General features: G+C 37.4%; 2 protein-coding genes and 2 pseudogenes across 5 annotated transcripts; 3 read left to right on the top strand and 1 right to left on the bottom strand.

Annotated features, from left to right (window-relative positions):
* The first annotated feature begins 24,627 nt into the window (after window positions 1–24,627).
* On the top strand, window positions 24,628–25,036 carry LOC128581925 (40S ribosomal protein S27-like; annotated as a pseudogene). Its single transcript, XR_008378946.1, has one exon. The product of XR_008378946.1 is annotated as a 40S ribosomal protein S27-like (transcript).
* A 12,295-nt stretch (window positions 25,037–37,331) lies between these two features.
* Window positions 37,332–38,119, top strand: LOC128581988 (sialomucin core protein 24-like; annotated as a pseudogene).
* Window positions 38,120–59,514: 21,395 nt separating this feature from the next.
* IPMK (inositol polyphosphate multikinase) lies at window positions 59,515–115,024 on the bottom strand. Of its 2 annotated transcripts, none has more exons than XM_053585720.1 (6): window positions 114,522–115,024; window positions 93,212–93,306; window positions 88,978–89,074; window positions 78,551–78,723; window positions 69,154–69,235; window positions 59,515–64,634 (listed from the first exon to the last, which is right to left on the bottom strand). In XM_053585720.1, the coding sequence occupies exons 1-6, from the start codon at window positions 114,709–114,711 to the stop codon at window positions 64,015–64,017; spliced, it is 1,257 nt and encodes a 418-aa protein (XP_053441695.1). In that variant the 5' UTR covers window positions 114,712–115,024; the 3' UTR covers window positions 59,515–64,014. The 2 variants fall into 2 exon arrangements, with proteins under 2 accessions (XP_053441695.1, XP_053441696.1); XM_053585721.1 differs by having other exon boundaries at window positions 93,221–93,306.
* A 1,080-nt stretch (window positions 115,025–116,104) lies between these two features.
* On the top strand, window positions 116,105–133,575 carry CISD1 (CDGSH iron sulfur domain 1). Of its 2 annotated transcripts, XM_053584514.1 has the most exons (4): window positions 116,159–116,344; window positions 123,073–123,230; window positions 124,048–124,253; window positions 133,151–133,575. In XM_053584514.1, exons 2-4 carry the CDS (start codon window positions 123,224–123,226, stop codon window positions 133,238–133,240), a joined length of 303 nt encoding a protein of 100 aa, XP_053440489.1. In that variant the 5' UTR covers window positions 116,159–116,344; window positions 123,073–123,223; the 3' UTR covers window positions 133,241–133,575. The 2 variants fall into 2 exon arrangements, with proteins under 2 accessions (XP_053440488.1, XP_053440489.1); XM_053584513.1 differs by lacking the exon at window positions 123,073–123,230 and having other exon boundaries at window positions 116,105–116,344.
* Window positions 133,576–144,179: the final 10,604 nt, after the last annotated feature.

The raw sequence follows: 144,179 nt of genomic DNA, 5'->3' as shown, positions 1-144,179 counted from the left end.
GTATACGCCAATAACAGTCAAGATGAGAAGCTAATTAAGGACACAACTCCCTTCACCATAGTTTCAAAGAAAGTGAAGTACCTAGGAATATACCTAACAAAGGAGGTAAAGGACCTCTATAAAGAAAATTATGAAATCCTCAGAAAGAAAATAGCAGAGGATATTAACAAATGGAAGAACAGCCCATGCTCATGGATGGGAAGAGTCAACATTGTTAAAATGTCTATACTTCCCAAAGCAATCTGCCTATTCAATGCCATTCCTATTAAAATACCAACATTCTACTTTTAAGATTTGGAAAAAATGATTCTGTATTTTGTATGGAACCAGAAAAAAACAAATATAGCTAAGGCAGTTCTTAGTAATAAAAATAAAGCTGGGGGCATCACCATATCAGATTTTAGGCTGTACTACAAAGCCATAGTGGTCAAGACAGCATGGTACTGGCACAAAAACAGAGACATAGACACTTGGAATCAAATTGAAAACCAAGAAATGAAACTAACATCTTACAACCACCTAATCTTTGATAAATGAAACAAGAACATACATGGGGGAAAGACTCCGTATTCAATAAATGGTGTTGGGAGAACTGGATATCCACATGTAAAAGACTGAAACTGGACCCACACCTTTCCCCACTCACAAAAATTGATTCAAGATGGATAAAGGGCTTAAATTTAAGGCACAAAACAATAAAAAATCCTCATAGAAAGCATAGGAAAAACACTGGAAGATATTGGCCTGGGGAAAGACTTCATGAAGAAGACTGCCATGGCAATTGCAACAACAACAAAAATAAAGAAATGGAACTTCATTAAACTGAAAAGCTTCTGTACAGCTAAGGAGACAATAACCAAAGCAAATAGACAACCTACACAATGGGAAAGGATATTTGCATATTTTCAATCAGACAAAAGCTTGATAACTAGGATCTATAGAGAACTCAAATTAATCCACATGAAAAAAGCCAATAATCCCATATCTCAAGGGGCTAGAGACATGAATAGAAACTTCTCCAAAGAAGACAGACGAATGGCTAACAAATATATGAAAAAATGTTCATCATCCCTATCTATTAGAGAAATGCAAATCAAAACCACCTTGAGATACCATGTAACCCCAGTGAGAATAGCCCACATCACAAAATCTCAAAACTGCAGATGCTGGCATGGATGTGAAGAGAAGGGAACACTTTTACACTGCTGGTGGGACTGCAAACTAGTACAACCTTTCTGGAATTATGGAGAAAGCTCAAAGCACTCAAGCTAGACCTCCCATTTGATCCTGCAATCTCATTACTGGGCATCTACCCACCAAAAGGAAAAAAATCCTTTTATCATAAGGACACTTGTACTAGACTGTTTATTGCAGCTCAATTTACAATCACCAAAATGTGGAAACAGTCTAAATGCCCACCAACCCAGGAATGGATTAACAAGCTGTGGTATATGTACATCATGGAATACTATTCAGCCATTAAAAAAAATGGAGACTTTACATCCTTCGTATTAACCTGGATGGAAGTGGAAGACATTATTCTTAGTAAAGCATCACAAGAATGGAGAAGCATGAATCCTATGTACTCAATTTTGGTATGAGGACGATTAATGACAATTAAGGTCACAGTGGGTGTGGGGGAAAGGGAGAGCAGAGAGAGAAGGAAGGAGGGAGGGGTAGGGAAAGGAAGAGCAGAGAGAGGGAAGGAGGGAGGGGGTGGGGCCTTGGTGTGTGCCACACCTTTTGGGGGCAAGACACGATTACAAGAGGGAGTTTACCTAACAAATGCAATCAGTGTAACCTGGCTTATTGTACCCTCAATGAACTCCCAACAATAAAAAAAAAAAGAAAGAAAGAAAGAACATAATTATCTTCCACCAAATATAACTTGCACAGATTAAAGTTGCCTGTACTTGACCTTTATACACATTGAGTCATATAATACACACTCTTATGTGCCTGACTTCCTTTGCTCACTATTATGTTTATGATAGTTTCATGTAATAGATTTTTGACTTTCATTGCCATCTAATATTCCATTTTAAGTATATGTAGAAATTTGTTTAAGCATTCTTCTGTTGATGGGCATTTTAGTTGTTCCTATTTGGGGCTATTAAAAATGATGTTGCTATGAAAAAAAAATAAATTGATAACACTATCAATATTTAATATTTTCAGATATTCTTAAAATAAACCTTTAAAACAGAAAAATCAAAAGTCATTCTAGCCAGTATCTTGATCTTTGTGACAAATATTACAATTTTTTTCATTGTGCATTATATTGTTTGAATTAAGAGTGAATATAAAAACATGGTTTTTTTGGATGTTAAGGTACATGTTCCTTCAAATGATCTCACTTTCATATATGTTTTGGTTTTGATTTTGGCATTGAAATTAATATTGCTTTTGCCGATAAAGATTTTATTTATATTTTTATTTTATTTTATTTTATATTTTTGAGATAGAGTCTCACTATGGTGCCCTCAGTAGAGTGCTATGGTGTCACAGCTCACAGCAACCTCAAACTCTTGGGCTTAAGCAAATCTCTTACCTTAGCTTCCCAAATAGCTGGGACTACAGGCACCCACGACAACGCCCAGCTATTTTGTTGTTGTTGTTGCAGTTGTCATTGTTGTTCAGCTGGTCTGGGCCAGTTCAAACCCGCCAGCTTCGGTGTATGTGGCTGTGCTGTAACCACTGTTCTATGGGCACTGAGCCACCAATAAAGATTTTAGATCAGTTTGTGTCTTCATATCAGAGTATTCCACAAAAGTATACCTATCTTTTCCTTTGCATTTCTTTGTTAAAGTACAGTAGGACCTCTGTAAGTTGACCACCCAAAGGACTGTAACAAACTGGTCAATATAAGGAACTAGGCCCATTGCACTGATACATACATGCAGTGAATTTCCAATTTATGAAAATTAGGTCAATTTAAGGAAGTGGTCCATGTAGGGGGGGTGGTCTAATATGGAGGTTCTAGTATATTTGCAAAGATAGTAAATACTACCTTTAGATAGTATTAGAATACTTAGTGAATACTTAGATCCCGGAAAACTCCAACAAACATTATTGTGTGGTATTCAAGCACTATTTGGAATCATATTAAAATTGCCAATTTAGGGACTTATTTTGCCTACAAAAATTGTTATTTTTTGAATCACCACTCACAGGATTTACATATATTACAGTACATGATGTATGTAAACTTATTAATACATATTTTATTAATGCAGATGGCTCACTGTGAGAAGCTGTCAGGACCACAAATACCCATTTCTGATACCAGGGCAACAGGCACGAGCAAGACTTCTCTCTCTTACCTGCTCCTGTCCCAGTTCCCAGAAATGTTCAACTTAACCTTTGACTTTACTTATGAGCTTTTCTCATTCTTCCTTTTGACTTGATTTCAGTGGATTCCTTCAAACCAATAATAATTTTAGTTGATTCCTAAGCATTAATACTTTCAGGAGAATGTTTCTGAGATTTTGGATGATTCTGGGATCAAGAATTTGAAAAAATGATTTAACAATAAAAAAAAAATTGAAAAAAAAGGTAAAAAATTCCCAAGAGTTACAAGGAAGGATTTCTGCATGGAAATAGTACAGCTGACCAATGACTGATTAGTAAGTACAGCCAATCAAGAAAATGTTAAGTGTTCAAGATTTCCGAATTGTGGACACCATGTTCTAGTAAAGCACTTACTGAGGTTTCATATACCTGAGCTAAAATCGAGTTGTGCATCCCCATCCCCAGCTCTGTGACTTGTGCAAGTGCAGGAGCTTCCTACCACGCTAAGAGAGACCTTAAGATCATCAAGGTTCCAAAGAGATAACTCAGAAACCATGCAGAGAAATAAAGGAAAAGTAGAAAAAATACTTGATCCTGAGCATCTCCATTTATATCTATTGTCTTCAGCAAAAGATTATTGTTTCAAGGGAAAAAAAAACCTTTAAAAATATGAAAGAATTTATATAGGAAACAATACATTACTAGGAACATAGTACACTCTTCATGTTTGTTTAAATGAAATTCTTCCAGAAGCAACACACTGGTTTTATCTTCTCACCCTGAAAATTCATTTAGAGGGCCATGAATTTTCACTAGATACCAAATCACTTGGGCTGGGTCTGCCCCCTCCACCATTATCCTTCATACTATACGCTACCTTTTAAAATCCAATTCCATTGCTAATAAAAGTTTGCGAGTGGACAGCTTGTTTTCACTGTTACCCTTCTGACCAGTTTTCAGGACTCACCTAAGCCAGGTGCTAAAGAGCCAGGGAGAGGAAATAAAGATTGTGCCAATTTACCTCTGATACCCTCAACGTAATGACATCATTAACATTTGGCAAATGACCCAGAAAACAGCAGCCAAGAATTCACAGCTAAGAAATAAGAGCACCAAGGCAATCCCACAGATGGATTTTTCTACAGGCTTCACCTGCCCATTTTTTTGTCATCCTCTAATTTTACTCACTTATTTCCCTTTTACCTCCTTTTCTCTCCTTTCTTCCTGCGTCATCTCCATTTCTTCTCTTCTTCTTCTGCTTTTGTGCCCACTTTTATTTTCCTAAAAATTTGTCATAGACAAATGAAAAGCATATAAACATTGAAAAAAGAATGTTGAAAAGTTGTGCCAGGTGTGGTGGCTCACACCTGTAATCCTAGCACTCTTGGAGGCTGAGGCAGGTGGATTGCTTGGGCTCAGAGGTTTGAGACTAGCCTGAGCAAGAGCAAGACCCAGTTTCTAAAAATAGCAGGTGGCTGTAGTCCCAGCTACTTTGGAGGCTGAGGCAAGAGCCTCAGTTAAACCCAAGAGGTTGAAGTTGCTGTGAGCTGTAACACCATGGCACTCTACCAACAGTGACAAGTGAGACTCTGTCTCAAAAAAAAGTTGAAAGCATGTGCACGTTAAACAATTCAATGGTTGTTTGTTCTTGACTAACTTCCCTGAGCTTTATTTCCACCTTTGTAAAATGAAGATAATAATACGCATTTCATAATGTTATGAGAATTAAATGGAAATAATGTATGTAAAGCACATCGTTATTATCTGTCACCATATGTATTCAATAAAAGCTAAGTATTACTATTCATTATCATCAGCAACATAATTTGCTATACCTTGTGGATTTCTCTCCTCTTCCCCATACTGTGCTCCTCAGAGCTTCCCTTTACCTCCCATCATCTTGGATCCTACAGAGATGATGATGGATGATGGTGATGATGATGGAAAAGGAAGGAAGGAGGGAATGAACTGCAATTCATTTAATGCTTCTAGTGTGCTACATCATATGCTACATGTTCAACATACGTTATCTGATGTGATTCTCACATCACATCTCCTACGTAGATACTAATATTATCATCATCCCTATTCTACTGATGAGAAACGGAGGTTGGGAGAGTTGAACTAACTGTACTGAAGTTAATTCTCACACACACACACACACACACACACACACAGAGCTAAAAAGTTGCAGTTACAGAATTTGAGGCCAGTGTCTATGTCCTAAAGCACTACAAAACTTGCCTACACAAGACCTCTCTGCACAATCAGAGGTAAACCTATTAGCAACGGCATGCCTCACCCTACATTCAGAGAAAATTTTCTTTAAAAACAAGGGTAGAGATGATAATGAAGTGAAATACTGTGAAGAAGAGCCTGTTGTGTCAGGTGGGGTGAGTCTTATAACCTTAGCACTCTGGGAGGCCAAGATAGGCAGATTATTTGAGGTCAGGTGTTCAAAACCAGCCTGAGCAAAAGCAAGATCTCATCTCTACTAAAAACAATAGAAAATATTAGCTGGGTTCCATGGCAGGTGCCTATAGTCCCAGCTACACGGGAGGCTGAGGCAAGAGGATCGCTTAAGCCCAAGAGTTTGACGTTGCTGTGAGCTATGATACCACAGCACTCTACCCAGAGGACTGAGTGAGATTCTGTCTCAATTTTTAAAAGAGAGAAAAAAAGGGAGGTTGAGGCAAGAGAACCGCTTAAGCCCAAGAGTTTGAGGTTGCTATGAGCTAGGATGTGCCACAGCACTCTATCTAGGGTGACGCAGTGAGACTCTGTCTCAAAAAAAATAAATGAATAAAATAAAATGAATAAATAAAAAAAGAAAGAGCCTGTTGAACAGCAGTGCAAGGGCCTGGTGGAGCTTTTTTTAGGAATTTCTAAACCTACAGTGATGACAGGGCTCAGGATCTTTGGTATGCTTTGAGGTTTAAATAGGGAAATTTAATAGCTTTTTTATGTTCTTTTCAACTACCTCTTACTTCCCAAAGACTAAGGAATGTTGTCATAAATTGGTCAAATTACTGGACTGCAGTTCCAAGAGATAGTGCCCCAAAGGGGTTAAGTTCAATACTCATGACCACCGTCTTTCTTCAAGTATATTTTATTCCTAGAGGTTAAAAAAAGTAGAGATGGGCCAAAAAAATTCTAACTAATTCCCACTTTATTTTGGAAGGGAGAAAGAAAGGGTGGCCTCAAGCACCTGGTTTTGAACAATGGATAGTTTTCACAAAAGGAATCCCAAGGAAAAACATGAATAGTAATTAAACTGGAAATAATAGAAGAAGAAAGTAAATTAATAGAAATATGCTAAGGGAGGAGAAGATGATCATTCTCCATGACTTCTCACAGACCCAAGGAATTCCAAATGAAGAAGTGTTGTGACATAAGAATAGTGGAGGGCCAAGAAAGCCTTACATTTGTACTAGGGGAAAAATAGTATGCCGAGGTCATGAATTATTCTTAGGAAAGTGCCTATTGAATGTAGAGTACTCTGCTACAACAAAGAATGAGCCCTACATCCCTAGATAACCCACATGTTAGGGAGTAAATTATGTCCTCTCAAAATACATTGAAGCCCTAACCCCCAGTGTGACTATACCTAGAGGTAGGACCCTTGAGAAAGTTATTACATTAAATGAAGTCACACATGTAAGGCCCTCATCTGATAGGACTGGTATATTTATAAAAAGAGTAAGAGACACCATAGTTCTCCCCCTCTTCTCTACAAGCACATAGGAAAGATCATATAAAGAAATAGCAAGAAAGTCACTATCCGCAAACCAGAAAGAGAGCCCTCACCAGAAACCAGATCTTCCAACACTTAGATTTGGGACTTTCTAACCTCTATAATTATGAGAATATAAATTCTGTTGTTTAAGCCTCTGAGTCTGTGGTATCTTATTATAACAACCTGGACTGATTAATATATACACTAACTCAGTAATGGAGTTAGAAGAAAGAAAGTAGAAAACTCATAGTAGACAACTCAAAGTAGAAACTCAAAAGAAAGGTTAAAAAAAATAGAAACTTTAAACAAACAAAATGGACACCAAGAAAAGAACTCAGGAAAGACCTAAGATAAGCAATGCCATGATACCAGGTTGCTAAATTTTGCAGAAAGATGGGAGTTTTAGATATACCCTTGGAGAAAAAGTTTTAACAGTGGTGGATTCTCCCCACCCAAGTACAACAACCTCCTGATGGGACAGCCCTCCCTACTGAGTTGTAAGTTCACAGGTCCTTCCCTCTGGAAAACTGGCACAGATTGATTACCACCTGGCAAATTAAGAATCAAGAAATCTTTGTTTTTTCACTCTCTTCTCTTTATCTATCAACTTCTCCTGGATAGACCTGTTATAGACTGTCCAGATCAACAATGTAGATATAGTTAAATTCCAGCTAATACTTTGTCATAAGGAAACAGACTACTGCTCTGATTGAGACTTGCTGAAGCAGGAACATTTGGTGCTGCAATTTTATGTATTCTGTATTGTTGGAACTTAAGAACCATAAAATGCCTGTGGGAGCTGGAATCAAGATAATCCAAATTTCATGATATCTGATGGTGCTAAGGGAACAATTTCAGTTCCAGGGAATGGGAACTGCTGTAGAAGAAACTAGATTCCATATAAGCCACCACTGACAGATAATGAGCCAACCAAGAAAGAAATGAAAGAAAATGGGGCATCTAAGAAAAAATAAAGAAAGGAGATTCACTTTATCATGACTTTAATTTCTCTGATGAAATTAAGGATGGACTTGCTAAGGGAATTCATATTCCTCAACCTTAGATCTATTATGTTATATCATTATAAATTAGATGAACCTAGATTGAAATCCTAGATGTAATCACTAATTAGCATATTGTTTTGGCAAACTACTTAGTGTCTCTGAGCCTCAGGTATCTTATCCATAAAATGAGATACATAACACTAATACCATCTCAGAGTATTATTGTGAGAATCAAGTTAAATAATTCCTAAAATGTGACTGGCACATAATAATTGCTTGATAAATTTCAGATCATATTATTGCTATTATTTTTATCTGTAATTTACTCTGGTGCAAATAGTAAAACACCACGTGGTAAGCTGTGTTGTCGAAGGGGTCAGGCGGATGAGGAAGAACATCTAGTACCAAGTGCTTTCTTACTATGTGCTAGACACTTTATTGAGTACCATAACATGTAGTATTCTATTTTATATTTTCTTTCTTTCTTTATTTATTTATTTCATTTCATTTATTTCTTATTAACCATAACCTTGTGGAGTAGGTACAATTACTTTACAGATGATAAAATTAATTGAACAAAGTTCAGAAAGAACAAACACTTTATCAAGTCAACGTAGGTAGCAATTAGTGAGCCTAGGATACAAAACCCAAATAATTTCACTCCAGGGTCTATAAGCTTGATGAAAATCAAATAAAACATATTTTAACAACATTCAAGTCAAAAAAAGTGAAGAGAGATGACTTCTTGGGTAGTGTATACATAAGTGATCTTAAGAATAATCTTTAAGTCTTCAACCTCAGAGGTATCCATAAAAGCCTTGAACAAACTGAACTGTTCGTCTTGTGATCACAGGGCAGTGATTAATCCAGTGAACCTATAAAAGTGGAATCAGGACTGATATTTTCCTGACTTTCACATCTCATTCTGCTCCTAAGAATAAGGAGGAGTCTCTGTATTATTTGACTCTTGTCCATGAATGTGCATTTTTTCAAGGGATTTAAAGATCATGTATATAAATGTACATTTTTATTTGTTGTTATTTGATTTCTTGAACCTGAAGACGGAAGACAGGAATAGGGCATCCTTTTGTAGGGAAAATCTGTCCCTTTCTGTTTTGCTTTGGTCACCTTCTCTCTTTATAGACCCACTTTATCCCAACTGGTAGGAAAAGATTAGCCTAGAGATAACTCCTTCCTGAGAGTTTCCAGAGCTTCTTGTTCTTTTATTAATCATTGTTAGGACGCTTCTTTTCCTTGCCATTGGAACAGCAAGATCTGAAAGTTGAGAGTTCACTTAATAAGAAAGAAATTGGAGAGATCAGTGATTATTACCCTTAACTGCACATTTGAGTCTACTGTGTTGGGTTTTAAAAATTCTGTTGGCTAAGCCACATACAATTTAGCCAGGATCTTTGGTAGCAGGAGAAAGGAGAACCTAAGCAGTAGTCTTTTGGGGGGGGGGAATCCCAGATCATTCTAGTGGGCATCTAGTGAAACAAACCACATACCCTATTTTGGTTCTAGACCTCAGAACTCTTAGGATGGGCAAAAAATAAGTTCTCCGTATGTCTCATTGTAGACCATTAAAGTCCTATTCAACACTAGACTTACAGACCAGAGCTAGAGCAAAATAAAGAATGTTCCTTGGTTCCATCATTTTATTTCATTAAAAAGGAATGAATAATTAATTGACTCCATTTATATTGAAGTCTAATACTCTTTGGGTCAAATATAATTCATACCTAATTACTGCATAATATTTCTCACAAACTGTAGAGCCCATATTCTCTCTAATTATAATAGTGCTTTTTTCCTTTCCCATTTCTCTCAAGTTTTCAGCAACACTTAACTGAAAATTAAGATTTATCTAATTATAATATGGTTTCTGAAATACCAGAAATAATTTTTTAAATATCATAAAAACATTTCAAAGGAGAGAAAATGTATCTGACAGAAATGTAACAAGTCAGCCAAAACTTCTATTTATATGTATTATGAAACAAAAATCATGGTTATATTTGTCCTACAACTATGAAAAGTACATATTGTCTTCATCAAGGAAGAAACTTTTAAAACAGTAACAATAAATAATAAAACTGTGCACAAAGAAAAAGGTTAAAACAGCAGTATTAGAATGAAACAACCATGTCACAGACTGAGGCTCTTAACTTAGTTCACATATTATAATCTCCTAGTGACATTTTTAAAGGCCAGTTGAACAAGAATCTTTAGAAGTGAGATCCATGCATCATTTGTTTTGTTTTGTTTTTTTTCTTGTGCTTCCTATGTGATTCCAAAATTTAGCCAAGAATGAAAATCCTTGCTCTAAGAAATGGTATTTCAGGACCTTGGACAGCTATACTCTGATTTGGCAGTGGAAAGAAAAGAATGAATAAATTAAGGCAATGTTTGTGAGACAAGGTCTTACTTTGTTGCCTGGGATAGATGCAGTGGTATCATCATAGCTCACTGCAACCTCGAACTCCCAGGCTCACATGATCCTTCTGCTTCAGCTTCCTGGACTAGCTAGGACTACAGGTGCACACCACCACACCCAGATACACTATTTTTGAATGATTGCTTTTTACTAAAAAGACAAATAAGTGGAAGAATGAGAAATGAGAAAAAACACAAACTATCAAGTAACACCTCAATTCTTATTTTAAATAGGGTTCTTGGCCAGGCGCAATAGCTCAGACCAGTAATCCTGGCAGTCTGGAAGGCTGAAACAAGATGATTGCTTGAGGTCAGGAGTTAGAGATCAGCCTGAGCAAGAGCCAGACTCCATCTCTACTAAAAATAGAAAAATTAGCTGGGTATTGTAGTGGGAACCTGTAATCCCAACTACTCGGGAGGCTGAGGCAAACTTAAACCCAGGAGCTTGAAGTTGCTGTGAGTTAGGCTATTGCCAGGGCATTCTGGCCTGGACAACAAAGTGAGATTCTATCTTTAAAAAGAAAAAGTGTTTTTGATCCAAAGTGACTTACACGGTGCAGGTAAAAAATGTTAACAGGGTGGCGCCTGTGACTCAGTTGGTAAGGCGCCGGCCCCATATACTGAGGGTGACAGGTTCAAACCCGGCCCCAGCTAAACTGCAACCAAAAAATAGCCGCGCATTGTGGTGGGCGCCTGTAGTCCCAGCTACTCGGGAGGCTGAGGTAAGAGAATCGGTTAAGCCCAGGAGTTGGAGGTTGCTGTGAGCTGTGTGAAGCCACGGCACTCTACCGAGGGCCATAAAGTGAGACTCTGTCTCTACCAAAAAAAAAAAAAAAATGTTAACAAAAGAAGCAGACAATATTTGTTTGCACAAGGGTGATTTTGTCAAAGAATCTCTTGCATGTAGACTATTCTTTAGTTCCACAATAAATAAGTTCTTTGATTTTTCTAGAAAAGTCATAACCTTTTATGTCTGGGTTTCACTCTTCCACTTTTGATCGAACAATACTTATAAGATATAATTGCATTCTCCTTTTTATTCTGCTATAAGAAAGGACAAATTATAATAAATGATAATTTTATGGGACAGGCAACAACATAAAAGCTAAAAAAAAAAAAACCACATCTGTAGGACAGCTAACGAAATTAACAAAAATAAAAGATATGGAACTTTCTCTCTGGCTTACCTCAAACCTATGTTCAATTAATTCTCAGACCATAATGTGCTGTGATTTATGGGGTGCGTAAGGGAGCAAGATCTCTTTACTATTTACCATCAGCCTTCCTACTTCCCAGTCAAATTATATTAGCAAATTTCCATTTTGCAAAGCACCTGTTAGCCTGATTGCTATAGATCATACAGTACAAAAAACTGTTGCAATTACCTGGATAATTCATGATGAGCAGGGCATGACCATAGTATTCAGGACACTTTGCTGTCATTTCATTACAAAGTAAGCAAATTATTTATTGGAAAACCAGATAAAAGCATTCATATTTATCAGGTAAAACCATATAGGCACTACGCAAATGCCCTAACCTTTTCTGTCAAATGTGGTATTTCATCAGTTTCTCTTGAAAACACCTCTCATTAAGCAAAGGATTCTGACTATGAAGGCCTAAAGCTAAGGGAAATTCTCTTTATCCAGTCAATCATGGGAAAATAGAAAATGCCTATATTATCTTATTTACTTATAACTGATTAGTCACTGGAAATCAAAAATGAGAGATATTTGTCCTCTGCATCAATGATGGAAACCATTTTCACATCATTTTTTAAAAGAGGAAGGCCTTTCAGGCATCTGGTTCATCTTGTAGATGATTGTTGTCTTCCTGATGATTTTAAACTTCTAGCTTTAATTTAGAGCTTAGACTGCTAAAGTCAAAAGCCAGGTTTTCAAACTACCATTGCCACTCCTGCTGTGAGATTTGTTTAATGTTCTTTCCAAAGACAATGTTGAGTGGAGGACCATGCTTCCTATGACTTTGAAAAGGAAAACCATTAAAGCATAATGTCAGAAATATTTAGTTACCAACAATTCCATCACTTAGGTGAAGTTATAAATACTTGACTAAATTCCAAAGAAATATTTATGAGATTTTTCACGTGAAAAACAATTGCAAACTCTAAGAATTTCTGTGGTTTAAAAAAAAAAAATCTAGTCTGGGCGGCGCCTGTGGCTCAGTCGGTAAGGCACCGGCCCCATATACCGAGGGTGGTGGGTTCAAACCCAGCCCCGACCAAACTGCAACAAAAAAAAAAATAGCCGGGCGTTGTGGCGGGCGCCTGTAGTCCCAGCTACTCGGGAGGCTGAGGCAAGAGAATCGCTTAAGTCCAGGAGTTGGAGGTTGCTGTGAGCTGTGTGAGGCCATGGCACTCTACCGAGGGCCATCAAGTGAGACTCTGTCTCTACAAAAAAAAAAAAAAAAAAAAATTTTGGGCGGCTCCTGTGGCTCAAGGAGTAGGGCGCCGGTCCCATATGCCGGAGGTGGCGGGTTCAAACCCAGCCCCGGCCAAAAAAAAAAAAAAATCTAGTCTGAAAAAATGTATGTTTCTCTTTGGTTTCACAAAACATTGGAATCTGCGGTACAAGAGGCCCTAGGACTCCTCTTTAACCTTGACCTTTGCCCAAGTGCCACCTGCAAAACTTACAGCCTTGGGCCGCTCTATAGGCTTGCTTTGTTGCTTTGGCTACAAGCCTATCTGGTAAGTTCTGCTTTTTTGTTTTATAACTCAACCCTTCCCATTAATTAGGAACTGGAACAAGATCACTATAAATACTGAAAGGCCAAACAAGTTTCCAAGCATATATTTTTGAGACTAATTAGCCACATGGGCAAATACCAAATGTCACTGGCACACATAGTTTTTGTTGTTGTTTGTTTTTTGAGACAGAATCTCACTTTGTCACCCTTGGTAGAGTGTAGTGGCATCATAGCTCATAGCAACCTCAAACTCCTGGGTAAAGCAATTCTCTTGCCTCAGCTTCCCAAATAGCGGGGACTATAGGCATCCACCACAACACCCAGCTATTTTTAGAAATGAGGTCTCACTCTGTCTCAGGCTGGTCTTGAACCTGTGAGCTCAGGCAATCCATCGCCTAGGCCTCCCAAGTGCTGGGATTACAGATGTGAGCCACCACGCCCAGCCTACTAGCACACATGGTTAATTATATATCTTGAATTCTGTATTCACTTTCCTAGGGTATAATAAAGTATGTGTTACTAAAGAATGTAACAGAGAAAGAAACTAGTAATTTATAATAAAAACTAATAGGGTAGGTGGCTAATCTAAAATTGATAGATATTAAAAAGAAAGTTTTCCCCCTAGTGGAAATTTTGCTCTTTCTAGCTATTTTTTGTGTTTTTTTTATTAAAATTAAAATCCAATAAGGCAAAATTAATCATTTTAAACTGAACAAAATAGTGTCATCTTTCTGTATATTCTAAAGCCTAGACTGGGTGGCCATGCCATACCAATGCTAAAAGTGAAAGCTACAATTAACCAGAATGTTTTGTACTTTGTTTATGTTATATTTATGTCAAATGAAAGGCTCAACTGATTTTTTTCCATTGAACTGACTTATTAGACACAACTGACTCAAATTGACTGATTATTCAAGGTATGCTTATTTATCCTAATTGTGTTCTCATACATTGAGCTAATGGGTAACATTTTTACTTTTTAATCTATCATTACAGAGACATAACTCAGCAGTAATTCCATTGAACTCCAACACCTCTACAAAGAGAAGCCCTGTGCACAGGCTCAAGAGACCTGATTGCATCTCCATTGCTGCTTAGAGTTTACAAATGCCTTTGACAACAATGGATTCAGCTTCTCTGATCCTTCCAAGGGAAGAATTATGCCATGCTACTTGACTCCTCCATACTAAGCAGTGACCCTGGACAGTAAACAGCAAATTTGGAAAACACAGCAAGTCCGCTTCGTAGAACTTACAAATTCACCAATTAGAGTCCTTCTTCTGCTTTTGACACTCCGAGTGACCAGTGAATTTCTGTGCCCCTGAACACTCAGGCCTACATGAAACATCCTAAACCTTTGTCAACTCCAATTAATCTCATGCTTTATGCCTAGTAACTTATTATTTGCTTCTGATAATATAATGAAGAACTCAGAACTATAGAGCTAAAGGCTAGTTATTAACAAATGACACCTCCCATTACTATTGTGCTTTAGCCTCAGAGACACAAAGGTGGAACCAATAAGAAGACCCTCAAACGTCTTACTAACTTGCAGAGGAGAATGAGTTTGGAAAGGCACCGCAGTCCCACCTGTGCTTCTGTAACCACAGTTGTGAGTTGTTGCCCTGATAAGGCAACAACTTGAGAATGTGTTTATTTTATGCTTAAGAAATTAATTTGGAAAAAAAAAGAAATTGATCTGGGACAGAGTTTTCACCCTAGAATCACCTGTGCAGCTTTTCAAATGTAGGATATCCACACCTGTGCTCTACCTCCAAGGGATGCTGAGGTCTTTGAAAATACCCAGGTAAACTTCAGCCACAGCCAAGGTTGACTTCCTCTCAAAAACTTCTAGTCATAAGATGATTAGTGAGAACCAACCTAAATCTGAAGTTCTATGATGGGCAATTAAGCACTCATCTCTCCACAATCACAAGAGAAGATTATAACCCACAATGTGCTCTGTTGGCCTCCTCCAGGACCCCAAGAATCTTAGGCAAAGATTTTTAGTACCATTCATGATATCAGGGTTTTACAGATTTCATTTGTCTTCTGATACTTCACCATTGATGAATGAGAGGTTGAGGTCCTAGTGACTCCACTCCATTACTGAAATGAATTAAAGGGCTTCAAAAAAGCATCCCCAGCCAAGTCATTAATAATGTAAAAACATGTTCCCTGTGGAGTGCAAAGTATATGTCTATTTTGATGGGAACATCCTGTGTGCCCTTTGGAGGTGGGGAGAGAATAGGAGAAGGGTGACTATTTAATTAAGAGAGCTCATCATCCCTGTCAGGGCAAAGTCACTCTCCAAACTCACTCACCAAATCTTAAGAGCACGTCTGCCACCCAGTGTTCAAAGTCAGCATAAAATTCTGTCTGTTTTCAAAGACAAGCATGTTCTTCTCTCTGGGGTCTATTTCAGTTTTATTTTCCATAGCTAAAGTCAATGCAGAAGATTGGGGGTATGCTTGGCAGTAATAGTAAGAGGTGTTATTTCTGGGTAAAACCTATAAAAACACAAACATTTGTACTTATTACTTGTTCACTTACTGAGGACTGTAAAAATCAATCCCAAAAGTCATGATCTGTGTGTCTGATATTCATTCTTGTTACATGTGCCAATTGGCTTCACAAAACTGGCAATCAGAGCCACACGTTTGCAGAAGAACACCCTGGCAGTAAGCAGTGATATGTAGTTTTTACATGCATGTTTAAAACATGAGAAATTTTGGGTGGTGCCTGTGGCTCAAGGAGTAGGGCGCTGTCCCATATGCCGGAGGCGGCGGGTTCAAACCTAGCCCCGGCCAAAAACCAAAAAAAAAAAAACTTGAGAAATTTTGCTCCTCATTGGCTTACAGTAATTAAAATTTCAAAGAGGATAGCAGTAAGGATTATATTTTGGGTGCTAAAACTCACATTTCACAAAACACAATTTACATTACAATTTTTCATACCTATAAAATGCCTCAGGCTCAAAAAAAAAATGCCTCAGGCTCATAGGTCACTGGACTAAACAGCTCTGTCTCCCCAGGTGATAACAATAAACACTCTTGGGCGGCGCCTGTGGCTCAGTCGGTAAGGCGCCGGCCCCATATACCTAGGGTGACGGGTTCAAACCCGGCCCCGGCCAAACTGCAACCAAAAAACAGCTGGGCGTTGTGGCGGGCGCCTGTAGTCCCAGCTACTCAGGAGGCTGAGGCAAGAGAATCGCTTGAGGTTGCTGGAGCTGTGTGAGGCCACGGCACTCTACCGAGGGCCATAAAGTGAGACTCTGTCTCTACAAAAAAAAAAAATAAAACAATAAACACTCTTACTCCCTCCCCTAGTTTTCCTCTGCTGGAAAATAAGCTTGAATGAACTTGCAAAAAGGTCTTGTGGAAGCAAAGATGCAGATGTACTTTTGTGGTATAAGGCCCTTTCCGCTGGCCAGAGTAAGAGCTGCATCTTAGCTAACATGACTAGGGATGGATCACCAAGTAGAGATTCAGAGAGAGGAGCCTGTAGAGAGAACCAGAAGGTTCTTCCTCATGGTTTCACCTCTACAATGCTGTCTGTCCTCTGGGAATAAATAAAGGACTGATGGAGACAATGGAAATTTATCCAGCCACCACTGTGAAAGTCGTCTAAACCTGACCTTTCTTCTAGGCACATATTTGGCCACAGAGGAAACTAATGGGCACAAGTACTAACTACTGTGCTTCAACTGCCTTGTTACACTCATTTTACCAGTGACATGACACTGACTATTTGACACCAAGGTCTATACGCTTCCCAATCCCCTGTACCAATCAGACTGGAGGGATCTAGAGGTCTTCCAGATATCTAAAAATTCTAGCATTCAATTTATCCTTGTTACTTCAAGCAACCTTGACCATAATCACGAGGGGAAAAAAAAAGTATTTCAGAAATCCAAACCAATGTGCTTCAAATAGCAGACTTATTTAATTGCACTTATACAGTCTGGTATCAATACATTCATGATCTAAACCACTGATTTTCAACCAGTGTGCCGTGAGGGTATCTTAGGTGTGTCGTGAACATTTTTAAAGATCATTAATTAAACTATTTTTGAAAGAAGTGCAAAGCACAGTAAGTATATCTTTTTGTTGACTCTTATTTTTGATCAACATAATTTAAGTCTGCCACAAAAATTTAACTATAGGTTCAAGAGTGCTGTGAGATTTAAAAGAGTGAAAAACACAGATCTAAGCCTGTGAACAAGAAGTCACCCAAGATCTTTTCACTTCATGCCAGTATTTTAACAGTATCTTCCTAACAAATATCTGTTGAGCTATTAGTGCTTCTTTTTTTTTAGCCAAGGCCAGGCTTGAACCCACCACCTCTGGCATATGGGGCTGGTGCCCTACTCCTTTGAGCCACAGGCGCCGCAGTGCTTCTAAATTCACTTTTCCACATACCTACTTTGTCATAACACATTCTTGCTTTCCTATTTCTCCTGCAGTCTAGAATAAAATCCAAATTGCTTACTGTGGCATTTGAAACTTTCCTTGACTTCACCTCATTCTAGAAATTCAGGCTTTTCTGATGCTCCATGGATCTTCCTGTCTAAGTAGTAGCATGTATCTACTTACTAGAAAAATGCCCTGGCTTACATATGTCTGCTCCCTCACTACTGCATTTTTCAAATCTAGAATAATCCTGCCAATCCTCCCTACTTGCCCATATGCTCCCCATAAGTTTCTAGTCTGGGCTTCAGTTCCATGTCCGTAATAAGCACTTGTCTATCATGTCATCTCTCCGTGGTGACTCTGACCACAGAAGTCCTCCAGCTCTTAGTGTCAGTATCACGTAATGGAGTGTGTGTGTGTTTGTGTGTGTGTGTTCCTCATTTCACTAAGCTCTCTTGGGGCAGATACCACATTTCCAACTCTATATTAAAACACATTTATTCTCTGAATTGCACCCCACACTCAATCCAACTTTGGACTGTCATGGCAGCAGCCGCTACCATCCAAGAAAAGGCACAGAAACAAGGCTCTCCTACACACACCTAGAACAATGCCTGCTATCCTGAAACTGAGACACAAGTGAACTGCACTCCCTAAACCTTCCCACCCATTCTGCTTGACTGATTGGGGTATTACTCTCTCAGTCAGAAGGCCACAGCATTTTGAGAGTTTAATGCAGGGCTGTGACCAATCATCGGGCCATTTGAAGTGATATAGTTACACCTAGGGAGGGACAAGAAAGACAAAACTCTCCTAACCACACCTAGAATCATAACTACCACAGTGCTGTGGGTGGCAGTGAGACTAATAAGTTGCCAAACTCAGCCCACCACAGTTAACCAGTTACCAGCAATACCAACACAGACCCTTCAGATCCCAGTGGGCTGCTCCACCACAACTACCACCATCATTCCCATCATCCCAGCTTCCCAGAGGCCTAAGAACCTGCCCACCCAGCCCACTCCTCCCACTATCAGCTTCTGAGAAAGCTGCCTGGATGCCCAAAAAGTGACTGTCAAGAACCCACATGTCAGTATAAGCTGCTCTGGGGCCTAAAAATACTCAACTCACTACTGCCCCTACCAAGGCCCAAAGATTGGCTCAGTGTCATGCAAGTCCCCAGAAAAACTTCACCATAGCCTCAGCTAATAAGACACTAAGGAAATCACAAATACTACTGACCCTATGGACTGCTGAATAAACCATATAAAGTTTTATATGCACTACTACTGCAGGTACCCAAAACCAAAGCCAGAGTGTCCTCCTCAACCAACAACATATATATAACTACAGAAAAAATTCTCCTCTATGAAGGTAATTTTAAAAATTGGAAGTGACTGCTAGACCAGATGTCCACATATCAATGGAAGGACATAGAAAATATGAAAAACAAGGAAATATGACACCACCAACAGATCCCAACAATTGCCCACCAATAGCTCCCAATCAAAAAGAATTCCTTGATATGCCAGAAAAAGAATTCAAAATATCGATTTTTAAAGCTCAATGAGATACAAGAAAAATCTAAAAACCAATAAAAATAAATCAGAAAATCAATTTAGGATAGGAATGAGAAATTTTACCGAAGAGATAGCAATCTTAAACACAAAACACAGATAGAAATTCTGGAACTGAAAAAGGAAATACAAAATATGTAAGAATAAGAATTAAAATAAAGCCTTTAAGACTTCTGGGACTACATAGAGTACTCAAACATGAATTATCAGTATTCTTGAGGGGGAAGATAGAACAAAAAGCTTTAAAAAACCTGTTTGAAAAAATAATCAATGAAAACTCCCCAAGTTTATCAAGAAAGTTAGACATCCAAATACAGGAGGTGTGAATGATAAGCAAATAGGTTATAAAAAGGGACTTGATCATCACAGTTATAATCAATATTTCTAAAGTCAAATTGAAAGAAAGAATTTTAAATTTAGCAAGAGAAGAGCATCTAGTCCCCTACAAAGAAAACGTCACCAAACTAACAGCAGACTACTTAGTAGAAACCCTATAGGCCAAAAGAGAATGGGATAACATTTTCCAAGTGCTGAAAGAAAAAAACTGCCATCCAAGAATTTCTGTTTTGTCAGAATAATCTTCACAAAAGAAAGTGAAATAAAGTCTTTCCCAGGCAAGCAAATCCTGAGGGAATTTGTCACCAGTAGACCAGCCCGATAAAAAATGCTCAGAGACATTTTAAACATGGAAAAGAAAGCTCAATACTCATCATCATGAAACACACAAAAATATAATTCATGAGTTTTACAAAACGATCACACAAAGGAAAAAGAGAAGGGAATCAATTGGAAATATCACAGAACTTCATCAAACCACAAAGACAAAAAGAAAACATTTACAAAATAATTAACAATATGAAAATAATAAAGCCTCTTGTATCAATATTAACCTTGAAAGTAAATAGGTTATTTACAATTGGTAAAGCATTAAAAAAAAAAAGATTAAAATATATGTGTCTACAAGAAACTCACCTTACTCTTAAAAACACATATAGATGAAAAGTACACAAGTATAAAAAGATATTCTGCAGGCAAAATCCAAGGCCCTGAAACCTTCACAGGCACCAGCCATGGCCCTATGACCTGCCCAGCCACTGGTCAAGGTTCCATGACTCACCTAGCTGCCTGAGGCCCATGTACTATGTGCACTGTCAGCCTCAAATGCTATGCACTCAGCAGTGACACAGAGCGTGCACATCAGCCACCCTGCCCATGCCCTGCATCACCCAGCTGCTACACCACTATCCTGCACAATGCCATAGGTCTGCTCAGCAAGAGCCCTGCACACTGTATGCCACCACTGCCCCAGGTCCAGAAAGAGTGAATGCCCATAACTGTGACACCTGGAGCCACTACATAAATAGCCTCATCCAGCTGTCACTGCCATTGCCATAGGGAGGCCCAGGCAAAGCAAACACTCCCATGGAGTGGGACATGACTAGTCCCATGCCCAAGCTTCCAACAGCAGCCTTGGGACCAACACTCCACTCCTCGTGAACATCCTTGAATATCAGCTCAGACTGTTGCAACCACCGGGGAGTGGGATAATGCAGGAGAAGAGCTTCATTATAGGCTCTCACTATAGCTGACCCTTTCTAACCAAGTCAATCCTGGAGAGCAGGACACAAGTACATTATCTCTTTCTCAGCAGAGAGCAAACTTATATGCCTTGAGCTGAGTGAAGAGGTTTCAGATAAGAAGAAACTAGCATAAGAACTCCAGCTGGTAACATGAAACAAACAGCCATTTTGATACCACCAAAGGATCACAATAAGTCTCCAGTAACAGACCCCAATCTAAAGGAAGTCATCAAAATGTTACCTATGGAATTTAGAATATGGATGACAAATAAGATGAATGGGATTAATAAGAAAGTCAAAAACAACAAAAAGAAATTTTAAAATTCAGGATATGCATGAAAAAATCTCTAAAAAGACAGATAACATAAGAAAAGATAGAAAAGATATTATAGAACTTAAAAAAAATGAAACAGTCATTCAGGGAATTTCAAAATACAGCAAAAAAGTTTGAACAGACCAAATGAAAGAAATAATTTCAGAGCTTGAATACAAGGCTTTCAAATTTATCTGGTCAATCAAAAATATAATAAAAGAGTAAATAAGAATGAATAATCACTCAGAGAAATAAGGGACTATGTAAAACAAGCTAATATAAGAATCATACGTATCCCTGAGGGAGAAGAAGAAAAAGGAAAAAGTATGGAAAACCAATTTGAGGTAATAATTGAAGAAAACATCCCTGATATCACCCAGACATTGAGATATTAAGATACAAGATGCTCATCAAATATCTGGAAGATTCATAACCAATAGGACATGACCAAGACAATAGTCATCAGTCTAGCTAAAGTCAAAACAAAGGAGAAAATCTAAAGAGCTGCAAAACAGAAGCAACACTGACTTGCAAAGGAAAACCTATCAGACTAACAAAAGACTTCTCATCAGAGACCTTACAAGCTAGAATGGACTTGGTTCTCATTTTTAGTCTTCTTAAACAGAATAACTTCCAGTCAACAATCTTGTATCCTGCAAAACTGTTTTATAAATGAAGGTGAAATAAAGTTTTTCCCAGACAAGCAAACACTAAGGAAAACTGTTAGACCTACACCTGTCATATAAGAAATGTTTCAAAAATTCCCTATACATGGATCAGAACCATTGATATCTACTGGTATAAAAATGTCTGAAAGTTAAATTTTATGACTCTTGTGGAAAAGAAGCACAAAGGGGAAGACAAAACAACAAGGTATCATTCAACATGAAGAACGGAACAGTATCTCACATACCAATATTAACATTGAGCATAAATGGTCTTAATGCTTCATTTAAAACATACAGATTGGTTGAATGGATGGGGAAATTAAAAAAAATATATATGCTGTCTCCAAGAAATCCATCTAACTTGCAAGTACTTTCATAAGCTGAAGGTAAAGGGATTAAAAAATATATTCCATGAAAATAAAAACAAGTCCTTCTGGGTAGATATCTAGTAAAAGGATGGCAGAGTCAAATAGAATGTCTAGTTTTAGATCATTGAGGATTCCCCAGGCTTCTCTCCAAAAAGACTGTATTAATTTGCAATCCCATCAGCAGTGTAGAAGTGTTCCTTTCTCTCTACATCTGTGCCAGGTTCTGGTATTTTGGGACTTTACGATGTGGGCTAATCTTGCTGGGGTTAGATGACATCTTAGACTAGTTTTGATTTGCATTTCTCTGATGATTAAAGACAAGCATTTTTTCATATCTTTGTTGGCCATTCGTCTGTCATCCTTAGAGAAGTTTCTATTCAAATCTCTTGCCCACTTATAGAAAGGGTTGTTTGCACTTTTATTAATGTTTAATTTGAGTTCTCTGTAGATTGTAGTTATCAGGCCTTTGTCAGATTCGTTTTTTTGTTTTTGTTTTTGTTTTGGCCGGGGCCAGGTTTGAACCCACCACCTCCAGTATAAGGCGCTGGCGCCCTACTCCTTGAGCCACAGGCATCGCCCTCCTTTGTCAGTTTTGTAACATGCAAAAATATATCCCATTCTGAGGGTTGTCTGTTTGCTCTGTTTAGGGTACTCATAGTTGTGCAAAAGCTTTTTAGCTTGATCAAGTCCCAGTTATTTATTTTCAATATTGCTGCAATTGCTAAGGGAAGGTCTTCTTCATAGAGTTTTTTCCCAAGCCAATATCTTCAAGTGTTTTCCCCACACTTTCTTCTAGAATTTTTATTGTTTCATGTCTTAAATTTAAATCTTTTATCCAACGAGAATCAATTTTTGTCAATGGTGAGAGGTGCAGGTCTACTTTCAGTCTTCTGCATGTGGATAACGAGTTCCCCCAGCACCATTTGTTAAATAAGGTTTCTTTTCCCCATTGGATGTTTTTGTTATGCTTATCAAAGATTAAATGATGATATGTGGTTGGGTTCATCTCTAGATTCTCTATCCTATTCCATAGATCTATGTCTCTATTTTTGTACCAGTACCATGCTGTTTTGATCACTATAGCCTTGTAATATAACCTAAAGTCTAGCAGCATGATGCCTCCAGATTTGTTTTTATTTCTAAGAACTGTATTTGCTAGTCAGGGTTTTTTCTGGTTCCATGTGAATCAAAGTACTATTGTTTCAAGATCTTTAAAGTATGACATTGGTGCTTTGATGTGGATTGCTTTAAATCTATAGATTGTTTTGGGGCAGTATGGGCATTTTATTTTATTTATTTATTTATTTTTTTTTTTTTGAGAGTCTTACTTTGTCGCTCTCAGTAGAGTGTCATAGAGTCACAGCTCACAGCAACCTCAAACTTCCTGGGCCCATGTGTTCCTTTTGCCTCAGCCTCCCAAGTAGCTGGGTCTACAGGCACAGGCCACAATGCCCAGCTATTTTGTTGTTGTTGTTGTCATTGTTGTTTAGCAGGCCCCAGCTGAGTTCAAACCCTCCAGCCCTGGTGCATGTGGCTGGTGCCCTAACCACTGGGCTACAGGTGCTGAGCCAGTATGGACATTTTAATGATGTTGATTCATCCCAGCCATGAGCTTGCTATGTTCTTCCATTTGTTGACATCTTCAGCCATTTCCTTTCTCAAAGTTTCATAATTCTCTTTGTAGAGATCTTTCACATATTTGTTAGATATATTCCCATAAGAACAAAAATCATTTTCCACAAAGACATTTGCACTAAAATGTTTATTGAAGCTCAATTAATAATTGCCAACTTGGTGCATGCCATACCTTCTAGGGGCAAGACATGATTGCAAGAGGGACTTTACCTACCAAATGCAATCAGTGTAACCTGGCTTATTGTACCCTCGATGAATCCCCAACAATAAAAATAATAATAATAATAATAATTGCCAAGACATGGAAGCAACCTAAGTGCCCATCAACTCATGAATGGATCAACAAACTGTGGTATATGTATTCCATGGAATATTATTCATCCATTAAAAAAGATGGAGACTAGCCTGTGGCTCAAAGGAGTAGGGCGCCAGCCCCATATGCTGGAGCCCTGGCCAAAAACTGCAAAAAATTAAAAAATAAAAATAAAAAGATGGAGACTTTACATCTTTTACATTTACCTGGATGGAGTTGAAATACATTCTTCTTAATAAAGTATCTCAAAGAGGGAGGGCATGAGGCAGGATTTCACCTAATGTGTACATTGTGAGTGTGTATAAAACACTACCTGTGTGAGAGGGTCTTTTACAAATGTAACTTTACCCTGGAAGTGAGAACAATGTAAACTAAACATTGTGCCCTCATATTAATTTGAATAAAGATAAATAAATAAATAAAGTGCATTTAAATTCTTCTTATAAGGAAGAACTTAATTTGGAATATTTTTCAATCAGCCACATTTACTAAATTCCCACTGTATATGGACCTTTGAATATGCTTTGGAAAATTCTTAATAGTGTCGTCTGAGAGGTGCGGACCAGCTGGCCTTGGGGAGCGATTAAGATGCCTTTGGCAAGAGATTTACTACATCTGTCCTTGGAAGAGGAAAAGAAAAAACATAAAAAGAAATAGCTAGTTCAAAGTCCAAACTCTTATTTTATGGATGTAAAATGTCTGGGTTGCTACAAGATTACCACAGTTTTCAGCCATGCTCAGACAGTGGTTCTTGGTGTGGGTTGTTCTACAGGTGGAAAGGCCAGACTTACAGAAGGGTGTTCATTTAGAAGAAAGCAACACTAATGATCTACACTTTCTGAATTTGTGTTATCTCACAGAAAGCCTTATCATAAGTTCAGTAATTCTAGTTAATTTACCAAGAGAATGAAATTTGGTTTTATAAGGTATACAATAGCAATCTCCTATTTTGATGTCAATTTTTCAATAAAGTTTTGATTATGGGCAAAAAAAAAAAGAAATATTGTATGCAGTTTGTAAGTAATTACAATGGACTTTTAAATCCACAAAAAAATAAAAGAAAAACAAGTCATAATAGACTTTAAGTCAACAATGGTTAAGAAAAGATGATAGAGATATTTATTATATAATGATAAAGGAGCAATTCAGCAAGAATATGTAACAATCCTAAATGTTTATGCACTTAACACAGAACCTCCCAGATGAATAAAACAAATTATACTATGTGTGAACAAAGAAATAACAGCATTGTAATAGCTGAGGACTTCCACACTCCTCTGACAGAACTGGGCAGACTATGAAGGGAGAAAATCAAGAAAGAAATGCTAGACTTACATAGGACTATTGAATGAATAAATCTAACAGACATTTACAGAACATTCTATCCCCAAACTGGAGAATTTACATTGTTTCTTCAGCACATGAGACATTTTCCAAGACAAATCATATGGAAAGCCAAAAGCAAGCCTCAGCCAATTTAGATAAATCAAATCATACCATGTATCTTCTCAGACCACAATAGAATAAAACCAGAAATCAATTCAAAGAGAAATTCTCAAATCTACACAAAGTCATGGAAATTAAACAATCTGCTGCTGAATGATCCTTGGGTCAATGACAAAATTTAGATGGAAATCAAAAGATTTTTTGAACTGAATGACAAAGAGAACACAAGCTTCCAAAATCTATGGGATACATAAAAAGTAGTGTTTAGTTCATAGCCTTCAATACTTACATCAAAGGAGTAGGACGCCAGCCCAATATGCTGGAGGTGGCGGGTTCAAGCCCAGCCCTACCCCCAAAAAAAAACTTACAACAAAAAGACAAAATTAACAAGATTATATCATACTTCAGAGAATTAGAAAAAGACAACCAAGCCAAACCCAAAGCTAGGAGAAGTCCCAGCTACTTGGGAGGCTAAGGCAAGAGAATCGCCTAAGCCCAGGAGTCGGAGGTTGCAGTGAGCTGTGTGATGCCACAGCACTCTACCGAGAGCAATAAAGTGAAACTCTGTCTCCACAAAAAAAAAAAAAAAAAAAGCTAGGAGAAGACAAGAAATAACAAAGCTCAGAGCAGAACTAAATGATATGGAAACAAATAAACAAAAAATAAAGGATTAATGAAATGAAAAGGTATCTCTTTGAAAAGATAAACAGAATCAATACACCACTAGCTAGATTAATTAGAAATAGGAGAGAAAGGACTCAAACTCAACCAGAAATGAAAAATGAGATATTACAACAAATACCACAAAAATGCAAAATATACCAGGCTATTACGAAAGCTCTACACACACAAATTGTAAAGCTTAGAGAAAAATGATTAAATTTTTGGAAACGCACATCTCCCAAGCCTGAATCAAGAAGACATGGAAATCCTGAACAAATCAGTAATAAGTAGAAAGACTGAAATGGTAATAAAAAAAAAAAAAAACTCACCACCACCACTCTCAAAAAAAAAGCCCAGAACCAGACAAATTCATAGCCAAATTCTCCTAGCTGAACAAGAAGAACTGGCATCTCTCCTGCTGAAACTATTCTGTAACATAGAATATCCCTTAACGACATAGACACGAAAATCCCCCCAAAAATACTAGCAACTGAATCTAACAGCACATCAAAAATATAATTCACCATGATAGAGTTTCATACCAAGGATATAAGGATTGTTCAATAAATGTGATACATTGCATAAACAAAATTAAGTATAAAAACCATATGATCATCTCCACAAACACAGAAAAATAATTTGATAAAATCGAGTAGGGCGCCGGCCCTTATGCCGGAAGTGGCGAGTTCAAAACCAGCCCTGGCCCTAAAAACTGCAAAAAAAAAAGAAAAAGGAATTTGATAAAATTTAGCACTTTTTTTTTTTTTTTCAAGGCAGAGTCTCACTATGTTGCCCTAGGTAGAGTGCCGTGGCATCACAGCTCACAGCAACCTCAAACTCTTGGGTTTAAGCTATTCTCTTGCCTCAGCCTCCCAAGTAGCTGGGACTACAGGCACCTGCCACAACGCCCGGCTATTTTTTGTTGCAGTTGCCATTGTTCTAGCTGGCCCAGGCTGGGTTCAAACCTGCCAGCCTCAGTGTATGTGCCTGGCGCCATAACTGCTGTGCTACAGACACTGAGGCAAAATGTAGCATTTCTTCATGATAAAAATCTCCAGCAAACTAGGCATTGGAGAAATACACATCATACTTTATGGAGAAAAGTCAGAATCATTTCCCATAGGAACTTAAACAGGAAAAAGATGCCCATTTTCACCACTCTTACTCAACATAGTATTGAAAGTCCTTGACAGAGCAATCAGACAAGAGAAAAAAATAAAAGGCATTCAAATTAGAATAGAGGAAGTCAAATTGTCCCGTTTGCTAATAATAAGATCTTATATCTGAAAACCCTAAAGATGCCACCAAAAATATTTTAGATTTGATAAATGAATTCATAAAGTTTAAGGATACAAAATCAATGTAAAGAAATCAATAGTATTCTCATACGTCAACAATGACCTTGCTGAAAACCAGATGAAGAAAGAAATGCCATTTACAACAGCTTCAAAAAAAACCAAAATACCTTGGAATGTATTTAACCAAAGAGGTGAAAGATCTCAAGATGGAAAATGACAAAACTATAATGAAAGAAATTGTAGCTGGCACAAAAAAATGGATGAACATCCCATGCTTATGAATTGGAAGAAGTTATTACCATTAAAATGACCATACTGCCAAAAAAATTGTACATTTGATGTAATCCCTTTCAAAATACCAATGTCATTTTTCACAGAATTAGAAAAATACAAATCTACAATTCATATGGAACCCACAAAAAAGCCCATATAATAAAAAAAAAAAAAACATCATGAGCTTAAAGAATAAAGTTGGACACATCTCATTGCCTAACTTCAAATTTTACTACAACACTATAGTAATCAAAACTGTATGGTATTAACATAAAAATAAACACATATATCAATGAAACAGAATAGAGAAGGCAGAAATAAAGCCACATACATATAGCCAACTGATCCTTTACAAAGTTGAGAAGGACTTAAACTGGAGAAAGGACACCCTTTTCAATAAATGGTGCTGGGAAAACAGAATTGCTATATACAGAAGAATGCAACTAAACCCTTATCTTTCACCATATATATGAATTAACTCAAGATGTATTTGAAAAGTAAATGTAAAACCTGAAACTATAAAAATACTATAAGGAAACCTAGGAGCAACTCTTCTGGACATTGGTCTAGGCAAACAATTCATGACTAAGACTTCAAAAGTGCAGTTAACAAAAACAAAAATAAGCAAATAGGACTTACTTAAACTACAAAGCTTCTGAACAGCAAAAGAAATAATCAGCAAAGTGAATAGACAATCTACAGAATAGGAGGAAATATTTGCAAACTATGCATCCAACAGGAGATGAATAACAGAATTTACATCTCAAACCACTCAACAACAACAAACAATTAGCCCCATTAAAAAGTGTACTATCGGATATGAATAGACATTTTTCAAAAGAAGAGAAACTAATGGCCAAGAAACATACGAAAAAATGTTCAACATCACTAATTGGCAGAGAAATGCAAATTAAAACCACAGTGAGATATTATCTTATAGCTGTTAATAAAAAGACAAAATATAACAGATGTTGGCAAGGATACAAAAAATAGGAAACACTTATACACAGTTGCACTATGAGAGATATTGAAAAATCTTAATATCTCTCATAGAAGTTGCATTAATGTAAATAAGTTGCTTACATTAGTATACATTTAGTTTCAAAGACTAAAAAATAGTAATACCACATGATGCATCAATGCCACTCCTGGGTATCTACCCAAAAGAAAAGAAATCAATTTATGAAAAGCATACCTGCATTCCTGTGTTTATCAAAGCATTATTCACAATAACAAAGATGTGGAATCAACTTATGTGCCCATCAGTGGAAGACTAGATAAAGAAAATATGGTATGCATACACAATGGAATATTATTCAGCTGGATAAAGAATGAAGTCATGTCTTCTGCAGCAATATGGATAAAACCGAGGGCCGTTACATTAAGTGAAACAACTCAGACTTAGAAAGGCAAGTACAGCTTGTTCTCCTTATGAGTGGGAGCTAAATAATGAGTATATATGGAAACAAAACGTGGAATGATGAACAATGGAGATTGAGAGGGGTGGGGATAGAAGGTAAGAGTTTGCTCGGTAGATCCATGTGTGCTTCCTCAGTGATGTATGGGTGAAGATCCTGACTTCACCATAATGCAATATATAATATCAATATGCAAAAATGTACTTGTACCTCATGAATACATACAGATAAAAAATAAATGGGAAAATAAATTATTGAAAATCCACTCTGTGCTTCCTACTTACACTTTTGTTAACCCCCAGCATAACATCTGACACCCACCTGGACTTAAAGTGGGTGTTCAAGAAATATTTGTAGAAGAAAGAAAGGAAACTAACACAATTTGGAGGCACACTCTGAACCAACCCTGTAGTAGATGTTTTTACATACACTATTTTATTTGATTATAAAACCACACTAGAAGGCAGATACTATTTTCCCATTTTTGAAGATGAGAAACTAATATTCTAATACCTTAAACAATTTGCCGAACTTCACCTAAAACATGGCCAAGTTCAGACCAAAGTTATGGGTTCCTGTCTCCACAATATGCCATGTTTTAAAATTGCTTTGTCTTTGTCATACGTAGGTATTTCCTCTGACTTATTCCCATGCCTAACACAAGCTTTTAAATAAATTAGTTGGAGATGCCACAAAAGAAAATCTTTCTTTAGGAGACAACTGAGTCTTTCAAATAAACACCATCTTGCAAGGAGAAATTTTCCTTTTGTCACCAAACTGTCACCTAAGTAAGTTGATGTATCAGAGTCCAAGTTATAAATTAGATGAGATAAGCTTGTCATAGTAGAGTAGTTTGAATTTAGGTGCAAATACTATGTTTGAATTTTTAAGAATGTGGTGGTATGAAGTTTTTTTTTTTTTCCTTAGCCTCTAGATCTAAATAAATACCAGATGACAGAAAGTTCAGGGGCCTAGGGACAAGCCAAGCAATGCCATGAAAAATCAATAAGCCAAATAAAATGGAGCATTTTATTGAATAAATGTCACAATTGGGCAATATCAATTGCCCTCAGTCAATAGCTAAGCTGCAACTGAACCCAGGCAGCCCGCACTTGGCTCTAGAATCTGGGCTCTTAACCACTACACTGTGTATAATGTCTTATATCTCCCTTAACTACTAGATAATCCTCAGCCCAATAGAATAGAAATATATATATATATACAAAATGTATATATATGTAATATCATAATGTGATACCCTTAAGTTCTGATTTAAACTTAAATCAGAAACTGAACAATTTCACTTTACCTCCCCACTAAATGGCTATTTTAAATGCCTTAATTTTTGGCATTAAAAATAGTGATATAAATATTCCTGACAGCATAGCTCAATGACATGATGAAAAATGAAACCACAAAGCCATCTCCGGCCACCACCACGGACATCAGCAAGCCTGGGAGGGTTGCCACGACTCTCACACTGCGTTTACAGTCATCTCACAGTCACAGTCTTTCTCCTGTCTGTTCAGCATGACTATGTGACTTTCTCCTGTCTGTTCAGTATGACTATTGTATGACAACTGAATTCCTTTTCTACTTGGTTGACTGCATCAATAATGCATTCAATGATGCAGGATGCATTGTAATCATGCATCCTCATACTGATTTTAACATCTGCAAACATTTTGTGGGAAAAAGAAAGATTGTCAAGCAATTTAAGATGATCTAGTTTAAAAGTCAATGTAAATGGTGAAGAACCATTTTCTATAATTTTAATCCTTATACTGGGTACTTCTATTCACGTATATTAAACTATTTCCTCCCAACAGACAAAATGTATTTCTGTCTGTGAAGCCCTTGAAAAATCTTTAGCAAGCCAAAGTTCCCAAGATTTAAATCGCTGGTAGCCACACCTGACTAATCATCAGAACTTCCAGGTGAGATTTTCAAAAACACAGGCTCCTGGATTCTACCTTAGGGCATCTAATCTGATTCTGGTGAGGCTCATGAATTTTTAATTATTTATTACTCCCAGCGATTTTGATGGTCATCCAGGTTTAAGATGGTCTGTGCCAGAAAACAGGAGTCCTTCTCTTTCTTTTTCTTTGTTTCTGCATTGGCTCGTGAAACAGGAACTTCCACTATGAATTTTACTCTAAGTATTGGGGAAGTTTCTGCAAGCCAATTGTTCCTCTTCCCCTCCTTGGCTCCCACCCAAGGGAAGGGGGATGACTTACCCTGATTAGGGATGTTGAGGGAAAATCCCTGACCATGCACAGCCTGTCCTCTGGACACTGGTTGTTGTTCTCTCCCAAGGAGGTCTGCTCAGAAGTGGAGAATTTGCTGCTGCTATCATACCATAAGTACCCCTAGAACAGCTCTGTCTTCTAGGCGTCTCTCTTGGCCCTCTGGCTTGTCTTTATCTGAACTTGAAGAGCTATGAGCAGGCTGGACAAGCAGCATCCCCTTTAGAAACCTAATACCACCTATATCCAGGGTCTAGAATTGTGTGTACCTTCAGATCCTTGCTAATGATCTGAATTTGCATGTTTTATCTCTGACACATACAAATTTGTGTGTTGAAAGCTAATCCCCAATGAGAGGATGTTTGGAGGTTGGGCCTTTGGGAGGTGATTAGTTCATGAGGGCAGAACCCTTGCAAATAGGATCAGTGCCCTTATGAAAAAGGCCACAGAGAATTCCCTCACCCCTTCCACCATAAAGGAAGACACAGCAAAAAAAAACAGGCTGTCATCATACACCAAATCTATTGGTGCCTTGACCTTAGATATTCCAGCCTCCAGAACTAAAAGAAATAAATGTCTGTTGTTTATAAGCCATCTATGTTATGGTACTTTGCTACAGCAGCCGAAACAGCTAAGACAATCCTACATTTTATTCTCCACCTGATTCCTTTATCTGCTTCTCAACTAGCTTCTTCAGAACTCCTGATTCAGAACCCCTGGCATGGAGCCAAAACACATCATCTGTATAATCCCTGCTGTGTTTCACCATCCATCAGGAAGTGGTGCACAGGAAGCCCCAAAGTAAGAAAATAATAACAATAATAAAAAGATGGAGCCTGAAAGCAGGCAAGAATTTTGTCTCTGACAACACCTGTCTGTGCCATCAGCAGGACCAACTTAGAAGATGGAGTAAAAACAAATGTGTTGATTAGAAATATAAAAATAAAGAGATTGCAGGGGACAGACGGAAAAAGCCTTTCCCTCAGTTATCTCTCCTAAGCAGAGCCAGATTCACCAGCTTCTGGGAGTAGACGGCTGATCTTCCTAAACAATGTCTTTCCTTTCTTCCTAACACGTGTCAGGTCTGTTCAGATGTTCTCTGGTCTCCCAGTTCCCAGCGTCAAGGATGAGCGCTGCTACTTAGTCCAGTCAAGGACAGACTGATCACAGATACAAAGCAATCCCACACCATTTATTACAGGAAAGAGATGTTAGATGAAGTAAAAATGCAGAAGGAAGCTGCACAAAATGACACAAAGTGAAGAAAATACATTCCAGAGGGAGAGGAACAGGTCAATCTCCATGAGTAGAGAAAGACCAGGGAGTCTGAACACACTCTGCCTTTTAAGCACTCACTGGTTCGTCCCCCCTTTTTCCTGGCAGGGTTGGTCATCACTTCCTGCCATTTGGAGTGATTGACAGGTTTGGGTTATATAACAGATTACATAACAGGTTGGTTACATAACAGCTTCCCTTTCTACCCATCTTCCCCAGAATTCTTCATGAAGTTCCACCCATGCTATGCTAATTAGATAGTAAGGAGCTCTAGGTCAGTTAAAAGTCACTAGGAACTCCTTAGCCGGGCGTTGTGGTGGGCGCCTGTAATCCCAGCTGCTTGGGAGGCTGAGGCAGGAGAATCGCGGAAGCCCAAGAGCTAGAGGTTGCTGTGAGTCCTGTGTACATCGTGGCACTCTACTGAAGGCGGTAAGGTGAGACTCTGTCTCTACAAAAAAAAAAAAAAAAAAAGTCACTAGGAACTCCTTATGTAATGTGTATGTTCCCACCAGGGAACGATTCCCAGCCACAATTTCGTTCCTAGTTGCAATTCAGTTTCCACTCTTCATCATTACCACCTGTTTACCCTCAGCCAGACCTCACATACACACACAATATACATGTACAAACACACACACACAAACACACGCACAACCCTCATTCTTAAGGCTTTATCTATGGCTGGGTCACTTAAACCAGCAGAAACATTTGCATTGGGTGTGTTAATTTTGCTGAATGTGTTGCAGTATGGATTTTATATATGAGTTCTTGTACAAAAGAGAAATAATAGCTTTTGCAAAATGATTGCTGTAAGGCTCGGTGCATGTAGCACAGTGGTTACAGCGCCAGCTTCATGGACTGAGGCTGGTGGGTTCAGGCCCAGCCCGGGCCTGCTAAACAACAATGACAACTGCAACAAAAAATATCTGGGCATTGTGGTGGATGCCTGTAGTCCCAGCTATTTGGGAGGCTGAGGCAAGAGAATTGTTTAACAGTTTGAGGTTGCTGTGAGCTATGATGCCACAGCTCTCTACTGAGGGCGTCAAAAAAAAAAGGAGGTAATTTTGATGTCATTTTCTTGAAGTGCCAGATGTTTGAAGTTCAGCTTCAAGATACTCTATGGAAGAAGGTAGAGTTCTCATAGATAAGTAAAGGCACCTTTCAGAACTCTTCAAACCAGTTAATTTTTTTTGTGACGTTTCAGAGTATATTGGTGGAATAACAATGTGAGAAAAAAATAAAACAAACCATAACACTAGGAAGCAACTCTGATGCTGGAAGAACTAACAGCCTCCCAGTGTTACAAATTATCTACCATCCATGTTTAACATACATCACCATGCATCAAGGTTGACTTTGCCAACTTGAAATCTCTTATGATTCATGTAGCAGTTGTTTCTTTATTTTCTTGTCTGTGAGGAGAAAGAAAGGGCTTATGAAGAAAATCAATAGTATTGACAGCATATACAGGAGAGTGCTTCCCAACATAAAAATAAAAAGTCTTCAAGCTCTTTTTAGAATTCTTTTGCAAAAATCAATATTGATTTAAGTGTTAAAAGCCATTGACTCATTGCACATACAAACATTCGTAGGCCATGCTTTAACAATAAAAATTAAAGGAAGTGCTGATGTGCCATCAAAAGAGTTTCTCCAACCATTGAGAATGTTTCTTTGATCCATTCTTATTTTTTTCTATGAGTGGCCTACTGACCAGCTGTGCTCATCTCTAAGGACAAATGGTCCTAACACAGAGTAAAATTAATTGACCAATATGGAGATGATCTCGGGCTGGTGAGAATTGAACCCTGATTGGGTTAGCATACAGTCCTAATCAAAACTAAATTGTAGTTCTAACACCCCTCACTATTAGCCCTTTTTAGAGTGTCTATTTATATGCAAACAAAGCAACTATAATACTCTTAGCATGGTGGTTTCATGAACCTTCCTATTCATAGCTTAAGTAGGCATTCTAGAAGGCTTTGAGTGTAAATAGGCACTTGAAAATTTACAAGTTTTTTTTTCAAATTTATTCAGTTTACATAGACATTTCCATTGATTTCTAATCTAAATTAATGACATGAGGCTATTATGTTGAGTTATGAAGAAATCACTCTATAAAATGCTTTTCAGTAATAAGAGAGATTATAACTACACTTTCTTTAACTAAGAGCAATTACATGTTCTGCACCTCACAGCAAATATTTAAAAATAAGCTACTTCAATGCATTATATATACACATATAATATTTATCAAGAGTAGCCAAAGATTTGGTTCTGCTATTTTTTAAATATAATCATATCAAAGGTATTGACATTCTTATCTGGCAAGATGATTTCCCAAGCAAGATACAATTTAATTAGATATTTGGAAATCATTCCCTTTCATATAAGAATAAAGGAAGGAAAACACACTAACTGGCAAAGAAAATGTATTTTCCCAAATATAGATTTGCTCATATGAATGAAAGATCATGGGTTTAACTTACCAGCAGAAATATCTAATTTGGACCCTTAGAATCTATTTTGCACTATAATTTTAAATATTCAAATGTTAAATTCTTCCACTGAGTTGCAAATTTATTTTTGTCTTCCATCAAAAATGTATTCTTCTGTATGTTTTTTTTTCCATTTTAGCACAAATAATTTATTGCTAGATGCCTTTATAAGACAGAAAGAAATATACTTGCCTCTTTGATATCCTTTTAATCAGAAAATAGACTGGAATCTATAGGGAACATTTAGTTCCATCTGGAGGAAGGGAAATTTAACTAACTTGCTATTTTCTCATGGAAGTGTTGAGCCACAGGTGGCGCCTGTGGCTCAGTGAGTAGGGCGCCGGCCCCATATACCGAGGGTGGCGGGTTCAAACCCAGCCCCACTGAACTACAACCAAAAAACAGCCGTGCGTTGTGGTGGGCGCCTGTAGTCCCAGCTGCTTGGGAGGCTGAGGCAGGAGAATCATAGAAGCCCAAGAGCTAGAGGTTGCTGTGAGTCCTGCGACATCATGGCCCTCTACTGAAGGCGGTAAAGTGAGACTCTGTCTCTACAAAAAAAAAAAAAAAAAAAAAATTAATAAAAAAAAAAAAGAAAGAAATCCTTGCAAATAACTTGTGCTGTTTGTTAAATCTTTCTCCCTGGAGAGAAAGCCAGTAATTGAGTGACAGTGACAAGAAAAACATACCCTATCTTACACATTTTCTGCATAACTCATATGAAAAAGGAAAGAAAAAAAGAGTAAGATTCTTACACAATAATCACAAGAAACAGAACTATAACTACTCCAGTGTTGTTATGGGTAGAAAGAATTCCTTGGAAGGAAAAATGTCATCATCCTCATCCATTGCAAGAGGATTTTCAATTACACAGTTGCTATAGCATCGTATCACAGCACCACTAAAATAATTGTGCTATTTAAATTACAAGGTATGTTAATATTTTTATATCTTCAAGATGGATACTGAAGGCTCTTTATCCCACCCTTTCTATTTCACAAATGAGGACATTAAGGCCTAGGGAATATAAATGACTTGTTTAAGATTACAAAACTAATGCTACAGGAGGGACTAGACCTCCATGTCTCCCGATTCTTTAACCCAGGGGTCTTTCTAAGTCAAATATCTCCTAGCTCTACTAGCTAGTAGGTTGCAACAAAGGATCTAGTTAGCATTTATTGAGCCCTTTCTATGAGCAAATATGAAGAACTTAGTGTACCAGTTTCAAGGGTGAATTTGCTCAGCTCCAAATTCCTGCTTCCATTCATGCTCTGCATTCATGGATGAATTTCTTTATGCATTTCTCTTTTATAGAAAGTATGATGTTAAGCTTTTTGTGTATAGGGCACTGCAGCAATACTTCAGAAAGAAGGGGTTCTCTTTCATGGTTAGTCAGGGTTGCTGGTGTGGGGATATGGATAGTGGTTGTCCTCAGCACCTCTTTTGACTGCTTGTTCTGCAGCCAAACTGGTTTGCCTGTGGAGGCCTCATGAAAGACCACGGAAGTACAGGAGCTGAGAGACCAGTGCAAGCTGCCTTTCTGGCAGCCCCTGACTCCCTCTTGCTCATTCATTCAGCAGCCGTGTGCACTGAGATCCCACTGTGAGTCAGGCCTGGTGCTCAGCACAGATGACAACATCTGCTCTTGGAATTGACGATCAATGGGAGACCAACGCAAACCTGTTAGGGCTGCGAGGAGAAGCACGGACTACTGTGAAAAGGAAGAGGTGGCCAAACCTCATCTGAAGCATCGGAAAAGCCTTCTCAGGAGTGACAAGTCGGCAGCTGAGGCTTGAGGCTTGATGAGCAGGAATTGGTCAGGTGACTGTCTTCTCACCCTTCCCCCAGTTGCCTGGTCCCTGCTTTTCCCGGGCTCCCCAAAATGCGGCCCAAATTTAGTACCTTATCCTAGCTCTGCTGGTCTCAGGAGATGCTGCACTTCCCCCCATTACCCGTCATCCTATAATGAAAAGTCAGCCCATGTCTTGGGGACTTTGTGAATAACACCTGTAGCAGCAGCACCTGAGGTTAACATTTTGATTCTAACAACCTTTGTGAATCTACTTCAGAAAGAGAAGTGTAAATAAAATTATATTGTTATCCCTGCTGCCTTTTAAAAGGAGACGTTAAAAAGGTAGAATTAGACCACAGGGGACGGAGGGATTGACTGAGCGTTGTGCGCCAACTTTCGGCTGGACAACAAGGGTGGAGACACGATGTCGGCGCTCTCCTGCCAGCTGCTGTGGGCCACCACCTGCCTGGCCGTGCTCTGCATGCTATCTGTGGATACGAACACGACCCTGGTTCCGGTTGGGACGACTGTGGAGGCCACCACCAAGATAAACACGACACTGGTGACAACCCCCACGTGGGTCACCACTCCAGTACCAGAAATCTGTGAAGGCCGAAACAGCTGTGCACTGTTAATACTACCTGCTTTTGGATGGAATGTAAAGAGAAGAGCTATTGTTCACATAATTCAACAGGTAGTGATTGTCAAGTGGTGAATGCAGCAGACTTTTGTTCTGCTCCTACTACCATTCCAGCACCAACTAATTCTACAGCTGAAAACACAACTCTGCCTTCTTCCTCTACAACTTCCACAGTTCCTATATCAGGTCCAACAAATCCCACTTTGACTTCAACCTCACAACCTATTCGGAAATCTACCTTTGATGCAGCCAGTTTCATTGGAGGAATGGTCCTTGTCTTGGGTGTGTAGGCTGTAATTTTCTTTCTGTATAATTCTGCAAATTTAAAGAACAAAATTACCACACTCTGTAAACAGACCCTGTAAATTAACAAGGACTAGTGATTCATTCATGTAACTCAATGAAACCAAAATACTATCTTTCAAGGTGTCCCACATGGAAGACACTATTCCAGGATCTTTACAGTTGCAGAGGATGCTTATAAGATACTTGGGAGCATTGTTGCTGAAGAAAAATCAGTTAAGTCATTTTGTTCAACAGAAATATTTAAAATATTCTGCATGAATCCTCATGGCTGTCTTCTTTTATTTTAAATGGCTGCTGCTGTGGGATTACATGTTTTTCTTGACATGCCAAACCTAACATTCTGTAAGTGATAAAAAATGTTGTCTTGTGCAGACAGTGTCATGACTCTTGGACAGTCTAAATTTAGTCATTTTAAAGCCTGAAAGCTGCATTATTTTCATCCTAACTCAAGATATAAGTTAGTGAACAAAATTGAGTGTGCCAAATGAGTATCAATCAGGTGGATTTGGCTATTATTTCAAAATTGGAATAAATTTACAAATTTAGCAGTACTAAACTATATATTTAGACTAAAATTTTGTGTTTGATACGTTATTTTTTCTACATTAGGAATGTCACATAGGGAATTACATTCCAGATTTAAAGAAATGAGTGGAAAGGATATAAACCATTAATGTGTAACAGGTTACTGTTCATACTTGGAAAGCACCTCATATCATTAAGAAAATAAAGATCAGTGCCTTAAAAGACAGACTGAAAGGTACGCCGTAGCTTAAAGTTTATAATTTGTTCTTTCACATTAGGAAGGTGAAGATTGGTCTGAAGATGTAACTGTCGATAACAAGTGGTAGTAAACCTCCTTTGAGATTCCATACTGTAAATATTTAATTAAAAATTATCTACTTTATTTCAGAGCTGAGAAACTTAAGCTAAAGGATACAAAATAAAAACTTCACATATTGAACCTCCCAACATTTTTCTTAGGGTTGTTGGAAAGTATAGAGATAAAATGGATTACATTTTCCTTTGTACTTCAAAAAAGTATCCTTAGCTATATTGTAACTTGAAAGGATTTTCACCAAGCTATCTTGAAAAATAACTTCTTTCATGGGGTAAGAAGGAAATAAGTTGTTGTAGGTTAATTTACAAACTGTTCAAGTGAGACAATCGTTTTAAGTTTTCAAATAGCAAATAAGACCAGTGTGATTTCAGAAAACTTAAGAATTTTTGATCAGATTATAAATTTTTGAGGATTGCCTTGGATGAATAGACTGTGCTTTCTCTTTTTCTTCTTTCTCTCTTCGTTTTTTTCTTGGGTTCAGTCCCATAGTGTAATAAGGCCTACATTCTTTCATTTCTATAGTTTTGTAAAGCACTAGTGTTTTTGTTTTTTTTCCCTCAGTTTGAGAGGGTTGCTTCTCCCTTGCCTTTGACACTTTGGATTAGTTCAGAGGCCTTAATTAGTTTGAAATGAGATTTACTTTTCCAGGTCTTTGAGGGTTTTTTTGTTTGTTTGTTTTTGGTTTTGTTTTTGTTAGAATGTCTTTAGCCTGTAGTAGCTGAGGTTAGTACTTGGTTTTCAATATTTTATAGTAGGAAGTGACAGATGTCTTTGGCTCATTTCATAAATGATACTTTGCATTTAATTAAAGGTTCTTAAATTGAATAGTTACTGTTGCTTTGTTACTTGCTGGTACAGCTAGTTTGTTTTACTTGCACACTTGTACATATACCTAATGTTTTCAAATGCCTTAATTGTTTAAAAATCTCTGGCTAAAAGGTTTTTGGGGAAAGATTGGTTTACCTCACATTTTTGTTTCCATTCATAATAACAATCTAGGGACCTCACAAAATTTATCATGGTGCCATGGCTGTTAGTTTTTAGTGAGTGCTGTAAGATTCATTTGACATATACAAAATTTCCATTCTTCCCAAGGTGGCAAAAATTCGCTATAATGATGTAATTGTCATTTACCTGGGTACCACACAGAGTGTTAACACATTTAGCAAGTTTTGTGAAAATGTAACTTGAAGTTTCTTCTGTAATCTTGAGCACTGCTGTAACAGTAAAAGCATAATATAAAATTGGAGTTCGCAAGTTTGCAGACACGCTCTTGAAACAACTCACAGCCTTTTCACTCTTTTCTCTCTTCCTTTAGCAGGTAGTGTCTTGAGCCATTAATAATTTTGGGGTTTTTTTCTTTTTTTTAAATCCAGAAGGCAAACAGAAACCTTTTCAGATTTTTCATCTGATTTGTTCATGCAGATGTACTTCTATCAAATACCTTATTTTACCTTACAGATACTTGTTGCACAGGCAGACACTGCTGTATTTAGAAATTTCTATTTTAGTTCATTAAAAACTGCAAAACAAATCTGTATCATGTACCAAACTGATTTAAAATAAATTTACATGTTTATTGAAAAAAAAAGGTAGAATTATCTAGTAAAGGAGTATCAGGCCAGCTGCCTCCAAAACACTCATCGTCTCTCACAATGCTCTTACTGTCATAATTATAGTCACAATAATAATAAAAGTCAACACTTTCTGGTGGCTTACTTTGGAGTCAGTACACAGCAGACACTCTAGAAATGTTTTTCAATCACTTAATCTTTCCCAAAATTTTATGAGTTGATATCAGTACTATTAGTATTATTATCACTGCTATCCTCATCTTCAGAGAGATAAGAGTTAGGGAAAGGTTCCAAATTTGTGCATGATCACACAGAGAGGAATGATGGAGCCAACAGCAGCTGAGCCCTGAGCACAGCATGACTCACACCTCTCTGCTTGGAGGCCTCTACCCTCTTCGTGCACTGGGATGGATTTTTGTGGTCTGCATTAAAAGCAGCCTGGCCCATCCAGTCCGCAGCAGAGCTATCTTTGAAATGCTGCAATCATAGAAAATGTCAAGCTGCTTCTTGAACAGGCAGTCACACAGAGCTGGAGAATGTGATAGCATTCCACTCCACCATGCTAGAAAGACCGATTCCACTGAGTGGTAGAGAAGAAACAGGGGAAATGAAAGCCTCTTGCCAAAAGTGTTAGATTTTCTTCTTAAAAACACCGGCCGTCTCTATCTGCAGACATCCAGCAAGACACCTGACTCATGGCCTCTATTCCAATCTGTGGATTAGGTTCAAAAGAGTAGGTGGAGAAAACATGATTCTACCAGAGAGCCTGGGGCCTTTTTGTTACCCTGGCATATTCTGACTCGATTATCACCTTTGTGGTATCTTGTTTTGAGCATCAAAACAAGATACTCACTCTTTTTCTCTGTGAAAGCTCGTGGGAGATCGTCTTTCAAATAGAAAAGAAATTGAGAGTCCTGGATAGTCTATGCCCAAGGCACTCTCCAGTAGCTCATTTTCAACAGAGAATTGAATCTGTTATCATTTGGGGGATATAACCTAGAAAGATACCATGCAGAGTAAAGTAATAAGAGAGGTAATAAGACGGAAATGAATGAGACTCAAAAAAAGAAAGAGAAGAGAGATAATATATCTACTGAAATAAAGTTGGCAGGTCAGGAAACTACAAGACACAAACCCATTGCCTACTGGCCCTGGTGGCTCCCCCTACATGGCACCCACTCCTGACCCACCCACTGTCCATGCTGTAGGAGGTACATCAATGAGTTAGCCCAGAAAAACTGAACTGGTTCTCCTGAAGGGCTACAAAGATACCAGCTCATACGGGCACTCATATGTGAACTCCCGAAATGATTGACCTCTGGGTTCTGGACCCTCCCTGCTTCCAGCAAGGACATTTCCTGCAACCAGAAATTTCTCCTGGTACATGTCAGCCAAGTGCTTCCTTCTCCCTGCCTTGTCCTCCGTGTATATGTAAAGTGGTACCAGGGAGGATTCTTCTCATGGAGCACTGTTCACGATTCATCTGGCTCTGCCTAGCACCCTGCACACAATGGGCTCACTCTTTAAATCCTCCTCCAATACACTTCACTTTCTTTACCTCTCATCTTGTTACTAGAGGGGGTTATTCTACCCTACAACATGACATTTATAATACAAAACTCAAGAAGAAGCGCAGCTACACACTTTCCATTTGCCAAAAGAAATTCAGCCCTAAGGAGGCAGAATGATGGACAGGGAAAGCCCTGGCCCCGACAACATGGACTGTATATAGTTGGGGCTTAGAAAATGATATCCCAAAACGAAGGCCTCAGAAGCAAAAGATTTTCTCTGACCTTCTCCTGCCCTTTTGTCTCTGGTCCCTCAGTCCCCCCGAAATCTAACTCTAGAAACTGGAATCCCTCTTCCCCAAGGTGGGTCATAGAAACCAAAACCCTTTTTCCCCAAAGTGAGACATAAAACTTAAAATGCCCCTCTAATAATGCCCCCAACTGCTTTTCTGTGTCAAAACTGGCCGTGGTGAAATTCTCCAACCCACCTTATATGACTGTAGGTCATAGGTCCCCATTCCAGACAAGGTCCTGCCTCATTCCCAGCAGGAAGGGATGCTGCACAGACCAGCCAAGGAGGGTCTAGACAGAGAGGCTTTGCTGGGTTTCCTGCTTGGTCCATCAGCATTAGATCATCCTCTTTGTGTCCAATCATACTTCCGCACAGCTGTCCATCCTTTGTTGAACTTCAGCATAAAAAATGGACAGTCTGCACCGTATCTTTGGGTCTTCATTCTGAAGGCCCCCATGTCATGTAAAACTATGATCAAATCAATCTGTATCCCTTTTCTATGAACCTGCACGTTATCAATGATTTTCAGTGAACTTTCAGAAGGCCCCGTGCAAACTCTCACTTGGCTCCTACAATTATCTTAGGCCAGTTCTTACAAGCTGGAGGTAAACAGGAGATAACAGTGCCTACTTTGTGGGTTTTCTCGAGTTTTAACAAAGTTAGTGAAAGGTCATTCCTTTCCACTCGCCCTTCTACTTCTACCCTCCAGGCCTTCTCCTCCCAGGATCACTCTGTCATGTCTATTGAATTCTGGCTATTTTCAGAAGTCAGATTATTTTCACAGAATGAAGTTTCACCACTATTGAGTTATTGAAGGAGAAAAAAATGCCACAGATTTTGAAAGCAATTTCATAACATCATTTCTCAAAACATACTGAGCAATGGCAGTAACATTTATTGAGTTATGTATAAAAACCCTAAGGTGACTACTTTGAAAATTATAACAGGTATTCTATGAGCTCTGGTCTGTTGAAATAAAATCAGTTAGAAGTTGGTCAGTCATGTCATTGTGAAACACCTGCTCTCTTGAAGACATTTGTGCTCTGCCCCCTGACAAGCACAAAAAGGAGTAAGCAGTTGTTTTCTCACCTAATTGAGGGAGACATTTTAAGAGTTAAACTAAGAAAATAATACATAATTTCAAAATGGTGAAACATTTTTTTACCTGTGTAAATAAATTGGGGAAATAATACTCAGGAATCTTTCAGTCACAAATGACGAATCCAATTGGCTTGTTAAAAAACAAAACAAAACAGAAAAGAGGAGTTTATTGGCTCAGGCAACTAAAGTCCAGGAATACTTAGATTCAGGAACAGCTAGATCAAAATGCTCAGGTGATGCCAAAATCTGTTTTTGTCGAGGGGGAAGGGCCAAATGAAGATGGAGGCAGACATTAGAGTCAGGAGTCAAACAACTACAAGCCAAGTAATCCCCAGAATCTAGGAAAAACAAGGAAGGCGTCCTTAACTCTTTGAAGGCTCATGTAGGGAGTGGGGACTCTGCCAATACCTTGAGTTAGGACTTCAAGCCTCCAGAACTGAGAGAAAATTAATTTCTGTTGTTTTAAGCCACCCAGTGTGTGGTGACTTGTTATCACAGCCCTAGGAAACACAGATGGAAATGGTATTTATGAGTCAAAGTTAATATGACATCATCAAGGGTTAGTTGCCAATGGTAGATGCGCAGAGGTGTGAAAAAAATCTGGCACTAGTTATTTGGATTAAAGGCAATGAAAACAATATTAATGTTCAGAAATAAGACTTTACCAGCCCACAACTTGATGTGGTGAATTATCTAATTAAACTTAATTCCTGTGATCACCTGGAAGAAATTGACCTGCAAAAGTGATTTAGGGAAACAGCCGCTCTCTAACCTTAGAATAGTATGAAAACATGAGGAAATCAAAATTGTAGAGTGGCCACTTTGAACAAAACCAGAAAGTTTAAATAGAAGAGTTCTAATCCCTCAATTCTTTGAACTAGGAGGAACTAAAGGTTTTCTATTGTTCTTTAGCAGCACAGCCGAGATAACTGGGGACTGAGCTACTTCAGGTTCCTCAGCCTCACGATTCCTTGCATGACAATTATAGCATTTGTCACAAAGGAGTGGGACTTTAAGAATTTTACTGAGAATGTCTGGCAGGATTTAGAAGATTTGGACTCCCACAAGACTCCAACTCTCCAGAAACCTCTCAGACAAATGAGTCAGCCTCTCTGCCCTGGTGTAATTAGGCCGTACCCACTTTCTCAAAGAGACAGTCACTTCCCTGCCGGAGTGAATCACTTTGCAAAAGGAAGCCACTTCCAGTCCACATCTTCCATCTTTCCCTCCCCTTCCTAATCCTCACAGTCTTCAGATATTAACTACACTGAATGCTAGGAGACTAAGCCCAAGAGGAAAATTCATTGTACTATAGTATGTCACTTACATTTCAGGAAAGATACTGCACCACAAGGGTTATGAGCATGGGGACCAGCACCCAGCTGCCTGAATTTAAGCTTCCCCTGTGACACTGACTATGTGATCTTCATCAAGATCCTTTACATACTTTTGCCTCAGTTTCCTCATCTGTAAAATTGGAATAATAAGTTTTCTCCTTGGGATTTTTTTATAAGTAAAATGATGTGCTTAGAACAGCTGGCACATAGTAAGTGCTATGTGAGTTGTGGCTATTATTGCCTGTTACATTGTACCAGTGTTAGAGCACAATCACCCCTTAGCAGAGTTAGACCCCAGCCTTTTCTGCCACCCAGGCTCCACACAGATGGGTTCCACACTTCTTGGATCACCATCACTCTCAGCAGAGATTGAGAAGGACACCAATGTGAGATCCCCGAATTAGTTTCATAGTAGGGCTGAGTACATGAAAGCTATAACCCAGTTACAACCTAACAATAGGGGGAAGTGGGAAAGGGAGGGGAGTGAGGGGGATCGGTGAGATCATACCTGTGGTGCATCTTACAGGGGTATTTGCGAAACTTGGTAAATGTAGAATGTAAATGTTTTGGCACAGTAACTGAGATAATGCCAGGAAGGCTATGTTAACCATTGTGATGAAAATGTGTCAAATGGTCTATGAAGCGAGTGTATGATGCCCCATGATCATATCAATGTATACAGTTATGATTTAATAAAAAAAAAAAAGAAAGAAAAAAAAAGAGAAGGACACCAAGGATAGCTTGGTGAGAAGGAATATATAAACCACTCCCTCAACACACATCCACAACTCTCTTGGGTCTTTCTTGATGTCAGCAAGCAATGTAAGTTGAAAACTATGTCGAGTATGTGTTTCTTCCCTCTCCTTGCCTGGCAACTTCTTGGGAACTATGCTTCTCTCCTCCTCCTCCTTTTTCTCACTTCCTTCCCCTTCCCCTCCTCCCTCTTCATCCTCTCTCTCTCTCTCTCATTCTCTCTCTCCCTTCCCCTCATTCCTTTCTTCCTCTGATCATGTTTGTGTGCGTGCACACACGAGTGTGCCTATGCATTTTCTTTTACTTTTGCCTTCACCTGTTCCAAAATTCTTAGAAGAGGTCAGACCAGGAAATCACTAGTATCTGAGGTTTCTAAGCAAGCACCCCCTGCTGAGTGGCTGTTTCAGAACCAAGGACAGCACTTTATCCAATTCTCCCATACTTATAATTTTGTATCTACACCTATGGGAATTGTATGATCACGGTTAAGACAAATCTTTTATATACAACTCTAAGAAAACAATATTGATAATACAATAACAGTAGCAATACCTAACATGTATTGATCATTTAATGTATAGCGTACATATATTATTCCATTTAATTCCTAGAGCAACCCTGTAAGTTAGATATTTTTATTATCTCCATTTTATAGTTGAGAAACAAATTCAGAAAGAGATCAAGTGACTTGCTTAAGGTCACATGAATAGTAGCAATGGTAGTCAGCATTGGAATCTAAATTAGGGATTTATTATTATTATTCTATTTGACATCTCTACTTATGTAAGTTTGCCAGAATTGTTTTTCTGAATAATCTTTCTGTATAAAGCACGGTTTTCAAGGAACACTGTTAGAATAATGTGTAATTCACTTTACAATAATGTGCATTTCACATATGAACTTTACATTGACATGATTTCATTAATCATGGGGCATTATGCTTCCATAAAGCATGCAGGATTTCCTACAAGGAATTAGATCCTGAGGCTGGGAAGCTGAGAAAAAACATTCTCAATTAACTACTGCCTTCAGTCTTAACCTGTGAGTGGCATAGAGTTACTGCCACCATTAGGAAGGAAATGAGAAAGGCAAATAATAGTCAAAGAAAATTGCTGTTTGAGGGGAATTTTACTAGGCATTTCTGCAGTATTTTGTAATTTTGTGTTTACTTTTTAAAATAAAGTTTATTACAGCTTTTTCAAATACATATAAAATTATATAACATACCCAAGAAAGATAAAACTAAAAGGAAAAATTCGCTCATTTTCCAACAAAGACAACCACTCTTGGTTGGGCATGGTGGCTCCTGCCTATAATCCCAGCACTTGAGAGGCTGACGCGGGTGGATTGCCTGACCTCACAAGTTCGAAACCAGCCTGAGCAAGGGCAAACCCCGTCTCTAAAAAAGTAGATGGACATTGTGGCGGGTGCCTGTAGTCCCAGTTGCTTGGAAGGGTGAGGCAAAAGAATTACTTAAGCCCCAAATGAGGCTGCTATGAGCTGTGACGCCATGGCACTCTAACAAGAGCAACAAAGTGAGACTCTGTCTTAAAAAAAAAAAAAAAAAAAGGAAAAAGAAAAGACTACCACTCTATTTTTTGTGTATTTCTACACAGATTTTTAAAATAAAGTTAATTTTCCCAAGAGGAAAAAGGAGTGGGTCATCCCTAGGCCATATAAAGTTGCTAAGCATTGATCAGCTGAGCATGCTGGGAGCTATAAGTAAACACTCATGTGAAGGAAGAATACTGTTTGTTTTTTAAAAAATAAATTATTCAAAATTTGTAATGCAAAGATTTGAGACAAGTGTGTGGCTGTTCTTAATTCAAGTTCCAATTATAAACCATAAATATTGGTAGCTGATTTAACAATCCCATGAGGGAAAAATATCTTCAATCTCAGGATTTCAGGAACTCCAAAATCAACTTGCTATCTACTTATGTACCACTAGGTGGTACTAGGTGATTTTTCTTTTCTCTTTAAGTAAGCGGACTTTGGTGTGTACATGCATGTGAGTGCTCCCATTTTACTTCTTTGTGCTTATTAAAAGATGAAAATGAGGGAAAGTTTTGGATGATGGAAAAGTTTTAGACAACAATGTTTGTGATGGCTCATATAATGGTCTTGAATTGTATCTTAGTAAAGCTATATAAAAAGGAAGAAGTAAAACGTTTGATACTTGATTTATTCTGAAAATGAATATGCTTTGTCTGCATATTCATAAGAAAACTCTCTGCTTAGCTACAAGGTAAAATTTTAAATTCAATTATCAAATTTGGACATGCTCCGTCATAGTACCTTTGCTCCTTTAATCCATGTACTTTCAAAACTGCCTTCAAAGCAACCTCAGAAAATCACCATAATACTGCAAGTAACTAATTAACCAATATAATTAAGTACATCTTTAAAATATCTTATCCTAAGTCATACAGTGCTTTTAAATAGAAACGACCTTATTTTTAAGTACTGGCCTTTCAACATCTTCTTAACTGGGCAGAGTATCTACATGAAGAGCAAGAACAACAACAAAACCATCTGGGTTTTGGATGATATTTTCATCATTTAATTTGATTACAGATTTCTCCTACAATTATATACTCTACATGGTGCAGCCTATTCTCACTAATCCAGGCATCTCTTGTTATGAAAATTAGAGCTTTGGAAAGAAAGAGAATTTAGTTCAGTAAACAACTTGGCCTCTTAGATCCAGGTTGAACTTCCTGTACTAGGCTCTGTGAACTTGGACAGAATTCAGAAGTCAGAAGTTGTTTGACTTCTCTAGGCCTTTTCCTCATTTGTAAATTTGGAATAAAGCTTCCTCACAGAGATTTTGTGAGATCAGTAAGTTTGACATCAGTATTGAGAAGGGGTTGGAAATGTTACTAAATCTACCACAGCTAAGTATGCTTGTCAAAAAGTGGCTATCATGCTGGGCATAGTGGCTCACAGCTATAATCCTAGCACTCTGTGAGGCCAAGACAGCAGGATTGTTTGAGGCCAGGGTTTGGAGACCAGCCTAAGCAAAAGCAAGACCGTAGCGCTATAAAAATTAGTAAAATTAGCTGGGCATGGTGTCAGCTACTTGGGAGGCTGAAGCAGGAGGATTGCTTGAACCCAGCAGTTTGAGGGTGCTGTGAGCTAGGCTGACACCACTACAGTGTAGCCCAGGCAACATCCTATTTGTTTTTTTTTTTGTAGAGACAGAGTCTCACTTTACTGCCCTCAGTAGAGTGCTGTGGCCTCACACAGCTCACAGCAACCTCCAATTCTTGGGCTTAAGCGATTCTCTTGCCTCAGCCTCCCGAGTAGCTGGGACTACAGGTGCCCGCCACAACGCCCGGCTATTTTTTGGTTGCAGTTTGGCCGGGGCTGGGTTTGAACCCGCCACCCTCGGTATATGGGGCCGGGGCCTTACCGACTGAGCCACAGGCGCCGCCCCACAGTATTCTTGGAAAGTACATCATATGCTTTTGGAAAGTACATCATACGCTTTTTAGAATGTGGGGAAAAAAGGTTTTTGTGGGGTTTTTTTGTTTGTTTGTTTTTTATAGAGACAGAGTCTCACTTTATTGCCCTCGGTACAGTGCCGCAGCATCACACACAGCTCACAGCAACCTCCAACTCCTGGGCTTAGCCATTCTCTTGCCTCAGCCTCCCAAGTAGCTGGGACTACAGGCGAAGTTTTTTGTTTTGTGTTTGTGTGTGTGTAGAGTTGAGCCTCATTACTCATGGATATCATATTTGTGAATTCATTCACTTACCAAAATTTATTTTTAACCCCCAAATCAACATTAGTGTGATTAGTGGAAATTTTTTCCATGCTTTCCAGACATGGACAGAGCAGCAAAAAAAATTGATTCATCCAAAGCTCACATTCCCACCTAAGATCAAATAAGTTAACGACGAATGCTTTATCTTCTTGCATCTATTCTCACCAACTATTTAATATCACATTTTTCATATTTTGGTACTCTTTTTGTGCACGTAATGTTGCTGTTTAATTGTCCCTCCCAGGTATAGCAGTGAAGTGCTGTCCGGTGTTCCAAAGTGCAGAAGGCTGTGACAAGCCTAAGGAAGAAAACAACATGTGTAGATAAGCTTCACTCAGGCCTGAGCGATACCGCTGTTGGCTCGAGGTTCAGTGTGAATGAATCAACCATTATACAGTAACTGAAGTGTCTTTGAACAAGATCACACTCGAAAATACTGCAATAAAGTTCTGACTCTAACCACCCAGAGTTAGCATTCAGATGCCCCAGGTTAAAGAGAAAAGTCCTAGAAAAACTGTTGTTCAGATGCCAGTTTGGAAGTGACCAGGCCACTCATGCTTCTGACCAACTGGCTACAAATCTGAGGGTTTTAAGGCCCCCTCAAGTTCAATAATTTACTAAAGTGACTCACAGAACTCAGAGAAGTACTATACCCATTATTACGGTTTATTATACAGGAAACAAATAAGGAATAATTAAGCAAAGAAACACATAGGATGAGGACCAGAAGGGTCCCAAAACCAGAGCTTTCGTGCCTGTTAAACAAGACTTTGTTAAAAAGGAAGAGAGAAACTGCTGAAAAATACATGAAGCCAAACTAGCCCAGAGCACAGCACACTAGCGCCATTTGTGTTAAGACAGCCTCATAATCCCCCAAAGCCCCTAAAGCGATTGGGTAATAAGATCATGAATATTTGGTTTCCAAATTTTAAGTCACCAAAAAGATGTTATCATTCATTTTTCTTTCTTTAGTTGAGTAAACATACAATGAGCACCTGTTCTGTGCCAGCAGCGTTCTAGGCATTACAGAAGCATCCATGAACAAAATGACAAAGCTTTTGCTCTCATGGAGCTTTCTGTGGGGTAAGATGGGAGTAGGGATGCTAGACAGTAAGTAAATAAGAAGAATACATAATATATGTCAGATAGTTGTAAGTGTTCTGAAGAAAAATCAGAGCGTGTAAAAGGCCTGAGAGATGAGACACTGGCTGTTTTTACCCAGTGGAAACTTACAGTAGTGAGACAGCAAAGAGGACTCTGAACATGTGAGAGTTGGAAGTTCCAGGAAAAGGCAAGTATCAATTTCAGGCATAAGATAAAAGACTTGTGAGGAGGGCAGTGCCAGCTCTGTATGACAGGAATGGTAGGAAATGAGAGCAAACAGGCAGTCACAGATTTGAGAACTTAACATTTCTGGAAGCTATCATAAGTATTTTGGATTTCGTTCAAGTGGGATGAGAAACTATTACAGGATTTGGAGCAGGAGAGTGAAATGATTTGACCTGGATTTTAACATCATCATTCTCCATTGATAAGTGGAGAAATAGGGGGGCAGAGGTGGCAGAGGGAGATCCTGGCAGTTCATGGCAGGCCATCAAGCAATCCAGGAAAGAGGTCACAGTGGCTTGGACTAGGGTAGTAGCAGTGGACGCAGGGAAGGAAATCAGATTCTGGGTATTTTGAAGGTAGAACCAACAAGATTTGTTAGTGAAATGGTTTCGGAGTATATGGAAAAGAAGCCAAGGATGACTCCAAGTTTTGTTGCAGGGACAAGGGAAAGATAGTGTTGACATTAACTGAACTGGGGAACGAACAGCAGGAAGAAATTTGTATATTTTCTAAATCATTTTAAAATACTTAATGCTCTGGTTTAACTAAATTACATTGTAACTATACTATTTCTAACTACTTTGGCTGCCAAATGGCTAATGACTTAAACATGTAAAATATAGCACTTGGGATTAAGTAAGGATTCAACAAATATTAGTTACTATTATTACATTTTAGATCACAGTTTAACTTCTAGGTAAAGTATATTTTATAAACTATCCAGAACAACCAGACCAAAAAAAAAGAGTAGTTCATGAGAAAATAACCCTGTATTTTTCTGATTTGATGACTTCCATTCATCTAGGTAAAGGAAGTGTGTTTAAGCGTGTGAATATTCAAAAGAAACTAAATTTGTTTCTTGTTTCTGGGCTTTCTGATTTGTTCTCTTGGAATAACTGGATTGACAATCATAGCTATTAAGAGATGAAGATTAAAACTGTTAGGGAGCTCCTATAAATGTTTCTGGGGAAAGGATGTTTAACTTCTATAAATCAGAAAACTAAGATTTCTTTCCTTTTTTTTTTTTTAGATAGAGTCTCACTTTGTCCTCCTGGGTAGAGTGCAATGGCATCATAGCTCACAGCAACCTCAAACTCTTGGGCTCAAGCAATCCTCTTGCCTCTGCCTCCTGAGTAGCTGGGACTACAGGTGCCCTGGCTTTTTGTTTTTTTTTGCGGTTTTTGGCAGGGCTGAGCTTAAACCCGCCACCTCCAGCATATGGGGCCAGCACCCTACTCCTTTAAGCCGCAGGCAACGCCCCGCCCTGGCTATATTTAGAGAAGGAGTCTTACTCTTGCTCAGGTTGGTCTCCAACTCCTGAACTCAAGCAATTCACCCTCCTCAGCCTCCCAGAGTGCTAGGATTCCAGGCGTGAGCCACTGTGCCCAGCCAGATTTCTTTCAATTGTATTGTTTTCTGCCCTGTACTCTACTTTAGTTTCCATGAAAACAAATTGAGGTATGTCTTAGAACAAAAACAACCGACAGAGCATGAGAAGGTTCCACATTGCCCTTTGCTTATTTTAATCAACCTCATTGGGTGTTCTGGGATGTCCGTGGATACCAAATTTCATGGATGCTCTAGTCTCTTACATAAAAGAGTGTGGTATTTACATATAACCCTTGCACATCTTCGTGTATACTTTAAATCATCTCTAGATAACTTACTATACGTAATATAATATGTACTATATAAGTAGTTGTTATACTGTACTTTTAAATTTGTATTATTTTTCATTGTTGAATTTTTTACTGTTTTTTTCCCTAAAGATTTTCAATCAGTGATTGGTTGGAGGTTGGATCCATGGATGAGAACTCCCACAGACGTAGAGACCTGACTGTATTCTTTGCCTCAAGTACTCCTAGATAAAATTATGTCTTTGGGTGGTACTTTTCTAACTTCATAGTAATGAAAGATGAGCAAATGATATACTCTCAAATGTAGAAGAGAAAGAAAAGATAGGCACGAGGGGAGAAGGACAAGTCTCCACCAGCCCTAGATCCAAATCTAATAACTGCTAACTGCATATACCCTGTTTCCCCGAAAATAAGACATCCTCCGAAAATAAGACCTACTTACAGGAAAGATAAGACGTCCCCTGAAAATAAGACCTAGTGCATCTTTGGGAGCACACCTTAAAATAAGGCACTGTCTTATTTTCGGGGAAACGGGGTATGACATAAAATTTGTTAATAAGACTGAGCCTCAGTTTCCTCATCTGTAAAATAGACAATTAATGGCCTCATGATCTGACTTAATCTGTTTGTGCGTCTGCCTACCTGGTAACCCCCTGTGCCCTTGAGGTCAGGACATAAGCTGCTTCTGCTCATACACAACTCCCACCACCACCATCAGCACCACGCCACCTGCCACCCACCTGCCCCACTGCCTGCTTCTGTTGCACATACCCACCATCACCACCACCACCAGCCGGCCTGGCCCACACAAGGGAGCTGACCAGGTTGGGAACCCAGTGTGGCTCTGAGTCTCTTAGTCTCACCTCAAATTTGGTTGCCTCAGAAAGATTCTTTCTAAAGACTGTTTTTCTTCTGCCAGTCTCTTTTCCCTTTGAGACTCCTTTGTGACCTACATTCACAGAATAGACACAATGAAGAGAAAACGAGAATCAAAACAGGGAGAGGCTAAAAATGGCCACAGTAGCACTCAAATTGCAAATTTTTATGCAGAAGCAGCTCGTTTCTTCATTATCAGATAGAACTTTTATAAGATGTGGAAATACAACCTAATTTTTTTTTCTCTTTTTGTTCAATTACTATTTAAGGTCTTTTAAAATGATGCTACTGTTTTATGGGAACACATTGGACCATTCATTATACAAGGTCAAATACTTTCACTAGAGGAGAGGCCACTCAACTACAGAAAACCTATTTAAACCTATTCTCATAATGTAATTAATACCCTCTCCTAGTTTAGAAAAAATAACTGGCATACTTCAGCATATCCCTCATAATGTAATAGACCCAACTTGTGGCTGAAGCTTGACTCTCTTTGAATTATGGTGTGTTTGGGTTTGTACCCAAGTTCCCAACACCTTAGGCAAAACTGTTAAGCTATTTGTATACAAGCTATCATCCCTACCTAGCGAGAATTGGGTCCAGAAGGAAGTAGACTGTTAGATTTGAGGGTGAAGTGATGTGAAATTTCTTTTGATTGCTACAATTTTCTTTTCTTCTCTTTTCTTTCTTTTTTCTTTTTTTTTTTTTTTTTGCAGTTTTGGCCAGGGCTGGGTTTGAACCCACCACCTCTGACGCCCTACTCCTTTGAGCCACAGGCGCTGCCCTATGATTTTCTTAGGGTGAAAAAAAGAGAATCATAGAATATCAGAGGATGAGGAAGAAGGTATAGCCAAAAAGCTATCTGGAAGAATGGTGGAGTGAATTGACTTGGAAAGTGTAGTAGGATTGCCTTGATAGTACTGAGAGACCAGTTGGGGTCTGAAGTCATAGATTTCAAGTTATCCCAGATAGGCGGCTGTATTTTTCTCCAAACATTCATCTCTAAGGTATAGGTATTGAGTTGATGGAAAAGGAAGAAAAATCAGAGTTTGAGTTTTTCAGGGGAATTTGATGGTAAGAAGAGGGGTAGGGAGTTTATGGTCATGTGTATGGGAGCAAATATAATGAAGGACTTTCGAATTCAAGTTGTGTAACAACTAAAATAAGGACATGAAGATGACAGACAACATGAAGGTTAGGATCAATGCACTGCATCGAGGTGGGGCGGGGGAGTTGACCTGAAAGCAGGGAGAGGGGGTTGAAAGCAGAGGAGGGCATAGTGTGGGATAGTAAGCAGTAATCTCTAGGGCATGCCCACGAGTGGCTAAAATAGGAGCAGAGTAGGAACCTTTGGAAGGCAGAAGATCAGGCACTGAGAGGTCACAGTGTCAAAAAGATCTATGTGTACATAGCAATCACTGGGAATATCTTTAGAAACTGGAGTGTGGAGTATGAATGTAAGCCAAGTGCACCACAGTTAGCATTACAGGAAAGGTTATGAATAAGCTTGCTGCAATGAAGAGTGAGAGCAGGGCCAGGCGCGGTGGCTCATGCCTGTAATCCTAGCACTCTGGGAGGCCGAGGTAGGTGTATTGCCTGAGCTCAGCAGTTTAAGAACAGCCTAAACAAGAGCCAGACCCTGTCTCTGCTAAAAAACAGACAAACTATCTGGGCATAGTGGCATATGCCTGTACCCCAGCTACTCAGGAGGCTGGGGCAAGAGGATTATTCATGACCAAAAGTTTGAGGTTGCCATGAGCTATGACAACACAGCACTCTACCAGGGCATTAGAGTGAGACTCTGTTAAGAAAGAGAAAGAGAAAAAGAAAAAGAAAAAAGAGTGAGAGCAGAGGAAATTTTGGTGAAGGAAGGAGGCAGGACTAAGAGTGATTCTGGGAATGGCTACAGAATATTTATCATCTCCTGGTCTAAGGAGGCAAATGACATATGAGGGAAAAAACAGCCAAAACTTACCTTTAATAGCTCCTTTTGAAAATATAAGTAATTATGCAATATTTTTTGGAAGGATTACTAGAAACAGTTGTTTAAGAGCATTGTGATATTTGAAGAAATACACTTTGATTATTTGCAGATTTGTTAAGTGGAAACTTCTTTTTTTGTTTGTTTCAAGCCCCTAATATACATACTGGCATGAGTTTTTCAAGCATAAGACTGAATCTGCATGCTAAAGAGCTAATAGATAAGGTAGGAGCCCATTTAAACAATTGTGCCAGGTGCTATGGAATTTATGCATTTACTTACTTCCAGTAGTTCCAAAATTGGCTGCACATTGAAATCACCTGAAGGGCTTTAAAAAACACGAATTCCTGACTGTATCCTAAGCCCAGAGACTCAGATTGAGTTGGTCTAGAGCAGCAGTTCTCCACCCATGGGTCGTGACCCCTTTGGACTGTATTAAAGGTTCGCGACATTAGGAAGGTTAAGAACCACTGGTCTAGACTATAGCCTGGGCATCCTGATTCTTAAAATCTCTCCAAATCATTGTAATGCATAACCAAGGTTGAGAGCTACTGACTGATTCCTTCAGCAAATACGTAGGGAGGGAGGCCCTCTTTTGCCATTTACTCACTAATGACATCGCTGCCTTTTCTGTGATATGTAAGATGCTCATCCCTTTCCCCTTTTGTAGTACTCTCTCCGTGCTTGTTTTTTTTTTCTTTTTCTTTTTTTTTAAATTTCAGATTAATATCAGGGTACCAACGATTAGATTAAAATGTTTGCATTTGACAGGTAAGGTCCCTGTTGTGGTTGTGCCCCTCACCCAGGAGGTGTGCCATGTACCCTTACATTGTGCCCCTTATGTGAGAGCACCCCAACACCCCTGCCTCCTCCCTTATGGGGAAGTTTCTAATACATTATCTGCTATTTACAGCTTCATTGCAAAAGGGTAAAATATTTCAGAGTCAAACATTTAAACCCTCTTTTGAAAGAGAGGTCTCTACAAAAGCTTAAGGGAAAAGTAACAATTAGCCTGGAAAACCTACACAACACATATTTGTGTCTTAATAGCTCCTGAGCACAAGTCTGATTAATCATCCAACTTGAGATGAGGCAGAACTACTACAGATCTAGAAAACAGAAACTAGGGATGAGCCCACTGACTGCTTTAATGTAAGTCCAGAGTGCTAGATGTTGGTCTTTAAAAAAGAAGACATATTAATTTTATGATCCCTAAGAAATATATTAAAGCAATTTCAGATGGTAAATTCCATAATAGGATCTCCTCAAGGGAGCAGGAATGAAAACTGCATTGGAAAAGAAAATCATAAAATAAACAGGCATTCCTCCTAAGAATTTTCACCCTCCCTACTTTATTATATACTAATAATAGAAAATAATAGTAAATAGAAAATGACAGTGAATTAATGTGAAATTCTGATTTAGAGGAATGAAAATCCAGGTAACTTGATAATAAAACAATACATTCAAGTTCAAATACAGTAGTATTTTGGAATAAAGTAGCCCCTGCCCCTGAAAACTGAAAAAGTTTTTGCATCAACTGGTAAACTGTTATCTCTAATACATAGTAGAAGGGATATATTTTTGTATAATTTTTATCATCAAAGCATAACAGTTTGTGCACTCTTGGAAGAAAATCAACTACAGGGCGATGCCGGTGGCTGAGTGAGTAGGGCACCAGCCCCATAAACGGAGGGTGGTAGGTTCAAACCTGGCCCTGGCCAAACTGCAACAAGAAGAAAAGAAAATCAACTACATTTATCACCAAGGAAGCTCATGAATAAGATGGCTTAGGATACCAAACCACTCTCCAAATTACAACATGCTAATTTAAAGTGGAAGATGACAACACTATGGGGACTGCTCTGGTTCTACCTAGGAGAAATGATGGATGGAAACCCAGATGAAAGAAAAATAAAACAAGAAAGGGGATTTTTAAATTTGCATATGCTGCTTGTCCCACATATTCTGTTCTGCAGAATTACATATTCCCATTGTCTAACTTGTTCTGGTATTGCTGCCTGATGAAGCCATGGACCAAGACAGGATGCTCTTTCCCAGTGCCCGGTGTGAGTTACCCTGATGATCGAACCTGTGGTGGGTCCTACTGTGGCCTGTCCATGCTCTTCTGCAAATGCCCTCTGACCTTGACTCTGGATTTGGCAACAGTAGCAAACTTAAACAGAAGCTTGAAACTTGTTTGCCTGTTTTTAGCATCTTCCCTTAAACCCTATTACACTGAAAAGCCTGCTGAAAGGATATTAAGACACATTATCTCCCCCAGAACTTCCCCCCACCAAGACCTGCCAGCTAACTGGAGACATACAAGTCTAGCCAAGGTCAGAAGAACCACCCAGCCGACTTGTAGATCCATATAGATAATAAAGCTGGTTGTTTAAGCTACTTTTTGAGGTATCATTCAGAAATAATTGCTGCCAGAGTGATCCGGATAATCTATTACTTAGATTGTTCTCTCTGCCTCTGACATAACCTGAGTGGGTTAGGGCCAACAACTATAGGGAGTGGAGAATGGAAGTTAAGACTGAAGTGAACTAAAAGCTATGGTACTGTGGCTTCTTTACAAATTTACAAATATGAGAATGTATTCTGAACTGGATCCAAGCTCCATAGCTATAAATTAAGCCTATTTTCCTTAAGTTTGTAATCTTCAAAATGTAGGAGGTGGTACTATTTATTCTTCCATAGACTAACAAACGTTCATGTGATGCTTCCACACTCATCATTTTCCTGTAACCATCTCAAGGCACTTCTTTCAAATTATATTAACTTATATTAAATAACAGTTTTTAAAGATCTTCCTTTTTTTTTCTTTTGAGACAGAGTCTCATTTTCTTGCCCCCGGTAGAGTGTCGTGACATCATACATAGCTCACAGCAATCTCAAACTCCCAGGCTCAAGCAATCCTCTTGCCTCAGCCTCCCAAGTAGCTAGGACTACAGGCGCCCGTCACAATGCCCAGCTAGTTTTAGAGACAGGGGTCTCACTCTTACTCAGGCTGGTCTCGAACTCCTGAACTCAAGCGATCCGCCCACCTTGGCCTCCCAGAGTGCTGGGATTACAGGCATGAGCCACCGTGACTGACATCTTCCTAACTTCTCGTGGAAACATAGAGTTATGATTTTCAACACTTCGGGGCATCCAAACCAATTGTACCATATCATTTATGCCCAAAGCATCTCCTGAATGTTGTTAGATAGCAAATACAACATAATTAAGCATATGCAGAATGTTTTCTTAGGTTGGCAAAATAGTCACATTCACACGGGAAAAAAAAAAAAAGGCCGATGCACAAATGACAAGTCTGTTATTATAGATTCCCAAACTTTGTTGTAGGAGGCAAGTTTAACCTTCTGACATAGCTGATGAACTTTTCTTCCAACTAAGAAGGTTTAATATTATTTTGAGCCATTGCTGTGTTCCCTCACATTCTAAACCAGTGGTTCTCAACCTTCCTAACGCCGTGACCCTTTAATACAGTTCCTCATGTTGTGGTGACCCCCAACCAGCAGCAAGGAAAATAATTTTATGGTTGGGGGTCACCACATGAGGAACTGTATTAAAGGGTCGTAGCATTAGGAAGTTTGAGGACCACTGTAAATCTAAACCCATTTCTTTCTGTTGCTGCGAATTCTCTTGGCCTTCAAACAAGGTTGAGTCTATTCAAAGTGGCCCAAGTTCTACTGCAAATGTTTGCAAATCTTGCTACTCTTAAGTGTGACCCATGGAACATCCACATCACAGACCCATTCAGGTCTTAATCATAACCTGCATTTGAATGAAAACCGTGAACAATTACTTTTCACTTTATTTTTCCTGCAGCTTTTAGTTAGTCTTTTACACTTAGCTATAACTTGGGGACTATTGCAGTGGGATTGCTATTTTTAGCAGTTAGACAGCCAGTCTTAACCAGAACAGGGGAAGAAACTACTTCACATGGCATACCCACAGAAGCAGGCATTGAGGAGGAATTCAATACAAGCTTCTTGAGCCCAGTGATGTTACGCATCACATGCTTCCGCCTCTTGTATGCTATCAGAATGGGCTACCTCTCTCTTCACTAACCCTGCTGGATATTGAGATGTATCAATACTCAATTTACATGGTTTTCTTTCTCTACCAGGCAGTACACATCTTGAGAACAGGTACTGAATCTTATTTAACTTTTAAAAACTCTTGAAAGCCAAATACAGTGCCTGGCAAAACAGTAGTATGTAACAGTGCCCTTTTTAAAGACCATAATGAAAAGAATAACTGAGTCACTGACTGGGTAACTGACTCACAAAATTTCAAATACACGCAAAAAATATATATTTTTACAGCTCTAGTTATTTCTCCTGTAGTGCATTTCTTCTACTAGGTTGATTCCAAAGAGTTTAATTCCTATTACAGGAAAATATATTCTTTTTAAATAGTTTTCCTGCTTTATCATTTCCAATGTGTGTGCTTCTTTCTCCCAAGGCCCCGTCTTAATCATCTATGAGTCCCTAATAACTCCTGATAGCTTCTGGTATATAACATTCACTCAAATATTTGTTGGATGAATGAGTTATTTTTAAACTGCTTATAGAGTTTGTAAGTATGTTACAATTAATGGGGGGAAAGCTCCAATGCAAAACATTTTAATAAGTTGTCAAATATACAGTTATTAGAATTATCTAAATATCACTTATAAAAATCAGTATATCACATTAGATGATTCTATAAAATAAAAACACAAAGCACACATTAACAATAACCCCTGCAGTCCAAGAACACCCCCCTCAATAGTACAAATTACAAATACATTTAAAAAAATCCTAAAGACATTTAGACATTTGAACCAAAGTAATTGTGACTAAATACATTCATTCAAGTACAATAAATTTAGCATTGCTGCTCATAGTCACTAGTAACACAATTTTAGGTGCAATTTCACATGCTTTCATAAATCTTCCAGTACAATTCCCATAGTAAAGTGTCTTTGTGCACACCATTTTCATTTATATGCAGGTGTATCATATATCATATTTAAGACTATTTCACTTCATGAACTGTTAATATATAAGTGAACACCAGGCCAAAATTTAACCCCAATGATGACACAACTTTCAAATTTTTAAAAATTCTTAAAAGCATATACTGATTTGTTTCATTGTATGAGTTATTATTTCCATTTACCAGCGGCTACTTTAAAGTAATGAGAATTTAAATATTAACTCAAAAAAAGAAGGCTCCAACTTTCCTAAAATATTAAAATAATAATATAACCATTCTAAGTCATAAAGTAATTTCATATTTATTGTCAAATTTAAAATACCAGTGATTTGAAGATGGAGGTCTATGTGTCCTAAATTGTAAAATACAACTAAAAATGTGCAGTTAATTTGCTTGTGAATATGTCATGGAATGTTTTCAAAGTGATGTTATGTTTGTTAAACACTACTCCTAAGTGGACAGCCTAAGTAAGCGTACCTTTACCAGGAAAAGTGAAAAATCAAGGCTTTTTTATGGTATTTATGATTACCCAAACTCAAAAGTCAAATAGAGATTACAATGCTGCAAGATTATTTCTAACTTAACATACTGTTAGTTTCAACTGAATTCTTACTATTTTACCTTAACCAAAAGTCAAATGATAGTTGTCTTTATCATCTTCACATGCATATTTCTCTCTCTTAAGTTCCCAAGGCTTAGGTCCTTATCTGATTGGTTCATAACTGTATACTGGGGGGCTAAAAATGCTTGGCTTATGCATACACCCAATAAATACATTTGCATGAATTAAGAAGTCTGATCTCCAAAGGCACCCTTACTTGTTTTCCCAAAGCAAATTGCTACCTCTTTAGATAACCAGATTGCTAATTTTTAAAAAGAAATTGATGTCTCCTAGGCTATGAAAACATTACAGGATGTAATTAGATAACTGAACTTACAAATGTATCAAATCAAGGTTAAAGGTACTGGATAAGGAAGAGAATTACAAAGCACTGTAAACAACGTTAAAAGTAAATCAAGTTTTAAAATATAAAATGCCAAACTTCTAAGATAAAATGTCCTAAAATGATGACAATGATTTACAATAGTGGACACAATTTCTGTAATTTCACCCCCCAAACTCTTTCATTGTCCTGTTTTCTTTCACTCTGTCTTTTACAATATTCTAAGCCCTAGAAACAAATGTTTTCAGGTACATGAAATGAAAAAAAAAAATCCTTTAACTGAAATATCTAATGAAATACCTTTCTCTTAAATGATGGTATAAATTTGATGTATAGACTCCATAGACATGATAGGAAGAACTTTATCTTGGAAATCGTAAAATATTATACTGAAAATTCAGAAAAATGTTCTTACTCAGTTGAACACAGTCTAGAGCCCCACAAAAGCAAATTGTAGTGTAAATACAATCTTTCCAGACACATAAAACAAGGAATACTGAGTTGAAATACCACAAACTCCATGTTAGAGCAATTCAATATATACATTTCCAAAATTGTTTCTTAAAAACTATTTAGATAAAATATTTAGCATTTATGATTGATTTTAATTTATTTGAATCTATACAACTTCCATCCATATTAAAATATCAAATTAATGTAAATACTTTATTATAAAACTATTGTACAATTTAAATTTTTATTAGAGAAATGTGTTATTCACATCTCCAATTTCATAAAGTCCTTCTCGACTGAGTGTATTCCATAAGATATACACTAAAATCTTACTAAAGTTTCTTAGTGAGGAAAAAATCCAAACTACACCCTTAATATGCTTGTTTCTTAAACATTTAACATATTCAGATACACTAGGTGAATAGTGATCATTCATCTCCCACAGTGGTAAATTTCAGTATAATCACAAATGACTAGACTATAACTGTAAAATAGTCACATGTAGATTACATAAACAGATACTTACTCTGTTACATGTAAGCTTACTTATAAAGTAACATAAAATGAACATTGGATAACAGTGATAAAAAATGTAAACACAGAATTAAATGTTAATCCCTTCCCTGAAAAACAAAAGATAAAAGCGCTTCTTTTATTAAAACAAAAAACATGATCTAATATTGTATCAAAAAGACACTGATTTTACAAAACTTATTTCCAAATACAAAAAAGAAAATCTGGAACAGTTAATTCAGACTTTAATGAGCTAAAATGTGCAAAAAAAAATCTGATTAATACTTGTTTATTAAATTCATTGTACATAAGCTAATACCATCTCACACAAAAAAGCCTCCTCTCTTAAGATTCAAAATAGTGTTTAATTATCTGAGCTTAGCATTTATTGAACCATTATTCAAATAACAACAACAAAGACCATATTGCAAAATAAAAAAAGTAAAACTAAAAATTTTCTGTCAATTGTGACTTGAAATTTATCCCCCCCAATCAAAAGAAAAAAACCAATACTCATAGGGACAGTGGGAAAAAAATATGAAGTCACTCCAGAAAATTCTCATACTGATTCTAAATGAAAAATTAAAAGCAATCAAATTGTGCTGTAACAAAATGCACATGAATTTTAAAGTTATTCTGGTTTAACAGATTTACTAAGCACAGAATGCAGAGCATCTGGTACTTCTGTTTGGACTCGGGTAGTTGCAAAGCATCCCCAGACAGGGTTGGGAAGGTAAGATAAAATACAAAATTGTGACATTTTTCTCCTCACCACGTTGGAGTTAGAAGTTTAATTTGTAACTCTACAAGAAAAAGACAAGAAAAAAATCTGATAATTCACAAGTCCAACGCTTTCCAGGAATATGGAAAACCTGTTTAACTACTTAGAAATATAAGTAAATCAAAGTGCAAGTAATGGCAGCATTAAGACCAAATGTATTTAAAAATTCAATCTCAAAGTTTTAAACGTTTTCAATGACAAATAACTACGTATTTTTTAAAAGGTGGTGGGTATGAAACAAAGAAAGCTTATGAAACAAAAAAATCTAATTTTTCCAGGAAATGTAACATTGTCCCTCCCCCAATGAATTAAATTATAACTTCTCTGTTGAATATGACATAAAATATATTTTGATAAAAGTGAAATAGAACCATGGATTTAGATGTGTACCAAACCATGTATGATGCACTAATCTACACACAGTACTTTCGATAACACACAACTGGATCTTGTCTTTTACCAATTTTAGAGAATTAGGAGAAACACTATTTTTAGCAATGTACACTTTATACTACTGCTTAACCAAAAGGGGACATATATTTAAGGTAAAAGGAAAAAACTTCAAAAGTTAAAGGGGAAAAAAGCAAACCTTCAATCATTCACCTTTTTGAAGCTGCAAAAGCTATTACATGGTATATCTCACTTTTCACAATGCAGTTTCAATTTCAATTTTAACACAAATGGAAGATTTTTAAAAAAAAAATATTTTGTTCACTGCAAATAACTTCTCCTCCTAACCGTGGTGAGAATAATTAGTGCCCTTAATTTCAAGATTTTTGTAGTTATTTTTGTCCATGTCATTATCTTTTTCATAAAGTACAGTATTTTGAAACATACATGTAAATGAGAATTAAAGGGAAAACCTGATTTTGGAATGTCATAATTCTGTATCATTTCACTAAGAAGCACCTTAATATGCTGGTCTGAACTTTTAATGCAAAACCTAAACAGTACTTATTTCTAAAGTAGAATTTTCTCCAGTTTTAATAACTTTATAACATAGCAATACAGACATCAACCTGTGCTTTCTAGATTTTTGTGGGTGTTCAAATAATCTAATAGTTTAGATACTGCCTATCATCAGAGTAGTGTGAACAGAGATTTCATGATAAATTAGCTATAGAAAGCTAACTAAACTCTTAATGACTGAAAAATGGTTTGCATTTTTGCTTGAGACAAATAGATGTTTAAGCCATGTACCACCACATTCCCTGCTTAACATTCCTAAAGTTTCTTTATTCTTCATAGTTTTCTAATGGACAAATAATTAGTTTTCCTGAGTAAGATTATAAAAAAGTTAACCTTTCTTCCAAAAGTATAAAGACAAATAAAATGCTGACTCACAATACAAATTTTGTACATAGCATTACAGGTGCAGAGATATTGACTGCTGTTCTTCATTATGATTGGCCCACCCCTTAAAAAGACTACAAAGGATTCAACTATCTAAAATACTTCGAAGTACAGTAATTAAATGCTTTAGCCCATACACATATCCCTCATCTATTGTGTTGCTAGGGAACACATGAGCAAAATCTATCATTCGTACTTCTACTTCTGCAATTTCTTGGCAACCAGTGGGAAGGTGGTAGAAAACTTTTTCCAGTTGGGAAAGTACATTTCCATTTAAATGTTCCTGTGACATGCTTTTCCACCCATTGTCTTGCTCCATATTTTCAACTTTCAAAGAAGTCTGACTGTGATGCTTTTTTGAATACATTTTTCTGTGACGAACATACACCTTGGACAAACTTTTGCCTACTGAAGCTTCTATTTTTCCATTTGCTGTGGAACTTAACACATGAAAGTTATTATTGTATTCCAGTACTTCTGTGTCTGATAGTTGTCCTTTGGACAAAAACTTTTCTGCTAAAGTTCTGTCTGATTTTGTAGTGGTTGGCTGAGATGAACCTTCATAAACAAACAGTAATGAACTTGCATAAAAATTAAGCTGCTTCTGGTTTTCAAACCATTGAAGAATTTTCTCAATCTTCTGAATACTGGCAGCAACAGCATCTTTTCTTAAGCAGAACCCATCATGAAAAAACCTGGAGACCCCTATAAGAAAAATAAAATTAGGATTAAAATCAAATTATGAAACAGCTATCACTTGGGAAATAAATTCACCATAGATCAAATTCTCCAATGTTTTCCCCAACATCCTTTACAATTAAATTAACAGCTAATTATAGAATTTTAAGAATTCTACGCAGCCATAGAAACTTAGACCTCAATTTTTGGTGACGATTGCTCTTACTAGAAAGCATTTAAATGACAGTAATGTAATATGAAATATCCTATTTAGGCAAAATTTATTATATGTAGACGAGTAGTTGTCTTTAAATATTCTCTTAAGAAATATGATTCTAAGATTTCTTTCATTTTCTATTTTGAGGGACCTTATAGTAAAGTCACTTGTCAGAATCACATTTAAGAGCTAATCTAAAACTTAGAGTCAAATTATAATCCTTTTTCTTTTTGAGACAGGGTCTCACTCTGTTGCCCAGGATAGAGTAGAATGACTTCATCCTGGCTAATTGCAAGCTCAAACTCCTGGGCTCCAGTAATCTTCCTGCTTCAGCCTCCTGCATAGCTGGGACTACAGGTGCACACCACCAAACCCAGCTAGTTTTTCTATTTTCTATAGAGACAAGGTCTTACCCTTGTCTTCACTCAGGCTGGTCTTGAACTCCTGAGTTCAAGCAATCCTCCCACCATGACCCCCCAAAGTACTAGGATTATAGGCATGAGCCAATGCACCTGGCCTATGACTTTTCTTTTTTTTTTTTTTTTTTTTTGGAGACAGAGTCTCAAGCTGTCACCCTGGGTAGTGTGCCGTGGCATCATAGCTTACAGCAACCTCAAACCCTTGGGCTTAAGTGATTATCTTGCCTCAGCTTCCCAAGTAGCTGGGACTACAGTTGCCCACCACAATGCCCCGTTTTTGTTTTCTATTGTTTTGTTTTTTGCAGTTGTCATTGTTGTTTTAGCTGGCCTGGGCTGGGTTCAAACCTGCCAGCCTGGATATATGTGGCCAGTGCCCTTACCCACTGAGCTATGGTGCTGCCAACTTTTTCTTTTTTTTTAAGTGAAGGAGATCTCACTCTTCTGCCCAGGCTGGAGTACAGTGGTGTGATCACAGCTCACTATAGCCTTGAACTCCTGGGCTCAAGTAATCCTCCTCCCTCAGCTTCTTCAGTAGCTAGGAATGTAGGCATGTGCCACCATACCCAGCTATACTCATTTTTAATGGTATCAACAACCCATTATCAAATAGCAAACCACAACTCATTTTTATTTGTTCTCAATAATAAACTTCAAATATAATATTTCTAAGAATCTAGGATATACTGCTTTTTTTTTTTTATTGTTGGGGATTCATTGAGGGTACAATAAGCCAGGTTACACTGATTGCAATTGTTAGATAAAGTCCCTCTTGCAATCATGTCTTGCCCCCATAAAGTGTAACACACACCAAGGCCCCACCCACCTCCCTCTTTCTGTTTCCCCCTCCATAACCATAATTGTCATTAATTGTCCTCATATCAAAATTGAGTACATAGGATTCATGCTTCTCCATTCTTGTGATGCTTTACTAAGAATAATGTCTTCCACTTCCATCCAGGTTAATACGAAGGATGTAAAGTCTCCATTTTTTTTAATGGCTGAATAGTATTCCATGGTATACATATACCACAACTTGTTAATCCATTCCTGGGTTGGTGGGCATTTAGGCTGTTTCCACATTTTGGCGATTGTAAATTGAGCTGCAATAAACAGTCTAGTACAAGTGTCCTTATGATAAAAGGATTTCTTTCCTTCTGGGTAGATGCCCAGTAATGGGATTGCAGGATCAAATGGGAGGTCTAGCTTGAGTGCTTTGAGGGTTCTCCATACTTCCTTCCAGAAAGGTTGTACTAGTTTGCAGTCCCACCAGCAGTGTAAAAGTGTTCCCTTCTCTCCACATCCACGCCAGCATCTGCAGTTTTGAGATTTTGTGATGTGGGCCATTCTCACTGGGGTTAGATGATATCTCAGGGTTGTTTTGATTTGCATTTCTCTATTATATAGAGATGATGAACATTTTTTCATGTGTTTGTTAGCCATTCGTCTGTCGTCTTTAGAGAAAGTTCTATTCATGTCTCTTGCCCATTCATATATGGGATTGTTGGCTTTTTTCATGTGGATTAATTTGAGTTCTCTATAGATCCTAGTTATCAAGCTTTTGTCTGATTGAAAATATGCAAATATCCTTTCCCATTGTGTAGGTTGTCTCTTTGCTTTGGTTATTGTCTCCTTAGCTGTACAGAAGCTTTTCAGTTTAATGAAGTCCCATTTGTTTATTTTTGTTGTTGTTGCAATTGCCATGGCAGTCTTCTTCATGAAGTCTTTCCCCAGGCCATATCTTCCAGTGTTTTTCCTATGCTTTCTTGGAGGATTTTTATTGTTTCATGCCTTAAATTTAAGTCCTTTATCCATCTTGAATCAATTTTTGTGAGTGGGGAAAGGTGTGGGTCCAGTTTCAGTCTTTTACATGTAGACATCCAGTTCTCCCAACACCATTTATTGAATAGGGAGTCTTTCCCCCAAGGTATGTTCTCGTTTGGTTTATCAAAGATTAGGTGGTTGTAAAATGTTAGTTTCATTTCTTGGTTTTCAATTCAATTCCAAGTGTCTATGTCTCTGTTTTTGTGCCAGTACCATGCTGTCTTGAGCACTATGGCTTTGTAGTACAGACTAAAATCTGGTATGCTGATGCCCCCAGCTTTATTTTTGTTACAGAGAACTGCCTTAGCTATACGGGGTTTTTTCCGGTTCCATACAAAATGCAGAATCATTTTTTCCAAATCTTGAAAGTACGATGTTGGTGTTTTGATAGGAATGGCATTGAATAGGCAGATTGCTTTGGGAAGTATAGACATTTTAACAATGTTGGTTCTTCCCATCCATGAGCATGGTATGTTCTTCCATTTGTTAATATCCTCTGCTATTTCCTTTCTGAGGATTTCATAGTTTTCTTTATAGAGGTCCTTCACCGCCTTCGTTAGGTATACTCCTAGGTATTTAATTTTCTTTGAAACTATGGTGAAGGGAGTTGTGTCCTTAATTAGCTTCTCATCTTGACTGTTATTGGTGTACACAAAGGCTACTGACTTGTGGACATTGATTTTATATCCTGAAACATTACTGTATTTTTTGATGACTTCTAGGAGTCTTATGGTTGAGTCTTTGGGGTTCTCTAAGTATAAGATCATATCGTCAGCAAAGAGGGAGAGTTTGACCTCCTCTGCTCCCATTTGGATTCCCTTTATTTCCTTATCTTGCCTAATTGTATTGGCTAGAACTTTCAGCACTACGTTGAATAGTAAAGGTGACAGAGGACAACCTTGTCTGGTTCCAGTTCTAAGAGGAAAAGCTTTCAGTTTTACTCCATTCAGTAAAATATTGGCTGTGGGTTTGTCATAGATAGCTTCAATCAGTTTTAGAAATGTGCCACTTATGCCTATACTCTTCAGTGTTCTAATTAGAAAAGGATGCTGGATTTTATCAAATGCTTTTTCTGCATCTATTGAGAGGATCATGTGATCATTATTTTTGCCTCTGTTAATATGGTGGATAACGTTTATAGACTTGCGTATGTTAAACCAGCCTTGCATCCCTGGGATGAAGCCTACTTGATCATGATGAATGACTTTTTTGATGATAAGCTGTAATCTATTGGCTAGGATTTTGTTGAGAATTTTTGCGTCTATGTTCATGAGTGAGATTGGTCTGAAATTCTCCTTTTTGTTTGGGTCTTTTCCTGGTTTTGGTATCAGGGTGATGTTTGCTTCATAGAATGTGTTGGGGAAAATTCCTTCTTCCTCAATTTTTTGGAATAATTTCTGCAGTACAGGAATAAGCTCTTCCTTGAAGGTTTGATAGAATTCTGGAGTGAAGCCATCTGGACCAGGACATTTTTTGGTTGGAAGATTTTTTATTGTTTCTTTGATCTCAGTGCTTGAAATTGGTCTGTTCAGGAGCTCTAGGATATACTGCTTTTATAACACCTTGCCCACAAATATTTTAGAAGCATTTGTGTTAACAGGCTTTAAATCAGTGTAATGCAATTTGATTATTCATTATGTACTCTAGAAGCTTGTAATAATATGGCTCAACTATACATGGGAAATTTCAATAGAAAGACATTATATATTACAATACACATTTTTAAGTCTCTTATGTAATACGCAGTTACTTTAAAAATGATGTTAAAGACAATTCTAGTTCTACTATAGCATTCAGCTAGATAGTTGGTTTGTGCATGCTCATTTTATTAAAAAAGTATATTAATTAGAAATAAAACGAAAACATAAAGGAGAACCATTCATGGTTCTATGGTTTTGGTACATCATGAAACCAGTGAATATGATTAATCCAATTCTGTGAATCTAAGTTCCATATTTTTATAAAAACTTATTATCGATTATATTTAAATTAAAATATAATTTAATTGTCCAAAAGACAATTAAAACTGAAATAATTTACAATTATTTAAGCTATCTAATAATAAAAGCTTTAGTTTTTTAGTCCTTACCATCTTTTATAGTTTCTTTTGTTAAGCTTCTTCCATAGTGCTGGTTTTGTGTCTCGTAGCTATCAGAACGAACATGATAAACCTGTCAAAAAAAGCAGTGAATATTAAAACACCTAAGAGCCTTTGACCATATGCAGTTTATTCTAGCAACTTAAGGATAAAAGATGAGATCTACTCATAGTTCATCCTAAAAGATTTGAGAAGAAAATAATCATATAGTTGTATCAATGGATGCTGAAAAGGCATTTAACAAATCGAACATACACTTATGATGAAAAAAAGAACTTTTTGTGATTAAAGGATAGATGAATATTTTCAGTATGATAAAATTATACACTATTATCTCAACTCACCAAAAGTTAGCTTCAAATTTAAAGGGGATATAAGAAAGCATTTCTTTTAAAATATAAGAAGCTTCTACAGAAAATATTCGACCATAATGTCTATTTATCAAATTATTGTATTATTACAGAGTTACTAGCAAATGTAAATAAACAAAAGAAAGAAACTAGAGGTATAATAATTTGGAAAGACAGAGACAAAATTATTACTCTTTGTAGATAATGGTTTATACAGAATCAACTGAAAAATGAATGCAAACAAAAATGTGAAATGGCAGTTGAGTACAAATTTGTAAATAGAAAATAAGCTTTCATATATAGTAAGAAAATGCAATGAACAAAAAGACCCCATTTACAAAATGCAACAACAAACCCCTATAAAAATAAAACAAGTACAAGATCTATAAAAAGACATTTTGAAAACATTCCTAAGACGTCTTTAAAAATTCCTAAAACACACGCTCATGTTCTCAGAGAAGATTCAACATCATAAAAGACAGCAAGTCTTTGTAAATTAATCTACAACTAAAATGAGATCATAATAAAAACACCAACTTTATTTTTAACCTTATAAACTAATCTTGAACTTTACAACAAAAACAAGAGCCAGGAATAACTGAAATAAGATTAATAATAAAGTGGGACTGACCTTGCCAACCTCCCAGACATTAAATTCTAGAATCATATTAGTATGTGATAATGGGATTTTTAAATCAGTAGGGAAAATGGATTATTTATTAAACCATGTTAATCTGAGTAAGTAGCAATCTGGAAGAAAATAAATTGTATTCATACCTCATACCGTATGCCATAAAAATTACAAATGCATCAAAGATCAAAATAAACAACAACAACAAAGTTAAAAGGACCTCCCCATCCAAAAAAAAAAGCATGGAAGAATCCTGACAGCCAGGGGAGGGATTTGCAACCAAAACTCAGATTTTCTACCACATACATTATGTTTTTAAAATGTTCACAGTGGGTCTTTTTGATATGTGACATTCGTACATATTTATGGGTACATGTGTATTTTGTTACATGCACAGAATATGATCAAGTTGGGGTATTTAGCATTTATCATTTCTATGTATTGTGTTTTTGCCACATAGAAATCAAAAGACAAAGAACTGTTTGAAATTTATATGATGAGGAAAAGGGATACTTACGTAATTTATGCAAAAGTGAACAAAGGATCTGAAGAGTTCACAGAAATCAAACAGCTCTCAAATATACCATGAGTACAGCCCTTCATCCTAAGTTGTGACAACCAAATACATCACTAGACATTGCCAAAAGCCTCCCTGGGGTAAAAAACTGCCTCTGGTTAAAAATCACTGCTCTATATCTGGCAAACTGCCAATATCTATCAAAACTATAAATGCAGATAGGCCCAGCAATTCCTTTTTAATAACTTATCCCATCAATGCACTAGCATGATGGTAGAATGAGGTAGGTCTGTGGTTTCTCCCTGTAACATTATTTTTTAACTGCAAAAAAGTGCAAAGTTGCAGTATAATACCATGCCAGTATGAGATCTCCATGATAAAGGAGAAAAAAGCAAGATACAGAACAGTGTTAAGGGTAGGTTTCATAATACAAGAACATGTCTATATAGTATTTGTATGTCTAAAACTTCTCTAGAAGGATATATTGAGGAAAAAATAACTATAATACAGTATCTTGCATAAAGACAGTCTACTCACTATACAGGCCTATCTTGTTTACTGTTGTTTTGCTTTATTGCATTTTACAGATACTGCTTTTTTTACAAATTAAAGATTTGTGGCAACCTTGCATCAAGAAAATCAGCACCATTTCCCCCATAGTACATGTTCACTTTGTGTCTCTATGCCACATTTTGGTAGTTCTTGCAATATTTCAAACTTTTTCATTATTATTTTATCTGCTATAGCGATCTGTGATCAGTAACCTCTGATGTTACTATTGTTACTGTTCTGGGGAATGACAAGCTACAAGCATGTCAGTTGAGAATTTAATTGATAAATGTGTGTGTTCTAATTGCTCCATGATCACCCTTTCCTTGGGCCTCCCTATTCCCTGAGACACAATGTTATCGAAATTAGGCCAATTAATAACCCTACAATGGCCTCTCAACAGTAAAGTGAAAAGAAGAGCTGCATATTTTTCACTTTACATCAGAAGTTAGAAATTATTAAACTTGATGAAGAAGGCATGTGAAAAGCCAAGACAGGCCAATAGCTAGGCCTCTTACGTCAAACAAACAAGAAGTGAATGCAAATGAAACAAAGGAATTAGAAGTGTTACTTGAGTGAACACACAAAGAAGAAATCAAAACAGCTTTATTGCTGATATGGAGAAAGTTTTAGTTGTCTGGATATAAGATCAAACAAGCCACATTTTCTTAAGCCAAAACCTAAGAGAGGTAAGGAAGCTATAGAAGAAAAGTTGGAAGCCAGCACAGGTTGGTTCATAAGGATTAAGAAAAGAAGCCATTTCTGAGCAGGAGCTGTGGCTCAAGGAGTAGGGCGCCGACCCTATATACCAGAGATGGTGGGTTCAAACACGGCCCTGGCCAAAAACTGCAAAAAAAAAAAAGCCATTTCTATAACTTAAAAATGCAAAGTGAAGCAGCAAGTACTGAGGGAGAAGCCTCAAGTTATCTGGAAAATCTAGCTAAGATAACTGATGAAGGTGGCTATATTAAGCAACAGATTTTCAATAGAGGCAAGACAGCCCTCTCCTGTAAGAAAATGCCATCTAAGACTAATGCCATCAAGCAACCACCACCTTGATCTGATCAATCAGCAGCTGTCAACATCAAGGCAAGATCATCTCTACCGGGGGAAAAAAAAACTTGCAAAAGGCTCACATGATAGTTAGCACTTTTTAGCAATAAAATATTAAGGTATACACACTGTTTCGAGGATATAATACTATTGAACATTTAACAAACCATAGCATAGGATAAACAACTTTTCTAAGTATTAGGAAACCAAAAAAAATGTGTGACTTGCTTTATTGCAAGATTCACTTTGCAAAAAAGATATTTACACCAGATTATTCATTGCAGCTCAATTCGTAATGGCCAAGTCATGGAAGAAGCCCAAGTGCCCATAGACCCATGAATGGATTAATAAATTGTGGTATATGTATACCATGGAACACTATGAAGCCTTAAAAAAAAAAAAGATGAAGCCTTTACCTCTTTTATGTTTACATGGACGGATCTGGAACATATTCTCGTGAGTAAAATGTCTCAAGAATGGAGGAAAATGTATCCAATGTACTCAGTACTTCTATGAAACCTACTTATATTTACTCACACTTTCTTATGAAAGATAGAACACAACTATAGCTCAGGATGAAGGAGAGAAATGGAGTGGGAAGGGGGGGAGGTTTGACAGAGGGAGGGTAAAAGGTGGGACCACACCTATGGAGCATATGACAAGGGTACAAATCAAATCTGTGAAGTGTAGAACACAGATGTTTTGGCACAATAATCAAGTAAATGAGGTGAAAGCTATGTTGATTGGCTTAATCTAACCACATCAGATTGTATTAAAAAAAAATCAGCACATTGTACCCTACATATGCATGAATGTATTCATGATCTATGTGTGTTTGACCTAGCAAATAAAAAAAAAGATATTGCCATAGTCTGAAACTGAACCCACAATATCTCTGAGGAATGCCTGTATATATTTGAAGTTTGAATCACATTAACTATGCATGTCCAATAAAATTAACTTTTTATTGAGAGCATTAAGACTATGTGTATTCAGGCTGGGCACAGTGGCTCACACCTGTAATCCTAGCATTCTAAAAGGCCAAGATGGAAGGATTGCTTGAGCTCAGGAGTTCCAGACCAGCCCGACCAAGAGTGAGATCCCATCTCTACTAAAAATAGAAAATTAGTCAGGCGTAATGGCAGGCACTGGTAGTCCATCTACTTGGGAGGCTGAGGGAGGAGGATCACTTGAACCCAGGATTTTCAGTTTGCTGTGAGGCAGACTGATGCCATGGCATTCTAGCCTGAGCAACAGTGAGACTCTGTCTCAAAAAAAAAAAAAAAAAAGTTCAAATACAACCATGTTCTTACACACGCGCGCGCACACACACACACACAGAGCCTATTTAGGGAAGAAAAGTTTTCTTGAATAAAGTGTTCCTATGAATGGAAGAAAGCATTTTATAAATACCAAAAATTACATTTAATTACAGTTACCTTCATAAGAACAGTTAAGTACACATAAAATGTATTTTTTTTTAAATTCACATTCCCTATACATATAAATATGCTTAGGATTCTAAACATAAAAATTGTCATCATTCTATTATTCAGAGTGTATTATCTGAGCCAAATTCAATTCCACACATAGCTAAATTTCACATATAGACTAAAAGCTAAAATAGTTTCAGTGGAACTTCTTCACTGCCATTCTCTCCCTCTATTCCTGCTTTACTAAAGTTGGAATGGAAAGAGATCTGAGCGTTTCTCCAAACTCTACCCACTGTCTGCTTGTGGCCAGCAGCAAAGATATTTGTAAATCAGAAGTTACATTCCCACTCTGAAAACATGAAAGTATGTAGCAAAAATGGTATTTTTTTTTTTTTTTTGTAGAGACAGAGTCTCACTGTACCGCCCTCGGGTAGAGTGCTGTGGCGTCACACGGCTCACAGCAACCTCCAGCTCTTGGGCTTACGTGATTCTCTTGCCTCAGCCTCCCTAGCAGCTGGGACTACAGGCGCCCACCACAACGCCCAGCTATTTTTTTGTTGCAGTTTGGCCGGGGCTGGGTTTGAACCCTTGAACCCGCCACCCTCGGTATATGGGGCTGGCGCCCTACTCACTGAGCCACAGGCGCCGCCCTTTTTTTTTTTTTTTTTTTAATGGAAAAAAGGCTGGGAAGTGTGTAGGAGAACAGAATGACAAGCAAAAGCAAGCTCTAGCTCTTCCCAGACCCTATTTTACTGTAAGAGTTGTTCATTTCATATGAACTTAAAATGTCAGGAGCAAACAAATTCAAATATCTTTAGCAAAACATATTTCACATTAACTCAATTTATGGGACAGAAGAATCTGAAGTCTTACTAACCCACCCTATTAAAGAAAAAAAATACAAAGAAAGAATCTGAGTTTTAGACAATATGATCAATAAAGATTAAAAGAGAAGCATTTTTTTCTCTGAGTAATTAGGAACCAGTGATTAGAAATGTTATTTCTCTTCAAAGGATATTTGTCAAAAATTTAAGTTGTTGCCAAAAATATATTGAAACATCTAAAAATTAAATCATCTAAAATGTTGAAATGCATGTTTTTAAAAATTTCAGATAAATTTCTAAAATCATATTTCAATTACATTTGGTAAATAATTAATAAATCCCTATAATTAAACGGCATACATTTCAAGGTCAATACAAAGTGGGAAAATGTTTAATTTATAACAGTTAATCCACAAAGACACTTCAAAAAACTATATCCCAAAGAAAGTCGCTAATACAGTACTAAATGCTCTTAAGTCTGATATTTTAAGATAACATACACCCCCTCCAAAATATATAGTACACTACAGTCACCTTACATAAACTTCTGCTTCACAATATGGTCTGCTTTATAGTTTTCTACTCAGTACTGTCTTCTGTTGACAGTTTAAAATCCACTCTTCCCAAAATCATTTGACACTCTCCTCTTCTGACTCCCTTGCTCCTACAAGTTCTATTTTCTTTCTACCTCTTTTGTAATACATATCACAGTAAATCGTTTTATTAAAATCAATGTGAACTTTACAATTTACAGTATTTTGGGTTTAAGAGAATACAGTATAATTACTATGTCATTTAAAAACAATCCCTAAATCACCATGGAAAATAGGCAAGTTATTCTATCTACTAAACCTCTTCTACTACTATTAAAGGTGCTAATATAAAAGTATTTAAAAATTGATATATTTGGCAAGCTTCATAGTCCATTCAGTGGCATCAAGGTATTTTATTTAAAGGCATGAATTTCCTGGCAGGAAATTTTTTTAATGTAGAATATTAATTCTAAAATTATCAGGGTCTATTAATATTACCAGTCTATAAACCCACTGTGATTTTAAAAGTTCTCAATGAATTTACCACCTACTAAAGAAATACACTATTTTTAAAAATTAATTCTAATACTCATCAAATTAGATCTCATGGTTTGTCTCTCAGTTTTTATATTCCAGAATTATATAATTAAATCTATATTCATATTATCATTTTCAAACTTCAATCATATCCTTTCTTAGTTAAGTATATAATACCTAATTATAAACTGTTAAAATGTTACCTAGAAGAAGCTATGAAAGCAAAAACAAGGAAACCCAAATTGATCCACACATCCAACATACCCCTACCAAAACTGCACTTGCAACTTCGTTGCAGAAACTGAAGAGCTAATCCTAAAATTCATATGGAAACTTAAGGGACCCAAAATAGCCAAAAATAAATCAATAAATCTTGAAAAAGAACAAAGTTGGAGAACTCAGGATTCAAAACTTACTCCAAAGCTATGTCAATCTAGACAATGTGGTACTGGCATAAGGACAAACAATGGAATAGAATTCAAAGTCCAGAAATAACAATTCCATTGTGATGGGACAGAAGCCAGATTGGGCTGAATATTGAGCAGGATATAAAGAAACAGAAATAACCAGTTTGGCTGTAAAAGGGAAACAAATGTGTAGTCGGAAAGCACAGCAGGGTAAAGGTGGGGTTTTCATGTTTTGTTTTTTAAAAATTTAGAATAAGTTGAACAAATTTAAAACAAAGGGGGAAAAAGAGCCAGTAAAGAGATACAGAAGTTAAAAGATATAAAAAAGACAAGAGAGAATCAATAATATAAGGTTCTTAAAGAGGCAAGAGGGAAAGTGATCCCGTGAGCATAGAGAAGGGCTATCCTTAGAAAGGAGGATAGAAAATTCTTCAATGTGACAGGAAGGAATAAAGAGGGAATAAATAAAAGCAATTGCAGGTAAGATAGGTGTGTGTGTGTGTGTGTGTGTGTACATGTGAGGTCAAGAAAACAATGGAAATTCTATCTGAGACTTATTTTTTCTGAAGCAGAAAGCAAAGGCATCTGCCAAGAGAAAGTGGGAGGGTGAGAGATTTAAAAACAGTGGAGGTTTAAATAGTTGCCCAGATTCCCGTGGGATGTTTATTTCTTGTATGTTTTAACATTACCCATTGCCCTTTTTTCCTTTTCTATATACTCACTATTAGGCTGGGCGTGATGGCTCACACTTGTAATTCTAGCACTCTGGGAGGCCAAGGCAGGTGGAATGCTTCAACTCACAGATTGGAGACTAGCCTGAGCCAGAGCAAGACCTCATCTCTAAAAATAGCTGGGCATTGTATCTGTGTCCCAGCTACTTGGGACGCTAAGGCAAGAGAATCATTTGAGCCCAAGAGTTTGAGGTTGCTGTGAGCTATGACGCCACAGCACTCTACCAAGGGTGACAAAGTGAGACTGTCTGCAAAAAATAAAGAAATAAAATATATACTCACATTTAATAATAATTTTCCAAATTGAAATAACTGCTTGAGGAGCCCAGCGCAGTGGCTCATGCCTGTAATCCTAGCATTCTGGGAGTCTGAGGAGGGTAGACTGCTTGAGCTCAGAATGTCCAGACCAGCCCGAGCAAGAACAAGAACCCAAGCCCTTCTCAAAAATAGAAAAACTAGCTGAAAGTCGCAGCAGGAGCCTGTAATCCCAGCTACTAAGGAGAGAGGCTGAAGCAAGAGAATCACTTGAGCCCAGGGTTTGAGGGTTGCTGTGAGCTAGGCTGAGTGCATGGCACTCTACCCAGGGTGACAGAGTGAGACACTGTCTCCAGAAAAAAAAAAAAAAAAGAAAGAACTGCTTGAACAATTTTTGTATGATAAGAATATCAAATTCAATTGTGGTATTACTACTATCACACTAAAAATTCATCTACAATTGCTTCCTATTAGCTCTCCTGCTTAAAACTCAAAAAGGAAGATCTATATGTTATCTTACATGAATTTCAAAATTACCTCTTATGCGTAAGGAAGCATTTGAAATATCCACAAACTTTTCTTCTGCACATCTAGAAGACGCAGCATTTATTTAGAGGATTTTATTCCCTAATACTTCTTGATCATGGCATACTGTTTGCAAAATAGCCTCAATAATTCTTACCACTCCTGAGCACATTGCTACTTGAGTTGTGACTTCACTTTCCCCACCATCACAAGTAAGAGTCTTGTCCTCCTCTACCAATATGTGCTGGCCATATATACTAGACTTTGACCTACAGAATCTTACAAAAGTGACAGCAAGTAGCTTCCCAACATAGAGTGTAAGAACGCTGTGGCTCCTGCTATAACCTTCTTGAAATATAGAATAGTGACATGGAAAACCCAACATGGCCTTCTGATGGGTAAGATCACAGAGAAAATGGCCCAGTCAACACTTACTACCAACTTTCCGACATAAGAAAGAGGTCACTGTAGACCATCTAGCTCCAGCTGAGCCTTCAGATGACTGCAGGGACCCTAGGTAAGATCAGCTAAAGAACTGTCCACCTTAGCCCTACTCAAATTGCATTCCACAGAATTGTGAGTAAATAAAACTAATATATTAAATCATAAAATCTGAAATGACCTAATTTTTAATTTCTCTTTTCTATTTTAAAAATATAGAAAAAGTACCAAATTTATAAATTTAGCACTTTTCTCATGGGAAAATCATAAATAGTATCTCATTTACTTTTAAAAATTTATTTTGGACCTAAACTTAAGGCTTCTTTAAGACAAAATTACCAGGTCTAAGTTCAGCTATGTATTAATATTAATCACCTACCGTATGCTAGGATTATTGAAAAACTGATCATGTATCAGTGAGCAAAAAAGATAAAAATCCCAGCCCTTATAGAGTTTATACCTTGGGGAATCACAGATAACCCAATTCCAAAATATAGTATCTTCTGGTACATTAGTATTATTATGCATTAACGACATCCATAATTTTCAAGGGAAAAACATGTGAGGAAAAATGTGTATGTTATAATAATAATCACTCTTACCCTCATGCCAAGCACCAAGAACCCAATCTCTTCCATTAATGGATACTTGCTGACCTGTTGCTGAATCTTCTCAGATGAGGCAAAAGGATCATAGCTTTTACGCCCTATCTTTACATCCATTATACAGGGCTTATTAAATTTATGGGTCACATCTTCCAGTTTTAGGTATAAATCTATTATTAAAGAAAAACCATAATTAGGAATAGGCAAATACATTACTACTCAAGTAACTGTCAGAGGAAAACAAAATGTTAGGAAATCCTAAAACAGAGAAAAAAATGTAAAACAAATCTAGTCAACAATTATTATTCCACCTGAAAAAAAGACCGACCCAAAAATTTATAACAAGCATAAATATCACAGTAAATGCTCAGAAATGAATTAAATAACATTTAACCATAAGCAAAAGATATGAAATAGATGATGACATTTCTAAGAGCATTAAAAGAGCAATGAGATTACTTCAAAGCTATTCAAAAATTAATTCTCCCTTTGAATATAATTTATGTTATCTATGCCTCAGCAGATCTTTTAGTATTTTAATAATTCTTTAAACTTTATTCTTTATTTAAAATCAGTAGGACCAAATCCTTCCCACAGAGTAATACGGGCTAAAAAAGGGTAAACCAATCCAAATTATGATCATTGCCAAACATATAGTCTTTCTAGTCTCAAGGAAAAAAACAAATATCCTGCTTTTTAGAACACAGGTGATCTCCAAAAGTTGGTCTATAAATCACTTCGGTACCCTGCATACATCTTCTTACAGAAAACTTAAATAATGATTCAAGTATAATATTATAAAAGCCCTACCTACAACATATGTGGTATAGTTGACTTTCTTAAAGTTTTAGCTTGAAAGCAAGGGTCCAAGGCCACTAAGGGGAAAAAAAAAGAAATTCTTCTCAAAGTTTCAAATGAGATCATGACTCATTTTTGAGTAATAAGTAGCATTTCTCCTAAGAAATTCTTCTCAAAGACAGAATAGGTTATGTCCTGCTATCTGTTACCATGACAGTAAGATTAAAGAAGGTGTATATTTATTCAAAATTAAATAAAAGGGTACCAGGGGTAAAAGAAGCCTTAGTCCTGTCCAACCAATTATGCTATGTCCCTAGCATAGTTACTAAAGTACAAAAGAAAAGTCTGTGCTTTCTTCTAAACATTACAAAAAAATAGCAATTTTTAATAAAAAAATTTTAAAATTAAAAGTAAAAATGAAGTTTGTGCTGAACAAAAAGTGAGAACAACTCTTCTACTTCAAAGGATAAGAGATAAATTTTATCCCTTAGGCAAAGGAAGATGGAAGGAGGGCCATGACTGTGCAGAACTAGGTGAAGTTTGGTGTCTATCTCTTAACTACGAGATGGTTAAGAGAAGAAGGGAAGGAAGCAGCACAAGCCCATAGCCTTCAGAGTCTCTCCCTCATCTCCAACCACCTGGAACAAAAGGAAGTAATCATATTCATTCTCTCTCAACAGCTGCATAAGAATTTCAGGAACAAGGCTTCCATTTCAAATATCAGAACAGTCTAATTAGATTCTAATACAGTAGATCTTTGGCATTTACAAATTTATCATTATTTTAGAATCAAGAGACTCCAAAAGTCTCTCTGTGGTGAAGCTATATATGGAAGGAAGTATAAAGATAGTGAATGAACCTTGCTAACCACCAGAGCATCTGTATCTCAGTGAAGGATTACTGTTTCCTATTTGCCAATTTGGTAGTCATTAAAAACAAATAATAAACTGTTTCTTTATGACAAGTAGAGATGCTAGAAGTCAGAGTAGAGACTTTGCAAGTCTGAAAATAAAATCTCTGTTTCTACCTTCTCCTTAGATAAATAAGGCTAAGTATATAACAGGATAACGGATTTTATTTGATGTTACTTACACTGGCCAACTGTGTTTTTCTTTACCTGACTTTCAGATTCTTGATACATTTTATATGATTAAAATCACCAAAAAAAAAAAAATTGAAATTATTAGCTGTCAGAAATAAAACCTTAAGTTAAGGCCTACTGAGGATTAGTTTGGTATGTTCATATTCTCTGTCCTCATTTTTTTTTTTAAGTGAAAATAAGAATTGCGATTCTCATTTCTTTTTCAAGTATAAAAATAAACATTAAACCTGCTTTAGAGATGCAATTATTAAGAAGGACTGTGATGTTAACTAGCAGCTTACCACAAGTGCTTTTAAAAAAGGTAAATAAGAAAATAGGACATGAGCTGGGCATTGAGGTCTTTAATGAATTTTTTTTTACAGGTCATCATCTACAGAAATAAATTTGAATATTAATTCACTCTAAAAAATACAAATTCTTTCCCTAGAATAGAGGTTGTAGGTCAATGTTGAAATTTAGTTACTCAAATTATCAAAGTTATTTTGCCACAAGGCAATCTCACTTATAAGGCAATGACACAGACTAAAGAACAAAGGACACTTTTCACCTAGGCCACTCTGTGTGTAGAATAAAGCAGTATTTTTCCATTTGTAGGTCACAACCCAGTACTGGACTGTAAATTCAACTTAATGGGTTGTAACCTGAAGTTTCTTAAATGAAAAAGTCTTGAATGAAAGAAAAGAAAAAAATATACAAAACTGTCTCACACGTAGTAAGACTAAGTATTGTGTGGTTTGGTCTCATCTTAAAAACATTGAGTTGCCATGTAAGAATGTATTTATTACATGGCATAGACAAGTTTTACAAAAACATTTGACTCAAAAGAATGTCACTGTGTCATTATGGTGTTTACCCAGCTCAAGAGCTATCCTTAGGCCCAAAGAATTGGTCCCTTTGCAGTCACTGTCACAGTTTGGAAATCTAGTCCTATGACCGACCATACAGCCACTGAAGCAGGAGCAAACATCCTGATACAAGCTTGGCTAACCTTGCCAACTTGGAAGTGGGAAATAACCTAGGGGTCACTTCAGTGGGTGCCAAAACATCACAGGAAAGTAGAAGAAAGAAGAAGAAAAGTTGAGAAAGCAAAGGAAATGTACACAGAAAGATCTCCTGGAGCTCTGGTAAGAGTTCAATATCTGGTTCCAGTCCCACCTTAGGCTAAGATGCATAGCCCTTGGTTTTCATAAAACACCCTGTATCCTTATAATAAATTCTTCCTTTTTGTTTAATCAAGTTCAAGTTTATTTCTATAACTTGCACCCAAAGAATCTTAGCTAAAATGGCAGAGTTTAAAGCAATTGCTTTGGAAGCAGAGAAGGTAGGTTCAAAATCTCAGCTCTATCATTTGCTACCCTGTGACCTCAACAGCACTTCTCCATACCCCAATTATAAAAAAGAGATGATTATAGAATCTATCACAGGAATATCACGAAGACTAAATGAGATAATATAAAGTGCTTAGTATAGTGTCAGTCCTAGTTATATAAATGAAAATTACAACATTCCCTCACTGCTTCAAAAATAAAATTTCAAATATTCAAGATACAATTATTGTCAAGGCACTGTTCTGGGATATAAGTGAACAAAAAATAAAGTAAAAATCCTGCTTTTATAGATTTTTTTTTTTTAATTGAGACATAGTTTCACTTTGTCACCCTCAGTAGAGTGCCATGGTGTCACAGACCACAGCAAACTCTAACTCTTGGAGTCAAGCGATTCTTCTGCCTCAGCCTCCCTAGTAGGTGGGACTACAGGTGCCTGCCACCACACCTGCCTATATTTTTGTTTGTTGAGCAGGCCCAGGGCGGGTTTAAACACCCAGCCCGGGAGCATGTGGCTAACACCCTAACTACTGAGTTAGGGGTGCCCAGCCTGGAGCTGCTTTTTTTTTTTTTTTTTTTTTTTTGTAGAGACAGAGTCTCACTTTATGGCCCTTGATAGAGTGCCGTGGCATCACACAACTCAGAGCAACCTCCAACTCCTGGGCTTAAACAATTCTCTTGCCTCAGCCTCCCGAGTAGCTGGGACTACAGGCGCCTGCCACAACGCCCGGCTATTTTTTTTTTTTGGTTGCAGTTCAGCCGGGGCCAGGTCTGAACCCGCCACCCTGGGTATATGGGGCCGGCGCCCTACCGACTGAGCCACAGGCGCCGCCCCTGGAGCTGCTTTTTTAAGAGCATAAATAGCATTCTTTTAAGCATAACTCCTGGTACACATTAATTTTGCTTATAAGTACACATAAATATTAAACATGCACACCATTAATAAATATTAATACTTGCTAATCATGTCAGGTCACCAGTGAGTCCAGGTTAAACTTCAATATTTACTATAAACAGAAATATAAGATGATTCTCTGGAGTTTATATTTACCCTTCCAGATAAGACAAGTAAGTGTTAATTTTTAATAACCACAAAATAAAATGATGTAGTCACAACTCACCTAGGTGTTTGCTAATGGATACTTTCCAACTCTAAGGCTAATATCAAGCCTTAGCCTGCAGTTAAATATTAACAAGAACATCTATTTATCATTCACTGATTTTATCTCAGTTAAAATCACTCTCTCTTGCACATGTCATGACTATAAAAAACATTCAATCTGATCACTAACCTCAAGCAGGCCCTTGATGTTGCTCAACTATCATACTGTATTTCCCAAATCTACTCATTTTCCATCCTTTCAGATTACTATTTCATGCTTTCTTCCAAAAAGGAGAAAAGGTCAGATAGCCAACTATGTAAGCCACATGGAAAAACAGACAAGACCGTGCTTTTACACATCAATCATCAGCTATTTCTGAGAACAGAAGTTGAAAATAGAAAGAATTATGAGAACTTAAGCCTCCAAATTTGCAGTAAAGGGAGAAGAAGAGACTAGCCGTGTGTCAGTTTGTTTTAATTTATGCTTCCTAAAACTTGACTAGCAGCTAAATTAAGAAGCCTACAAATCAATCAGGCTGGTGATTACATTTGAAAACTCAATTTGCTAAACCCTGCTTGATGTTATACTTTTCTTCTTTGAGACAGAGTCTCACTCTGTTGCTCAGACTAGAGTGGGCCATGGTCTCAGTCTTTAGCTCACAGCAACCTCAAACTCCTCAAGCAATCTTCTTCTCTTAGCCCCTCCTCCCTCACTGAGTAGCTGGAACTACAGGCACCCACCACAACATCTGACTAATTATTTTTTCTATTTCTAGTAAAGACAGAGTCTCACTCTTGCTCAGGCCGGTCTTGAACTCAGGTGATACTCCCACCTCAGCCTCCCAAAAATGCTAAGACTACAGGCATAAGCCACCATGTCCAGCCAATCTCTCCAAATAACTACCAATATCTAAAAGGTTTTTGATGGTTCATGTATCAGGCTTCCATGTTTTTACACGTATGTACAAATGAGATTTATTATCTATAACTTCCTTGAAAAAAGATCACTGCCTTATTGTACCCTCAATGACTCCCCAACAATAAAAAAAAAAAGAAAAAAGATCACTGCCAACAAATGTTCTATTTAAAAAATTCCATTGTCTCAGTAAAGCATCACAAGAATGGAGAAGCATGAATCCTATGTACTCAATTTTGATATGAGGACAATTAATGACAATTAAGGTTACTGGGGGGGGAAGCAGAAAGAGGGACAGAGGGAGGGGGGTGAGGCCTTGGTGTGTGTCACACTTTATGGGGGCAAGACATGATTGCAAGAGGAACTTTACCTAACAATTGCAATCAGTGTAACCTGGCTTATTGTACCCTCAATGAATCCCCAACAATAAAAAAAAAAAAAAAAAAATTCCATTGGTCATGTTCTAAAATTAAAACTTCTAGTAAATAGACTAAATTTTTTAGTGAATACACTAAAAATCACTGAATTCTATGCTTAAAGTGAGTTGAACTTTATGTTACGTAAATTGTATCTCAACATAACTGTCATAAAAAATAAAAGATCTTATGAGTCAGCATATTCTTATATTTAAGAAAAAGTTGGCTTTTCATTTTCTTCCTCTGAATTATAAAAACCTACGTCAGCTTTATAAAACTGTACCCAAAACACCTAAGATGCCCTGGCTCATGCCTGGAGGCTAAGGTAAGAGGATTGCTTTAGCGCAGGACTTTGAGGTTACAGAGAGCTAAAATCTAAGATCATACCACTGCACTCCAGCATGGACAACAGAGTAAGACCCTGTCTTTAATTTAAAAAACCACACATACACACAAAGAAAAGATGCTCAAACAAAAAGAAAAAAAAACATTATTAATTTAGGCTATATAAAGCACAATCACACAAACCACAGTATTTTATTAAACTTTAAGAAAATATTTGTTTTCATTTTCAAAATTCTGAGAGGTAAGCCTACATGTTAAGTTTTCCAAACCCAGCAGGGGCCGGGTTTGAATCTGCCACCCTTGGTATATGGGCCCTACCCACTGAGCCACAGGTGCCACCCAAGTTTTCCATCTTACATTTCTTTCATTTATAATCAAAAATACCCAAACACAAAGATGATTCTAAGAATTCTCTAGTAAGAACAAAACTAAACAATCTGCACAGTCCAACAGTTTTATCCAACTTCTTTCAGAGCTAATAAATAAGAAAGGAATAGAAAATCCCTTGAAGCAACAACTGTTGATATTACAAGACCACTGTATATCATGTGTTCTTTATTCCCTGTCCTCTTTCCCTTTCTGTTTACATTTTCTCCTCTCTTCTCTCATTTTCCTCACATCTTCTCATTTTAGTTGCACCAGTATCTCTAGTCATATTCAAACAAGAGAATTAAGAGTTTATAAAACATTCTCACATAACATGCATCTGCACAAGTCTACATGGTACTACTTTAAATTTACAGAAGGTAGAGCTCAAAAAGGTTACTGAGTTAGCCAAGTTCACAAAACTTATAAATAACCAAGATAGAAGCCAGGTCTTTTGACTTCAAAGTTACAACATGGAGGAACTTCAAGATTTTTCATTATCGAAGACCAAAAAGGTTGATTGCCAGCAAGTCCTTGATTTTTACATCATGTGCTAGTAATCTAAAAACTAAAAAATGTTATTTTAATTAAAATATTCCTTCTCTCCTACAAACTATTTTCATATACTCTATTTTTCAAGTAATGACATTGTGTTTGTTCAGCTATTTCACCCTTTCCAATCTTTTTACTAAGCATTTAATTATCTAGATTTCTAATCAAACATCATCTTCAGCAAATTCTGTTAATCTTTCAGTGTCACTTTACCAAGGAATGATGATTCAATCTAAATTAAACAGCAACTAGTAGCAAAGTTCAAGGACATTTTAGATACTTTAACTTCTTTGTCCCTTTATCTTGTCTATATCATAGCATTCCTGCAAAGTATGACTCAGAGAAAACTAAAAAGGAGGGGGGCAGAAGACATTACAACAAAAAGCTCTATAACGTAAAAGGATCTCTACATGCATATGCAAGCATATGAGCAGCGGCTCACAGCTGTAATCCTAGCACTCTGGGAGGCTGAGGTGGGAAGATCACTTGAGGTCAGAATTCAAGACCAGCTTGAGCAAGAGTGAGACCCCCCCATCTCTTAAAAAGAGAAAAATTAGTCCCAGCTACTCAGGAGGCTGAGGTAGGAGGATGGCTTGCGCCCAGGAGTTCCAAGTTATAGGGAGCTACAATGCTCACTGGGCAAGAGAATAAGACTCTGTATCCAAAATAAAAAAAGTGAACAATAACCAAAGGGCAATCATAATGACTTATAAAGTAATTTAAGCAAAATGCTGATCTGAATCATAAAAGTATATATATTTAAGACTAAAAGACCTTTAATCCCACAACAAGGAAGGAATGGAAGGAAATGGGTAGAGGAGAAAGAAAAAGAAATAGTTCATAAAGCCTCAACTCACTTTCCTTTCTTCCCATATAATTAAATTACATAAGAATCCTAAATTCCTATGGAAGCCATCAATTTACTATTACTATATTTTGCCATATATAATGTGTTCCCATGTATGATACACACCCATGGTTTGGGCCCAAACTTCCAGAAAAAAAAAATCTATTTTTTATATTTTTTAATTCAAATTTGTATTTGTTTATATTTATGCACTTGTTTTTTGTATTATAAAGAAATTTTAGCGTTTATTTTTTAACATAAGAAATTTTATGTAACAAATAATTACAAAACACAAGAACACATACAAGGTACAAGAAATCTTATGTGCTGATAACAAATAGCACTACCCATGAATAATACACATTCGTATTTTTCCCACAAAATTTTGGGCAAAAAGTATACATTATCCATGAAAAACTATAGTACCTAACAGGATACTCAAAGGGAAAACCACCACCCCCAGTTAACTTAAGTTGGCACTCAAAGTCAGAGTGAAAGGAAGATAAGAACCAAGGAAAGGAACAAGTTCAGACTGGAGTCCTCTTCTCTTTATGTTCTGAAAATGTGGTTCAAAACCTGTCTAAGTAAAGCATGTAGACAGCCCTCAGAATGGGAGAAGATATTTGCAGGTTATGTCTCTGACAAAGGTTTAATAACCAGAATTCACAGAGAACTGAAAAGTATTAGCAAGAGAAGAACAAGTGATCCCATCTCAGGCTGGGCAAGGGACTTGACGAGAAACTTCTCTGAAGAAGACAGGCGCACGGCCTATAGACATATGAAAAAATGCTCATCATCCTTAATCATCAAAGAAATGCAAATCAAAACTACTTTGAGATACCGTCTAACTTCAGTAAGATTAGCCCGTATCACAAAATCCCAAGACCAGAGATGTTAGCGTGGATGTGGAGAAAAGTGAACACTTCTACACTGCTGGTGGGAATGCAAATACGTTCCTTTTGGAAAGATGTTTGGAAAACACTTAGAGATCTAAAAATAGATCCACCATTCTATCCTACAATACCTTTACTAGGTATATATCCAGAAGACCAAAAATCACATTATAACAAAGATATCTGTACCAGAATGTTTATTGCAGCCCAATTCATAATTGCTAAGTCATGGAAGAAGCCCTAGTGCCCATCAACTCACAATAGATTAATAAATTGTGGTATATGTATAACATGGAATATGATGCAGCCTTAAAAAAAGATGGAGACTTTACCTTTCATGTTTACATGGATGGAGCTGGAACATACTCTTCTTAGTAAAGTATCTCAAGAATGGAAGAAAAAGTATCCAATGTACTCAGCCCTACTATGAAACCAAGTTATAGCTTTCATGTAAAAGCTATAACCCAATTATAGCCCAAGAATATGGGGAAAGGGGATAGGAAGGGGAGGGGAGGGGGTAGGATGGGTGGAGAGAGGGTGATTGGTGGGACTATACCTATAGTGCATCTTACAAGGGTACATGTGAAATTTACTCAATGTAGAATACAAATGTCTTAACACAATAACTAAGAAAATGCTGTGAAGGTTATGTTAACTTGTTTGATGAAAATATTTCAAATTGTATATAAAACCAGCACATTGTACCCCACGAATGCATTAATGTACACAGCTATTATTTAATTAAAAAAATAAAAAAACCTGTCTACATCAGTGGGGTACAGTGGCTCATACCTGTAATCCCAGTAACTCTAGAGACTGAGGCAGGAGGACTGCATGAGGCTAAGAAAAGGCAACTAGCCTCAGCAACACCGCTGAATCCTGTCTCTAAAAAAAAATTTTTTTTAATTAGCCAGGCAGAGTGGCATGGGCCTGTAGTCTAGCTACTCAGGAGGCTGATGAGAGAGGTCACTTGAGCCCAGGCTGCAGTGAGCTATGATCATGCCACTGTACCTCACCCTGTGGAGATTTTCTATATAAGAAAAACCTGTGACTTTCATTTAAAAAGAATATCACCAAACTCTGACATAAACCTGCATAACTAAAATATGTAGGAGTGGAATCTGTACGCTTGCATTTGGACAAGATCATAGGTTATTCAAGTTTAAAGCCCTTTCCCCTCAATTTAACTCCATCAAAGTTTAGGTAGTCAAGCTGCTCATTTAAATAAATTCTGTGTGCTCTAGCAAAGGCCTTCAATTAATACTGCTTCAAGTATTAACATTAAGAAAGAAAAATTAAGTGTCCCCTTTTATAGGTCATTTTATCATCTATGAAACTAACCTGTGTTTTGTAAAAGCTATAATTTAAAGCCTGGAGGTGAGGGATGAAGGAGTAGGAAACAGAAAGGAAGTTATACAGAGAGAATACTTTTTTTTTATTACTTAAAATAAGAAAAGAAATTGTACGATAAATTGCTAAAAAAATCTGTAAATTAATATAGCATTAGGTACTAGTGTGTGTACACACCTACACACACTTCCCTTCAACTATACCAGATCAATTACTTACTTGCATATTCCATTTTTAAAAAGGTTGTGAAAATAAAAGCATTAATGAAATGTTTTGTTTCATAAAGATCAGGGGAAAAACACCTGTATTCTATGTTCTAAAAACACAAACTAGGCTTAATTTATGTAAGTCCTTTGAAAAAGCCACTCTACATGAATTAAAACCGAAAGATAAATTTTTAAGAAAAGATTACCATTTGGTGCAGTGGGAGGTGACCAGATACCGTAATATTTTGGCAAATATTTTCGTAGCTCTAGAAGAATACCATCAGTACAATCAGCAGCATAAACCTAAAACAAACAAACAAATAACACTGTTAGTTTCTTATAATAGTTTATAACTGTTCTGCACATTTTTCAAATAAAACATTGTGCTGAATCATAACTGAATTGTGATTTATCTGGTCAACTGTAAGTAAGTTTGGAATAAGTGGAAAAAAATTACTGTGTGTATTCAATGAACAATTATGTATTATTTAGAGTACACTCTTGTAGCCTTTCAGTGCCCTTGAACTATTTTGTAACTAAGTTGTAAAATAATTTAGAGCAAATATAATTCTTGTCCACATAAATGCAAATAAACTCTGGCCAGGAGGTTCAAACTGACTTCCCTCTATGCTCCATGGAAGAAGGAATTTAGTGTCCACATATAAACTCATTTCACTCTCCCTTTATTCCATGTAAGTTTCTAATTCTTTAACTTCTGTTTTGAACCAGTTTTAACATCTGCCTGGTTCCCTCATTAAATAATGAGTTAAAGAAAATCTTTTAACATATATTTATTTTGTATCTGTAAAGGAACTGTGATGTTACCATTTTAAAAAAATTATTAACACAATGTAAGTCTAATTATTATTCATTTAATTTCTTGATGTATAACCACTAATAATCTAAGAAGATACTAGAAATTTCAAATACCAAGGAACCAGGTTCTGGTTTTTTTCCTAGGAGAGAAAAAAAATATTTTTGTTTTAAAAACTACTTGTGGGGTGGCACCTGTGGCTCAGTCAGTAGGGCACCAGCCCCATATACCAAGGGTGGTGGGTTCAAACCCAGCCCCAGCCAAACCACAACAAAAAATAGCTGGGTATTATGGCAGGCGCTTATGGTCCCAGCTACTCTGGAAGCTGAGGCTGAAAACTGCCTAAACCCAAGAGCTGGAGGTTGCTGTGAGCTGTGATGCCATAGCACTCTACCAAGGGTGAAAAACTGAAACCCTGTCTCTTAAAAAAAAAAAACTACTTGTGGCTGGGCATAGTGGCGCACGCCTCTAATCCTAGCACTCTGGGAGGCCAAGGTGGGAAAACTGCTTGAGCTCAGGAGTTTGAGACCAGACTGACCAAGAGTGAGACCTCATTTCTACTAAAAATAGAAAAATTAGCCAGGAGTCATGATTCACACCTGTAATACTAACTACAGGGAGGTTGAGGCAAGAGGATCACTTGAGCCCATGAGTTTGAGGTTGTAGTGAGCTATGATAATGCTACTACACTCTACCCAGGGAGACAGAGTAACACTCTGCTAAAAGAAAAATATAAGACATTTTATCCAATGAATCTCTCTAACTATGCTCTAATACACTCTACCTATTTATTTAAGACCATTAAAGTTTACTAGAGTAAAATGCTGACAAAAACTAACTATTAGAATCTAATTACGTATGTTAAATAATTCTCATGTCAAGTAATTGTACGCAACAATTCTACAGAATAAACTCGGGTCTGGCAGACTCACCAAATATCCATGTGATACACTGTATTTGTCAGATTCCCCAATTGCAATGTGACTAGAAGTGATATTAGTCACTTCCAGGGCAAGGTAATTAAAAGCAGGTGTACCCAAACATTCCTCCATTCCTGGCACAAAGACCATCAAGGCAAAGTGTTCATAATGATCTAATTACAAGATGAAGGAATAAAGTACATTCCTATGTACTTTAAATAAGTCACTGATATATTTATATGTGAAAAAGATAAAAGGCATATTACATACAAATATGTATAGCAGGTTTATGAAATTAAACAGATACACCTGTATGTATCTCCTCTGTAAAATGCAGAGGAAAAAATACAAATATGCATTTAAAACTTCAAGGTTTAGTTCTGAGATAGAAGAGAAAGAGTAGAGAGATAAACTTAAGTAGTGGGAATCGTATTTACTGCAACATGCCAGATAAGATAATCTAAAAACTTTTCTATCTAGAAATGTAAAATAAAATATAACAAATATTTTCTTAGATTCATATCTGAGCTCTCAAGTTAAAAAAGGAAATTCACATGTATCCTAGAAGAAAGAAGGATAAGCTAAGCAGTGATGCTTGGGTTTCACCAAAGTTCACACTGAAAATTTGAACCAAAGGATCTCTGAACTCCGAGACCAGACAGAGCTGAAGACAGAGTTGCTAATGAAACATGGAGAACAGATAAAATTCCAAATATTGAGCAGTGCGAATCCTGGCTTCCTTCTCACTTTCCCAATCACTACATTCCAAGAATGCTGACAGCCAAACTGACTGAAAAACAGACAGAAGCAGCAAATAACCAATATTAGGAATGAAAAGGGAGCCGTAACTATGTACAGCATGTTTTTCGTGTTGTGGTTATTGTTGTTTTTGGAGACAAAGTCTCACTCTGATTAGAGTGCTGTGGTGTCATAATAGGTCACAGCAACCTCTTGCCTCAGTTTTTCTATTTTTAGTAGAGATGAGGTCTCACTCTTGCTCAGGCTAGTCTCAAATTCCTGAGCTCAAGCAATCCACCTGCCTCAGCTTCCCACAGTGCTAGGATTACAGGCATTAGCCACCACGCCCAGCCTATAGAGCATGGTTTTTAAACAATGCTATGAAGGATTTTGCCAAGTGGGCAATTTTATATAAAAGAAACACAATCTAACTATATTTTACTATCACATTAACAGATTAAAAAATCTGAAGACCTGAAAGAAATTAAATCCCTGGTTAAAATATGTCCCTTCATAAGTAAAAAGGAAATGATAAAAGAATGGAAATAGGGAAAGAAAAAGGAGAGAAAGGCGGGGAGAGACAGAGATGGACAATAGGCTGCTCTGATGAATTTATAGTTAAGCTCTACCAAGTCTATAGGGCATAAAACCCTCATCTGATAAAAATTCTTCAATAAAACAGATAACTCATTTTATGAAGCTAAAAGAAATAGGAATCAAAGCCTGATGACAATATGTGAGGAAAATAATAGTTAAATCTCATTTATGCCCATACCTGGAAAAAAATTAAACACTACTGAACAAAATCTAATAATGCATATTATTATTAATAAAAATAGACATATTCAAGTAGGCTTTATTCCAGTAATGACAGGTGATAATAATATAGAAATCTATTATGGTATTTTACCATATTAACAGATTAAAGAAGGAAGCTCATACATTTTAATAGATACAGAATCATTTTAATAGATACAGAAATGGTAGCCAAAAAATATTCACTATTCATTCATGTTTTAAATTGTTTCTTTAAAAAAAAAAAATAGTAAAGATGCTATGTATCTTTCCTTTCCCCCTCTACTCTTCTCCACCAAAGAGGCTGACATGTATCAACTGTATCAATATGTTCCCCTGCTTCTTGGCATTGCCAGCAAGAGACTGGAGGGTTGAAATAGAATTGAGGTCAGGTTGTTTACTTTTCTAGCTCTCTCCTTACCAAGCCATATCTCCCACTAAAGTTAACTTCCCTAGGATCCAGGAACTACTCTCCCTCCTTGCTCCTTCAGGCCCAGGGATGGTGTAACCTTCTATTGTCATTTACAGATTGCTGTAAACTTTGGCACACCTTTGTAAATGGTTCCTTTATTAAACTAACAGAGTGTACCATTTGTTTGTCTTGACAAAACCTTGATTCACACAGAGGGTAATTCTCTTTTTTTTAAATTAAGACAGAGTCTCACTTTGTCACACTCCATAGAGTGGTGTTGGGTCATAGGTCACAGCAACCTCAAACTCTTGGACTCTGGTGATTCTCTTGCCTCAGCCTCCCTAGTAGCTGGGACTATAGGTGCCCACCACAAAGCCCAGGTATTTTTTGCCTTTTTTTTTTTTTTGGCAACAGCTATTTTTGTTTGTTTGTTTAGCAGGCCCAGGCCAGGTTCAAACCCACCAGCCCAGGAGCATGTATGTGGCTGGTGCCCTAACCACTGAGCGATGGGAGCCCAGTCAAGGGTAGTTCTCTTAACCTGCCAAGACATGTCTATCACAAAGTTATAAGAATCTTTAAGAAATGAATTAGAATAGAAAATACTAGATGACAACACATATGGTAAAGATAAACATTCTTTACATGATGCTTTTCTGTTATATACTCACAGTACTAAACTAGAACAGGCTCTCGAATGTATTTTTTACTGAGTCACACAAAAAACCTGAGAAATATGTTGAACACAACAAAACAAAGCTTACCTCACTTACCATATTATAGAATTCCAGCTCTCTTGGGCCCCTTGGAGGTGGCTGTAACTGTTTCAAAACTGTGCCATCTGGATGTTGCAGTATGCCTATGGAACAAAAATCAGAACTTTTAATGTTCTGATAACTGTGTACCTTGCTTCTTCACAAAATAGATGTGTTCCTCCTAAAGTGACAGGTAAACCACTTTCATAAATGTAAGGGCTTGATTTTATTTATTTCAGAACATTCAACCAACTTGTTTCAGTACTCGTTAAATGTAAAGCATCAGAACACAAATTCCCAATAGTTTAATTTATTGTCTCCAACCACTACTTCCTCATTGCCCCCTCAGATTTACATATGTGTAATTTTTTACAGAAATTTCTCAGTAATAGACTTTCCATGAGATGTTAATTTACAGTTCAGCAAAAGGGTAAAAGTGATAGCACAAGCTGATCCCACTCTAAAAAACAAACAAAATACATGCTAACAGTGGCAATATATGATTTGCTAATTGGTAATTTTTTATAAGACCCTCCCATCTGTTAAAAGGAAGCAACTAAAAATTTTCCTGATTCAGATGTACTGTATGCAGTTATACAGATAGTACAAAAATATCTAGCCAAGGGGAAAACTGAGGGCGGAATCAGAATCAAGCACCAAACCTAGAGCAGGAAGGGGCAGGATTTTATAATCTGTCCACTCTAAACTCACCATGTGTGTACCAACACTGGCCCTAGACTCATTCCTAAATTTTTACATTAAAATCTGACATTTTTATGTACTGAGATATCATTAAAATCATTCTAGCTGGAACAGAATATGGTTCAAATAAGCCTATTTAGAACTTTGGTGAATTTTCCACTTGAATTTCTGTATCTTTTTGGCAAGTGTTAGGAATTTTCTTTTTAAATGCACAATATTAAACTTTTATTGACCAAAAAAGAATCATCTACATGCACTGTGTTAGGCACCGAGGATAAAGCCCTTAACAAGACATATCTCCGCCCTTAGGAGTATGCATAGTGTACCCTCTTATTGCCCACTAACTCACTTTCCTAGAGAAGTTCGCTAATCTTAACTACATTATGAAAGTTTTGTTTATAATAATCCAGTCCACTACTTTTAAATGCACAATATTAAACTTTTATTGACCAAAAAAGAATCATCTACATGCACTGTGTTAGGCACCGAGGATACAGCCTTTAACAAGACATATCTCCGCCCTTAGGAGTATGCATAATGTACCCTCTTATTGCCCACTAACTCACTTTCCTAGAGAAGTTCGCTAATCTTAACTACATTATGAAAGTTTTGTTTATAATAATCCAGTCCACTAACCATGACTTTAATTCTTCCATATCCTGCCTTATTAATGCATCATTAGCACTTAGAATCCTAAAACATCCAAGTTAAACTTTACCATTATATTTAAAATTAAGTAAGACTAACATCAACTTGTGCTGTGTCATATTTATCTTCAGATGAACTCAACCACAAGAAAACCTAATGTTCAACAACCTGAACCAGAGTGCCTCAAGCTTTGGTACAGTCCAGCATCAGCTGTAGCACTTCTCAGACTACAAAAGAACAGAACATTCTCCCCAGAGGCCCTGAAACAGTGTGTCTCAGATAGGAGTTGGGCATCAACATTAAAAAATAATGCTCAAAGAGATGCTTATATCAAAGGCTCAGAATCAGTGATTTCAAAACAAACTATGGGAGTTAATTATGATAGAAAGACATTTTCTATTGGAGCTCTTTTTTCAATCTATCATCTATCCTAGAATACCCCCAAATTGGCTTCCCAGCATACTTGGACCACTTCCAATTCATCCTTTATATTGGGCGGCGCCTGTGGCTCAGTGGGTAGGGCGCCGGTCCCATATGCCGGAGGTGGCGGGTTCAAACCCAGCCCCGGCCAAATTAAAAAAAAAAAAAAAAAAAAAAGAAAATCATCCTTTATATTGTAGCCAGGCTAATCACTCTGAATTAAAATTATCATTAAGCTAGCTTCCCTTAAACTCCTGCTTAGAACACTTTAGTTGTTAAGTTGATCACACAGAAATAAAGACTAGAATGTTAACCTTCCAGTAACCTAGAAGCTGGGAATGGGAGTCAGAAGGGGATAGGGAGAAATTGGTTGATCAGTACAAAATTATAGCAGGATAGATGGAATAAATGGTAATGTTCCACAGCATAGTCCGGTAACTATAGTTAAATTGTTAGGAATTTTTAATCATGGCAAAAATGCAAAATTTAATCAATAGTCTCAAAAGGTACAACAATCGATTTTTAAAGACCTAGATACAGAATGGAAGGGAGGTAAATATTAATCTATATGGATAAAATTGGTTGTTAAACAGTCAAGAGATTGTGGGACTTCAAGAAGTAATTTTTTTTTTTTTTTTTTTGAGACAGAGTCTCACTATGTCACCCTTGGTAAAGTACCATGGCATCTTAGCTCACAGCAACCTCAAACTCTTGGGTTCAAGTGATTCTCTTGCCTCAGCCTCCCAAGTAGCTGGGAGTATAGGCGCCCACTACAACACTTCGCTATTTTTTAGAGACAGGGTCTCACTCTTGCTTAGGTTGGTCTCAAACTTGTCAGCTGAGGCAATCTACCTACCTCAGCCCCCCAAGTGTAGAGATTACAGGCGTGAGCCACCGTGCTCGGCCTAAGAAGTAGTTCAATGTAACTAAAAATTACTAATGAATAACTCTGTTCCTGAAGGTTGGGATGGAGAAAAGAAAGGCCTTTACTCCTACGGTTATGACACTTCGTATGTAGCTAATGATGAGTGGTAGATGGAATGAAGCCTTGAGAATTCCAGAGGGAGAAAATATTTGGCATTTAAAAATGAGCAGAGAACCATGTCAGCTTCCCTATCTTGAGGTAGGCACCTAGTGTAGATTAGGTAGTCTCCCTCTTAAACAAATACATTTTATCAAGCAAGCAGAAATCAGCCTTGCTATAAACAACAGTGAGGGATAAGCAGGATGGGTTAGAGACTGTAACAGTTCCAACACAAAAACGGATTGTTTGTTCCAGCAAGCTTCCAGTGTTACTTACCCTGTATATAAGTAATACACAACCCCTCAAATTTTTGAGAAAGCAGAAGATGGTAATCCCTGACATTCTCCAGCTGAATGAATTCCAAGTCCAAATAAACCAACAGTATCTGAATGTGCAGCCAAATCCCGACCCCACTTCATCTCCATCCCCTGCTCAAACACTAGTCAAGATTTTAAAAAGGAGACATCTTGTGTTTTTCTCTGATTTGGGTATCAGAGTAATGTTGGTCTCACAGAATGATTTTGGGAAAATTCCCTTCCCTTCAATTTTTTTTTTTTTTTTGAATAATTGGAGAGGACTACGTATTGGTTCTTTTTAAAAGGCTCAGAGAATTCAGCAGTAAAGCATTTCAGTTCAAGGCTTTTGTTAGAAGACTTTTTGTTACTGACTTAGTCTCCTTACTTGTTACTGGTTTATTCTGGTTTTCCATTTCTTTCTGGTTCAACTTTAGTGTTCACTAGGAATTTACCCACTTCATCTAGGTTTTCCAATCTGTTGGTGTATAGCTGTTTGTAATAAGTCTCTAATGAGCCTTTGTATTTCTGTGGTATCAGTTGTAATGTCTCCCTTTGGGTTTTCTTCACCAGTTTTATTTCTTTGTGTCTCTTTTAGTCTAGGTAAAGATGCTGATTTTCTCTTTTAAAAAAACTAATTCTTTCTTTTGTTGATCATTAGTATTTTTTAAGCTTTATTTCTGCTAATTTGGGGATTGTTCTTGCTTTTCTATTTATTGAGGTGACATTATTATTTGAAGCCTTTTTACTTTTTTAATGTAGGCATTTATTGCTACAAAATTCCCTCTAAGAACTGCTTTTGACATATCCCATAGATGTTGGTACATTATTTCCATTTCTCTTTGTCTCAAAGGAATTTTTATACTTCTTTTGTAATTTCCCATTGACCCATTCATTATTCAGGAGCATACTTATTTAACTTCCATAAATGTACACAGTTTCCAAAGTTCTTTCTGTTTTTGATTTCTAGGTATATTCCATTGTGGTCAAAAAAAGTACTTGATAAAATTTTCATTTTTTTTAGGTTTGTTAAGAATATTTTTGTGACCTAAGAGATAGTCTAGCCCAGGGGTGGGAACCTGTGACTTTTTACATTTTTAAGTATGGCCTTCTGATTAAATCCAAATTTTACAGAACAAATCCCTTTATTTTCATAATAGCCAGTCCCTGGGTTACGAACAAGATAGCTTCTATAGGTTTGCTCTTAAAATGAATTTGTGTGTAGGATGAAGCGGTACATTTACCTATTACCTGCAACTGCCTCCATTCATAAGTGCAAGTCATATATCAGTAGGCTATCTGTAACTCAGGGACTGCCTGCAATACATCTTTGTCTGTGTTTTATATTTATTTTTAAAATGAATGTATTTAAAATACTAAAGAATGAAAAAAGTTTCAACAGAGTAAACCTCCCAGATTGACCAACACAATTAGAACATCAGCAAGCCAGCAGAGCTACTTTGACTGCTACTACACTCAGGACTTAGTTCTAACTTCCCCAGCCTGACTGATGCCACTATGACATAAGAAGTTGTTGGCAAGAAGTTATGGGGGTTAAGTGCAGCAGCCTGTTACCAGCATTGGACAACAGCTTTGGACAACAGTGCACCATGTTTCTGTTTGAAGCAGAATTTGTAAATAGTTGCACAGCTCAACAGTGTCGGTTAATTCTGTCAGCTAACAGCCCATCACATCAAAGGAGATTAAGAGAAGGCTGAAAGAAGAAAACAGACTTTCTAATGAGGATTGTGAACTGCAATATTAGTATTAAAGAAATGTAATGCTCATCAGCATTATAACACTTACAAGGACAACAAATACTTAAATTAGAAGGAAAGGTGCGAAAGGTTGTATTGCAGAAATTAAAAAATTAAAAGCAAAAGCAAAGACAACAATTCCTTCAAAGCAGCGACAAGACTAAGAAATAATGCCACTAAAGCAACTTATAAAGTAGCTTGGCTACTTCCCGAAACGGAAGCCATTTGGATGCAGAAATTGTGAAAGTATGCACTTTCAAAGTTGTAGGATGCTTAGACACCAGTAGCATTCAAAGTACACAAAACTCTCTCTTTCAAAAAGAACCATAACGGATAAGCAGCATGAATTAGCCCTTCAGGTTAACAGAACTGCAATACTTCAAAAGGAAAATAGATACTATCAATAACTTTGGATAAATCAACTCAATGAAGTATAAAAACCTGACTCAGGCCAGGTTTTTATACTTCCTTCAGATTGTAACAGAAGATTCTGTACTACAAAGAGTCACTTGCTCTTGATACTCTTGCAAACAGAACACAGGGAATATGTATCTTCGACAACTTTCAAGGTAAATGTCATGAAGTTGGACTGAATGTGGTAAATTTAGTGAGTATAAATATCCATGGTGCACCTTCCGTGACAGAAAAACACGAAGGGTTTATTGCATAGATTAAAAGTATTAACAGATCCAGATGCTCTCATTTTTTTGGTTGTACCTTGCATCAGCACAATCTCTATGCTAAAGCTATTTTAAGTGACAATTTGTAACAAGTTACTAATATACCTGTAAGTATGGTTAACTATATTCTGCAAATGCAACTAGCATTATCAGTTTCATAATATGCTAAAGTTGAACAATAATCAGTTCAACTTATCATAAGTAATGTGCGTTGGCCATTGCAGGGGCAGTGTTAGCTAAAATTTTATCTCTGTGAGAAGAGAGTTAAATTTCATTAAGAACAGAACCAGTAATAGGCATTATTGAAAAGATTTCTGTGGGAATGCATTTCCCTGTGATATCATGTCAAATCAAAACGATCTGAATATTTCTTTGCAAGCTAAAACAAATCTGTTAAAGATATGTGTCAAAAAAATACAAGCATATCTAAAAATGCTATATTTTTTCAAGACTTTTTTAAAAAGAAAATTTCAGATAAACATTTTCTCCAGTTTGGAAAAGTTACTGATGAGCAGGATGATATAGGCAAGTCATGTGAAGAATTTGTAGCTGTTAAAAACCTATTAATTAGAGAACACAATGAAAGGTTCACTGGCTTTGAGAACCATGATACCACACTCAAATTAGCATTTCAGCCTCACCTAGTTGATAGACAAGGCACCTAAACAACTACAGACGTAACTGATTGAGCTCTCATCATTGTTCGATGCTAAGGCACTCCCAGAACCGTATGCACCACCACCCCGCCCTGTTGCTAGATCCGGGGGTATTACACTCCGGAGCTGCTCCCACAACCAGAACTCCCTGGCTGGGGCAGCTGCAGAGGAACTACACAGGGTCACTCCCTACAAAGATCCAGCAACAAAAGAGTGATCCCTCTGGGGTCTAATCTTAGAGAGACACCTCCCCAACTTTGAGGACGACCAGAGGCAATGGTGAAAAACAATCATGAGGTGAAATCAACAGAAAAACTCTGGCAATATGAATAATCAGAGTAGATCAACTCCCCCAAGGAACAATGGGGCAGACACAGCACAAGATCCCATGCACAAATAAATAGCTGAGATGTCAGAAATCGAATTCAGAATCTGGATAGCAAATAAGATCAAATTACAATTCCAAGCAGTAATCCAAAAGATGTCTCAAGAATTCAACGAATTCAAAGACCAAATGACCAAAGATTTCGACACGTTGAGACAAGAAGTTGCAGCCCTCAAAGATCTGAGAAACACAGTAGAATCCCTCAGTAACAGAATGGAGCAAGCAGAAGAAAGGATTTCTGACATCGAACACAAAGCTTTCGAACGCTCCCAAACTCTCAAAGAGGAGGAGAAATGGAGGGCAAAAACAGATCACTCTCTCAGAGGGCTCTGGCATAATTCGAAGAAAACCAATATTCATCTTTTAGGGATCCCCAAAATGGGATGAAGTGGCTTCACCAAGGCACAGAGTCTCTTCTCCATGAGATTATGAAAGAGAACTCTCCAGCCATGCCAAGAGATTCTGAAATTCAGATAGCAGACAGTTTCAGAACTCCAGCACGACTCAACCCGAATAAGACATCCCCCAGACGCACCATAGTCAATTTCACTAAAATTAATATGAAAGAGAAAATTCTGAAAGCAGCCAGACGAAAGAAAACCATCAACTACAAGGGGAAGATATTAGAATAACTGCAGATCTCTCTGCTGAAACCTTTCAAGCTAGAAGAGGATGGTCATTGACTTTTAATCTCCTAAAACAAAGTAATTTCAACCCAGGATCCTGTACCCAGCTAAACTGAGTTTCATTTATGATAGAGAATTAAATACTTCAATGAAATTCACATGTTGAAGAAATTTGTCATAACTAAACCAGCTCTCCAGGATATTCTCAGACCTATCCTCCATAAAGACCAGCATAATCCTCCACCACAAAAGTAAACCCACCCTGAAATTTTTAATCAAATTCCAACTTCCACAGTTGCAAAGGGATTAAAAATGTCCACTGGACTCTCGAAAGGCTTATCAATATTCTCAATTAATGTGAATGGTTTAAACTGTCCTCTAAAGAGGCACAGGTTGGCTGACTGGATACAAAAACTCAAGCCAGATTATCTGCTGCATACAAGAATCTCATCTTACATTAAAAGACAAATATAGACTCAAGGTGAAGGGATGGTCATCTATACTCCAGGCAAATGGAAAGCAGAAAAAAGCAGCCAAGGACTCTATTCCTTTCACAGTAGTGCCAAAGAAGATGAAATATTTGGGAGTTTATCTAACAAAGGATGTGAAAGATCTCTATAAAGAGAACTATGAAACTTTAAGAAAAGAAATAGCTGAAGATGTTAACAAATGGAAAAACATACCATGCTCATGGCTGGGAAGAATCAACATCGTTAAAATGTCTATTCTACCCAAAGCAATATATAATTTTAATGCAATCCCTATCAAAGCTCCATTGTCATATTTTAAAGATCTTGAAAAAATAATATTTCATTTTATATGGAATCAGAAAAAAAACTCTAATAGCTAAAAACATTACTCAGAAATAAAAACAAAGCAGGAGAAATCACGCTACCAGACCTGAGACTGTACTATAAATCGATAGTGATCAAAACAGCATGGTACTGGCACAAAAACAGAGTAGATGTCTGGAACAGAATAGAGAACCAAGAGATGAATCCAGCTACTTACCATTATTTGATCTTTGACAAGCCAGTTAAAAACATTCAGTGGGGAAAAGATTCCCTATTTAACAAATGGTGCTGGGTGAACTGGCTGGCAATCTGTAGAAGACTGAAACTGGACCCACACCTTTCACCATTAACTAAGATAGACTCTCACTGGATAAAAGATTTAAACTAAGACATGAAACTATAAAAATACGTGAAGAAAGTGCAGGGAAAACTCTTGAAGGAATTGGCCTGGGTGAATATTTTATCAGGAGGACTCCCCAAGCAATTGAAGCAGTATCAAAAATACACTACTGGGACCTGATCAAACGAAAAAGCTTCTGCACAGCCAAGGGCATAGTAAGTAAAGCAAGCAGACAACCCTCAGAATGGGAGAAAATATTTGCAGGTTATACCTCCGATAAAGGTCTAAGAACCAGAATCCACACAGAACTCAAACGTATTAGCAAGAAAAGAACACGTGACCCCATCTCAGGGTGGGCAAGGGACTTGAAGAGAAACTTCTCCAAAGAAGACAGAGGCACAATCTATAAACACATGAAAAAAAGCTCATCGTCCTTAATCATCAGATAAATGCAAATCAAAACTACTTTGAGATATCACCTAACCCCAGTAAGAGTAGCCAACATTAACAAAATCCCAAAACCAGAGATGTTGGCGTGGATGTGGAGAAAAGGGCACACTTCTACACTGCTGGTGGGAATACACACTGATATGTTCCTTCTGGAAGGATGTTTGGAGAATACTTAGAGACCTAAAAATAGACCTGCCATTTGATCCTATAATTCCTTTACTAGGTTTATACCCAGAAGACCAAAAATCACAATATAACAAGGACATCTGTACCAGAATGTTTATTGCAACCCAATTCATAATTGGTAAGTCATGGAAGAAGCCCAAGTGCCCATCGACCCACGAATGGACTAGCAAATTGTGGTGCATGTATACCATGGAATATAACCTTAAAGAAAGATGGAGACTTTACCTCTTTCATGTTTACATGCATGGAGCTGGAACATATTCTTCTTAGTAAAGTATCTCAAGAATGGAAGAAAAAGTATCCAATGTACTCAGCCCTACTATGAAGCTAATTTATAGCTTTCATATGAAGGCTATAACCCAACTATAGCACAAGAATATGGGGAAGGGGCCAAGAGAGGGGAAGGGAGGGGGGAGGTTAGGGTGGAGGGAGAGTACTGGGTGGGGCCACACCTACGGTGCATCTTAGAATGGGTACAGGCAAAACCTACTAAATACAGAATACAAATGTCCACATACAATAACTAAGAAAATGCCATGAAGAGTACGTTGAACAGTTTGATGAGAATATTTCAGATTGTATATGAAACCAGCACATTGTACCCCTTGATTGCACAAATGTACACAGCTATGATTTAACAATAAAAAAAAGAAAGAAGGAAAAATGCAAAAAAAAACCACCAGTGGCAACACACCTGAAAAATGCTTTCTAGATTTTCGACCTCTTAGTACTGTGAACCTACATTCTCTTACCTAACCCAAATGCCTTTAACATCACAAGATGCCCTTAACATCACAAATGACTGATATGCAACTAGAGCAGTGGTTCCCAACCTTCCTAATGCTGGTGGCCCTTTAATACAGTTTCTGTGGGTCGCGACCCACAGGTTGAGAACCGCTGAACTAGAGGATCAACTAAAACTGCAAAACTCCATGCTGCAACCAAATATTCAAATACTTTCCAACAAAAAGCAGACACAATAATGTCATTAAAAGGTTAACTTTACTAGTTTTGTTTTCTTTTTTTTTTTTGAGACAGAGCCTCAAGCTGTCGCCTTTTGGCATCATGGCTCAAAGCAACCTCAACTCGTGGGCTTTGGATTATGCCCCTGCAGCTCTATGGTGCTGCCAGTCTCTTCAGTGTAGCATTTCCGCTGATTGGAGTACCGAGTAGCCACCAAGATCCATCTGCCAGTCAGTACAATCAACACCTTGCTCTTCGTTCCCAATTAATTCCAGGTGGTTCAGCCCTCTTGGCAGGTTCAACAGTTCCCATGGGACACAGGTTTTCACAAAGATTCCCAGACTGCTGGGGAGATCAAATGTCCACCTCTAATTCCCTCCTCTCACACTGGAAACCATGGGTCCAGGGACATTCTCCGTGAGTGGTGTTATGCCAGCTTGGGAGAGGGGGTGGCAGAGTTGGACATGACCATTTCTCTTACTAGATTCAGCTTCTCTCATGTCTGTGGGCCAGGAGGATTTCTCTAATTGTCCCCAGAGTTCTAGTATGTTTAGGGTGGTATTCTTGTCTTTGAATGGTTTCTAGTTATATTTTTGTGGGGACAGTCATGCCAGGGGATCGTCTCTTCTGCCAACTTGATGATGTCACTATCCAAACAATTTAATTCCTTCTTTTTTGTAATTGTCTTGCAGAAGTTTTTATGATAAACATATATTGCTTTATTTTTAAAAAGTGACAAAAGAAAATAAGCATATACATACTAGAGAACTGCATAGTCTGTTTAATCTTAATTATGTAAACAGGGTATTGAAAAAAGACTAAAAGGAATTTTTTTCTTTTTTTTTGTAGAGACAGAGTCTTATCACCCTCGGTAGAGTGCAGTGGCATCACACAGCTCACAGCAACCTCCAATTCGTGGGCTTAAGCGATTCTCTTGCCTCAGCCTTCCAAGTAGCTGGGACTACAGGCGCCCGCCACAACGCCAGGCTATTTTTTTGTTGCACTTCAGCTAGGCCAGGTTTGAACCCACCACTCTCGGTATATGGGACTGGCACTCTACCCACTGAGCCACAGGCGCCACCCAAGACTAAAAGGAAATTTTAAAAATGAGAGAAATGGGTGGAGAAAATATTTGACAAGACAACGGCTGAATTATTCCAAAACTAATGAAAAATATAAAAACACACAGCCAAGATGCTCAGAGAATCCCAAACAGGACAGAAAAAACAAAATGCTAGACACTTTAAATATAAATACATAAATGGGTTAAAAGGAGAGAAAAAAGATACAACACACAAATACTGTTCATAAGAATGTTGATGTATTAATATTTTTATACATCAAACTACATAATAGGAGACACAGTAAACTTTAAGAAAAGGAATATTATCACCAAGCACTGTGGCCCCCTATAATCGTAGCAATTTGAGAGACCAAGATATGAGAATTACCTGAGATCAAGAGATTAAAACTAGCCTAAGCAACATAAAAAGACCCTATCTCTACAAAAAATAAAGGTATCAGCCAGCCAGTAGATATCACTATAGCCATGTCCCTGTAGTCCTAGTTACTTGGAAGGCTGAAGCAGGATCACTTAAGCCCAGGAGTTTGAGGTTGCTATGAGCTATGATGACGTCACTGTACTCTAGCTTACGTATCAGTGAGACCTTGTATCAAAAACTTTAAAATTTTAAAAACTTAAAAAGTAATATTGGCCCAGCACAGTGGCTCATGCCTGTAATCCCAGCACACCGGGAGGCCAAGGTAGGTAGATTACCTGAGCTCACAGGTTCAAAACCAGCCTGAGCCACAGCAAGACCTGGCCTCTAAAAATAGTCAGGCATTGTGGCAGGTACCTGTAGTCCCAGATACTCAGGAGGCTGAAGCAAGAGAATTGCTTGAGCCCAAGAGTTAGAGGTTACTGTGAGCTATGACATCATAGCACTCTACCAAGGGCAACAAAGTAAACTCTGTCTCAAAAAAAAAGTAATATTATCATATATAAAGAGCTTTCATAATGATAAAGTCAATTCATTAAAGAAAACACAGAACTCCTAAATGTATGTCCCAAATAACAGTGCTCCAAAACATATGATACAAAAATGTATAGAACTGAAAGCATGGACAAGTCCACAGAGGACAAACCCACAACTACTCCCCTACTAACTGATCAAACAAATAAACAGAACATTAGTAATGATGTATTAAATATAAATGACATTAAACAATATCAAATAACCTGATTGAATTGACACTTGTATAATGAACATTATATACAAAAAACCACATATTCTTTTTATGTATAAATGGCAAATTTACCAAGATTAACTGCGTGCTGTGCCATAAAAGAAGTCCAAAATCTAAAAGGACTGAAATCATCATACAGAGAATAGTCTCTTACCACATTGGAAATGACAATAAGACAATTGGGAAAATAACCAAACAGAGTTGGAAAGTAAAAACACATTTCTAATTATCCATGGTTCAAAATTCCCAAGGTAAATTAGAATATTATTTTTAAATAAATAAGGAAAACGCAGGCTCCGCGCCTGTGGCTCAAGCGGCTAAGGCGCCAGCCACATACACCTGAGTTGGCGGGTTCGAATCCAGCCCGGGCCTGCCAAACAACAATGATGGCTGCAACCAAAAAATAGCTGGGCGTTTTGGCAGGCGCCTGTAGTCCCAGCTACTTGGGAGGCAGAGGCAGGAGAATAGCTTGAGCCTAAGAGTTGCAGGTTACTGTCAGCTGTGATGCCATGGCACTCTACCCAGGGTAACAGCTTGAGGCGCTGTCTCAAAACAAACAAACAAACAAAAAAAAAATAAAAAACACCAACATATCAAAATTTATTGAATAGCTACAGTATGGCTTAGTACTTAAAGGGAAATATGTAGTTTTAAATGCTTGTATTAAAAAAGAAGTTTCCAACTTAACGTGTCAGAAAAAGAATTTTTTTTTTTTTTCATTATAGAGATCTTTCACTTGTTTGGTTAATTTCATTCCTAGATATTTTATTTTTAGTTACTGTAAATGGGATTACTTTCTTGGTTTCTTTGTCAGATTGTTTATTGTTGGCATATAGAAATGCTTCTGATTTTTGTATGTTGATTTTGTATCCTGCAACTTTACTGAATTTATTTTATTAGTTCTAATAGTTTTTGTGTGTGTGTGTAACCTTCAGGTTTCTCCAGATGTAAGATCAAATTGTGTACAAACAAGGATAATCTGACTTCTTCCTATTTGGATGCCCTTTATTTCTTTCTCTTGTCTGATGGATCCAGATAGAGCTTCCAGTACTATGTTGAATAACAGTGGTAAAAGTGGGCTTCCTATCTTGTTTCAGATCTTAGAGGAAAGGCTTCCAGTTTTTCCCCTTTCAGTATGATACTACTGTGGGTCTGTCATATATTTCTTTCTTTTAAAAGAAATTGAAGAGAACACAAAAAACTGGAAAGATATTCATGCTCATGGATTGGATCAGTATTTCTAAAATGTCCATACTACTGAAAGCAATCTACAGATTCATGGTAATTCCCATATACCTATGACATTCTTCACAGAAATAGAAAAAGTAGTCCTAAAATTTATATGGAACCACAAAAGACCCAGAATAGCCAAAGCTGTCCTGAGCAAAAAGAACAAAATTGGAAGAATCACATTACCTGATTCCAAGTAGTAATACAAACAGCATGGTTCTGGCATAAAAACAGACACACAGACCAGTGGAACAGAATAGAGGACCCAGAAATAAATCCACATCTACAATGAACTTATCTCTGAAAATGGTTCCAAGAACATGAAATGGGGAAAGTCGTCTCAATAAATGGCGCTGGTAAAACTGAATATCCATATGCAGAAGAATGAAACCAGACTCTTACCTCTTGCCATATATAAAAATCAAATCAAAATCAATTAAAGACTTAAATCCAAGACCTGAAACTATGAAAAGAAAACACTGGAGAAATGCCTCAGGACATTGGTCTGGGCAAGGACTTCTCGATTAATTCCCCCAAACCACGAGCAACCAAAGGAAAATTGAACAAATGGGATTACATCAAGCTAAAAAGCTTCTGCACAGCAAAGGAAACAAAGTAAAGAGACACCACATAATGGGAGAAAATATTTGCAAACTACTCCTCTGACAAGGGATTAATAACCAGAATATACAGGAGTTCCAACAACTCAACAGGAAAAAAAATCAATCTAATTTTAAAAATAGACAAAAGATATGAATAGTAATTTTTCAAAAGAAGACATACAAATGGCCAACAGGTATATGAAAAAATGCTCAATATGATTAGTCGTTAGAGAAATGCAAATCAAAACTACAATGAGATATCATCTCACCCCAGTTAAAATGAATTTTATCAAAAAGACAGGCAATGATGAATGCTGACGAGGACCTCAAGAAAGGAACACTGTTAGTGGGAACATAAACCACTACAGCACTAAGTACGAAGGTTCCTCAAAAAACTAGAGGTGCCATAAGACCCAGCAATCCCAATGCTAGGTATAGATCCAAAAGAAGGTAGTTCAGTATATGGAAAAAGTATCTAGATTCCCACATTTATTGCAGCACTATTCACAACAGCCCAGATATGGAACCAACTTAAGTGTCCATCAATGGATGAACACATAAAGAAAATACAATACATACACACAATGGAATATTATTCAGCCATTGAAAAGAATGAAGTCCTGTCACTTGCAACAATATAGATGGAAGTGAAGGGTATTATCTTAAGTGAAATAAGCCAGGCCCAGAAAGACAAATATTGCATGTTCTCATGCATATGTAGGAGCTAAAAAAAAAGAAAAGAGTTGAACTCACGGAGACTAAGAGTAAAATGATGGTTACAAGAGGCTGGGAAGAAGGTGGGGAAGCGAAAAATAGAAAATTAAAAATACAGCTAGGGTTGGGCAGAGTGGCTCACGCTTCCCAGGGCTTTGGGTGACCAAGGCAGGAGGGTCACTTGAGGCTAGGAGTTCAAATCTAGCCTAGGAAACATTTCAAGACCCCCATCTCAAAAATAAATAAATAATAAAAATTTTAAAATATAATCAGAAGGAATAATATCTAGTACTACGCATTTGGTAGCATAATAGGGCAACTATAGTTAACAATAATTTATACTAGTATTTCAAAGTAATTTAGAATGGAATCAGAATAAAGAAATGGTAAATGCTTCAGGTGATAAATATCTTGATTACTCTAATTTGATGACTGCATATTGTATATTTATATTGAAACATCACATGCACCTCATAAATATATACAACTATCATATATCCATAATAATTAAAAAAATTTTAAAGCAGTATGCAAAACAGTATAGTATACTACCTTTCATGGCATAAAGAAGGGGAAATAAAATTTACATGGATCTTTTTGCAACAAGATACTCAGAAAGAATTAATCAGAAAACAATGAAACTGATTACCTATAAGAGATGCTGAGGAATGGGATGAAATGATCCATCTCATACTTTTTCTCTAAAGTTTTGGAGAAAACATGTTAATTTTATACACTTTCAAATATATAACTAAATGAAAATGGAGGAGGGAACTGAATTTAAATATAAAATGAAAATAATTGTATTTTAAATAAAAAAATACTACTGTAAAGAAGAGAAGAAAAAAGAAATAAAAAAAACTAATGCAACTGTGAACAGAGTTTCCAACCATACACCCTCAGTATAAGGAAATCTCACCTTGAATTCTTTATTCTAGGTTTTTTGCAGTCGTATGGGTATAGAAATTCTGAAAATGATAGGACTGAGCAAGAAAAATCATTTATATCATTGAGAGCCAATGTTCTCACTGTGAAAAAAGGGAAATACAAATTTAGAAACAGGTAAGGAAAGGGAGAAGCCTGGGATTGGAATAAAATCAGAAGCATGATATTACAATCTCTAAAATATTTATACATACTTTTTATTTATGTCTATTGAAGAGGCCTAGAAGAAATGACACCCCAGTAGCAATGACCACACCTAGCATCCAGATCTTGGTTTCTAAATATCATTTCCACTAAAAAGGAACCAACATTCTTTGGAAAAATGGCTTATTCTAGGGTGAGGGAAGGAAAGTACAAGACTAAAACAATTTGGGATGAAAGAAAGTGCTCCCAATAGCCAAACTTGGGACAATTTGAGAAGCAAAATTGTCTGGGTATGCCAAAAGTCACCCTTAAAGTAGGGAAAATGGGAAATTATAGCTAAATGTACCTTTAAAAAATATTCATCACAAAATTTTACAAAGAGATAGCCAACACATAAAAATGTTTTATAACTATTGTACTATATTTACTATTTGTACTATAATAGGTTATGACATGTTACAAAATGGGAATCCGTGATGCACAATGATCATAAATAAGAATATACACAGAAGTAAAAGGTGAGCTATTTCTCAGAATATGAACTATTGACTTTTCCAATTAGAATTTTGCAACTATTAAAGTAAAGACTGCTTCAGGGCAGGATTAGTGGCTCAAGACTCTAATCCCAGCCCTTAGGGAGATCAAGTTGGGAGTATGACTTGAGGCCAGGAGTTCAAAACCAGGCTTGGCAATTTAGCAAGACTTCCCCCCTTACAAAATTTTTTTTTAATTATCCAGGTGTGGTGGCACACAGGAGTAGTTCCAGTTACTTGGGAGGCTGAAGCAGGAGGACTGAGCCCACTGGAACCCATCTAGCTCTGAGTTCAGGTTGTAATGTAGGCTGCAGTGAGCTGTGACTGCACCACTACATACCTAAGTTCAGAGCCAGATTCAGTCTCTTCTAAAAAAGACTGCTTCAAGTAAGAATCAATAGAAATCAAATCTAGGAGTGAAATTTGATGAGTATCCACATATTTGCATGATTTTTTTTTTTTTTTTGAAACGGAGTCTCACTACGTTGCCCTTGGTAGAGTGCCCTGGCACCACAGCTCACAGCAACCTCAAAGTCTTGGGCTCGAGTGATTCTCTTGCCTCAGCTTTCCAAGTAGCTGGAACTACAGGCGCCCATCACAATGCCTGGCTATGTTTTTTGTTGCAGTTGCCATTGTTTAGCAGGCCTGGGCCAGGTTCAAACCATCAGCCTCAGGGCGCTGGCCACATAACGCTGGCCTCAGTGTTATGTGGCCAGCGCCCCACCTTCTGAGCAACAGGCGCCACCATTTTTGCATGATCTTAAAAGTGTCTCCCCACAAATAGCTTATATGATTACATAAGGAAAAATATTACCTACATATTAAAGAAGTCTGGTCCATACTTGGACCAGATTACCAAAATTAATACCACTAAGAGGTAGACAGACACTATAGGCCTTCAGGTGTGATGTCTTACAAAGGACACACTATGTAATGTTTCAGCCAGGAATGCATGGCCTGAATCTTATCATAAGGACTTATCTGAAACTTAAACTGAAAAATAATTCACAAAGTAACTGGCCTGTAGTCTTCAAAGTTGACAATTCATAAAACACAGAGAAATAAATACTGAGGATATATTACAAATGAAGAGAGACTAAGAGACATAATGAAATGCAATGAATGATCGTGGACTGGATCTTGTACTGAGAAAAACAAAAATGATAAAAGATGGTACAGTAATGGAACAGATGATAAAATCAGAATATAGACTATAAAGTACTACATTACTGTTAAAGTCCTTATATTTGATAAACGTGCTGTGGCTACACAAGAGAATACTTTTGTTCTTAGGAAATACATGTTGAACTACTCCCCTGTAAACCTACTTGGAAATAGTGAAAAAATAAGATTCGGGCGGCGCCTGTGGCTCAGTGAGTAGGGCGCTGGCCCCATATGCCGAGGGTGGCAGGTTCAAACCCAGCCCCGGCCAAAATGCAACAACAAAAAAAAATAGCCGGGCATTGTGGTGGGCGCCTGTAGTCCCAGCTGCTCGGGAGACTGAGGCAAGAGAATCGCGTAAGCCCAAGAGTTAGAGGTTGCTGTGAGCTGTGTGACGCCATGGCACTCTACCCAAGGGCAGTACAGTGAGACTGTCTCTACCAAAAAAAAAAAAAAAAGAAAAAATAAGATTCACAGAGATAGATAATAAAACAAATTTAGCAAGATGTGAAGTTATTACACAAAAAGTTATTACAACTTTCCATAAATTTAAAGTTATTTAAAGTCATTTAGTTTTAGAGGATATCTAATAAGAATAAACTAATAATTCAGAATAGTTTGGGCTCTTCTCCCCCAATAACTATCAGTATTTTCCCTATAGACTACTTCATTTCTATATCCTAAATTGGCTCAAAATACAAAATACCAGATTTCAACCATTTCTTTAAAACTTCAAGAACTTTTGAAAGAAATTAATGGTACATACTACATATTAAATATTAAAACAGCAAAAGTCATTCACTCCTGTAATCCCAGCACTGTGTAAGGCCAAGGTGGGGTCACTTGAGCCCAGGAGTTTGAGGTTACAATGAGCTATGATCACACCACTGCACTCTAGTCTATTTCTTTTTAATAGAAAAAAGGATTTTAAGCTAATTTTGGTGCACTTTGGGAATTTAAATAGCTATTACACTTTTGTGAAAGCTTCCTACAGAAATCAGTTACAATGTGCAAGTTATGTTATAATGTACACAAATGTTTAATATGTACACTATTTTAATAGCAAAATAATGGTGAAAAGTCTAAACATCTACCAGTTGAAAAATAAATTATGATACAGCCACACTATAGAATATGACCCAGTTTTTAAAAAGAATGAAGTATATCATGAGTACAACAATGTGGGTATACTATATAATATAGACTAAGAAAAGCTGCTAGACAGTAGTTGATAGATTATTTGTATGAAAAATCAGAATTGTGTTAATGTGTTTATGTGCCCAGAAAGTAAAGCCTAAAGTGATGGACAGGAAATAGTTACCAGGACCAGAGGAATGAGTAGGGAGAGAGGAGGCACTAATTAAACTGAAATTTTTCTTAAAAGATGAAGTACTACTTTTACAATTTTAAAAAACAAAACTTTATAACCTTAGAACTAAGAGTGAAACACACTTTGATGAAATGACTCCAGTTAAGAACATAAAGTATAACTCTAATATTAGTTTTACTAATATTCTCATTACTTAGCTATATACCAAGACAGGTTTTTCTGTTCTAGCACCTTTGTTCCAGTTCCACATTTTTAGTTTTTAAACTGTTAACAAAGCCAACAAATCCTTTCTGGAAATAGGTAACATATTAATCCTAAATTGAAAAATCCTTGTTACCTAATGATAGTAACAAAAATTTAAAAACAAAACAAAAGCAAATACCTACACGATGTCTTTAACAAAACATATCTGAGAACTATTTTTTTCTGAGACAACATCATGCCTGTAATTGACAGACCAAAGTATAATCCAAATGATGTACTTTAAACTATACATGATTTATGATAGTAAAGAGACATAATAATGGTTGAACTTTGAATTACTGACCATCTTGTTATTCATTTTATGAATAAGGAAGATTATCATTACTAAGGTGTCCTTTTACTAACAGTAATATATTCAGGATTGTGTAAATACCTGAGAATTAAATTTAGCAAATACGTCTTAGGCTGCTAGGACAATATGTTCCAGACATTTTACTTGGTGTCACAAAGACAGTCCAGAGTCAAAAGGACCTTACAAAACTAGAAAAAAAGAGTTTATTTTTAAATTGAATACAATAATTAAGGGCTACTTTTGGAACCTAAACTACTCCTTTAATTAGGCAATTTAGGTGATAAATTAACTTTCAGACACTACAATGTAGCTTTAAGTCACATTCAGGGGACATGTGCAATTAAGTGGAGATAATTCTCTGAATAGAATCACTATTACATACTTTAATAAGCAGTGGTTATATTCCTTTGTGACAATCATCACTAAGATTTTCTTTGTTGGGATTATTTACTCTCCTTTGCATATAAATCAATCTCTAGGGAGCTGTAGAAACACAATTACTTTTTCAGCCATTTAGAATATTATTAGGAACATTACCATCACAATTTATTAATATAAATCAAAAGGGATTACTCTGTTAACAGTAACCCCACAAGCACTTTCAAACTCTCATTACCAGACAACAAAAACACAGGAGGAAATATCTATGCTAAGCACCTTGTGAACACTGATTATTCTGTACCTTTGTTCAAAAAGAATTGCCAATTTTCACTCTTTCAACATTTCCTAATGTTGAGTCCCAATCTCTGTACAAGGCAATCCGAATAAATACATTTAATCAAGGAATTCACAATTTATTTAGGAAAAAGGTACAGACACAGCCAAGATCATATAATGCCTAATTTTCAACATTCAAATTATACTCATCCTTTTGAGTTGAGTTGTTTCTACAAGAACAAAACAAGGTAGAAAAAATAGTATTCCAAGATATAATTATTGGTTTTGTGATTCTAACATAGTAGCCGTGTGACCTTAGGCTTGTCACTTCACCAGGCTTAGCCACAGTTACCCCATCTAAATATGTAAGTATCATCTCACCAGCCTAAACCCAAATCATTTTACCAGCACAAACCGAATTATCTCTAGTGGTTCTTCCAGGTCGAAGATCAGCAATGCTCATTCATCTGACTCCTCAGATAATCATGGCCCAGAAAATCACTGTAAGTAAGCTAAGTGAATTACGGTTCCTAAACTGTGATAGGCTTTAAAAGTTGTGAATGCACAAAATATATTACAAAGGCCATGATAAATGAACAAGAATAACTGAATATTTTATCTATATACCATTCTGGTACAACGTGTATTTCCTACTCGTAATCCGAGTTTCTGCACTACTGGAACCACGCCTCCCAGAGAAACCGAGGAGACATCAGAAAACCTCCAGGGGTAGGGAGAGATCCCAGATAAACTAACAGGCCCCACCACGCACCACTAAAAAAAGGAGGGGGAGGCTGGTTTTTTTTTTAATTTCCCTCCAGCTATGCAGCTGCACTCAGCAGAGAATTACTAGATTAGCATCATCTGCATTTCATTCCTTTTCTTTTGCAATAGCTACTTGCCTATAATAAACAGATCTTGTGCTCAGGAGATAATTTACTTCCCTGTCCAGTAAAAATGTAGTTCCTTATTTTTACTAACAACACCGTCTCCAATCAACAACCACCGTCCCTGGGAGCGAGAGAGACCGGGCATGCCTCTCCCCAACATCCTTGCTACCAGTCTGACCCCTTACACCCTCCAATCACCCCGCTTTCCGAGCCCCTTCTGTAAACGCCGCGAGGCTACAGGGGAGCGGAAGGGGCCAGGGGAGGGCCTGGAGACCGCGGTGGGGAGCGGGGGTCCAGGCCGGCCGGGAGTGCCAGGTTGCCTCTGCCGGCCAGGGGGCTTGCGGAGGCAGAAGGGGAGCGGAAAGCCCCGTGCCACCCTCACTTACCCACTTTGTCCTTCCCGTACATGTGCCCGGCCACCTGATGCGAGAGGGGCACGCAGCCGTTGAGGAAACGGAGCTTGCTGCCCGCCGGCAGCGTGGTGTCCTCGGGGGTGTCCTCGTTCGCTGGTGTGGTCCGCATTTCTGGGGTGCCAGGCGCCTCCAGCCGGAGGGAGGATGGCGGCTCTGTTGCCATAACGGAGAGTAGAAACGGTAGCGGCAGCGAGAGCAGACAAAAATACAGCAAAGGAGAGGACGCCGGAGAACCCGGGGGTCGTTCAAGCTCGGGAGAGAGGAGGCCCAGGGATTCCCGCGACTGGTGCCCGCTGAGGCCCGGGGAGGGGGCCCATGACGCCGCGGAGGCGCGGGCGCTCCCCTGCCCAACTCTCGGCGGAGCGCGGCTCCCGGCCGCCGCCCCCGGCGCTGCCCAGGAGACGGAACCTAGCAGTTCAGCGGCGACAGCAGCAGCACCCCGCGCTCCCCCGGGCCCAGTCGGCGACGGCGGCCCCGCCTCCCGCGTCCCCGCCCCCTCCCGCCGTCCTCCAGTCCCCTCAGCTGCCGCGCGCGCGTCAGCGCCGCCTGCACAGCCGCCGCCGGCGTGAGCTTCCGACTGCGCGACCCGAGGCCGCCGCCGCCGCTACTGAGCATGCCCAGAAGCCGCCCGACGGGACCCCCGCGGCGGGGCCGGCGAGCGGTTTGGCTGGGGCCTACGGACCGCGACAAGGATGGGGCGGCGCATTCGCTGGCCTCTTCGCCCCGACCCCGGCTGCTATTACAGTACCGCCGGTGCTGTTGTGCCTTCATTCGTTCAATGCGCTTTTGAGCGTGTACCGCGGCGGGATCAAAGACTTCGGGGCTTCAGAGTGTGAAGAGGAGTCAGGTATTAGGAGACTTGGCAGGCAGTAGCGGTGCACCCTTAACTGCAGCCAGCTGCTACCCCGCACACAAAAACAGAAATAGAAATAGGCAGCTGGTTAGAAGACACGCCTTCAAAACACCCTTCAAATTAATCCTGGCGCCCCTTCCCAAATTGCTGTCTGTAACCCGCTAGTGTATGTATGTATATTTAAAACCATTGGAATCCACAGTGATTTCAGGCTGAGAAACCTAATTTTTTTTTTAAAAGGAAATTAGGTTTCTTTCTCTCCCCACTCGACCTTTAGATAGCGCAGGTTTTAAGGTTCTGAGTTGATGCCTAACAAGGTGAACGGCAGAAGAATAGATGCACGCCGGAAACAAGAGGTCCATGTGTAGGACTTAAATCACTGATGCCTGCATGTCTGCCACTGGCATTTTATATGAAAACTGGACCGGGCCTTGCAGGTAAAATGAAACAAGAACGAGCAAGAAAATTTGGTGTAAAATCTTAGGTATTTGATTAAGGTAAGGGTCCTACTAGCACCTGCCTCAGCCTCCAAAAACACAGATACCGGGAAGAGACAGAAATCTAGCCTAGATTCTCCGTTCCCAGGGCCCCGCCCCTCTGGGTTGCGCAAACTCAGTTGCTTCCTCTCAAAGCCCCCCCCCCCGCCCCCTCCGCCCCCTCCGCCCCCTCCGCCCCGGGGCTGTCAAAATCCAGACTCCACTTCCTTAAGGCCCAGGACACAACTCCACGCATGCTCAGAATCAATTGGGGGGGCGATCTCTTGCACACGTGCTTTCTACCCTTCGCGGCGCCTGCGTGGTAACAGGCTGGTGTCGGTGCCCTTAGGAGGCCTTTCTCACCTTGGCTCCCGCTGTCTGCGCGAGCCGGTTTGTGCTCAGTATCCGGTGCACACGCCTTGCAAGCGACGGCGCCATGAGTTTGTCTTCCAGTTCCAGCGTACGAGGTGAAGTGGGGCGTGGGGGCGGGTGAGGCTGGCGGCCTGCGCACCGGTTGCAGTGCCTGCCGCTCATCTGGGTTGTTACCGCTGCACTACGCGCCCTTCGGTCCTGTAACCTTGAGGTGCAGAAGGACAGGCTTAGCCTGGCTGCGACATCTGGGCGGGACACGGAAAAGGAGCGAGGTTAGGGTATGGATTGATGGTGTCACAGGCTTAAGTGGCGTGGGGCCGTGTAGGCATCTACCCATCTCCCGTCTACATTTTCCCATAACTAGCCAAACCCTAAAACCTAATGATCCCGCTGCTCGCTTCTCTTGTTCTGCCCTAAAATGCTTCTGTATCAAGTCACAAGGCTGGAGGGGAGGGAAGAAAGAAAGGAAAGGGTGAGAAGGTGGAAAACACGTACTCCCTTCTCACGTCTAAATCAGCGTGGAGCCACAACATTGATTTCCTGCAGTACTGTAGTGATGCATGACTAATCACATCTTAGTTTTGCAGATTTTTTTGAAGGGAAGAAACCCAATCCAAGGTCTTCAGTTTTCCCAGGTTTTCATTAATGCCCCTGGCATTTTGCGGTTGGTGGCTGTAGTCCAGGGTACAGGTTTGAAAATCGAGCTTGTTGAGCCTTCAGCTTTCTTAGGCATCCCTCCCTTGTGTTTGGAAACAACACCTCGCAGAACGTTCAATAAAAATTAAGAGAAGTCGTTTAGTGTGGAGTTTTCCTTTATAACAATTCTTGGTGATGTTGTAATTGTTGATATAGTATAATACTGTGTACCAGCCACACGATATACTTTGATCTCTCTGCTCAGATATAAAATGCCACTCCCCAAGGTTTGGTTACCTGTAACTGTAGTTGAGTAAAGGTAAAGAAATTGTCCAAAAGTTAAAATAGCCCCATTGATTTTTAAGTAAATATTGAGCATCTTTAGTACCAGGTTCTGTAAAAAAAGTCCCTACTACTTTGACAGGTAGATTGCATAAATTGGACAGTTACTCTTGTGTTGATAAAATTTACCTGGCATAATGAGGGTGATAATCCATGACATTTCTGAGTTAACTAGTGATAAAGAGGTAATTATTTGCAAAAATTATTAATAAGAACACTCATTTTGAAACTCCTTTAAGTAGAGGCTCCTTGGTGCATTTAAAATAATGATTTATGTGTGTTTGTTTAAAAACTGTATTTTCTTGGGATTTAGGTAACTGTGAAATGAGGTGTCCATGTGACTTGTGCCACTGATATTTTTTTAATTTTACAGGAAGACTGTTTGCACATGTTTGAAGTGGGCCAAAGATGCTGAAATACGTGTCAAAATTTTTTGGTTGTGTATATGAGCGCTGAATTCTACTTAGCATACGATTGACATAGGTGAACATGAATATGACATAGGTGAACCCCTTAAACTTAAACCAAGCTGATCTTTTTTGCAATCAGGACAAGTTTATTTTTTTTTTTAAGGTGACTTTCTCATTAGTTTGCCATTAAGGGATAGGAAATTGCATAGCTAATTGCATTAGCTTCAACTGGAAGTGTTCAACTTTGATATGAGAAGTGAATACTTTTTATTTCACCAAAAAGCATAAAGGTTGTGAGAACTGAAAATAGAGCCCAAAAGCCATTGTAAATCTCTTCCACCAGCACCTCCTCAGATTTACTGGCAGGTGAGGTAAGGACAGAGAATGTCTTAGGAACCCAACTATAAATGTTCAGATCTCATAAAAATGTGGTTTTCTCAGTTTTTAAATTGAACCTATTCATTCTTACGAGTTGAATATCAATTTAGATTTTTTAATTTGGGGGAAGACAATCATGTCTCTTCTCAATTAAATGAATCATCATTCCAAAGGGCTTAGAATGGTATGTGACAGTGGTAAGCACTATTTAAGTGTATGTTAAGAAAAAATAAAAGAGTACGTATATGCATGCAGAATTCTTGTTTATAGTCAGAAGAAAAGTAATGGATGAATTATAAATAAAACTTAATGGGGCTCAGCCCAGCTCTTCCAGTGGGCTGATTCCATTCTTAATCATCATTAAGAATGAATGATTGGAATTGAAATAGTGTTAAAGAACTGGGTCAGTGAGATGGCTCTTGATATCAGTATGGTTGATGTAACCAGTTTATTTTAGCTTCTCTTATGATTCTTCCTCTCACCCAGTAAACCTTTATGAACATATCCTGCTTCTTGCTGCCTACAAAGCTTATTGAATCTGCTGTCATCCTTAACACAGTCCACTCTGTTTGAAAGGAAGAGATTAAATTTGAGGCCATTCCTTCTGTCCTCCAGATGCCATTTTCTTCTGTTTCCTTAAACTCTTACCTCACTGATGCCTGTTGCTCTTCAGGGGATGGGGAACCTGGAGCATTGAGGACAATGCTTGTGGATATGGAGCTATAGATGAACCATGGCTTTTAGGTCCTTAGGTGCGGCCTTTTGACTGAATCCAAATTTTGCAGAACAAATCCTTTTATCAAAAGGGGTGCAGCAAAGAAAGATGAAGCTTTTCTTGCCTACTTTGGTGCTTACTTAAAGAAGAACAATCTTGAAATCAAAAGGTGACAGATTGCCCAACCAACCCTGCTAGATCCCCTCGTAAGGGTTTTCTTCTCTTCAGCCCAAGGTTACTCATAATTCACCCCCATCTTTAAAAAAAAAACTAAACCAACCATTTTAAAAGATTAGCTTGCCTTTCCTTCAAATCATTTATTTTTTCATACTTTGTTTTACCTTCAAGTTACAAAATGGGGATTTGTCTATCTACTATGTTTTGTTATCCATCCCAAACCCTGATCATTACAATACATGTAACCAAAATTACATTTCAAACATTCTTATTCTGACTTTTAAATAAATTATTCTTACTTTTTAAATAAAAAGGTATAAAATAAAATTTTTAAATAAAATACCTTTGTGCATTTTATTGAAGCTAATTTATAATCATCCAATTCACTTAACCTCAATATGTTAAAATACAGTTTTGGTTCACTAAATTCATTGAATCATTAAAAGTAGTAACTCTTGGCTCGGTGCCAGCCGCATACACCAAAGGTGGCAAGTTCAAACCTGCCCCAGGCCAGCTAAACAACTGCAACAAAAAAATAGCCAGGAGTTGTGGCAGGTGCCTGTAGTCCCAGCTACTTGGGAGGCTGAGGCAAGAGAATTGCTTAAGCCCAGGAGTTTGAGGTGCTATGAGTTGTGATGCACAGCACTGTATACTGTGGTCGAACATAGTGAGACTGTCAAAAAAAAAAAAAAGGTAGTAACTCCTTAAGGATTTTTGTCTGAGAAGGATTGTGTGGGTAAAAGAGATAACCCTTATGGGTCTTTTTGTTTGTTTGTTTGTTTGTTGCAGTTTTTGGCCGGGGCGGGTTTGAACCCACCACCTCCTGGGGCCAGCACCCTACTCCTTGAGCCACCGGAGCCGCCCTACCATTATGGGTTTTAAACAATAAATAAATGGGGAGAGTGGGATATGAGCTATAGATGAAATAAAATGCTTATTAGAGCTGGGTGAGGATAAATCCAGGTTCATTATAGCATTCCCTAAGTATGTTTGAAATGTCCCATCATAAAAGTTGTGTTTTGTTTGGCATAAAACAACAAATTTATTTCCTCGTATGACTGGTGGCCAGAAACTTGAAATTAGTATCACTGGATTGAAACCAAGGTGTTGGCCGGGCCCATGTGTCATCTGAAGGCTGTAGGGGAGAATCCTTTTTTTTTTTTTTCCTAGTAGCAGGGGTAGGGGTAAGGGTGGGAGGAAGGATGAAGGGAAACTCAAGAATCCATTTCTTGTTTCTTCCAGCTTCTGGTGGCTGTTGACATCTGTTGCCTTGTGGCAGCCTTACTCCAGCATCTTTAAATCTCTTCTTGCTCTGTGTTTATATCACCTTTTCCTATGTATATCTGTAATAAAATTTTTAATTTCAGGAAGTAAATTCTTCGCTTTGGTACAATAGGTTAAGATGAGGGAAAAATTAAGTCATTTGGCATGAGAGCAGTGTGATGGTAAGATTGACAGGTGAAATTACAAATTCAAATTATTCATCCATTGTTTCCTTTTATTCAAGGAAAGGATACTTGGATACTACCTGGGTGCCAGTCCTTGAGGAAAAAAACATAACAGACTCAGCCTACTGGTCTGTGGGAGATCTAAAGGGAGGGAATGGGAGTAAACACAGTTCTCCTCCCCCCTCCTCTCCTGACGGAAGACAAGGAACCTTCTGATTCTCTGGCAGTTGACAGTAGGCAAGAGAGGGCAGTTTGGGGGCAGCAAAGGTGCTAAAGGAAAAGAAGTAGAGTGAGATTTCTAAATTAAAGCAAACTAATCCATGTGGTAAAGAAAGGCCAAGAATTAGGTTTTAAATAAGGGTGTGTGCTTTGGGAACAAGTTCATGTTTTCTCTATCTCTGAATAATTTAAGAGAGAAAACCAAAGATTATACGGTATTAGGCCAAGGGAAGAATAAAAAGGGGGGAGCAGAGATTATTTAGAAATGTTACCTTTCTCTTTATTTTGGTCTTTAAGGATATTCGTATAGATAGAAAGCATTGTTAAGGTCTGGTAGGGTGGGGGCTGACCTAACTATAGGAATAACTAACTTTGAGAAATGACTGTGGAAAAGAAAGTGAGGATAAACTATAAGAGGTAGAAATAATGATCAGGATTTTTTTGGATCCCAGTTCTGAGTCAGTATCTGGTGTCAGCTGAAATATCTTTAAAAATTGGGTCTTGGTAAAGTTCATTGTTACATCTGCGATTGTGACTGCACTTAATAGGCATATACTCTATCAAGGATTGAATGTTACTTGGGTTTTTTCAGTTGTACTTGTTTCCTTCCTCAGGTTTTCAGTTCTTTCTGTATCCTAATTGTTGACTTTTGAATCTGTTATCATTTTTGTCTCTGTTTACTTCCCCTTTTTCCCCTAGAGTTGCCACTGGCATTCATAGCTTTTTGCCAGAGAAGACTGATTCAGCCCGCAGTCTTGAAGTGATAAAATAGCAACATTTTTCTTAGGCTTCTGGGAACTTTTGCATTTTTTCCCTAATGAAATTAGAGAATTAGAATTTGGGAAGGGGGGAAGAAATGGGATTTCTTAGGATCATGGACCAAATACAAAGCTTTTTTCCTACCACACATAGGGTGCTATGACATTTGCGTAGGGTTGTAAGTGACCCTTCCCATGGGGTAGGGTCACAGAGTGGATGTTTTGATTCCCCATGGGGCAGCTGCTCTTGGGTAACAGCCAGAGTCAGTTCCCATTTCTTTCAGGGATGCCTTTGGTGTTAACCTCTTTTCCATGTCAGTTATTCTGTCATTCTCCCCTACCTTCCCCACCAGTCAAAAAGTCCAAGGAAGGTAAAGGTTTTTTTTGTTTGTTTGTTTGTTTTTAATGTCACCATATGACATTCTTCTATTGAAGAATGTTTTAATGACTAGGAGAGAATTTTTTTGACCATTTATGAGTTTCACACAAATTCCTATAGGATTCTCTTTTTATATCATGAAACAATACTAGCAAATTATGGTGGTTCTTTAGATCTCAGGACTTTTTGCAATAGATAGGCACCATTCAAATATATCTGTTAGAGAGTACTTCATAATTCACCTAAAAAGAAAAGTATAACTAAAATCAACAAAATTCAGGGATATTTTAGTCTTTGGGGATATTATCCCCTTTTAAGTTTGTACTAAGGACAACATTCAACAAACATTGAAGATTGAGCATATACTATGCAAAGCAATGTTTTTACCCCATTTGTGATAGGTACATATTCAGAGTGGCTTTCCATTATCTAAGAAGAGGGTTGCTATAGTTCTTGACCTTGGAGATATTTTCTCAAGAAAGGTCCATGGTAATTAATGCCTCAGGAAGGAAGATTGTACATCTAGCTAGCAATCACAGCAAGGTTGTCCCCGTTTGGAGCACCACAGGATAATACCATGAAGAAGAACTAAAATTCAAAACAAATCTACACAAAATGTGTACCTACTTAAAAAACATCCTTTATTGAGGTCAAAAGTTTGAAGCTGTCAAGTAACTTATTAACTTTTTTTCCCAGTCATGCAACACTTGGAAAGGACAAAACGGTAATGTTTATTTTAGGGGATTTTAGCAAGGAGGAATGAAAATGCTGTGAGAAGGAAAACAATCCAGATTACTTTGTAGAAAAAATAACTACTGTGGTCGAAAATAGAATCCACGTTAATTAGAAACGTTTGACAAAAATCTGAACTCTGACCACATTAGCTGCCATGTGAGTTGTATTTAACTTCAGTAGTTTTGAGTCCCTGACCTTGTGAATCATATATAACTCACACATCTCTTGACCTAATAAAATACCACGGCCCGAAAGAAAAATTTTTTCTAGAGTATTAAACTAGAAGAGGGGACTAAGATACAAGAAATTAAGTATGAGAATGATTGTTCCTTTCCATTAGAATTTTGTGAAAAGGAGCTCCAATTTTATGTAAGACTATTAGGTATGGTGATTGATCACATTAGTGAAAATAAGAAATTTGACTCACTAGTGCAAAAGAAACCATAGAATAAATTATTCATTATGTGTTTTTATTTGGCCTTGGAATGTGTTTTGGTACTTATCTCTCTAGGGCTTTATTTGATAGTTTGGGAACTTATTTCAAACACTGTGAAGATCTGACTCAGGAAGTGCTGGGAAGCAGTCCAGTGTGTTTATCCTGACCCCTGTTTAACTTCTCCCTACAGCCCACTCCATGCTGGGAATAGACAACTCTCCTCTGAGGCTGAGGCTAACCAGATTATGCAGAACTTCCTTCTCTCCATCATTGCCTGGAGCTGGGGTAGTTGTTAAAGCCTTGGGTTTCTGAGGACTCCTAAAAGCAACACCAAAGAATAGATGGCTTGTTAGTGAAACATTTTTTTTATTATTAGAAAGTAGAATAATATCATTAGATTTAAAATGAAGTGTGTGGGGAATTCAGATGAATTTAGAAGTTATTAAATGAGAATATAGCTGTTATATTAACCATGTTTACAAAATATGCAATTAATACATTCTAATTTTTATTTTAATGAGAAAGCAATTTGAGATTTTAAAAAAGAGACCTCTAGATAACTTTGAGACATAGAATTCTGCTAGGTATATTCCCTTGAATGGTTAACATTAAGGGTGGCTTTGTTTTATTTGTCCTTTCTTATTTTTTTCCTTTTGTAGTTTTATGCAGTAGCTGAGTTTTGGTAAATTCATTTAAAAATTTCTATTTGAACTATTTTTAAAGGACTATGATAAGTTATTTTGTTAACATAATCGCCTTCCAGTTTTCTTTTTGTCTTGTCTGTAATCTAAATTTTCAGGTTTCAGGTATGTGTATGGTTTTTTAAGCAATATATACTTGCAGGCTTACATATTAAAAGCCATTTATAAACAACTTTTAAAAGATACATTGAGTTTTGGTTTTTTTCTCTAGCCATAATATAATTAAAACAAGGTTTCCCTCTTAGGTCTTACTTTAGCTGTCATCACTAAACAGAAAATACACAATTGCTCAGTAAGGCTGGGGACAGTCTTAACAGAGAACTGTTATACTAATGTGTTCTGGTCATTTTATTAACATTAAAAACCTGGACTGTTGATGCTCAATAATTGAAACTAGATTTCTTAAGAGTATTTGTGTATATTATGGTTTTGATTCTTATTCTTGTTTTCCTTCCCTGCTCTAGTCGAATGGATTGCAGCAGTCACCATTGCTGCTGGAACAGCTGCAATTGGTTATCTAGCTTACAAAAGATTTTATATCAAAGATCATCGCAATAAGGCAATGGTCAACCTTCATATCCAGAAAGACAACCCCAAGATAGTACATGCTTTTGACATGGAGGATTTGGGAGATAAAGCAGTATACTGCCGTTGTTGGAGATCTAAAAAGGTGAGGTAAACAATTCCTCAATACAGTTCCATTTTTAGCAGTTCTTTTTAAATCATTCCATCAAACTTATATCACCAGATATTTTTTTATTTTCTTTATTTTTAATGGATTATGTTCTTCTTTGTTTTCCTTACACCGTTAAGTTATATATTTACTAATATGTTAATGACATTATAGTAAAATTACAATGTGTCCTCATTGAGTATGTGCAAGTTTAACCATATTGATTGCCAAAGAAAAGAGAAAATTCCCTTTAATTTATTCTTAGGATTTCCTCTGCAGGTGGATCTTAGCTTCCACTATTCCCAAAAATGGAATGTGCAACCTAAGTGCAAAGAGACACAAAAGAAGTAAATTCTTTTTTTGAGCGTTCAAGCTCTGAATAGTAGGATAAGTTTTAGAAATTTCAGAAGAAAAAATTTTTTTAATTACCCTTAAACCTTTTATCTGGTAAGTCAGTACCAGGCAGCTTACTGCCTTTCAGCTACAACTTCTGTAGTTAAATATCTAACAACAGGATTTTTTTTTTCAACATAGGATTCTTAAAAATTGTATTTTCTTGTTATCAAGTTCTTCTTGGAAGTGTCATCTATGATACCTTCAGGTTTTAGACATGATGACAGCCAGAGACCCAAAGATGGTAAAATCCTCTCCCAAGTTTATCTCAAAAGAGATGAATAACTTCAGGATTTCGTACAATGAATACAATGAATAACTTCAGGATTTCGGGTGTATTGTGAGAAATATGGTGCAAAAAATTATACACACATTGTACAAAAGGGAAAAACTATATTAAAATTGTAATCCTCAATATATATAGAAAACAAAAGATCACTACAAGTCACATTTGACTGCTGCAATTACAAGAGGCGCTCAAAGTTGTTGCCATCAATATCCAGACACTTCTGATTATGGAGAAATACTGATTGAGCAACATTTCGAGGCCTCCCAATCTTCGCTTTTGCATGTCACACACGGTATCATGCATCTCCAACTTACCACATCTGCAGTCAATTGCTAGGCCTGTAGAAAATCCTCTTGCATACTCATGCATCCATTGTTATTGTATTTTCCTACTGTTCTTGAATTTCAAATACTACTTCAAAATGGTCTTGTACTCCTCAGATGACAACTGCTTCTGCCATTTTCTTTGTCCTGCCTAATGCGTGATGATGCTAGTGTTCATTCGATGAACGTCATCTTTTGAGTGAACATCTTACTATACATTGTTACCATAATTCAGTTCAATTTTGAAAAATAATACATAGATAACATCTCTTAAAATGAGTATTTTTTTGGCACCCTCTGTATATACTGTCATTATTAGCATTCAGATAAAATGCTAATTCTCACACACGCAAAATTCAGATAAAATGCTAATTCTCACACACACGCAAAAACACTTAAGAGTGTAACAAATACCGACGAAGCCAAAATACTGCCTTCAGGTTAAACATTTCTAAATCCAAAAATGTAAAATTTGAAGTGCTTCACAATCTGAAACTTTGTTCTTTTCTTTCTTTTTTTTAAATATATTTTAGAGGCAGAGTCTTGCTGTGCTGCCCAGGCTGCAGTGCAATGGCGTGATCATAGCTCACTGCAGCCTCAAACTCCTGGGCTCAAGGGATCCTCCTGCCCAAGGCTCCCAAGTGACTGTGATGTGCACTACTGCTTCTGGCTAGTTTTTAAAAATTTTTTTATAAAGACAGAGTCTCACTGTGGTTCCCAGGCTGGTGTCAAACTTCTGGTCCCAAGCAGTGCCGCCGCGTTGGCCTCCCAAAGTGATAGGATTACAAGCATGTGCCACCATAGCCCAAAATCCAAAACTTTTTAAGCACTGACCTGCCATGTCACAAGTGGAAAATTTCATACCTAACCTAATATGACAAGGCATGAGTCAAAGTCAAAACACAGGTGCATAACGCACAGTTAATCAGCATCCGAAAGAGAGAAAAGAGTTCTTCCATCCCCTTCAGCTGCTTTTGTTTAACAACTAAGCTACTGTGTTGCTTCGTTACCCTGAACAAATTATTTTTTCACTGTGTTAATGATATGTCATTTTTTTTTTACTGTTAAGTACTCATGTGTGAATAAGTTTAAGAAAATGATTGCTTATCAGTGTCATATAAATTCAGATTCAGGAATGCCAAACAACCACAGATTGTCCACATGGATGGCTGAAGTGGGCAGCGCCTTTGTTTTCCCATGGCTCAGTACACATATACTTTGTTTCATACACCTTCAGGCTGTATGTGTAAAGTATATATGAAATAGGAATTTTGTATTTAGACTTAGGTCTCATTCCCATATCTCATTACCTATGTGCAAATATTTCAAAATCCGAAAAGAGCCAAAGTACTTCTGGTCCCAGGCATTTCCTATAAGAGATATTCAGTCTGCACTAGAAAACATATTTCACTAACTCCTTTTTCCAGCTTTGATTGATGTTGTACAGGGCAGTGTTAGAGTTCTTAGATTATGCCATTGTGTCCAGAAATGCTTTGATGATTATATGCAGTATGAACCAAAAATTAATAGGTCCGGGTGGTGCCTGTGGCTCAGTGAGTAGGGCGCTGGCCCCATATGCCTAGGGTGGCGGGTTCAAACCCAGCCCTGGCCAAACTGCAACAACAAACAAAAATAGCCGGGTGTTGTGGCGGGCGCCTTTAGTTCCAGCTGCTTGGGAGGCTGAGGCTAGAGAGTCGCATAAGCCCAAGAGTTCGAGGTTACTGTAAGCTGTGTGAATTCATGGCACTCTACCCGAGGACAGTACAGTGAGACTCTGTCTCTACAAAAAAAAAAAAAATTAAAAACAAAAAATTAATAGGCCCATTATAACGAATTATACCTTTAAAAAGCACTGTTCACTTGGAATGTGAGATTGTTAGTGACTGCTCGCAGTGTTGCTAAAAAATAAACTGTCAATCATGTTCCTTAGACTGGTCAGGTTTGTTTTTTGAAAGTATGCCTGTAATAGGCTCCATTAGCTTGTTAATCATTGAAACATAGAACAAAATGCATCTAGAAATTGTGGAATTTCTAAGATGGAGTTGTAATAGTTCTTTATTCAGTGATATTAAATAGTTTATTCACTGTCTACTACATACAGATGCATGAGAAAAGTTAAATTTCCCTCCCCTAGTAATAAGTCTAGATTAAAGAGGATCTTGAGGAGTTTGTTTCTCCAGGGTTGAAACAAAGAGTTGTGATACTTATACCAGGGTGCTAGCTATAGAAATGAGACTGATTTTGAGGGAAGGATCAGCCAAATGCAGTGACTTTTGTGTGAAAAACTGAAAGAGAAAAGGATCTAAGCATCTAGGATTAGAAGAGGACAGTGCTATTAACAGAAATAAGGAATTCAAGGTGAAAGCTAATTTTCCAGGATAGAGATCGGGAGTTCAGTTTTCAAAGAGTGAATTTGAGATGACAGTGGAACAGAATGTACAGCTGATGAGCTGAAATGTGGGAGTAAAGCTGAGACATCAGGGTTGGAGATAAAGATCAACAAAATTGATGACTGAAGTGTAGGAATGCAACTGATCCTTGATACAGATAAGATCTTATCAAGGGCTAAGTATGAAATCTTGGGGAATTTTCTGAATTTGGCAAAAGCCATTTAAGAAGATGGAACAGTTCTGAAAGATTAGAATAAAACTAAAAATATTATGGCTTCAAAATGGAAAGAGGAACAGTTTTCAAAGTTTGGGTACATTGACCTGTGCAAAGACAACCAGGTAAATAGACTATTGTAGTAAGACTGTTGGATTAAGCAATTGTCCTTTTGATGCCATTTCAACGGAGTAAATAGAATACAAGTGGTGTCCAAGTGGGTTGAAGTGTGAATTAACTAATAAAGAAATGTCATAAGTCTGAATATCCTTCAGATTATTTGTAAATGTTAACAGTGGATGGAAAGAAAAGAAATAAGGAAATTGCTTGAGTGAACACTACAGCTTAGCTTTGAGGCCTAGTAAAAGGTGTTTGCTTTGATCAAGTTTTCCCAGAGGGTAGAGTTTCATAAAGTAAATAAGGACTTTCATGAACCAAAATTTCAAGTATTTCAGGAAGAATCACAAATGGACACAGGCTAGTGGTTTAAATATTTATTTGACTTGATAATTCAAAACATTCCTGGATTATTCATTCTTTTTACAATTTAGAGTTTCCAGGTGGTTAAACTAGGGACTGCTGTTTCCTCTGAGTCTCAGAGTTTAACAGAAGAAAAGCCAGACCAGTCATTTTAATTTTAATTTTCTCAATGTCTTTTTTTGTTCCTATCCTTTATGCCATTTAGCAATCTTTGCATATAGAATTTGCCATTTCTGAGTTGTCATTGAATTTTGGACACTCATTCCTGCATGAATCAATTTAGAGTTCACCTTGAATATTATTCAAGTTAATGAATGTTGTTATTCTTTAGACACTGTGGGAAACTTTCCACATTCCTGAGGTGCCTCATATTATCCTGCAGTTGCCAAGTCACACACTTACATGCCGATTCACAGAAGACTTAAACTTAATATAGCCATCAAAGGTATTAATTATATGTTCAATGGTTGTAATCACCAGTAACCTGTTGTTTGTCTTTAATATTTTGAACAGGTTTCCCAAACCTGATGAATCAGATTTCTTAGTGATACACAGAAATTACTTTTTTAAAACACATCCCATTTCTCTTTTCCTCCTTCGAGGATTGGTGTATCCTCTGCTATTTCAGAAATTGGCCTACTTTGATAGTACAGTTTTGCCCTAAATTCATTGATTGGTTCTAGGACCTCCCTCCAGGATTTGTTAAGAAACAAACACTGACATCTTAGAACAAATTAACTATTGCTACTACATGAATTGAATTAAATATGCCCTTTCTTTTGGTAATTTTACTTTTTGCTTGACAGTTCTAACGAATTTTAGAATTTTAAGTGAAAGAGGGTTAATAGAGTTCTTGCGTTTTGATTACATTATCATTTAAATGGTGTTTAAATAATGCAAGTCTTATTCCTTCTCCACTCACACTGCTTCACTTGACTAACCTAAAATACATAAATACATAAATAAATGACAAAGCAAAGCAATTACTAAAAAACCAATACTGTTAGGTAATTTACCATTTGAATTTTAATGCCAAGTAATTACTGTTGATTACTCTGGATTAATCTCAATAAATATATTTCATTAATATGTACAAGGTATTCTAAAGAAATTGGTAATCCTCTCTTGAAATTACCCATTTAGCCCTTGGTTGAAAAAGTTTTTAGCCTTTTCATTAACTTAAACTGAGAAATCACTAATGAATATAATCACAAAGGTAGGGAGATAATTCTGATTTAAGAAATAATTTCTGGAGGTTAATGATATAAAAAGTACCATTAAAGACATGTCTGAACAAAATTATTTCAAATACCTAGTTTATATGTTGAAGGCATGAAAGCTTTATGTAAATGTATGAAAGTTTCTTAACAATACAATCTACTATTTTAAAAGAATGTTTTTCGTTTGCTTTTAAGAACATGAAGAAACAGCTGATTTCAGCTTTTAGTCAGAACCAGAGTACTAGAAAAAAATATATTCTCATTTTAGATGTATGACTCTTAATATAATATTTTCTTTGTATATTTTTCTATAGATTTTCCTCTTGTTCTTGATACTATGTATATGTGGAGGAAAATAATTTAAGAAAATGTTGATTTTTCTAATATTTTCAACATGAGATTTAAAAAGAAATAAAAGTTAAATATGCCATTTCAGCAAGTTTTTTGAGGCTTTTTATTTACAAATATTTTATTTTTTCCCCAGAAGTACATTTTATAACCTGTATGGATAAAACTGTGCAACGAAGTGTTTTGTGTGTGCTATTTATAAAAATGGAGTCTTTTGCTGTATAAACTTCTATTCCCACTGTAAAATCATCTGTGTTTGTTTATTAAACATATGTCACTTTGAAATGCTGTACTTTGCTGTAGGATACATTTTTACTTTGATTTTTTTATAGCCTTTTTTCTCATTCAAGTCAAGAGAAAACTGAAAACTTGGGTTCATGTTTTTGCTGCAATGCCTGTTTTTAATATGAATACAATATGTACATCTTACTGACCTAAAATAGAAATAATATAAGCATTACATTTACCTTTATACTGCCATCTACCCTAGAATAGAATTTGTATGTGGACATGTAAGAGTTTTTCTATAAATTTTAACTAATTTAGTGCCTCATACTTATCTATAAATAGTCAAATTATAATTGGATTTATTTAACATCAACAAAATATTATTTTAATCTTAGGCAAGAGACTTGCGGATATCAAAGTTTTAACTTTATGTTACCATCATTGTCAAATTTTACATAACTAAAATTATACTGGTTTCACTGTAAGTAATAAGGGAATTATTACTCTTAAGGCCAAGATTCCTGTTACTTTACCCTTTCAATGGGCTCCTCAAATGCAACAGTATACCTTATACTAGACAGTGAAACTCTAGATTCTAAAGAGCAAGTACATTCAGAACATCATAGTTATTAAAAAGATGCTAGCTAGCTCTTGTCCTTTAACATGAAATAAAAATAAAAGCTATAAATATGAGGCAAGAAATTAAAAATGTATCAAAAATTGTACCTTCTAAAATGTAACAGCCCAAGGAATCATCTGAAACATTGAATTCCTCTTTTTTAAATCATTTAACAATAGGGAAGGATTACTTCCAAAAATCAATGATATTTATATAGCAAGAGTATTCAGATATGAAAATACCTAAGTATGGTAACCATAAAAAATAGAACAGAAATAATCTTAAGAGAATATGCATAAGATCTGATAATGAAAAATAAGGGAAATAAGACATGACAAAAAAACTCAAGCTTATCAGGAAGAATAAAGTGATAATAAAGTTAAAGATTAATTTAGAAAAACTAGCTGTACCAAATACTGAAACCTATTTTAAACACAATTATCCCAGTGTAGGAGAATGATTAATATGATAACATAGAACTTATAAATAGGTGCTTTTTATATGTATAATTTGTTTACATAAAATTATAAATAAAGGTATGATAATATAGGAAGGAACAACCTCTACACTGAAGCAACAAGATCTTAGAACAGCATAGTATGCTGTACAGAAAATTATGATAATGGATATCAAAGTTAAAAGTGTTCATAGTCCGGGGTTGGCACACTTTTTTGTGTATGGGACATAACCACAAGATGAATTCTACCTAACAAAATGAAATACTTTAACTTGGTTGCTTGTACCCTCACATTAACTTGAAATAAATTTACTTAAAACTAAAAAAGAACAAAAAGCTTCCCACCCAGAATTCAATACCCAACAATAGTACTTTTCAAATATGAAGATGAAATAAAGACTTTTTCTCCAAACCAAAAAAAAAACGTGACCACAGTCAAATCAACTTGAGAAATTCTGGTTAAAATATTGTTTTTTACAGCAGAACCCTTTAAAATGATGTGTGTTGTGACTTGAGAGCTGCTGTTCATGGTGGCTCATACCTGCAATCCCAGCACTCTTGGGAGGCAGAAGCAAGAGGATCGTGTGAGGCCAGGACCATGAAACCAGCTTGGCTAACATAGTAAGATCTTGTCTCCACAAAAATTTAAAAGTTAGCTGGATGGTAGAGAGAGATCCTGTGTTTTAAACACAGAACAAAACCAAATCAGACTATTTGGCAGGGTTCAGCTCTTTGGGGCACAATAGGGAACTTACAAATTTGGTTTTATTGCCTTGGCGCCTGTAGCTCAGCGCTAGAGTGCCGGCCACATACACCAGGGCTGGCGGGTTCGATCCAGGCCTGGGTCTGCTAAACGACAGTGATAACTATAACAACAAATAGCCAGGCACTGTGGCAGGTGCCTGTAGTCCCAGCTACTTGGGAGGCTGAGGCAAGATAATCACTTAAGCCCAAGAGTTTGAGGTTACCATGGAATGTGACGCCACAGCAGTCCACCGAGGGCAACATAGTGAAACTCAGTCTCAAAAAAAAAAAAAAAAAGAATTTGGTTTTATCTCTTTTCTTCCCACTGGACACCAAAATGTCAGTTTTATCTAAAATGTGAAATCATGAAAAGGAATGAAAATTTTAATCTCATCTGTCAAAAACAGACATCTCCATGACAGATATTAAAAAGGGAAATATTGGCATGCTTGACATTGACATATGAACGTGGAGAAAGATATGAAAAAATAACCAAAATGAAAAGGTTTGGAAACCAATATATAAACAATTACATGCTCATACAAACAATAAAACACAAATACAGTCTAGCAAGGGGGCAGGGTAAGGAGGGGAGTAGGGGAGAGGATGATTAGCAGGGGGAGGGAGAGCAGTTGGCGGGATCTTAGCAAATGTGCACATTTTGAGGCTGTTCAGCACACCCCCTGAGTGAGGGGCTCTTATAACTTGAACTTTACCTTGGAAGTGAGAACAATGTAACCTAAAAATTTGTACCCTCATATTAATTCGAAATTTAAAAAAATGAAAAAAAAAACAAAAACCACAAAAAAAATAGAAAAAGAAATCAACACAGGAATAATATAAAAATTGATTTTAAATGAATGAACTTTAAAACTCTCACAAATAAATTGGCAATGGCCATAGTTTACAAGGAATGAATATCTTAGTATATAAGCATGGAGAAAGTTTTCGTCATTTCATATCACAATGAAATTCGGTTACTGATCTGTGTATTACCCAGGAGTTGATTTTTTTCTTCCTCTTTGTACTTAACATAAGAGCTATGTACTTAACATAAGCTCTTAAGAAAGCCTGTCTAAGGTAGCCAAGAAAAATCTTTGTTCTGTGACTTCAGCATCTCATTCCACTTTGCAAAGCATAGTACTCATTTGGGGATTAGGTATTTCACATTCTCCCTTTCTTTTCCTAGTTCCCATTCTGTGATGGGGCTCACACAAAACACAATGAAGAGACTGGAGACAACGTGGGACCTCTGATCATCAAGAAAAAAGAAACTTAAATGGACAGTTTTGATGCTGCAAACCAACTTGTCATGATGTTACCTGATTGTTTAATTAGAAAGACTACCATTTCTGTCTGATTCACCTCCCCTGGGTTCTAGATGTGGTATATTGCAAACAGTTGCAAATTGCAGCTTTCATATTCATGGCATTTGCCTTATTTGTTGAAACATTGTGGTGCAAATTTGTTTTAAAAAAAAAAAAAAAAAAAGGAAAAAGTGAAAATCAACTTCATGGCCTGTGGGTTATTTTGGTCTTGTAAGGATCCGTTTCTTTAAACAGTAACATTATAGTTGTATCTTGAAGTTACCGTATTAAATTATTCTCAAAATCATGTATTTGCATATTCTACTTGTAAGTTCCAAAGAAAAATTATCACTTTTTCATATTCATTAACTAGAAAGTATAAATGGGATATGATTAAGCCACATTAATTTCTTAATACAATCTAGAAAAAAACCTGTTATGACCTTGATTTTCTTCTTGACATTTGTAACAACACTGAGAAAATATGGTTTCTCTGTTTTCACAGTTTTCAATCAAATGAACTATGAATGTTACTCTGCTTAATTAGAAGTAACTATAAGCCAGGTTAACAGTAAAAGGGTGGTAACATCTTTGTATTCATCTTTATGTATATTTAATTGATCCATTAAAGCAGTGGTTCTCAACCTGTGGGTCGCAACCCCTTTGTAACAATGAAAATACATCCTGCATATCAGATATTTACATTACGATTCATAACAGCAGCAAAATTACAGTTAGGAAGTAGCAACGAAAATAATTTTATGGTTGGGGGTCACCACAACATGAGGAACTGTGTTAAAGGTTGTGATATTAGGAAGGTTGAGAACCACTGCATTAAAGGAACCAGTGTGGAAATTTAGATCAACATGATAATAGATTTGAGTAGTTGTTAGAATATCCTAAAATGTAATGTTCCAGAATTCTAGCCCAGGGAGTGCCAAGCCCTTAAACAAAAGACTTTGAAGGAACTGGAGCACATAATATCAAGTCTTTTGATCACAAAACCACATGTCCGTGACAGAAATAGTAATCACAAGGTTAGATCAAAGGCGTGGGAAGATTCCTTTTTCCTCCCTCTAGCTAATCAAGCACATGGCTTTCTTAAAAGCAAAGATTTGAAGACAAGTATTTGTTTATGTAATAGCCTTCAAAGACTCAGACCAGAAGCATTTGCATTCATTACTAATTCGGGGGAAAAAAAACCATGAAAACTGAAGATAATTAGCAATAAAAGAAGAATAGTAATATATATTTTTGAAGAGATTTTGATTTTGGATTTTATAGATTAGAAATGACAAAGTATGTACTAATACAGGCAAACAATTTGATAAACATTCTCGTTTCTTTTAGTACACTTGAATTCTCAATAGTGGTCAACCACTTGCTAGAATCCAGTTAAATCAAACCTGCAGCAACATTCCTATATTAAATGATCATATATGATCATTGAACAGTTTTGTATATTACAGCAGATAAAAATTGATACCCAAGCGTGCCACACCTTCTGGGGGCAAGACATGATTGCAAGAGGGACTTTACCTAACAAATGCAGTCAGTGTAACCTGGCTTATTGTACCCTCAATGAATCCCCAACAATAAAAAAAAAAAAAATTGATACCCAAATATACATTAGTTTTAAGGAGTCCATGTGACTGACTTGGAGATGTCTTTAACATACCTTAAGCATAAAATCTAAAATCCTACAAACTCTCATTCTGTCGGAATTTTAGGGTGAGTTTTTTTACTTGCCCATAAGTACGATGCGGTCAGCAAAAAAGTATGAGTGAGCGAAAGAAAGCATGTTTTTAAAGGTCATTTTAAAGCAGAGGTTCTCAACCTGGGGATTGCAACCCACAGGAACTATATTAAAGGGTTGCGGCATTAGGAAGGTTGAGAACCACTGTTTTAAAGCAAAAGAAATTCATAAACCAAAAGTTTCTGATAAAGGGACATTCTTTTAACTTAATAGACTAAACTATATTTTTTATTTTTATTTTGAAATTATGGTGAAACGACCTAATAACAATTCTCAAAACTATAGATTATATGAGTGTGTCTGTGTGTGACAAAATTGTGGATGATCACCTTACTGTAAAATAAAGATGTCTGTGAGCATTTTGAGGGTCCAAAATATTTAGGTAAACGTATTTTCAGGGTCATATTAAAATTTTATTACTTGATTTTGAACTAGAATTCTTAGATGATTTTGAAACATTTTCATATTGTTTAATATAAAAAATGAATTAGGTTAGTGTGAGATGTTTTCACACAAAAAAAATTGTGTGTAACTACTGTTTCAGTTAAGCACCTTAAAGCTTCTAATTGCCTTTTCATTGGTTGAGATTATCAGGCAATCAGGGCTTCCATCTGTTTTCCTCTATATTATTTATGTTCCATTGATTTTTCAGTAAGATCTTGTGCTAGGTTGAAGAGTTTCTAATGTGAAGAATCTTCCTCTGCTGTGATTTAGAATGACATTCATCTGTTCATGCAACATCTTAGATGTCTGTAGACCGTATCACTGAGAATGAAACATTTTGGAGAATTAGAAGCTCACGCTATGGCATAGGTTTCATAAGTATGGTAACCATACTTATTTACAATTTGGGGTTATTTTTTCCTTGACAAATTATAACAGCTACAACCATGTACACCACGTAGTAGAAATTGTTTGATTTTACATTAGTTATGGGGGGAGTTTTAATTTGGTTTGGCAACATATGCCATTTAGTGTTTGGATATATGTGAGGGTGTATTATCCTCTTGCCAGAGCTGCGCTTTCTTTCCTGGATTTTAATACTAGGTGACTTCATGAAGCTACTAGCCTCTAAGCCTTTTAAATTGAAGTTATTGGACTAAATGCCATTTCAATTGTCCCCAAATTCTAAGCCCAAACTTAAAATTTCAGCTATCTGTAAAATAAAAAACTAATAAGATATCAACTCAAAAAAAATTTTTTTTGAGACAGAATCTTACCTTGTCACCATAGGTAGAGTGCCATGGCATCACAGCTCACAGCAACCTCAAACTCTTGGGCTCAAGTGATTCTCTTGCTTCAGTCTCCCAAGAATCTGGAATTTCAGGTACTCACCACAACACCTGGCTATTTTTAGAGACAAGGTCTTGCTCTTGCTCAGACTAGTCTCGAACTCCCGAGCTCAAGGGATCGACCCACCTTGGCCTCCCTCAAATTTAATGTTTATTATAAGATAATCCAACTTGTATAGTATTGAAGTTTACTTTTATGAAATGTTGATAGTAGTATTAGTTGCTTTAAATATCTTTACTTGGCAGAAGAAAAGTTGGTGGCTCTGCCAAGCATGGTGTTTCAGGCCTGTAATCTTTGCACTTTGGGAGGCTGAGGCTGGAGGATCACTTGAGCTCAGGAATTCCAGACCAGCCTGAGCAAAAAAGCAAGACCCCGTCTCTACAAAATAGAAAAATTAGCTGTCATGTAGTCCCAGTTACTTGGGAGACTGAGGCAGGAGGATTGCTTAAACCCAGGAGTTGGAGGTTGCTGTGAGCTAGGTTGATGAGATGGCACTCTAGCCTAGGTAACAAAGTGAGAATCTGCCTAAAAAACAAGTTGGCAGTTCTATATTGCCCCGAGGTTTTGTTTTTTTTTTAATTATCGTTGTTTTAACTGCCCTAGAATTCTATGAATCTAGAATTCTGGGAACCATTAAGCCAAGATCCTATCTAATGTTCCAAGACATAATTATTTTATTACAGTTTTAAAATAACAGAGCTTTATTTATTTTGATATTTAGTTTGTATATGGAATTTTTCATAAATTATAACACAATGTATTGAGTCTTCATGAGAAGTTATTTTTTAAAAAAAACGGTTTTTACTTGCACTTAATTTACCGTCATGGATCCAAACTGCAGATCCATCCTAATCTCTTCCCAATTTATAACTTTAAATAATTGAATAAAATATATAACATGGAGATTTGCAAAGGATGATAAGTGCCTGCCTTTTCTTAGAAAATTCCCTATTTTTTATGAACTTAAATTGTTTCATATATTAACTGAAGTTGCCAAAAGTCATCCTAAGAGGGAAAGATTTTCTAATCAGTAATTCAGAAGAAATATAATTAAGATTATAAAATTAGAGGTGTTGGTATGGTGTTACATCTCTGGATAACAAAAAAGGCAGTTCAATTTCAGGCATGGAACAGAAGATTGCCAGGATCAGAACATTGTCAGCTAGATGGGGTATAAACTAGATGTTCTTTACTTAACCTTTGTCTCTAGTTCTTCCAGCCTATCCTGCACAGATAACCAAAAGTCAGTTTCTGTCAAGACTTTGCTCTTCAAGTGTAAGATTGTTTTCAAGTGTGAGAATACAGAGTTGTATAAAGTCCCAGCTTTGTTTGGCATTTAAAATAATTTTGAGCATCACCTGTCTGCTAACATACTGGGGCAGGCAGGAGAGGCTAAATTTTTCTGCTGGTATTACTGCCTACCAACATTTCACAGGCTTTGGTTCCTATAACAATCTACGATATACACAGGAGAGATCATGTCTTTTATGGCTCTGTCATCCGTTAAACTTAGCAAAATCTGTTAAATTTATTTCAAGATCTCCCCAAATGAAAGAATTCCACTTATACACTCCGTCTCTGCATAGTAATCTTTTTTCAATCCTAAATGTTCTTAACACAGTCTCCCTCTGATTCTAGACAATCAGGCTATGTGTATTCACCTTAATACCGTGATTTTAAAGTTTGAAACTTTTCTCAGTCTTCATCTTTCCAACAGTCTACCCTGTAGCTCACATGAACCTTTTCCCCATGTCATCACCTTTGCACCCTTCCAACAAACAGCATTTTGATCATCACTTAAAGCAACCTCACTCCTTTCTCTTAAAATTTTTCCCTTAGAATCCACAGAGCTCAGTCTAGCAGTGGTTGGCTTTCCATAGCTGGTTACTGCTTCCAGCCTGACCCTGGACGCCACCTAGTGTAGAGTCTCTGAAAATGAAAATATTAAACCATAAATTACACGGCATAATTTAACAATATTATCCAACAAATGCACGTGACCGTATGTCCCTGATCTTGAAGTACCTTTGTATCCCCAAAACAAAGGTACTTCAAGGTACTTAGGTCACTTGTAGCAGTTTAGTTTTACATGTCTGTGACTCCCTTATGCTTTTGGCATCTCGTTTGGAAAACCGTTGATAACATTCCAGTACTCACTTTTATTAACCCCTGAGAAAGGAAATCTTTTTTTTTTTTTTTTTCAAATTTTGATCATTTCAGTATTCTCAGTACCCAGAACAGTAGCAAGTACATAGCAACTATTTCAAAAATGCTTTTTTTAATTGATAAATAATATTGAAAGGAAGTTTTAAAGGATATGAAGGTAACTGTAGTATTGTTTCTTATTCCACCCCCAAGCCCTAATTATCTATTTTTCAAATTTGTTTCTCTTTATCCGCTATTCTAAATTTTTGAACATGCCTGTTAGGAAAATCTTCTGAATTGCTTGCTCTCTTAATCTTGACAAGATTGGCTGTAAGTAAATCTACCAAATCAACATTTGTGTGGAACTTACAGAAGAACTGGCTAGGAGGCTGAGGCAGGGGGATTGCTTGAGCTCAGGAATTCAAGACCAACCTGACCAAGAGCAAGACGCAGTCTCCAGTGAAAATAGAAAAACTAGCTGGCATCATGGCAGGTGCCTGAAGTCTGAGGCAAGAGGATTGCTCAAGCCCAAGAGTTTAAAGTTGCTGTGAGCTAGACTGGCACTGTTTCTTTCTACCCAGGACTTCAGAGTGAGACTCTGTCAAAAAAAAAATTTTTTTTTTAAAAGCAAAACCAACAAAAACTATCCTAAAGAAGGGCCTTATTTTAAGCCCTTATTTTAAGCCCCAGTTTGTACATAGTTCATCATAATTGTAGAAAATTGTGGTGACTGGGTTATTTCAAATCTGTGGACAGTCCTCTGGGTAAAATTGCTATGAAAGAGAAAAATTGCTGATGTTAGCCTAGAAATCCCGCTAATTGCATCTGTTACCTCCTTGGGGGTATTGTGGACTAGTACAACTCTCATGAGCTTCTACATCAGCCTTCAGTTCAAATTCCTGTTCTGCCCCAAATTAGCTGAGATGCTGAAATGATTCTATGTGAAGATTAGTTTTTTGTGTTGCTATGACTGGGCCACAAGGTGCCTGTTTATTTGGTCAAACGTTCTTCTGAGTGTTTTTTGCATGACATTAATATTTAAATCAGTAAAGCAGATGGCTGTCTCCAAAGTGGATGGGCCTCATCCAATCCTTTGGCTTCAATAGAACAAAAAGGCTGTCCCTCCTCCAGCAAGAGAGAATTCTTGCCTGGCTGCCTTTAAACTGAAACATTGACCCTGGATCTCCAGCTTGCTGACTCACCCTGCAGATCTTGTCAGCCTCATCTTTCTCTCTTTTTCTCCCCCCCACTTTCTCTTCCCCCCATCTCCATCTGCATCCTATTTCTTTTTTTAATCATATAAAAAGGAGATTATACCTACCCTGCAAGGATTAGAGGTAATGAATTTAAACACCTCTCATATCTCACACATGGTATGGCCTCCTTACCCTACTACCACAACACTTGCTAAAAAGGAGTACAGAGATTCAGAGTTGTTTTAAACATAAATAATAGAAATGATTGAATATTGGGAAACTTTTTTTTTAATTCCCAATACAATTTCCTTTCATAAAAATTGTCCCCTATTTTCTAGGGTGGGGAGAAAACAGGTTTTAAAATTAGAGGCTCATTCAATTATTGCCAGCCTAAAAAAATGAAACAGGCAAATTGATATAAGTAGAAAATTTATTTGAGACAAATTTGAAGACTGCAACCTGGGAGACACAGATTCAAGTTGCTATTGATATCTGATTAGCAGTAGTTACAAGTAGATTTTTAAAGGAAAAAGGCCCAGTGCTGTGGCTCACACCTGTAATCCCATGGCAAGCAACCTAGCAAGACCCACTAGAAAAATAAATGAAAGAAAAAAGGAGAGACAGTTATATTGGTTTATTAAAATAACAAAGTATTGGCCAGGAGCAGTGCCTCACACTTGTATTCTTAGCACTCTAGGAGGCCAAGGTGGGTGGATTGCTTGAGCTCAGGAGTTTGAAACCAGTCTGAGCAAGAGTGAGACTCCATCTCTACTAAAAATAAAAAAATTAGCCTGTCTTCATGGCCAGCACCAATAGTCCTAGCTACTCAGGAGGCTGAGGCAAGAGGCTCGCTTGAGCCCAGGAGTTCAAGGTTGCTGTGAGCTATAATGCCATGGCACTCCAGCCCAGGACAACAGAGTTAGACTCTGTCTTACACACACACACACAAAAAGTATTGATTGGCTATATATTATTTATATCACAAATTCCAGTTACATGAAGGTAGTGGGTGAACATCACATTTTAGGTAATTTATCAGCTAGTCTACAAACTACAATGAAGAAAAGAAAAAGCAAAATTCCTTTAAACAATTGTCCCTGGGCATGGATGGGTTGGGGTGTGTGTGGCCAAAGTCACATACTCTTATCTCTCTGGGCCTAATAAATTTTGCGTGCCTCACACAGCTCAGACTGCTCTGAGCTACGTTTCTTTCTTATTATTGAGCACCTATTGTTTCTCAGGCGTAATAAGATTGAACCAATTTCTGCCCTCGAGGAGTTTATCAATGTATCAACATACAATCCCCTCCAGCTGTTAGGGGGAAAGGTTAGTGTGAAAGACAAGTATCAGGTCAATGTTAATATGATTTAGAGGTATGACGTGGGAGAGAAAAGTACAAATGCAATAAGAACACAAGGGCATCAATCCTGAACCATGGGTTAGGGCACTAAAATCTAAAGAATAAGCTAGGTTTTTGAAGGGGAAGAGAGGCAGCAAGTTTCAAGGCTAAGAGACCCTTTCAGAGCAGCCCACCTTGCCCTCTCTGGTGAGATGGCTCTGATTGGTTCTACTACTTGTGACACCTGCAGTTCGCCTTCCATTAATACTATTTCTTGCCCTGACTTTTAATGTGCAAGATGAAGTCCAGTTGTCATTTCTGACTCATCAGGTGAAAGCAGGACAAGGTCAGGATTAAACTGAGGTAGAAGAGGCTGGCCCTTACTGCCTTGGCCAGAACTTAAAATGTCCCATATCCACCATGACCAAGTCAGCAGAGAGGCTAAAAAATTAAATCATGGTGGTTATGTATTGTTGTCATTGCCTAATGAAGAAGCACCTGATCTGGATGGAAATGTTTTATGACCTCAGTACAAGCAAGTGATGTTTTAAATCCAAGCTATATGACAAATGTGATTTTGCAGAGGAGGGTTAAGTGGATGTTTACATAAAAATCATTCTTGGTGTTCATTGCCCATTAATGAGCACTTTGGGAAAGTCTCTAACAAAGAGCTAAGGATGCTTGGTCAGGTCATTTAACCTCTCTGAGCCCTGAAAAAAAAAAAAAGTCAGAGATAACAGGACTATCTCACAGAGCTGCTGTGAAGATGAATGCATAGGAAGCACTTTACACTGTGCCCAGCCCCTCTTTAAGTGTTCTCAGTTACTCATTTCTGTCCATTGTTGTTCAGCTGTTTCACAGCATAGCAGAATGCTATAGGAACCATTACAACTACATAGCCAATCCCGTCGCAATTCAGACAAGCCGCTTTCTTGATTAAAAACTGAAGTTTTATCATAATGATAGTCAACGCACCACAGTTGCTTTGTTTGTGATACTCTTTTGTGTGATCAACACTGTCAAAAGACCCAGAAGAAGAAACTGGAGAAAGACAGAAGCAATAAACATAAAGGCAATGAGATTGGAAACTTGAGCTGAGAGAAGTGGCCAAACATTCCTACTTTCTTCAGGTTCCTTTTTGTCCTTGAGCCTTCTCTATCAATAGCTGCTCCTTAGAAGGAAAGCCCAGGGAGGAATCCAAGTTATGGGCATCCCCTTGCACTCGCCACCTTGCCCACTAGGGGGAGTCCTGGTCACACCTTCCTATGGCAAGGTAGTAGAGTGAGTCAAAGTCTCTTTTGTAGACATTTCTCATTAACATTCCATCAAGATTACAGAAACAAATGTACTGTTGACTAATAGTAGTGTACCACTTGATTTCAAAGAAGTACATTTCAACCAGCTAAGTTTTTATAGGTGTCCTAAGAAAAGAAAGAAGAGAATGAAACTCTTAAGGGCAGAATCAGACACCAGACTGTAAGCTGATGGAAGCAAGGGGATCTAAGGCTGCTCTTCTATCAGTAGGGACAGGAAAGTGCACACTAGCAGGGTAAGAGCTCTAAGAAACTACACGTGCGACGCCAAATAAACTGTCAATGTCACATTGCCTTCAAAAACATGCATCTTAAACTATAGAATATGTTTAAAGTAATACACTTCTTGGGTGAAGCACATTTCCCTATCCTTCAACTTCTAATATTCCCAAAGGTAATGAGTTTGTTTTGTTTCTGTTTGATAAGAAGGTTTTCATATATTCATAATCATTTACTAGGGTAAAATGAAGAGGCAACTCTGTGTATCTCTATCTATGTATTATATACAGGGTGGCCATAAAGTTCGGCACATGAACTTTGTGGCCACCCTGTATGTGGTATTTATGACATTGTGCATGTATCAAATGCTAGCCAAAAAGTCACTTCACAGATACGAATTAAGGTATAAAGTATCCAATTAGAAAATAAGTAAACATTCCTTTGAAGATTTTAATTTACATTGGCAGATAAGCAGAAAGTCTAGCAGGGGTGTCCAACCTGCAGGCCCACAGGCCCCAGGCTGAGTTTGTGAGAACTTTTTAAACATTTTCTTTTTTTGCTTATCTGTCATGTCAAATATCATGAAAGTATGCATGGACCATCTTTTTTTTTTTTTGCTAATCAGTTTTTGTTAGTGTTTGTATATTTAATGCATGGAATGTGTGGCCCAATACAATTCTTATTCTTCCAATGTGTGGCAGAGAAAAAAAAAAGGTTGGACACCCTTGAAACAATCCAGGAAAAAAGGAATAAGCTCTTCAGGTTTAAATACTTGGGCAAGACTATATGGGGATAAGTAAATATAAGCTATCTCTTTGAATACACACGAGAAAAAAGAGGCCAGTAAGTGCTGAAAGATCTACCATAGTTGTCTGTTCAATTGTTAGGTAGATAGATCTCAAGGTCTTCCAGGAACAGAGTGCCCTGCTTTGGTGCCATCTGGAGCAATTGCCCCACCTGGGAAGAAGGATAAGGATGGACACTCCACTTGCCTATTGTCTCACCCTTAGTCCATCCCAAGCAATTGCTATGCCTGAGAAAGGAGGGACTTCTGTATCAGTCTGGGAATTCCCCGTACCTCCCCCAGATGGGCTTTCAGAGAGGGAGCTCACATAAGCAGTTAGAATTGAGGGCACCTGTTGATCATTTACGACCATCCTGCCAATTTCCATCCACTGGACTGGGCCAATAAAAGAAAACAACCCGAATGAGTCAGGAGTAAGGAAGTGAGTTAGTGTCTCCTGCTTTTGGAGATAAACTTGCTCCATTGTATAATAAAGAGCTGCTTGTGTGAGATTGTTCCTGTGGTCACTTTGTCAAATTGGCCCTGCTGGTGATTTTACCCTTGTAAGGAGACAAGGAACCAGGATATGAGAACCAAGCGGCTGGGCTTGACACTTTGGTGTGTGGTCATTTTTTGGCCAAGAGCATTCCAAGAATCAAGGGCAGGTAGACCACCACCCTGACACAACAGCACTAGCACGAGTAGACAGCCCTGCCCTCAATAAAGTTTGAACACAGGCCAAGATAATGGAAGAGCTCAGTGAGAAATGGAATTTCATGGCAACCCTCCTCCGATGCAAATGCTGTCAAATTTTCTTGATTCCCACCCAACCACATAGGCCATCAGTTTAAGCCAAAGGATTTCAT

This window comes from Nycticebus coucang, chromosome 3, assembly GCF_027406575.1.
Source record: "Nycticebus coucang isolate mNycCou1 chromosome 3, mNycCou1.pri, whole genome shotgun sequence".
NCBI classification, from domain to species: domain Eukaryota; kingdom Metazoa; phylum Chordata; class Mammalia; order Primates; family Lorisidae; genus Nycticebus; species Nycticebus coucang.
This window is presented reverse-complemented; position numbering and strand designations above follow the sequence as displayed.

What these genes read in the sequence shown, in the direction of transcription:
- CISD1 (XM_053584513.1), top strand. Translation starts at nt 116,314, where the DNA reads ATGAGTTTGTCTTCCAGTTCCAGCGTACGAG. An exon ending in TTCCAGTTCCAGCGTACGAG is followed by an intron (nt 116,345 to 124,047) that starts GTGAAGTGGGGC and finishes TCCCTGCTCTAG; the next exon opens with TCGAATGGATTGCAGCAGTC. An exon ending in GTTGTTGGAGATCTAAAAAG is followed by an intron (nt 124,254 to 133,150) that starts GTGAGGTAAACA and finishes TTCTTTTCCTAG; the next exon opens with TTCCCATTCTGTGATGGGGC.
- IPMK (XM_053585720.1), bottom strand. Translation starts at nt 114,711, where the DNA reads ATGGCAACAGAGCCGCCATCCTCCCTCCGGCTGGAGGCGCCTGGCACC. An exon ending in TCTTGGTGCTTGGCATGAGG is followed by an intron (nt 69,236 to 78,550) that starts GTAAGAGTGATT and finishes TTTTTTTGACAG; the next exon opens with GTTTATCATGTTCGTTCTGA. An exon ending in AAAAGAAACTATAAAAGATG is followed by an intron (nt 64,635 to 69,153) that starts GTAAGGACTAAA and finishes TTTTTCTTATAG; the next exon opens with GGGTCTCCAGGTTTTTTCAT.